General features: G+C 38.5%; 7 protein-coding genes and 1 pseudogene across 7 annotated transcripts; 3 read left to right on the forward strand and 5 right to left on the reverse strand.

Annotated features, from left to right (window-relative positions):
* Positions 1–39351: 39351 nt before the first annotated feature.
* On the forward strand, positions 39352–40226 carry LOC104428717 (granule-bound starch synthase 1, chloroplastic/amyloplastic-like; the record flags this gene model as incomplete). Its single annotated transcript, XM_039299747.1, has 4 exons — positions 39352–39481; positions 39573–39673; positions 39763–39872; positions 39979–40226. Coding segments are annotated over 4 exons (423 nt in total), but the record flags the coding sequence as incomplete, so codon positions are not given.
* Positions 40227–41382: 1156 nt separating this feature from the next.
* On the reverse strand, positions 41383–45426 carry LOC120286633 (annotated as a pseudogene).
* Positions 45427–68677: 23251 nt separating this feature from the next.
* LOC120285930 (cytochrome P450 CYP82D47-like) lies at positions 68678–73405 on the reverse strand. Its single transcript, XM_039299183.1, has 3 exons — positions 71649–73405; positions 69709–69985; positions 68678–69094 (listed from the first exon to the last, which is right to left on the reverse strand). The coding sequence occupies exons 1-3, from the start codon at positions 72588–72590 to the stop codon at positions 68736–68738; spliced, it is 1578 nt and encodes a 525-aa protein (XP_039155117.1). The 5' UTR covers positions 72591–73405; the 3' UTR covers positions 68678–68735.
* A 2027-nt stretch (positions 73406–75432) lies between these two features.
* On the reverse strand, positions 75433–80279 carry LOC104457247 (cytochrome P450 CYP82D47). Its single transcript, XM_018862012.2, has 3 exons — positions 79328–80279; positions 76660–76936; positions 75433–76036 (listed from the first exon to the last, which is right to left on the reverse strand). The coding sequence occupies exons 1-3, from the start codon at positions 80099–80101 to the stop codon at positions 75678–75680; spliced, it is 1410 nt and encodes a 469-aa protein (XP_018717557.2). The 5' UTR covers positions 80102–80279; the 3' UTR covers positions 75433–75677.
* A 1441-nt stretch (positions 80280–81720) lies between these two features.
* LOC104416754 (cytochrome P450 CYP82D47-like) lies at positions 81721–85498 on the reverse strand. Its single transcript, XM_018860295.2, has 3 exons — positions 84432–85498; positions 82786–83062; positions 81721–82194 (listed from the first exon to the last, which is right to left on the reverse strand). Exons 1-3 carry the CDS (start codon positions 85371–85373, stop codon positions 81836–81838), a joined length of 1578 nt encoding a protein of 525 aa, XP_018715840.2. The 5' UTR covers positions 85374–85498; the 3' UTR covers positions 81721–81835.
* A 10602-nt stretch (positions 85499–96100) lies between these two features.
* LOC120287071 (uncharacterized protein At4g02000-like) lies at positions 96101–96796 on the forward strand. The gene has a single exon (XM_039299748.1). The coding sequence runs from the start codon at positions 96101–96103 to the stop codon at positions 96794–96796; it is 696 nt and encodes a 231-aa protein (XP_039155682.1).
* Positions 96797–100752: 3956 nt separating this feature from the next.
* LOC104446367 lies at positions 100753–101460 on the forward strand. Its single transcript, XM_010060226.2, has one exon. It carries the CDS (start codon positions 100753–100755, stop codon positions 101458–101460), a length of 708 nt encoding a protein of 235 aa, XP_010058528.2.
* Positions 101461–104964: 3504 nt separating this feature from the next.
* Positions 104965–111404, reverse strand: LOC104416756 (B3 domain-containing transcription factor VRN1). The gene is made up of 8 exons (XM_039299749.1): positions 111330–111404; positions 110926–110991; positions 107642–108101; positions 107093–107271; positions 106313–106592; positions 105814–105941; positions 105546–105718; positions 104965–105280 (listed from the first exon to the last, which is right to left on the reverse strand). The coding sequence occupies exons 1-7, from the start codon at positions 111402–111404 to the stop codon at positions 105581–105583; spliced, it is 1326 nt and encodes a 441-aa protein (XP_039155683.1). The 3' UTR covers positions 104965–105280; positions 105546–105580.
* Positions 111405–144179: the final 32775 nt, after the last annotated feature.

Genomic DNA, 144179 nt, shown 5'->3' on the forward strand with positions numbered 1-144179 from the left:
AAGATGAAGGCGTTCCTAAGATCAAATGATCCTCTGGAATGGGACGTTGTAGACAAATGAATCATTCCTAAAGATGCATCTATCTCAGAGAGAGGAAAAGAAGCTGTTGAGTCTAGTGAAATGACTCAGGAAGAGACAACCAAGAGACAAGCTCTTGATGCAAAAGCAATTTATTCTTTATATTGTGCTTCGTCACCTACTTAATATAACAGAATATCTTCTGGTGTTACAGCGAAAGAAGTTTGTGATAGATTACATATTACCTATGAAAGAACCGATCGAGTGAAAGAAACCAGAATCAACATTCTCCTCGGTCAATACGAAACCTTCAAAATGAAATCAGGAGAATCTATAACTGACATGTTTAGTCGTTTTACAGAAATCGTGAATGGACTTGAAAATCAAGGTTAACCAATTTATGATCCCATGAAAGTAAACAAGCTACTGCGTGGACTCTCCAAGGATTGGAATCACATAAAGATCTCAATAAGGGAGACACAAAGAATTATGTCACTATCTGTCGATGAGTTGGTTGGGACTCTTCAATCTTATGAAGTGGAACGAATCAATGAAGATGAAGATCCTAAAGGTAAGAAATCCATTGCATTAAAATCCAATGATGATTATGATGTTACGATTTCTCAAGACGATATGGATGATGAGGAGCTTGCTCTCATGATAAGAAGATTCAAAAAGCTGAACAGAAAAGGAAGAAGATTCAATCCAAAGAAACAAAGTTTTCAAAAGCAACAGACTAAGTCTGTTGAGGATGATGAATCAAATAAAGATGTAGTCTGCTTTGAATGTAAGAAAAAGGGACACATCAAACCCAACTGTCCTCTTCTGAGGAAGAAGAAATGAAAAGCTGAAAAGTATCGAGAGACTCTTAAAGCATAAACCTGGAGTGATACAGAATGTGAAGAAAGTGATGATGATTATGTCAATATATGTCTGATGGCACAATCGGATTCAGATTCAAACTCCAAGACAGACTCAGATTCAGACAGTGAATTTGAGGTGAGTAACTCTAAAATCCCTATTAAAGTTTCTAAATATATTGATGAGTTGTGTTTTAGTCTTAAGACTTCTCTTAAAAGGATTTCCGAACTTAAAAAGGAAAATTCTGCACCGAAACAACAGGAAAATATTTTGAAAGAAAATGTGAAATGTTTAGACATGAATGTTTCTACTCTTAAAGAAAGAGAAGACAACCTTTCGAAAGAAAATGTATTTTAAAAAAATGACATATCAAATATTTCCAAAAGATTTTCAATAGGATTTGAGAAACTTGAGAAAATTCTTTCAGACAAAGACCTTATTTCAATAAATCTGGTTTGGGAATGACTGTGAAAACCATTCCTTTAATTGATTTTCCTAAAGTGAAATAAAGAATTAAGCAAAAACCCACAAGAGATTCTTACAAAAACCATTTTAAAAAGGTCTTTGTAAAACTAGTAGGTCGCAATGCTCTCAGATGTTCAAAGTGCAATAGTTCAGATCATTTTGAGAAAGAATGTCCTATGGTTTGGAAACTTGTTAAGAAAGTATAGGCAAAAACCACATATCATACTAACACCAATGGACCCAAGAAAATATGGGTACCAAAGAAAGTTTGAGTCTCTTTTTTAAATGCAGGTCACTATCAAGAAGAAGGTAAAATGGTATCTGGATAGTGGATACTCAAGACATATGACATGAGATTCAAATTGTTTCATAAAGCTCATTCAAGTAAATGGTGAAAAAGTCTCTTTTGGAGGAAACAGCAAAGGAAGAATTGTGGGTTCAGAACTGTAAAGATTGGAAACCTCACAATCAGCAATGTTTCCTTAGTGAAAGGACTCAACTACAATCTACTCAGTGTATTGGGAAAGTAGGTAAGAAGTTCTTTTAAACCAATAAATTAAGTTTCCACTAATCGTGTACTACAGCTTTTGCATATGGATCTCTTTGGACCAACCAGAACTCAGAGCATCGGAGGTAAGAAATATTGCCTAGTAATTATGGATGATTACTCACGATTTACTTCGGTATATTTCCTGACAAGTAAGTCTGAAACATTTTCTTACTTTGAAAAGTTTGCTAAAAAGATTCAAAATGAAAAATGGTATGTTATTTCAAGTATAAGAACAGACCATGGAGGTGAATTTGAAAATCAAGATTTTACAAAATTCTGTGATGAATCTGGCTTTCAGCATGTGTTCTCCTCTCCATATACTCTAGAGCAAAACGGAGTTGTGGAAAGAAAGAATAGGTCACTTCAAGAAATGGCTAGAACTCTTTTAATTGAAAGCAACATCTCTTCACGTTTTTGGGCTGGCAGCAGCTTTCTACAACATGTTATATTATTAATAGATTTTTCTAAGACCAATTCTGGAAAAAAAACCCCTATGAGTTATTCAAAGAAAAGAAGCCTATTGTTTCATATTTTCATGTGTTTGGATGTAAATGCTTTATATTGAAAAATGCAAATGATCGAGTTGGCAAGTTTGAAGAAAAATCGACGAAGGCATCTTCCTTGGATATTCTACCTCAAGCAAAGCCTACGAGTCTACAACAAGAAGTCTCAATCATGGAGGAATCAATGAATGTCAAATTCCAAGATTCTATGCAAAATGAATCTATTCATACTCATCTTGAAGAATCTGAACTCGCTCCGAGACTCTACAAAGTCTAAATCTCAAGAAGTAGCTCGAGACTTGAAAGACCGGCATCAAATGATTGTTGAAGATTCAAATGAAGAAAGTGAACATCAACCTGACAAATCAACCAGTAACTGGAAGCATAAGTTCAGTCATCCCAAAGATCTCATTATAGGCGACATTAATGAAGGAATTCGCACAATATCCAAAAGGCGCGAAGAATCTAATGCTATGGCTCTTATTTCTGAAATAAAACCCAAAAGCATAGAAGAAGCTTTGTCTGATGAAAGCTGGATTGAAGCTAAGCAAGAAGAACTCGGGCAATTTAGTATTAATGATATCTGGGAATTGACTCCTAAACCGAAAGGTAAATCTATTATTGGAGCTAAATGGGTTTTCAGAACAAGATGGACGAGAAAGGAAATGTCGTAAGAAACAAAGCAAGACTCGTGGCCAAGGGATATACGCAAGAAGAAGGGATAGACTATGATGAGACTTACGCACTAGTAGCAAGGTTAGAAGCAATTAGATTATTACTTGCTTTTGCTTGTTATAAAAATTTCAGGTTATTCCAAATGGACGTCAAAAGTGCTTTCCTGAATGGATTTATCCATGAGGAAGTCTATGTGGAATAACCACCTGGGTTTGAAGACCCAAGGAAACTAGACTCAGTATTCAGACTGAAAAAAGCCTTATATAGTTTAAAGCAAGGACCTCGAGCTTGGTACGACAGGCTGAGTAATTTTTTAATTCAAAACGGCTTTGTCAAAGGTAAAGTAGACACTGCTCTGTTTATCAAAAGAGAAAGCAAAAGTTTTTTGCTTGTTCAAATATATGTTGATGATATTATTTTTGGATCCTCTAATGAAAGTCTATGCAAGAAATTCTCTAAGTCTATGCAGAATGAATTTGAAATGAGCATGATGGGTGAACTGACCTTCTTTCTCGGACTTCAAGTGAAACAATTGAAGGAAGAAACATTTATTCATCAAGAAAAATATGCTAATGATCTTGTCAAAAAGTTTGGACTGGAAAATTGCAAAAAGACTGATATACCAATGTCAAGCTCTTTGAAGATAGACAAAGATGAAGGAGGAAAGAAAGTTGACCAGAAGCTATACAGAAGTATCATTGGTTCACTTCTTTATTTTACTGCTTCTAGACCTGACATTTTGTTTAGTGTTTGCATTTGTGCTAGATTTCAAGCAGACCCTAAAGAATCTCATATTAGTGCTGCAAAGCGTATTATCAAATACATTGCATCAACTTCAAGCCTTGGTCTTTAGTATCCTAAAAAGGGAGAATTTACTCTTCTTGGATACTCAGACGCAGATCTAGCCGGATGCAGAGTTGATAGAAAGAGCACCTTGGGTACCTATCAACTACTTGGAAGCAGGATAGTGTCTTGGTTTTCAAGGAAGCAAAATACAAGTGGCTCTTTCTACAGCAAGCGAGTATGTAGCTCTTGGAAGTTGTTCATCACAAATTCCGTGGATAAAACAACAGCTAAGAGACTTTGGAATTGAAGATTCATGCACGGAGATTAACTGTGACAACACCAGCGCAATCAATCTCACCAAGAATCCAATTCTTCACTCAAGAGCAAAGCATATAGAGATTCGACATCACTTCATTAGAGATCATGTTCAGAATGGAGAAGTTTCAATTCATTTTGTTGACTCAAAGAACCAACTGGCGGATATATTTACAAAGCCTTTGGAGAAAAATCAATTTGAAATCATTCGTTCCAAACTCAACATCTTGAGGTTCGAAGAAGTAAAAGTCTAGAGTCTCTCGACTCGGACAATCAAGATCTTTGATTGTAAGTTATTTTATTCTCTCTCGATTAAATCTTGAAAAGGTACGATCATCTATCCATAATTGATTTTTGCTACTTTCAATTTCCGTGATTAGTGCAATCCTTCTTTTTCGAAAATGGAGTTAATTTTTAAATGACAGTTATCTAATTTTTTGAAAAAGGCAGTTATTTTTTAAAGGGCATCTTTTTACTTTCCATTACGACGTTTTGTATGCCTCTCTTCGACTGACCTATATACTGTCGGTTCCTCTTCGTTTAACTCCAAAAACCCTAAAAAGCATCGATCTTCCACTTATGTCTTCTTCTCTTGTTTAATCTTCAAAAAGTTGTTATCTTTCTTGGGAAAGTCAAGTTTGGAATCTTTCAAAGACTGTGAAAGATGTCATCTCAAAGGAAGTCTTCAAGGATCGCGAACAGGAGACCGCAGCAAATGCGTGAGGGGCCTACATACTTTGATCTCACCGAGGAAGAAGAGTTTTCTAGTCAACAGCAAAGCCCACAATATTCTCAGTAGCGTCCATCTTCTCCATCTAGACCTCAGAATGTTGCTCATCAAGAAGAGGAAGAAATAATCGAAGATGCAGAACCCGTAAGAACTCTTAAGCCCTCTTTTACCTACAAGCTTTATCGTGCTTTGAAAAGGGGTGGAACTCCTTTGAACTACATTGACGAATTTTTGAAAGACAAAGGGTTCAAAAATGAAACATTCTTTTTATTCACAATGGAACGGTTGGGAATTGCCCCTGTTGGGTCGGCAGAAGAGGCAATGGCAAACATTCCAATCGATCCACGTGTTGGAGGGCTGAATCAGCCAGATGGGAATGATGATGACAAGTTATACAGTCAGTTTCAACCGAAAATGGGTGTTGCATCAAAAATTCGGGGCAAAAGGACAGACTTGTTTCGATCGGAGGAACACAAGCATCTATACTCTAAGTTGTTGAAGCGTGGGGTCATAAACCCTAGAAGTGTGGATTTTGATTTCCTTGACACCGTGAACGTTAATTTAAGGGAAAAATTCAGTCTTCTTCAACTTGAACAGTTACGTTTCGAATCTACGAAGCCTATGCTTTGAACTCATCGCATATTTCTATTCGAATCTCGCCTTAGATGCGAATAGATTCTCTTTTTAGTGTCCGAGATCGGGACTATGTGGTGGATGTAAATATGTTGGCTGATGTGATTGGGGTTAAGAGAGGGAGATATCAACCTTTCAATGTCTCTATTGCTCGTACTACGTTGGAACTTGTTAAGGATAGAAGAACTGAGGGAAATGTTTCCTACTCGAGGATGAGTGCATTTAATATTCTGCTTCACAAGATTGTGATAATTGCCTCAGACCAATATCTACTTCAAAGACTGATGTTTCAAACTCAGAGGCAAAGCTGATGTATGCCATCAATGCTGGGAAAAAGTTATCTCTTCCTCACACTATTATATTCCACATGTATAGAGTAGTGGTGAAGGACAAGGGTCAACTTCCGTATCCAGCTCTTGTGACAAAGTTATTCAGACATTTGAATGTTCAGCCTCCCCAGATTCTCTGTGTTCGAACTTGTGATCAAATGGTAGTGGGACTAAAAATGGTGTCTAAAATGCGTCTGAATGAACTCAATAAGGCGTTGGAGAAATTTAAGGAGAAAACCCCTGTTAAATCTCATCAAATCTCTTCGGTAGCAAAAAGAAAAGGGAAGGAGCCCATGGTTGCTCCATCCAAGAAAAAAAGAGCTCTCATTGTTGAGGATGAAGAAGATGAGGAATACATCACCATTACCGCAATGGCATTGAAGAACCTGAGTCGTTATGTTCCAGAATCAACGGAACGACAAGAGAAAGACACAGAACAGAGGACTGGAGAAAGAAAAGATTTGGAAGCAAAAGAGAGAAACAGAGGAGAGAGAAGCTGAAGAAAGAAATGCAGAGGAGGAAAGAATTGAATAAGAAGAGGAAAGAGGAGATCAAGAGGAAGGAGAGCATGAGGAACACTCTTCTCCACCTAAAGGGATGGAAACGGGGGGGAGATCGTGAGAAAAGAGGAATGTCCTCATATCCTGCTACCAGTGAAGGAGTCAACTACTCTCCAATAGATCTAGAGGACATCTATGCCTCTCAATTTCTTGAGGAGGGACATGATGTTTCATCGCCCAATCTGCGTGGCTATGCTGATTTGCCATCGTCTGCCTTTACTCCATCTGATCGTGCATAAGCCGATCTTGCGGACGATAATTCAGCAGATTTTCGCAGAATTCTTGATGTTCTCTTAGAAATGCGGGGTTAGATATATGCTCTGGGATGCAAAGTACAGAATTTGCATAATGCAAGTCAAGCTTCTTCGGTTTCTTTGAATGATCAGATCCAAGCCCTTGCTCTTCAGATTCAAGCAAATGCTAAGGGAGAAAAGGTGGCTCAACTGAAGGAAGAGTTGACAAAGCTGGAAGGCATTGTCCAACAATGAGAGATTTCCAACTTGTTCGTGTTCCCAAGCATTCTTGATTCCATCTCAACCTTTTTATGATGACAAAAATGGGGAGAGATGTGATTTGAACTTTGAACCTTGAACTTTTTTGAACTTGAACTTTTGATTTGTTTTGATGTTTGACTTGACTTTTGTGTCTGGCTGTGGACTAGATTTGGGATTTTGAGATTTTGAATTGACTGCTTATATTAAGTACTATTGATATCTTATGGATGGCTTTACTCGTATGTAAAACTAACATATTTTCTGTGGTTGCAGATTCTAGTGTTATCAATAAGCCATTTATCTTTATGAGATATACATATTTGCTTGAGTAATGTTTTGCAGGTCAAAGTTATCCAAATCTGTAGGAAAGTTTTGTCACCATAAAAAATGGAGAGATTGTTGGAGAAATCTTCCCGGAGTATTTTGAAGCTAACAAAATGTTTCCATCAGTCTAGTCTCGAAGATTTGCAAACTCTACTATTTAAAGTCTGAAGATCTCCGAACCGCGACTCAAGACTCAAAGTTTATTCTCATTGACAGTTTCTAATCCGTCGAAGAAGGGCTATCCAGGACTGAATGTTTCGTTAAGAATTTGACCTTATCGACTGGAGAAGATCTCTTGGCTGAATATGATATAACGGAATCCTTTATTAATTCAAAGATTGAGGATCCAATGATTGGCGAAGTATACTTGGAAGGTTCTACTTACGGAAACCGAGATCCTGATTGTATGGGCGAGCAGGATTGATGGGCTATCGACATGTTCCTTAAATAGCTCGAATGATCTTCCTAATTGATTCTGTCCAACGGGAAGATTGGAAGAATTCATTTGGTAAGTGCCAACGGGTATAATGGCATAAAGGAGTATATAAGGAAGACGTTCTAGTTGTTCAAGTGTGTGCACGATAAAAGAATTCCAAAGTCTGAAACTCTTTGTTCTTAGTCAATTCATTTTCTGAGCGAAATCTTATACGCAAAAGAGAGTTCATATTCTTGAGAAACCTTGAGGAAGTGTGGTAGAGTATCTACACTGTGAAATCAAGGGAGAGTCTTGCTGTAAAAACTCTTTTGTTTATAGTGAAATCCAGCCGGTGGGCTGTCAATGCGGAAGAGTAGACGTAGGCTTGGAATAAGCCAAACCACTATAATTTTTGTGTTCATTTTCTCTTCCCTACTCTCTGCTTTACTTTGATCATAATTCGTTGTGTTAACAAAAGGAGAACTTCCTTTCTATTGTCTGCTTAAGTATTTCTCTCTTATCTCGAGAAAATATTTTTACACCTATTTACCCCCCTCTAGGTGCTTATACTAGCTATCTCAGCCAGTATTCTCCATAAGGACTGATGCTGAACATGGCACCATTGTAGCCCAAAAGCCTCGCGGCGGTGGTCAATGGCCAATCAGCAAAGGCCTTGTCATGGACGGTGAAACACTCCTTAGCTACTTCCCAACTGCTCACAACGATTTCTCGATGAGAGCCTATTCTTATGGTGAAAATGGGTCCATACTTCTCGGCCATTGAACCCAACTTTTTGTGCATCAGGTCCTTGCTGCTGAACAGAAGGTGGCCAAAAATAGGCCAGCCGCCCTTAGCTTCTGGCGCATCACAACGGTCTCAGGACTTGTGTGATCGGTGGTGGGAGATGGCCATTAGCAGGGCCAAGGTTGAGATCAAAATTATCACCAATTCAATCAGAATTGCCATGACGAATGATTCTCGAAGTATAGCAGGACAGAGTTTATCTGGAAAAAATTTCCTTTTAAGAGTTCATTTGCTGCTTTCCTGGCATTTTCTAGTGGAAGAAACTGCGTTTGGAGTTTTAAGTGATATTGCTAGTATAAACACCTAGAGGGGGGGTGAATAGGCGCACAAACAATTTTTCTCAAATACGGAAGCAACAGATTGAAATACGATCGATGTAGAGAGAGTAAGGAAGAGAAAATCAAACACAGGATTTATAGTGGTTCGGCTTATTCCAAGCCTACGTCCACTCTTCCGCACCGATGCACCCACGGCTGGATTTCACTATGATCAAAAGAGAAGTTACAGCACAGCTTTGCCTTGATTCCACAAAGTGTAGATGTTCTATCACACCTCCTCAAGGTCTCTCACAAATATAGACTCTCTTTTGTATACAAGTATTCGCTCAAGAGATTTATCTAAACAAATAGGAGCTTCGGACTTTGGAATTCTTCTATCGCGCACTCTTCTTAAACAACTAAGAACGTCTTCCTTATATACTCCTTTATGCCATCATACCCGTTGGCACTTTCCAAAGGAATTCCTCCAATCTACCCGTTGGACGGAATCAATTAGGAAGATCGTTCGAGCTATTAAAGGAACGTGTTGATAGCCCATCAATCATGTTCGCCCATACAATCGGATCTCGGTTTCCATAAGTAGAACCTTCCAATAATATTTAGACAATCATCGAATCTTCAGTCATTGAATCAATCTTGATCAATCAAAGGATTCTCGATACGTCTTCTCCAGCCACGAGACTTCTCCGATGATAAGGTTAAATCCCGAACAAAACATCCAGTTCGGGATAACCTTTCTTCAACGGATCGTTGATCACAATGAGGATAGACTTTGAGTCTTGAGTCTCGGCTGTCCGGAAGTCTTCGGACTTTAACCAACCGTAGTCCGCGACCTTCGGACTAGACGACGGAAACATTTTGTCAACTTCAAAACTCTTCACGAGGATTTCTCCAACAATCTCCCCTTTTTGATGGTGACAAAACCTTCCTACGATTTGGATAACTTTGACCCGCAAAACATTTCTCAAACACATATGCATATCTTATGGAAATAAATGGCTAATAGAATAACACTAGAATCTGCAACCACGTAAAATAGGTTAGTCCAATATATGATTTAAGCCATTCATAAGATATCAATATTGATAAATAGAAGCAGTCAAATCCAGTCAAATCCAAGTCTAGGCGCTTCTTATTCGGACACAAAACAAAGTCAAAGTCTCAAAAACAAACAGACGCTTAAACACAATCCAACAAACAGTTAAAAAAGATTGAAAGTTTTCAAATCATGCATCTCTCCCCCTTTTTGTCATCATTTAAAAAGGATGAGATGAAATCAAGATTGCTTGGGAACGCGGACAAGCTGGAAATCTTCCATAGACGAACAATGCCTTCCACCTCTTAAAGTCTTCCTTCAAATTGTACAACCTCTTCACTCTTGGCATTGGCCTGATTCTCGAATAGAGAGGGCTTGCATCTTTTCATTTAATGAACAGAAGAAGCTTGACCTTCATTCTTCAAGCTTTGAACTTCGCATCCCAAGGCATAAATCTGACCTTTCATCTCCAAGAGAATATCCATGATTCTCGCGAAAATCTGCTCCATTATCGCCCGAGTACTTGCTTCTCGCTCGTTCCGATGGAGTAAAAGCGACGATGGTGGATCAAAGATAATCTCGCAGGTTGGGCGATGAAGCTTCATGACCTTCCTCTGGAAATTGAGATGCATAAACATCTTCTGGGTCTGCAGGCGAGCGACTAACTCCTTCACTTTCATCTGGAAATGAAGATGTCACTCCTTTCTCCTGAACTCCCCCTGTTTTCATGCCTACAGGTGGAGAAGAGATTTCCTCGTTCTCCTTCTCTTCTTTCTTCTTCAGTCTTTCTTGCTCGCTTCTTGCTCTGTTTCCCTTTCTTCTTCTTCCTTCTCCTTTGCTTCTCTTTCTTCTTCTTCCTTCTCCTCTCGCTTCTTTCGTCCTTTGTTCCGATTCTTTTGTGGAACAGATGACTTAAGTTCCTCAAAGCCATTGCGGAGATGGTGATGTCATCGTCATCATCTTCATCCTCAACGAGGAGAGCTCTTCTTTTCTTTGATGGAGCAACCATGGGCTCCTTCCCTTTTCTCTTAGCAGAAGAAGAGAATTGATGAGATTTGGTAGGAGTCTTCTCCTTGAATTTCTCCAATTCCTTGCTCAGTTCCTTCGACGCATTTTGGTTACCATTTTCAGTCCTACCACCATATGATCGCATGATCGAACACAAAAGATTTGCGGAGGCTGAATATTCGATGTCCGAATAACTTCGTAACAAGGCTTGGGTAAGGGAGTTGACCTCTGTCCTTCATCACTGCTCTATACATATGAAACATAACAGTATGAGGGAGAGAAAACTTCTTACCACAGAGGATGGCATACATCAACTTTGCCTCAGAACTTGACACATCAGTTTTGGAAGTTGATTTCGGCCGAAGGCAATTGATCACAATTTTGTGAAGCAAGATGTTGAATGCATTCATCCGTGAGTAAGTGATCTTCTCATCCGTTCTCCCGTCCTTCACCGGTTCAAGTGTAGCCCCAAAGAATGGAAACTTTGATTGGTTGATATCTCGCCTCTCTCAACTTCTAGCACATCTCGCCAAAGATATTCATATCCACAACATAGTCTTGTTCTTTAACACTGAAGGAGAATCTATTCGCATCCAAAAAGCTAAGATTTGAATAGAAATATGCAGTCAATTCAGTATAAGCCTCAGTAGAGTCAGAGCAAAACTTTTTAAGTTGAAGATAACTGAACTTTTCCCTCAAGTTTACTTTCACAAAGATCCAGAAAATCAAAGTCCACACTTCTAGGGTTTATTACCCCACGCTTCAGCAATTTCGAGTACGATCCTTTTGTTCCTTTGATCCGAACAAATCTCCCATTTTTCCTTGAATTTCAACCGCAATACCCATTTTCGGTTGAAATAGACTGAACAGATTGTCATCATCATTCCCATCTACAGATTTGGCCCCCAAATCCACGAGGATCACTTGGGATATTTGCAAGGGTTTCCTCACCACCCCTTTACGAGCGATTCCTAAACTTTCCATTCTTTTCGTAAAGATATATTCGTTCCTATATCCTTTTTCTTTAACAAAATCATCAACATAGTTCAAAGGAGTACGAATTCCTTTTAAAGCACGATATAGCTTGTAGATAAAAGCGGGCTTTTGAACTCTTACGGGGTCTGCCTCCTCAATGATTTCTTCCTGATGCTGATCAACAATGCCTTGAGGACTAGATGGTGGAGAATGACGCCGCCGAGAATGTTGTGGGCTCGGTTGCTGATCTGGAGAAACTTCATCTTCGCAAGATCGAAGTGCGTAGGCCCCTCACTCATTCTCTCCGTGGTCCCCGCTTGCGATTCTTGACGACTTTCGTGAAGAAGACATCTTTAACAAGTGTTTGGAAGTTTCCTAGCTTGACTTTCCCGAAAAGATGATAACTTTTTGAAGATTTAGCGAAGAAGACAAACGGGAATGGAGGATCGATGCTTTCTAGGGTTTTTGAGAGAGAGTAGAAAAGTGAAGAGAAATCGACAAAGTGCTTGTTCGGTTAAAAAGAAGAGTAAACAAACCGTCACAAAGGAAATAAAATATGCCTTTTCAAAATAACTGTCTTTATCCACAAAAATAGTTATTTCAAAATAACTTCCTTTTGAAAATGAATCGATGCAATATTTATGTTAATTAAATATAGCAACAATTTAAACACAATCGATAATCGTACCTTTTCAAGATAAGATTGAGAGAGAAAGACTTACGGCCAAGGTCGAGACAAGACTGTTGATAAAGTCTTGTAAGCTCCGAGTCTGAAAGTCTTTAGACTTTGATATCCTCATACCTCAAAATGTTGAGTCCGGACCGTATAGACTCAAATTGATTTTTCTCCAAAGGCTTTGTGAATATATCCGCCGCTTGATTCTTTGAGTCAACAAATTGAATTGAAACATCTCCATTTTGAACGTGATCTCTAATAAAGTGATGTCGAATTTCTATATGCTTTGCTCTTGAGTGGAGAATTGGATTTTTGGTGAGGTTGATAGCGCTGGTGTTGTCGCAATTAATCTCCGTGCATGAGTCTTCAATTTCAAAGTCTCTTAGCTGTTGTTTTATCCATAGAATTTGCGAACAGCAGCTTCCAAGAGCTACATACTCGCTTCGTTGTTGAAAGAGACACAAGTGCTTTGTTTCCTTGAAAACCAAGACACCGTCCCCGCTTCCAAGCAACCGGCAAGTTCCCCGAAGTGCTCTTTCTATCAACTCGCAACCAGCCGGATCTGCGTCTCGAATATCCTGAAGATTAAAGTCTCCTTCTTAGGATACCAAAGACCGATGCTTGATGATGAAGCGACGTATTTAATGATGCGTTTCGCAGCACCGAGATGAGATTCTCTAGGATCCGATTGAAACCTAGCACAGATGCAAACACTCAACAAAATATCAGGTCTAGAGGCAGTAAGATAAAGAAGTGATCCAATAATGCTCCTGTACAGCTTTTGATCAACTTTCTTCCCTTCTTCATCTTTGTCTATCTTTAAAGAACTTGACATTGGAATGTCGACCTTTTGCAATTCTCCGGTCAAACCTTTTGACAAGATCATTCACATATTTTTCTTGATAAATAAAAGTTCCTTCCTTCAATTGTTTTATTTGAAGACCAAGAAAGAATGTTAATTCTCCCATCATACTCATTTCAAACTCATCCTGCATAGACTTAGAAAATTTCTTGCACATATTCTCATTAGAGGATCCGAAAATAATGTCATCCACATATATTTGAACAAGTAAGAAACTTTTGTTTTCCTTCTTGATAAATAAGGTCGTATCTACTTTACCTTTGACAAAACCATTTTGAATTAAAAACTTACTCAATCTGTCGTACCAAGCCCGAGGTGCTTGCTTTAAACCATACAAAGCCTTTTTCAGTCTGAAGACTGAGTCTGGCTTCTTTGGGTCTTCAAACCCTGGTAGTTGTTCCACATATACTTCCTCATGGATAAATCCATTTAGGAAGGCGCTTTTTACGTCCATTTGGAATAACCTGAAATTCTTATAACAAAGCAAACGCAAGTAATAGTCGAATAGCTTCTAACCTTGCCACCGGAGCGTAAGTCTCATCATAGTCTATTCCTTCTTCTTGCGTATATCCCTTGGCCACGAGTCTTGCTTTGTTTCGTACGACTTTTCCTTTCTCGTTCATCTTGTTTCGAAACCCATTTAGCTCCAATAATGCTTTTACCTTTAGGTTTGGATGTCAATTTCCAGACATCATTTATGCTGAACTGTCTGAGCTCTTCTTGCATAGCTTCAATCCAGCTTTCATCAGATAAAGCTTCTTCTATGCTCTTTGGTTCAATTTCAGAAACGAGTGCCATAGCACTAGACTCTTCTCGCCTTTTGGATCTGGTGCGAATTCCTTCATTCATTTCGCCGATTATAAGATCTTTGGGATGACTGGACTTATGCTTCCAGTTACTTGTTGATTTGTCTGGTTGATGATCTCTTTCTTTGTTTAGATCTTCACGAACATCTTGAAGCTGGTTTTCCAGAGTCTGAGATTCTTCTTGAGTTGTAGACTTTGGAGGGTCTCAGAGTAGGTTCGACTCTTCTTGATGAGTCTCGACTTGATTCATCTTGCGTTGAGTCTTGAAATTTGACATTCATTGACTCCTCCACAAATCGGCTCTTCTTGTTATAGACTCTGTAGGCTTTGCTTGAAGTAGAATATCCAAGGAAGATACCTTCATCTGATCTTTCTTCAAACTTACCAACTCGATCTTTTGCATTTTTCAATATGAAACATTTGCACCCAAATACATGAAAGTATGAAACAATAGGCTTCTTATCTTTGAATAACTCATAAGGGGTTTTCTGAAGAATAGATCTTAAGAAGACTCTATTGATGATATAGCAAGCTGTTGAAACAGCTTCAGCCCAAAATTGAGAAGAAATTTTACTTTCAATTAAAAGAGTTCTAGACATTTCTTGAAGAGATCTGTTCTTTCTTTCCACAACTCCATTTTGCTGAGGAGTATATGGAGAGGAAAACACATGCTTACAAACTGATTCATCACAGAATTTTGTAAAATATTGATTTTCAAATTCACCTCCATGATCTGTTCTTATACTAGAGATAACACAACCTTTTTCATTTTGAACCTTTTTAGCAAAATTTTCAAAATACGAAAAGGTTTCGACTTACTTGAAAGGAAATATACCCAAGTAAAACGGGAGTAATCATCAACAATTACTAGGCAATACTTCTTACCCCCAATACTTTGAGTTCTTGTTGGTCCGAAGAGATCCATATGCAGCAACTGTAGTACATGATTAGTAGAGACATAATTAATTGGCTTAAAAGAATTTCTTACCTGCTTTCCCAGAATACATGGAGTGCATGAATCAGTCTTTTGGTATGGCAATCTGGGTAGTCCTCGAACAAGCTGTTTTGAAGAAATTTTGGCTAATTGCTTCATGTTGACATGACCAAGCTTTTGTGCCATAAGCTTGCTTCGTCTTGAATTGAGATAAGGCATTGCGATTCATTTGGTTTCACATCCGAAGATAGATGTTTCCATGTCTTCGACCTTAAAAGATTGAGTAGAGTCTTTACTCGATTCCGGAACATGTTCCTTCTTGAAAGGAGATCTTGAAACCAAAAGATCACACAATTGACTAATGCTGAGAAGATTGTAATTGAGTCCTTCCACTAAGGAAACATTACTTATTGTGAGAGTTCCAATTTTCACTGTACCAAATCCCACAATACTTCCTTTGTTGTTTCCTCCAAATGAAACTTTTCCACCATTTACTTGAGTAAGCTTTATAAAGCAATTTGAGTCTCCCCGTCATGTGTCTTGAGCATCCGCTGTCAAGATACCACTTTACCTGTTTCTTGATGGAGACCTCGCATTTAACAAAGAGTCTCAAGCTTTCTTTGGTACCCAAATTTTCTTGGGTCCTTTGGTGTTAGTAAGATAAACAGTATTAGCCCATACTTTCTTAATAGGTTTCCATACCATAGGACACTCTTTTTCAAAGTGATCCGGACTGTTGCATTTAGAACATCTGAGAGCATTTCTACCTACAGGTTTTACAAAGACTTTCTTGAAGTGATTTTTGTAAACCTCACTCGAAAGCCTTTTCTTAATTCTTTCTTTTACTTTAGGAAAATCAATCAAGGGAATTGTTTCTTCATCATACCTGGACTTAACTTATTGAAGTAAGGTCTTTGTGCTGAAAGAATTTTCTCAAGTTTTTCAGATCCCATAGAAAATTTCTTTGATATATTAGATAAGTCTGTTTTTAAGAAAGCATTTTCTTTTAAAAGATTTTCTTCATTTTCTTTAAGATTGGAAACAGACAAGTCTAGACTTTTAACTTTTTCAGCTAAAACATTTTCCTTTTGTTTTAGGGCTGAGTTTTCCTTTTTTAGTTTGGAAATACTTTTGAGAGAAGTCTTAAGACTAACGCAAAGTTCCTCAATATATTTAGAAACTTTGACAGGAATTTTAAAATTACTTGCCTCAAATTCACCGTCCGAGTCTCGATCCCGAGTCCGATCCAGTCCGAGTCCGATTGTGCCATCGACATAGATTGGCATATTCATTATCACTTTCTTCACACTCGCATCACTCCAGTTTCAGCTTTGAGAGCTTTTCGAAATTTTTCAGCTTTTCCTTTCTTTTTCTTCAAAAGAGGACAGGTTGGGTCCGATGTGTCCCTTTTTCTTGCATTCAAAGCAGACTACATCTTTGTTTGGTTCCTCATCATCAACAGACTTGGTCTGCTGTCTTTGAAAGCCTTGTTTCTTTGAGTTGAACCTTCTTCCTTTTCGTTTAGTTTTCTGAATCTTCTTATCATGAGAGCAAGCTCCTCATCGTCCATATCTTCTTCGAAATCTGTAACATCGAATCATCATTTGATTTTAATGCAATGGATTTCTTACCTCTTGGATCTTCATCTTCATTGATCCTTTCCACTTCATAGGACTGAAGAGTTCCAATCAGCTCATCGACGATAGTGGCATAATTCTCTGCGTCTCTCTTATCGAAGTCTTTATGTGATTCCAATCCTTGGAGAGTCCACGCAAAGAGCTTGTTTACCTTCATGGGATCGAAGTTGGTTGACCTTGATTTTCAAGACCATTTACAATATCTGTAAAACGACTAAACATGTCGATATTGATTCTCCCGGCTTCATTCTCAAGGCTTCGTATTGACCGAGAAGAATGTTGATTCTTGTTTCCTTTACTCGACTGTTCCTTCATAGGTGATATGCAATCTGTCCCAAACTTCTTTTGCTGTACCACAAGAAGATATTCTATTATATTCAGTTGGTGATAAAGCACAATATAGGGAATAAATTGCTTTTGCATCGAGTGTCTGTCTCTTGGTTATTTCTTCCCGAGACATTCCGCTGGATTCTTCATTTCTTTTCCTCTTTCGTAGACTCGATGCAAAGGGTAGGAGTAATTCCTTTTCAACAACGTCCCATTCCAGAAGATCCTTTGATCGTAGGAAAGCTTTCATCTTGTTCTTCCGGATGTTGTAATCCTTTCCATCAAAGTAAGGTGGTCTGGGTATTGCTTTGCCCTTCCATCAGCCCCCGGTGCTAACATACTAGCCATGGATCTTTTACTATGAAGTAAAACACTTCAAATAAAGTAAGTACACAGGCTCTGATACCAATTGATATTGCTAGTATAAACACCTAGAGGGGGGTGAATAGGCGCACAAACAATTTTTCTCAAATACGGAAGCAACAAATTGAAATACGATCGGTGTAGAGAGAGTAAGGAAGAGAAAATCAAACACAGGATTTATAGTGGTTCGGCTTATTCCAAGCCTACGTCCACTCTTCCGCACCGACAGCCCACCGGCTGGATTTCACTATGATCAAAAGAGTAGTTACAGCACAGCTTTGCCTTGATTCCACAAAGTGTAGATGTTCTATCACACCTCCTCAAGGTCTCTCACAAATATAGACTCTCTTTTGTATACAAGTATTCGCTCAAGAGATTTATCTAAACAAATAGGAGCTTCAGACTTTGGAATTCTTCTATCGCGCACTCTTCTTAAACAACTAAGAACGTCTTCCTTATATACTCCTTTATGCCATCATACCCGTTGGCACTTTCCAAAGGAATTCCTCCAATCTACCCGTTGGACGGAATCAATTAGGAAGATCGTTCGAGCTATTAAAGGAACGTGTTGATAGCCCATCAATCATGTTCGCCCATACAATCGGATCTCGGTTTCCATAAGTAGAACCTTCCAATAATATTTAGACAATCATCGAATCTTCAGTCATTGAATCAATCTTGATCAATTAAAGGATTACGATACGTCTTCTCCAGCCACGAGATCTTCTCCAGGATGATAAGGTTAAATCCTGAACAAAACATCCAGTTCGGGATAACCTTTCTTCAACGGATCGTGATCACAATGAGGATAGACTTTGAGTCTTGAGTCTCGGATGTCCGGAAGTCTTCGGACTTTAACCAACAGAGTCCGCCGACCTTCAGACTAGACTGACGGAAACATTTTGTCAACTTCAAAACTCTTCACGAGGATTTCTCCAACATTAAGTTCGATGGACTTGCATATATTCTAAATGAAGTGCTCAAATCCTTGTCGTTTATTGCAAGCTTGGAGCAGGTGGAGACAAAAGCCCAAAGTCAACCTAAGGTTAGATTGTTCTGGTGTGATCATGTAGAGATGCTCTTTTTTCCGGATCATGTCATTTTCGACCTGAAGAAGTCCTAGGAATCTTCAATTTCTATGACGTACACGTCCTCCGGTTCATCCCGTGTCCCGAGAGCAAGAGCCTTGAAAAAGAATTTCCAACTTCAAAATTATAGTAAACTTAATTAATCAAGATAACCATCTAATAAATTAATGAATTTATTCTACTAGCGACCAGAGCTACCCAATCAGCAGATTGTAAGTGCGTCACATAAGATATCTGTTATAAACTTGTTTTAATTAATTTCTCCTTCGTCAGGCCCATCAGCTTAATTAAACCAAACATAACAATAACAATAGTAATAACAGTTTTTAAATTAATGCAAGCCGGCTTCATCATTGCTTACACTAATTTATAGCGTAATGTCGTAAAATCGTCTAACCATATTTTTGTTTGGCATTGCTGTGCCAACGGTGGGAGATAGAGGATTGAGACTGCCCAACCTTCATCCATTATAGCCAGCACTTTCTATGCTTATTCGATTCCCAGAGAAAGCGTGGCCCCAAGGGGGCGAAGTTTGCAATATGCCCAATAGCTTACATATTCTAAGTTCGTGAATATAACGAAAATAAAAGTTTGTTCATTTATATTTGTGGATCTTATTTTAAAAATGATAACAAAATCTCTAGATCATACATATATGATCAAATTTATATACACACACCAATAAACAAACACTCTTTTGCCAACCATTATGGGAATACATATGGATGGAATCCATCTGCATGATGGAGTGGTGGAGTAAGATGGAGAAAATTAGTATCAAAGTAGACAGGCTTTTTATAGCATATGACATAAAGCATGGAAGAAATTATTGCTGCTAATGGCTTACATGTTATTTCCATCTGTTGGGAATAACGGATCCCCGAAAACCGGATTCGACACCGAATCGAACCCCTAAATCAATGCGGAAGACGAAGCCCGGGAAAACACGCATCACCGATCGTAAAGCACACCACGGATTCGAGCGTACCTTGTTAGCCACAGATTAAACACCAACGCCGACAAGAGGAAGAGAAACGGTCCTGTTCGATCCGATTAAGCAATGAAGGGAAGAAGAAATTGCCGAAGCCTTACTGTTTCTTCTTTTTCTTTTTGAGAGAGAGAGAGTGCGCGGGAGAAAGGAAGCGTACATACTGATTGTTCCAACCGGTATTATGTCTCTCTCTCTCCTCCCTTTTATACCTATCTCCTTCCACGGGCCCTATTCCCGTGGGCCGGGCTTTCTGGGCCCAACTTGGGCGGATGGGCCTTAAGCCCAATACCAATAAAGCCTTCATCTCCCACTCGCACATGGTGGGCCGAACAGTATTCTCTTTACCTCTTTTCAACATTCATACCGGTGAATAATCCGTGCGACCAGCATACTTTGAGAGCTCGTTGCTATACATCTGTTAGGAATATATAGCAGCTCATAATGGGCATCACACTCCGAGTAGATTTAGTATGCAGTACCCTAGATCGATTGATCACATTTATATCTCTCTTGATCTCTTTCAAACAATGATATATTGTATTCACAATTATGATTATCACAAAAACAGTCATAATTGGTTAACCGGTGAATACAAAACTACAATGTGATTCTCCAAAATCAATCTTCCTCTTCCCTTCAAACTCTCAATTTCAGTTCAGCTTGCTTTTCTAGAAATGCCCCATTAGATCGAATCAAACTCATGACCATTGGCAACATCCTAAGATAGCAAACACTAAATAGAAATCTTGAGAATAAGTAAGAGTCATGAGGGGACTAAAAATTGAGGAACTCTTTTCCTCAAGAGTCTCACACGACATAAAAAAGTTGAGATCAAACTTTTGCCACTCTTATTGGTCGTCTCATGCATACGTAGTATGAAATACGTAGTACGGTATCAACTCCTTTCCCATGGAGCGTATGTCTACACCTTTCAATACCGTACAGATGATAGTTCAGACATACCCAATGTCTAACTTGAGTTCACGTATCTACTCATTCACTAAATTCATCATAACTCACATCTGGCATCATAGACAGATAAAGTAAAATATGTGGGGTATTTTACTCTCGGACATAGTAAGTATTATGTCCTCATCTTAACACCCAGTTAAGGCGACATACGTGTTTTAAGCTTGAGCTCTCAATTATCACCTAGATAATAAGCTTAAAAACAGTCTCATCTCTATTTATCACACAGTAAATAGAGGCGATTACCCGTGTGAGTGGGCTAATCTCATATCTCGTCGACATACTTTCCTAACTTAAAGTAATGCACCGAGCATTAAGATGCATAAAGATCAAACAAAGATTCATAGGCATTAATGATGAAAAACACAAATTCATCAAATTGTGAACACTTAGGAAATTACAATATTCAGTACATCAGCCTCTACGCAATCCTAGAGATTTCATATAGCCACAAAACACATCTCTAGGTATTGGCTTTGTCATAGGATCTGCTACCATTCTATGCGTAGTATGTACTATAAGTTCACATCTTTTCGTGCAACCATATATTTGACGAAATTATACTTGGTATCTATATGTTTGGTCTTGCCATGATATTTTGGATCTTTGGTGTACACTTTTGCTGCCTAGCTATCACAGTTAACCAACAATGAATCTCCAGCACTTTCAATAACACTTAAATGATCCAAAAAATCTCTTAAGCCAAACACTTTCTTATACTGCTGCTGATAATGCCACGAACTCAACTTACATCGTGAACAAGGCTATACTCTTTTGTTTCTTCTTTGCTCCAACACATGGTGCCATTATTCGGTAAGAGAACAAACCTAGAGGTAGATTTCCTTTTATTTAAATCTCCTCCCCAATCAACATCAGAATAGCCTTAGAGTCGCAGATCCTTTCCTTAATAACTCAGCATATAATCAGCAGTTCCCTTTAGATACCTTAGTATTCTTTTAACGGCTTTCCAACGTGCTTGACCTGGATTGGATTGGTACCTGCTCACCATTCCAACTACATAACATATGTCAGGTCTTGTACACATCATAGCATACATCAAGCTCCCAACAGCACTAGCATAAGGAACATGTTTCATTTGTTCCTTCTCTTGTGGAGTCCTTGGACACAGTCTATGGCTCAATCCTTCACATTTTGCAATAGAAGTGTTTATGGGTTTACAATCCCATATCATTCATCTCAAAGTTGGAAGACAACCAACTTTTGACAGTATGAATAAACTCCATATTACTTCCGGCAATTAGTATATCATCAACATATAATGATATGATCACAAATTGATCCTTGGATATTTTGATATATATGCAATGATCCTCATCTATCATTGTAAGGTCATATGCTATTATGGCATTATGAAAACGTATATACCATTGTCTTGACGACTGCTTAAGGCCATATATCGACCCCCAAAGTCGACATACCTTTTCTTCTTGACCTTTCACTATGAAACCAGCAGGTTGTTCCATATATATTTCTTCCTCTAATTCTCCATTGAGGAAAGCAGTCTTTACATCTATATGATGTAACTCAAGATCCATACTAACCATTATTGCCAGAATAATGCGAATCTAGGTAAATCTTACTATAGGAGAAAATGTATCTTAATAATTAATTCCTTCCTGTTGATTATACCTCTTCGCCACAAGGCGAGCCTTATGCCTTTCTATCGAGCCATAAACTTTTCGCTTTATTTCGAGAACCCACTTGTTCCCAATAGCTTTGTGTCCTTTTGGAAGATCAACCAGTTCCCAGACTTGGTTTGATTTCATTGACTTCATTTCCTCTTTCATTGCATAAATCCATATTTCCTTATTAGGGCAATTCAGAGCCTCATTAATATTTCTTGGCTCATCCTCATCTTGTGGAGCAACCATAAAAGTTTCCCCTTCAATGTCAAAACGTCGACGGGGAATACTTTGGCGACTTGTTCGCCGTTTGGAAGATTGTACACTTAGCACATCATTTCCCATTATGCTCCCACTTGGATTAAATAATGATGATGTTGTCTCATCATGTGGTTGTAATTGAGAATGAGTTTAATTCAATTCATCACTTCTCATATTACTCCCACTTGGATGAACTCCATTAATATCATTATCTTGATCCAAGGTTTCAAATAGGAAGTAATATTCCCTTATTTCGCCCTTCGTAGGAAATTTATCCACTAAGAATGTGACATCCCGTGATTCAAAATTCAGTTATTCTCCCACTTTCCTGCTCACCTATGAACACATACCATTTCGAGTGTTCGGAGTATCTCATTAAAATACTCTACTTTTATCTCGGGGACTCAATTTCCCAAACTTGTGAGAGAACATATGAGTATAGGTAGCATAACCCCATGGCTTAAGTAAGCTTAAGTCCGGTTTCTACCTATCCATAACTCATATGGAGTGGAACTAACTGATTTGGAAGGCACCCGGTTAAGTATTTAGGCAGCAGTTAACAACGCATCACTTCAAAAAAAAAAAGTGATATGTAAGTTAGCATACGCCATCATGGGCCTAACCATTTCCAGTAGGGTTCTGTTTCTTCTCTCTGCAACACCATTTTGTTGAGGAGTATATGGAATAGACAACTGTATTTCTATTCCTTTTCACCACATTAATTTTCTGAACTCATCAGATAAATATTCTCAACCTCGATCGGATCTAAATACTTTTATTTTCTTGTCTAATTGATTTTCTACCAAGTTCATAAACATTTTGAAACAACTTATGCTTCAGATTTATGAAAAATCAAATAGACATATCCGAATCGAGTAGAATCATCTATAAAAGTGATGAAATAAACAGCCCCATGCCTTCCTCTCACATTCATTGAACCACAGACATCAAAATGGATTAAATGCAGAGGAAATTCAGCTCTTTTACCTTTTTCAGATGGTTTCCTTGTCGTTTTCCCTTCTAGGCAATGCTTACATATGAGCAAATCGACTTTTCAATATTGCCCAACAAGCCCTCTTTGGCTAGTATTTTCATATGTTGTTGGCCCATATGACCAAGTCTAGCATGCCACCATATTCACATCATTATCATATAAAGTAGAAGACGTGAAACAAGGGAATAACATATTGACATCACCACAGTCAACATTTAGTACAATAAAACCATCCAGAAAGTGACCAAAATCATAGTAGTTTGTATCTAAACACAAATCTACACCTCTATTATGGAAGTTCATATAAAAACCAAGCTTGACCAACACCAAAACAGACACTTAAATTTCGACGAATCTCCAGAGCATATAGAACATCAAGATGCGTCCACCATGCATGTTCAATTGGCAAAAGCCAATCCCTTTAACTTCAGCTCGAGTTATTTCTAATATAGATCCACTTAGTTCCAATTGGTATCGTCGGAATTCCATGAAGGATCCTCTATCCTTTGCTACATGGTCCAGTCGCTCCCCGAATCTACGATCCACAAAGGATTGGATTCAGCCAATAATTCAGAACTTGACACATAATCAAAGTTCTCAAATGTACAAGAGGTGTTTACCTTCTTTGGCTCACGACAGTCGCGAGCATAGTGACCCTTCTTGTCACAGTTGTAACATTTCACCCTTGACATTTTCTTCACTCGAGGACGTTTTCCTCTCTTGTGTTGGTTAACTCTTGATCTCTTGCAATAAAGACTTGATCCTTTGCATTCCCACATATTGAACGAATCAATACGCTTGCGCTTAGAGCTCAAAATCCTTTATGAGCTAGAACTAGCATTGCAAATATCTATTCTCAGCTCACATGCCGTTAAGCGGTCCTCTACCAGCTCAATGTGGCGCACAGCATTCTCAAGATCTTCCATAACATGGTCAAGAGCTTCTAGTGCTTCTTGCTTTTCCAGTACATATTGAATCTTCATATTCAATATTTCATAATAGTAGCCGTTCATATCAGCAATTACATTCTTAGTTGCTGAACCATCGTTCTGAACACATCAGACATACATGCACGAATAATTAATGCATATCATTTATGCATCCCTATTTGCAGACCCATCATATCAATGAATAATTTCAAGTAAGGTTTCAATCAAAAGGTCACTACGTTTCCAATCATCCTCCAAAAATCCTAACTTAAAATTATTATTAATATGATTGTCATATGCAAAATCAATTCTATGAAACTACAAAAACTTCTAAACTACCCACAGCTAATTACCCACAAAGAAATCGGCAATTAACAAAAGCAACGAGATAATTTACATCCAATAAAATAATAATGCTTTCAACTAATACAACAATTTATTACACTAAGTAATATGTCCAAAAAGAAATATCAACATAGAAAAAAGATATTCACACTCAATAACATCACAAACTAATCTAAGAAATAATTAGGGAATGTTCCTTCTAATCTATCAGTCAAAACATCTGAGAAAACTGAAGGCACATTTGCCAACCATGGAAAAACTTTTGGAGAGCTTTCATGTCGCCACCAAGGTGCATTCACTCTACGCCATGTGGCGCTCAATCTAAGGGTTGAAGTTTTGGCCAACTCAATCCTATAGTGCTCTCTTACAAAAGCTTCCACCAGCCTCCTATAACCCGGACCACGTTGACCTCCCATAGCCGATCCAACACCGCTTGCCATTCGGTGGAAGAGTGTTCATCAAAGCCGGCACCTTCTCAAAATCCGGCATAAGATAACCATTCCAGATGATTTCCTGTATCATCTGATTGACCTTGACCACATGTGATACTAAATCACCATCATGCCACCAATAATTAGCTAATTCTGACATCAGCCTTTTAAGTCTTGCATTTCCCTCGTCCGTTCTCGGGATTGCAGGTATCCTTGCATAACGCATCATAATTCCTGCAACAAATGCAGAACTAAAAATGGATCACTTATAATCCATAATAAATATAAAGGAAAATACATAATTTTCCAAAATTCATGCAACAAATGCAGAATTAAAAATGGATTACTTATAATCCACATAGGCATGACTGAAAAGAAACAAATTCTTTTTTTTTTTTTTTTTTTGGTCAACGGTCAATCAACGGTCAACTGGTCAACGACCGGTCAACGGTCAACGGTCGTCGGGTCAACAGTCAATGGGTCAGGTCAACGGGCGCGGGGTTGGGCCGGTCGGACCGGTCGCAACGAGAACCGATCGGACTGCTCGGGCCCTTGGGCCGGTCGGGCCGGTTCACGTGAACCGCCCGCACGTGCTGCTCGCGTGCACGGGATGACGTCACGCAGACGTCAGCCGGCACGTGCCGCACGCGTGCCGGGTCCCGCGCTTGGTCGGGTCAGGTCGGCCGCCGGGTCGGGTCGCCGGCCGGCCAACCGTCGTCGGCGCTGACGTCATCAATGACATCATCCCGACGGTTATCGACCGTTGGGTGACGTCACGATGACGTCATCGGGTGACGTCAGCACGCGTCGGTTCGCCGACCGGCGCGTGCCGTTTCGCCGGTCGCCGGCGCGCACGTGCCGGTTCGTCACCAGCGCGTGTGGCGCCCACGCGCAGCGGCTTGTGGCCGCGCGTGTGGGCGCGTGCAGCATCGTCCGGCGACGCACGACATGTCGCCGGACTCGTCTCGACATCGCCTTTCATCCAGTGCCTTCAGAATTTGATTCTGACTTACGGAATTTCAGAAAAAAGGACGTACAGTGCTCGGGTGTCGGGATTTTCGCCCGATCCGTACGGCCGAAGGTTTTCGCGAAAAATCAAGCAAAAACATCAAATTGATCGGGAAAAACGTGAACTAGGGCTCTGATACCAATGTTGGGAATAACGGATCCCCGAAAACCGGATTCGACACCGAATCGAACCCCTAAATCAATGCGGAAGACAAAGCCCGGGAAAACACGCATCACCGATCGTAAAGCACACCACGGATTCGAGCATACCTTGTTAGCCACAGATTAAACACCAACGCCGACAAGAGGAAGAGAAACGGTCCTGTTCGATCCGATTAAGCAATGAAGGGAAGAAGAAATTGCCGAAGCCTTATTGTTTCTTCTTTTTCTTTTGAGAGAGAGAGAGTGCGCGGGAGAAAGGAAGCGCACGTACTGATTGTTCCAACCGGTGTTATGTCTCTCTCTCTCCTCCCTTTTATACCTATCTCCTTCCACGGGCCCTATTCCCGTGGGCTGGGCTTTCTGGGCCCAACTTGGGCGGATGGGCCTTAAGCCCAATACCAATAAAGCCTTCACCATCATAACTTTATATGCCTTAAACTTTTGCTATATATTAAGGCAACATCATTTGTAGTTGCAACTTGTAACTATGAAATTGATATTGGTATAGGTAACAAAGAGATTGACTAATGCGATATTGTGATTTCCTTTCTGATTTTGAAGGGGTTTTCCACTTAAAAAATTCAGGTCTTCTTCTCTGGTTTTTCTTTTCAACAAGTCATGCTCCTAACAATTGATATTAGAGCTTGGTTCGAGCCAAATAGTGGAAGCAATGAATGTGGACATAGAAAGGTGAAGATTAATTGATTCGATGGCAAAGACTTTAATTTCTAGAAGATGCAAATCGAGGATTTGATGTATCAGAACGACCTGCATTAGCCATCGTTGGGAGCAAAATATGATTTGATTAAGCAAAAAAATTGAAAATCGTTAGATGAGTAAGCTTTGGGTGTGATTTATCTCAATGTTGCAATAGAACAAATATTGCTATTGCCAATGAGAAGACAACATTGGTATCAATGAGGGTATTGTCCAACATATACACGAAGCCATTTGCATCAAACAAAGTATGTTTAGTGCGTCATTTTTTTAATCTAAAGATGGACACATGTGCTTTTGTGATTTATCATAGTAACAATTCAATGTGATCATGACTCAATTTAGTTTGAAGAAAATCAAATTTAACAATAAGATAGGAGCTTTGATTTTGTTATCTTCTCTACCTGAAAATTTGAGTACAACTATGACTCTAATTAATAGTTTGTCTAGTTAGAAAAAGTTGAAGTTTTAGAAAATCTAAGATTTGATTCTTGATGAGGATATTTGCATAAGAAAGTTGGGCGAATCTTCGGGCACTACCTTGAATATTTGAGGCAAAGGGAGAAACAATCAACAAGGTCAAAACTAGAACCAAGGTAGATCGAAATCTATAGGGAGAAGCAAGTCGAGATCTTGTGGTGAAATTATTTATAGAAATTACGAAATAAAATATCATCTAAGAGGAGATTGTAGAAACCCAAAGAAGAAAATTCAGTATCAAAATCAAGAGGAGGAGAAATTTGTGAATGCAACTTTTGAAGAGACCCTTGCTTATGATGCTTCGACTTTTAGTGTTAACAATTTAATTGAATCTTGGATTTTAGACTCAGGTGCATTATTTTCACTCTACTTCGTGTAGAGAATTAATGCACAATTTTGTTGTTCAAAGTTTGGAAAAAATTATCTTGCTAACAATGAGTAAATATTATGGAGAAGGGTGAAGTTCCCACAAAAACTACTAATAGTAACTGCTATTAATGGAAGTGCAGGATGTCATATTTGTTCCTCGCATTAAGAGAAATCTTATCTCTATAGGGCAATTAGACAGTACATGATAAAGACTTATTTTTAAGGAAAACTAGTGGAAAATTGTTAAAGGTTCTATGATTGTCGCATGGTGAACAAAGTTGAGAACACTATACATGACTAGATACAAAAGCGTTTACCGACTTGGAAACTGATTCCAAATTATGGTAGCGCTTGGATGCACTAGCAATAAAGGGGACAAAGGTATTAGCATCAAAGAGAAAACTACTTGATCTAAAGTCCATAGATATTAATCCTTGTGATGATACTGGAATCTTTGGCGTGGTTGTTTTGTCCCTTTTAATGTATGAGTCATGCATTGATTTAAATTTGTGGTTTTTGACTAAAGTGGGTGGAATGAATATAACCTCTTTTGATGAGTATACAGCTTACAATAATTATTGCTATATAACCACCGCCCTCAGCGGCACAGCTGGCTTGGGCTCTCTCTCCCTCACGAAGGGGAGAAGTTCGAATCCCAGATGTGTCGTTAGGGATTCTTGCCTGGAGTACTGTGGCGGTGGATCCTGCAGTCGCTCCCCCAAGGTTTGATCGCTGGCTGTTGGCTTATAGGGTTTCTGGTTACCAAAAATAATAATAATAATAATAATAATAATAATTATTATTATTATTATTATTATTATTATTATTATTGATATATAGATATTGACTACTATCCGAAAAATCTCAAGAAAATATAGCTCTTAATCTTTAAAAAAAAAAATGGTTTGACTTCCCGACTATTGAGAAATCGAAATAGTTTTGGACCCAACAAACTTTTTACAACATTTTATAGGATGACAAATTTTTATAACATTAATGACGTGGATGCTAGCCGGTGTTTGCCATTCAGCTAATGCTGATATATACAATTTTTAATAGTATTTAATTTTTTTCAATTTATTTATTTTTCATTTTCATTTTCCTTTTCCTTTTTCTTTTCTTCTTTCCATTCTTCTTTGTGTCCCACTATAATTAGTAAGGGACGTCGGAGCTCACCTACGGCTAGCGAGTGTTGTGGCCTTCACTCAGCCTCAACGATCGCAAGCGAAGGTGGCCTTGCCCATGGCTAGTGACGCCATGGCAACCAAAATTGGCTTGTGGCCAGCTTGCCTTACTTCACTGCACTTTTGCACTTGGGTACAATCAAAGGTTGAAAATCTATGCCTTCTTCGCCTATTGTTTGCTTCCAATTTTCTTCTATGCTACTGAAAATCATGAGTACCCTAGTTTTATGAAGGCAAGGCCAACCATGCAAACCACGAGTGAGGCCGCCTACACCCGTGGCCACTATGGCCTTGCCCACATTTGGGCAAGGCCAAGAGAGGGCTGCAACCCTCGTTGATGGTTGACAAGGGCTTCGTGGCCCTCATCCAATGGCTGGCAAGCTCTAGTGACTCTCTCGGCCATAGTGGGGAACAAAGAAGAAAGGAAGGAAAGGATGATAATAATAATAATAATAATAATAATAATAATAATAATAATAATAATAATAATAATAATAATAATTCGAAAAAATAAAATATTATAAAAATTATCCATATCAACGTTAGCTGGCGTCCATGTTGGCGCTAACCAGCCAAAATTAGCTAAATAGATTAAATTGACACCAACATAGAATATTATAACTGAATTGACACAATTATAATATGTTTTAAGAGTTTTTTGGTAACTTCTGACCACTATCACTACACTCTCACGAAAATATAGCTCTTAATCTTTAAAAAATGGTTTCATTTCCCGGCCATCGAAAAGTCAAACTAATTTTTAAACCCACCGAACCTTTCACAACATTTTATAGGACAACAATGTTTCTAGAGCTTTATGTGGTTATATTTCTCACCAAAACACATATGGGTCGAGGCAAGGATGGTTGCATGAGAACGAAGAGGGTTGGATTTCATTTCCAGCACTTGACGCCCTTCATCAACGCCAGTCGAAGGTTGGACCCTTCTCCAAAACCGAGATTCAATGGATGAATTATTTGTACAAGAAATGCTCCTGGTTAGGATTCATCGCACAATCGCCAAAAAAGAAAAGAAAAGAAAAGAATAGAATTGAACATTAGGACACTACTGGTCCTACCTTAAGCTGTTGGGTCAATAATTCTACACATACAAAGATTGTGAAGCGAAAACAATTGAATCTTTTGTTTCTAATTTTTTCCGTTGATGTCGGTATTTTTGTTTTAAGTGATGCAATAAACTGTAAATGGATATGAAAATGAGTAGGTGATGGTTAGTGAGTTGCAAACTGCAAGTTTGATATCAATTATTTATTTATCATTTTCTCTTTTTTGCCCGAAGAGAGAATCGAACAATTTCTAAGCCAAACTATTGCTGTCGTACGACCGGATACAAGTTAAAATGAAATTGAAGTGATTATTTCGCCCGACACACAAGTCGAATTCACAGCGGAGAGAAATCAAAAGTTTTGGAAATCGATCAATTATCGAAATATTCAAACTTATTGTGGTCAAGAGAGGCCAATTCGGCTAGCCACTTGATTGAAAGAGCAAATTGCATTGCTTGCGTAGGGTGTCAACTTTTACATGGGGTGCAAAAGTAGCGATTCGCACGGTGCTCACTTTGTTGAGGCTCAGCATTCTCATTTTTTTTTTTTAAAGAAATATGTCATTTAATTTCAGGGATATACAATTAAGAAACGCAGTCCAACTATAAACCAAAACAAATCCCATATAAATCCTAAATAAAACCAGCTCCAGATAAGAAGATGCATCACATTATTACAAGCTTAAAGGTTACATACTCAAAGAATAGATCTGTGACATTTTTAAACCAAAATTGGATCACCGAATTTGTCCTAAGTAATGAGCACACACCAATATTTTCATATGTTATTTTGGTTTTATTTTTTGGTGATGTGCGCTTAAATTTAGCATTCCCAACACCACCACCGTTCAGAATAACAAGGTTGAATGTGCACATATTTGACACCTATGAGAGCAAAACCTTCATGTAACTCCTTCGATATCCTTTGAAATTAGACTTGTTCACCAACAATACTCGAGAAAAGTGAAACCTCGAATATACGCAAAAAATCCCAAATGTAAACTAGATTGTGATAGAAACCTTCTCATAATGGGAGAGAAAAACTTTTAGATCTAGACTAAATCAGAAGAGAAAAGCACCTCAAAACAAGAGGAAAAACAAGAAAGGAAAAAAAGAAAAGAAAAAGAGAGAACCAAATCAGCTAAAGAAAAACGAATAATGAAGGGGAGGGAGAGATCTAGCTCAAATCTTCTCCTCCATGGAGACTAAAGAAGAAAGTTGTGCGAAGATAAGAGGGAGAGTTGAGAACCCTAACGAGGAGATGGCACAGTTCAGTTGTTACAAGTTCTCGTTGTTTCATTAGGCATATTTTTTCTATGGTGGTGTCAGAAAGAAAGGTGGACCACCGAATAGACCTTGAAAGGGCAATTTTAGGAATATAAAGTTAACAAAACTCATTGGTACTTTTATATTTGTTTTTGGGCTTTAGGTTTGACAATTCTAACTTTAGATTGTCGTATTATCATTTTATTTTTTAATCTTTAATAGCTTTTGATCTGACTGAATTTGAAGCATGTGACATTATATACACAAATACTTATGATATCCACTAATCGTGAAATGGTTAGCACATACTTTTTCCTCACGGTTGAACATATCGAAATCTCTAGATCGTGCATATATAATCGATGTACGTATATCTAAAACTATTATCCGACAACTAGTAAGCAGGCAGAATTTTGCTGACCATTAAGGCAACGCAGTTCAAATGCAATCCATCTGCAAACAATGCCAGATTAAGCACTCTGTTGCACAGGCCTAGGAACTTAGCATTCGAAATACATTTCATGGTTAAAAATGTGCAATCCATCGGCATATGGAAAGAACTTATACGCATATTCTCATGCTATGTAAACTACCATGTCCAAACAGCAGCTGGCTTACATTCCCGAGACGCTGCATGAGAGGGTCGACCAGTCATCATCATCAGTGTAACTTAATCGATGCTGTACCTGAAGATGGAGACTTTGAGCACTATGAGGTCTGGATCGATGAGCTCAAATATGCAGATATCTCCTACTTGAAGAGCATTGTCCCTTGCGAAATTGAACCACCCTGCAGAGATTTTGCCCTTGAAGCTATTGGAGTTGGGCCGGGGATAAATGCGAAGCTTGACAGACCATGTCCTGTGGCCAACTCTCAGAGTCCCCTTTAAGTGGCTGTGTTCTAAGTACCTCCTAACGAAGCCAGCCGGTACAATCTGAGAGCAGACCATCTGTGTGTTAGATAAATTGAAATCCACGAAAGACTATGAGATCGGCTCTATTTGGTCCATTTAGTAAACAAAATAAACTAGAGTACATCTACGCAAGTGTATGGGGCGAATGACTCTTCAGTTTTTTGGAATGATGGACAGTTTGGGTGAAACTTGGCTTGCAATTTCGAAAGAACTTGTTCTTTTATATACATGGCATGTGTTTACTAATAAAACAAATGTACTTGATATTGTCACTAACCGGAGTAGATCTGCGCAAGTGTTTCGGGCAAATGACTACTCGGAAAGATGGGCAGTTCGTGCGAAACTTGCTTGCAGCTTCAATAGATGTTAAACCAGCAGGAGAAAATTTTCCGCCGGTGCCTTCCCCGTGGCCGTCACTGCATGCTTTGGGGCGTGTGATCATTTGCATGGCTGAATATTAGACCAAAGCATCATAGTGAAGACAGTCTACATATTGTTTTCTGCTATGTTAATCTTGTACATTTGGATCTTAAGCTTTTTTACCTGGTTCAAGCTCAAAACTTTTGTCTGCAGATTGATCATGAGAGGCGGGTTCTTGGTTTTTGGCCTGGCCATACTCATATGCAACAGGTTCGCCCGAGCTTTTTTGGAGCTTGAGTTGGGAAGCTTCTTTTGTTTGAACTGATCTCGCCCATAGAGGCAAAAAAGGAAAACAAGGGTGGCACATTAAAATCCAAAAATCATAAAGACCATAATGGATCGTGGCCATTTGGGGCTGAAGAGAGTTTCGTTAAAAAGTTATCCAAGCTCAAGGGTTGGACTAAACAAATTAGTTCCACAACTTGGTAATTGCATAAACACCCTCTAAATCATTAGATGATCAATAAAAAAAATTTAATGTGCAAATTGTTTGTCACCTACCAAGTTCAATTGCATCATGGTTGGCTCGGAAGATGACAACTCTGAATGAAACTTGGCCAACCTTCCTCGTCAGTTCGAACACACAAGCATCACCCACCTTGAGATTATTGTCTTGCACAAAAAGTTTCCAGCCACTGTTGATTTTGACTTGTGTTTTTCGGCCGTATATCCCAAACTTGTACCGGGCCAACCAAAATCTCTCATTGGATACATATAAATCTATGTCTCCACCGCTTCTATAACTGGGAATATGCTTCATGAAAAACTTAGCCGGTGCATTCTGGAACATGGAAAGAAGTCGAAATACTTCTACGAAGGATATGGCAATGGAAATTTTTCATATATTTTGAGTAATGCTAGATATGTTAAGGCTTATTTTTAAAAATTGGTACAAGAAATAGTATGAGTGCTTAAATAAGTGAGGCCATTTTCCTCAATAGCAGTACTATGTAGCAAACGAATGACCCATATAGACCTGACTGTTCTCCTCAAGACCACCCAAGAATTTTAACCTCAGAGCATCTCACTCGCAACTTTTGAATGGTGAGTAACATAATAACAGTAGAGAAAGACTTTAGTCGCCTAAACTCATTTATGACGGCAAAACCACATCGTATTTTTAACCAAACTAACCCTGATTTTACTTTCCATCAGCATTTGTTGCATCGTTTATTAGTTGATACGTATTAGTAAAGAATCTTAATGCCACTGTTAAAATCAAATGATGATTCAAATATAACTCTTGACTCTTTTGCATTAGCTAGAACGTACTGATTTTATTTCCCTTACCAGAGAATGGCGAATGAGGGATGGTTGCATCAAAGTCAGGAAGAACGGATTTGAAGATTGGAAAGAAGCAGCTCTTTTTAAGGCCTCAGATTTTTCACCGCCTTTGAAGGAACGTTCCCTTTTCCAGCAGCTAGAATTGAGGCCTGCATTGACATCGCAGACGATATTGCTTGCACCACCTGCAATTTCAAACATATGAATACAACATATTAAGGATCGGTTAGAGATGAGTTAGATATAGCACCTTTTGGTTGCAGGAATTGCTTTGTCACCCTGAAATCCTGTTATAACTGGAACTATATTAGCTATGGCGTAGCTCTGTGACAACCTTTGCTACAACCTTTGACAGACTTCTATAAGACAACAAACGTTGTGTATGTTCCACTTGCTTAAACGCTGACTAATCATCTAGCACATCATTTAGTAAGTAAATCCCGTGCATTAAGATAAAACTTTTGTTACTACAAAAATGTTAAAATTGCTTCATAATGTTCAAATAAAAAGTGCAAAGTCATGAGCTACCTCCAACTGCCTGCTTATACAAGCACTTGTTTGTTTTTTTCTTCTTCGAAGGTGGAGATAATAATGTTAATGAAGGCAGCTCTTTACTTTGGATTCGGAGTGGCCGATCAAAATGATCCTCAAATACCTCAACTAACGTGTCCCCTTCATTTTCTTCCCTTTTTGGCAATTCAGTAATAATGGGGTATTTAATCTCCGAAGCACTCTTGTCGAATATGACCGCGCGAAACGCAGAGCCTCCTTCGTATCTGAACACTAGGAAATGACCATGCTTGATGGCGTAGTGCTTCACGAAGTCTGGCCATCCCCTTTGGAGCCAAACGCCGTCGGTTCTCCTCACCAGTTCCACTTCCCAAGCCTGACCACTGGGTACCTGGAGGAAGACCAAGTCCGACAGATTGCTCCCATATTTTCTCACGAATTTCTTTGGAATTCCCTGTTGCATGATGAGCATGGAAGCATAAAATTCCTGTGACAAGTGCTAACCCTAAAAGACAAAATATTTAACTGAAATTGGGTGACTAAATCATGTTGCATACTTAAATTGTACGATGGTTGAAGAAATGAAGATCATTCCATGCAAAGACCCTTAGAGAGAGAGAGAGAGAGAGAGATTACGAGTCTTCCATTTTGAAGGGCATCAGAAAGAATAATCTTGAAGAAATGCGGAGTCTGGGACTCAAAGTGTCTTCCTCCCACCATCTCTTAAGAGTTTACGTTCGCGTATGTATGTGTTTGAAAGAGAAGGTCTGGTGAGTTGCAGTGCATGATGAAGGGGGTTTTGTATCCTTCTTTATAATTTCGTCGTATTCCAAGAGAAGGAAAGACAAATACTGTGAAGCGCAAGGCAACATCAGCCATGAGTCAATTGGCTGCTTCACCTGTTTAACGTCAAAACTGATGCCCTGCCAGGATCTGAAAGACTCCGCCCATTGTCATTGTCATACTAGTTTTGCGGTCACGGACTTGACCAGAAACCGAGGAGGTGTCAAGTCCCAAGTTCTTCCCCTCTCGCGTTGACTCAAGCTCTCTCTTTTCATTGGTAACTAGAAAGACCCCTGCGCATTTTGCTGCAGCAAAAATAAATTCTTATCCTCGCGACTCGTGAAAGTTTGGCTCTATCCGTGCCTCCGCATTGACTTAATATTAATGACACATTGTGCAATTGCCTCTAATGTATAATTTTCGATACATTAAGTGATCAAAAAGTGTACAGTGTCTATTATTTTACACGCCATAATAATTTTGCAGATAGATAGAAGTAAAAACATAGCTATAAAAGTGTAGAGTTTTAAGGATCGTGCGATAAAGTAACGTTGCTCTATACAAATTACACTTTATAATTTGCGACAAAGTACTGTTGCTCTATAATTAATGAGACATTGTGCAATTGCGTCTAATGTATAATTTTCGATACATTAAGTGATTAAAAAATTACACTGTCTATTAATATACATGTCAAAATAATTTTTTGCATATAGATAGAAGTAAAAACATAGCTATAGAAGTGTAGAGTTTTATGGATCATGCAACAAAGTACCGTCACTCTATACAACGAAGAAAATTTACATTTACAAAAATACATCACGATTGAAGTTCAAATCTTTTTCAAGCTTTATTACTTGTCCTCCTATAGTAAAATGAGTTTTTGTTTGATTGTGATCTATAGCCAATGTTTCTAAAATTCTCTACCTTTCACCAAAAAAAGATTCTCTTTCTTTTCTCCAGATATTATTTACCTTTCTTAGAAGCCTTAAAATTACTAATTGTTATATAAAATAACCATGTTTTATCTCAGTGACATGGCAATTTCTTTTTCTCAATTAAGCAACCTAATATAAAATTTGAAAGTTAATTTATAAAATATTGGTAATCAACTCAAATAAAAGTCGGTAACCCTAAATTCATTGATAACTTAATCGAAAGCCACTAAATTGCTTGAATTTGGGATTAGGAATTTTATGTAAGAGATGGAAAATTTAAATAGAATTTAAGAAACATAATTAAAAGCTGATAAAATTTAAGAAAAGTTGGTAATTAAAAGAAAAAAAAAACCATAAATGAATAATAAGATTGTAAATGCATAATACTAGCAAATCAACAAGAAAAATTGCTTCTGATTTCGAAAAACTCGTCAAGGAAAAGCATGTTTCCAAATATTCCTTTACTAAGAAAATGAGATAAATAAAAAGTATCTGAACAATTAAGTTACATTTGGTGGTAATGCTAATTACCTGAGGCTTTATGTTGTTGATATGACTGAAAAATATCAGATAAATGGATGTTTGGACTCATTGAACAGAAGATAGAACAATTTCCATGAACTTTGTAAAGCAATACGAAGAATGCCCATCAACATTTAATGTATCCAAGTAAAAATTAACAAGAAGAATGTAAAATAGACTAACAACCAACTTTCACTAAAGAAACAGAGCCTTACACATGTGTAACACGCATGCGTTTTGCTAGTTTAGAATGAATTATGCAATATTTGTTAGTTTTGAGTCAAAACTCTACTTGCTCTAAGCGTCCAAGAAAATGCACTTCGATTGTATGGTCTGAATTTGAAAAGTTCACAGATGGTGATGGCATGAAGAGGGCTAAATGTAAGTGGTGCGAAGTAAGTTACATGGCTAGCCATGGGACAAAAAACTTGTTGCGTCATTTAGATACTTGTCCCAACCGAGAGGTTAATGTTGATGGTTCTGTAGTACAATTTGACCAAGGTGTGTTTAGAGATATGCTAGCAAGAGCGATAATCAAACACAATTATACGTACTCTTTTGTGGAGCATGAGGCTACTAGAGAGTTGTTTAGTTACCTCAACCCTAATGTGAAGCACATTTCAAGGTTTACAGCAAGAAGTGATGTGGCAAAAGTATATGAAAAAGAGAAGGGAATTTTGAAATCCAAATTATTGTCTCTTTCAAGCCGAATATGTTTGACTTCTGACCTATGGACTTCTGTTACTACGGATCATTATATGACTGTCACTGCTCATTATATCGATGAGGATTGGGAATTGCATTCAAAAGTCTTGTGTTTCACCTATGTGCCACCTCCATATAGTGGTCCCATACTTTTAGAAAAATTGCTGACTTTGTTAAGAGAATGGGGTATTGAGAGAAATATCTTCAGCATTACTTTAGATAATGCATCATACAATGACAGTATGGTTGATATTTGGAGAAATACACCTTCTGTGAGATCCTCTTTGTTATGTGATGGACAGTTTTTTCATGTGCGTTGTGGTGCACATATTTTGAATCTTATTGTACAGGAAGGTTTAGAGGTTATTGATACATCATTACATAATATTAGAGAAGCTGTCAAGTATGTGAGGGCTACACAAGGGAGGAGAATAAAATTTGCCGAATGTATATCGCAGTCATGCTTAAAGGCCAGTAAAAAGGTACGCCAAGATGTGGTTACGAGATGGAATTCTACATACCTAATGCTTGAGGGTGCCCTTTTCTTTGAATGTGCATTTTCACATTTGAAGTTAATTTACCATAACTTTGTCACATGTCCATCTTCTAAAGATTGGGTTAGAGGAAAGAAAATTGCTTTATTGTTGAAACCCTTTTATTATATTTCTACTCTGTTCTCTGGAGTTAGATATCCAACAGCGAATTTATATTTTTATGGAGTATGGCAGATTCAGCTTCGTTTAATACAGGCAAGGGATACTGAGGATGAGGCTATTAGTTCTATGGCTAAGGCAATGCTCAAAAAATTTGAAAAATATTGGAAGTGTTATAGTGTTGTCTTATCATTTGCTGTTATATTAGATCCTCGCTATAAGTTACACTTGTTAGAGTTTTGTTACTCAAAGTTGGACATGGATGATCATGTAGAATTTGTACGAGGCATTCGAGAAAAACTCTATACACTTTTTGATGAATATGTGACTTCTATGTCTAGAGATGATCGTTTTACTTCTTCAACTAGTCGAGGTAACATTTCAGTTGAGGGCATCGATGAGAACATTGGGGATGACATTGATGAGTATGATGCATTTGAGAGTGAACACTTTGGATCACAATCTACTAAGTCACAATTGGATTTGTATTTGGAGGAGAATAGGCTTGATAGAAAGAAGTTCCCGGATCTCAATGTCCTTGATTATTGGAAGACTCATTCTCATCGGTATCCCGAGTTATCCCTCATGGCACGTGATATATTGAGCATTCCTATCACTACCGTTGCCTCAGAATCAGCCTTCAGCATTGGAGGACGCATTGTAAATAAATATCGTAGTTCCCTTTCCCCTGAAAGCGTAGAGGCTAAGCTGTGCACTAGAAATTGGTTATTTGGAGTTCCGCCTGAGGAAGATTTGGATGAGAAGTCTCTCGTCATTGACTTTCAAGACTATTTGCATTAGGTACTTTCTTTCATCTCATTCTTTTCGTTTGCTCATAAGATTTGGATGAGAAGTCTCTCGTCATTGATTCTCTTGTGCTAATCTGCAAAGCTACTCTTGCAGAATTATGTGATGAAGCAAATTTTTCCCCCTGACTGTTTGACTGTTTGATTTGTCAACATTGAAGGTGTGGGGCAAGACAGGCTCTAAAGTATATGGGCCACAAAGCGGGCTAGATTACAAGGATAACCAACTTCGCTTTTGCTTGTTGTGCCAGTGAGTTTTAAAATTTCTTTGCAAGTGATATACTCGGACAAGTCTTCCAGCCGTACTATTGGCACATTTGGAAGATATGATTCTTCCTGATTATGGTATGCTCTACTTTTGTCCTTTTTGAATTGAATGACAGATGGCCTTTACCTATTAAAAGTTGGAATTGGAATTGTGAAAACCATAGCGAGTGTTAAAGCTTGGTTAAATCTGTTACATTCTCTTGTTAACGTAACACAACAAGCCAGTTAAGACATAAGGTTGTGATAACCTTTCTATGAGCTGTAAAGGTCTGATCACTTGAAAAATACTTTCTCATGTGTGTATTCTTTCGTGTTTTCATTTTTGTAATACACCTTTTTATTGCTTGCAGGTTGCTCTAGAGGCACCTCAGGTTCTAAATCTAAACAACAGCGAAAAATTTTCAGGACCATATGGTGGGAATTTTTTCTATCATTGTTTCGTTGAAGGTCGGTTTTCAGTTCTAAATACTGATTGAAAGTTAAATTTTATCTGTGCGTCAAGCAGGTGAAGATGTTGTCTTCATTGCCAATGACTGGCACACTGCTCTTCTTCCATGCTACCTCAAAACAATGTACCAATCTCGAGGGCTTTACAAAAATGCCAAGGTAAGTTTTCATCTTATAGTTCATTGTTTATGACACATTTTTTGTTAGATAGTCTGGACATGCAGCTGAGTAGATAAACTTGATTCCAGGTAGCATTCTGCATCCACAACATTGCCTACCAGGGAAGATTTCCCTTTGGAGATTTCGCCCTTGTCAATCTACCTAATGAATTTAAGAGTTCTTTTGACTTCATAGATGGGTATGTCGTCTGGGTCTAGTGCAACCTTCCATTTTGCAAGAAGATTGTAGTTTGGTTGCCTTAACATCAACTTTCTTTCTGCTGAATCTGTTGGTGTATCTTGCAGGAATCTCAAGCCTGCAAAGGGAAGGAAAATCAACTGGATGAAGGCTGGGATTATAGAATCCCAGAGGGTCTTAACTGGATGATGCTTACAGTGAAGATGATGTGGCAGAGGCTTCATGGAGTTCTGAGTACATATGAGTTTTCATAAATAATCAGCATATGATGTACCCCTATTTTAAGTCAGATTGAAATCTTTTAGTCTTGAGACTACCATGCGTTCGTTTTGTTCAATGTATATTTTGCTTCTGCTATGTGCGGATATTGTATCAGTGATGAGAGATTGGCAAAGAATAGGAGCTGTTCAATTATGAGATCCTTCTGGGATTCCTTTCCGCTTGACGGAGTGTGGGTCGTGGCAAATTTCAATACTTGTGACCTCTTAAAATCGGGTCTAGGCATAAAGGTGGCACCTGTAGAGAATGTTGCATCAAAGTTATTTGTTCAATGCTCTCGGCAAAAGGGGCTCATGAAGATCTATAGACACTTGCTCGACTATCAAAGTACTGCACTAATATTCCTTAAATTCTTACATCCATTGAGACACATTCCATCTATAAAAAAAAAAAAAAAAAAAAAAAAAAAAAAAAAAAAAAAAAAATCTTTAGAAAAATCGGTCACTTGGCCAATTGGAAAAGTGATACTAGAGAAGGATAGATTGGTTTCACTTTTTACGTTGGAACCCTTGTGAGAATACTTACATAATTTGCTCAATCATATTATATATATATATCCTCTAGAGCTCGTTGAGCAAGCTTGAGGCTCGCTTGTGGCCGATTGCCAGTGTTGTCGTGGCTAGGTGGGCGGCCAAAGAAAAAGAAGAAGAAAAAGAAAAAGAAAAGAAAATTTATATTTAAAAATAAAAATAATTAAACTTCGATTTTTTAAAATAATTATTTTAAAATTTATAAAAAATTTCCATTAAATTTGTATTTTATAAAATTATTTTAGCAATATCATTTTTTTAAATATATATAATAAATTAAGTTTAGTTAAATGGGTCGGGTATGGGTTGGGTATGGGTCGGGTTGGGTATGGGTCAAATTTTTGCATTGCAATAAACGGGTCATAAACAGTTAAATGGGTCGATTTGGGTCGGACCATTTATGACCCGACCCAAACCCGACCCGACCCACCCGTTTAACGGGTCTAGTTTTGACTAAATTATAGCATTGTTCTTTTGGAAATTACTTCAACACTATCTCCAACTTTTGACCCAAAAAAAGTAATAGCTCGCTTGCCCTGAAGGCAGCTAATTGTTTTTCTTCCTAGTCCAATGACTATATAAAATGAAATAGTAAATCTATTTCATACACAAAAGGGATGCTATGATTGTTTTTGCCGAAATACTCTCCAACACCAATATTGAAACAATCCATTGATGCGATGAAAACTTGCAAACTAAAAATATGACTAAAAACGATTAAGCAAATGGATTCAAATGTAATATAATTGAAGTCTTTTTTATGTTCCTAATTGCAATCCTCAGTAGCCACTTAGGTGTAAACATATACATTCAAGTCTGATTTTCAAGGGAAAACGGAGCTTGTGGCTCTCCTCATAATGAAGTGCTAACGATAGTCAAGAGACTCCACTTTCTCTTACTCGTCTCTTTCATAAACCTTCTGATCAAGGCGTGGAATGAGCACAACTTCAAGCGGGCTCGCCTTCAAATTCGTCAAGCCAGGGCTCTCGGTCATGTCCACTGGTTTGCCCGAGACCGTGTCGATTTCAAAACTTTGCAACAAGCTGGCAAGGGTCAAATGCATTGTGTAAAGAGCCAGCGAGGTTCCGGCACATGACCTCCTCCCCGCGCCAAAGGGGATGAGCTCGAAGTTCTGACCTCTCACATCCACATTCTCATGCGTCGTGAGGAACCTCTCGGGCTCGAACCTGTCCGGGTTGGACCATACGCGCTCATCCCTCTGTATTTTCCAGGCATTCAACAGCAAACGAGTACCTAGCCAATGGCGCAGTATAATGGCTTTTTTTTAGAAAAATGTGCAAAGACAGGGAAATTTTGCACAGATATTAAGGAATGAAGATGCAGGTCAAAGTCTCAGGGAAACTTTTGCCAAGTTGGGAAGCGGACTTGCGCTTTTGAATCAATTGATGGATTCAAATTCCGAATTTAAAGACAAAAGAGATAAAAGGTTCTTGTATTGTGAAGTTGTACAAAGACCGCAACTCATTGTTACACAACTCATATCCATCATGTTAGCACGAGTAGTTGGAATTTGTAAAATTTACTAATTAGCAAACTCAATAGTGATGTAAATGAATTGTATAAAAGAAGGTACCGCAGGCTGAATAGTTAAAATTAATCCAAAATTTTTTTCAACAAAATCAGGATAGGATATGTTCTAGACTTATGCTTAACCTGACCATTATTTTGTGTGACACCGCAATCCATTCATGACGCTAAAAAGACATGGACCGCATGCTTATTTCATGAATTGGCCCGGTTTATCACTTTAACTTTAGAGTATGTTTTTTCATGCTGAAGAGGCCAAATCATATATGAAGGTCCTATATGCTATCGGTTTCTACCAGCATGCAAGGGCCTCATACCTGCAGGAATGCGGTAGCCGGAGGAGAAGGTGCACTCTTCCATGGAACTTCTAATACCAACGATCGGAACCGGTGGATAGAAACGCATCGTTTCCTTGACGATGGCTTGGAGGTAGGTCAAATTCTTCACGTCGGACTCTTCCACACGCCTGCTCTTGCCGACATGGGTGTCCAGCTCTTGTTGCGCTTTTTTCAATGCGTGGCGATTGTTCACTAGCAGCGATAGCGCCCACGTGAGCACCACTATCAAGGTGTCGGTCCCAGCTATTATCATGTTCTATAACCAAAAGGAAATGGGATTAACTCAAGTGCTTCAACATCAAAGATTGGAAGATGTCAGATGATTGGTGACATAGATTAGATCTAGTATGATTTTGATCCATCATGTCTTCTATTTGGATGATTTGAACAAGTATTTGTAAACGAGCTTAAAACAAACCAGGTTCAAAGGATCAAAATTTCACATAGATAGCATCTCGAAGGACAAACTTAAATTAAGTTTGTGAATATTTTATTCAAATGATTTCTAAAGGGGTAAATGTTTTTGTCCTTCTAGATTAAATCTTAATTCATCACGTTACTCCACTTCCAAGAGTATAAATCTCATGATTTGTGAAATGGGGAACAGATTGTCATGAGAAAGTTTAAGTTCAAACCCATCATTATATTAGTTGAACCACTTTCACTCAAATCACTCAAAAGCTTAAAGCTATTGAGTTATGAATCACTTAGAAAATATTAATCGCTTCACGTCATACAAATTCTCTTTTGTAAGACTTTTTCAACATAAGAAAGAGTTCAAACCTTTTGGTCTTCATAGTCAATAGATTCTTACATAAGAGATAAGAAGTTATTTGGCGCTTCATACGTTGGATATTTTAGTTGATCTCTGACTAATCCCCTCCATCTACTGGAATAGAATTCATGGTGATAATGATAGAATCAACGTGTCTTTCAAAAGCAGCCGAGAGTTCGTCTCTTTGTGTTAAACAATAGACAAATATTGTTATAGAGGAGACAAACTTTTGACTGGCTAAATATATTCTCGAGTTAAGTGACCTTTTCTTCTGGATGAAAGCGAAATGTAACTGCCAGTCTATCCTCGACTAATGGTGAGGACAAAATATGACATTCTTGCTGCAAAAGTAAGCAATACTATACTCGGTAGGAAAATTGATGGGCACCAATAAGCCACAATATTGTCTTTTCCTAAATCGGATGATTGCAATCGCTCCTTCAGCAGAAAAATATATATTTTCATGAGCATCTGGTATTTGCTTTAGATAACTATATTTAAAAGGTACATTTTTTTTTTACCAGATACTAAGACTGAATTACCAAATGATGTTTAAAGACCCGTTTGCAATCAGCAGTATCTCTTAGTTTACCATTTTAATAGTAGACTAATCCTTAATATATCTAGCATCTCTGTGCTTACAGCTTGCTACGAAGTTTCTTACGGCAACTAAAAATTTATATTGACTAGACCGAACCTAATGATTCTCTAAGTACCGGAAGTTTAAATGTATCTCTATTACCGGTCCAGATCTATTGAAAAATCTTGATGCCATCAAACTGTATTTGGAAAAAGATGTGGACAGGAAATAAGATAGGATCAAACTGTATTTCAAAAACATGTGGACAGCAAATAAGATGGACAAGAAATAAGTTAATTGTCATTAGATTATGAGTGGATTTTGCCAAAAGCACTGTACTTCTGCTACCCCAACAAATTGCATTCATGAAATTAGAGGCATTAGCGAATGCATTAGCACGACCACAGATCAACTTTTACGCACAGTTCTAGTTTCAAAACATTATAAGCAAGAATTACTCACCAAACAAGTTGCCTTAACAACTGTATCGGCATCAAAATCTGAAAACTTCACACCTTCGATGACCTTCAGCATCAAATCCATGAAATCTTGCTCTCCATCGCCTCCGGGGTGGGACAATCTCTTCCTTCTGTGCTCCTCTAGCCAACCCTGAGCCAAAACATCCAACTCTTTTGCGGTCTCGTTCATCGATCGTTTATAACCACCACAGTCCAACCAGCTGAGACCTGAGATCGCATCCGACAACACGACGACTCCAAATAGATGAAAGAACCTCCTGATTGACCTTTGGCACCTCTTTGCCTCGGCGTCGTCACAGTCAGCGTTCGAACCGCAGTATCTCTTTCCTCCTACCATTTTCACCGATATATTGAGAATCAAATCTCCTAGCCAAGACTTCATTTCCACCGGGATCCCATTTCTGGGCCTACCCTTTTCGATCCAGGCCTTGAACAGGTCTTTTATTGCTGTCTCGACCTCGAAAGCTCGTATGTGCTTTAGCGAGTCAAGCCGGTGGTTCGAAAGGAGCTCGATCGTCGCTATCTTGCGCATCTCTCGCCAGTATTCCCGTAAGGAGCGAATCCGAACATGGCACCATTGTAGCCCATGAGTTTGGTGGCGGTGATCATTGGTCGATCGGCGAAGGCCTTGTCATGGACAGTGAAACACTCCTTAGCCACTTCCCAACTGCTCAATTGCTCGATGAGAGCCTAATCTTATGGTGAAAATTGGTCCGTACTTGTCGACCACGGAGCCCAACTTTTTGTGCATCAAGTCCTTGCTGCTGAACAGAGGAAGGTGGCCGACTATAGGCCAGCCGCCTTCGGCTTCAGGCACATCATGATGGTCTTTGGATATGTGTGATCGGTAGAGAAAGATGGGCAATAGCAGGGCCAAGGTTGAGATCAAAATTATCAGCAATTCAATGAGAATTGGCATGATGAACGATTCCTGAAGTATAGCAGCAGAGTTTATCTGGAAAATTTTCCTTTTAAGAGTAGAGTTGCCGCTTTCCTGGTAGTTTCTAGTGGAAAAAAATTACTCTGTGGAATTTTGAGTCCAAGGACATAATATATTCTAGATGAAGTGCTCTTACTCCTGGTCTTTATCTGAATTTTTGGTAGAGGTGGGCGGTTCCAAGATTGGTGTAGGTTCCACTTGAAACCTATCCATTGGTATCAATGAGGACATTGTCCAACATATACAAGAAGCCATCTGCATCAAACAAAGTATGTTTAGTGCGTCATTTTTTTAATCTAAAGATGGACGAATGTGCTTTTGTGATTTATCTTATTAACAATTCAACCTGATCATGACTTAATTTAGTTTGACGAAAATCAAATTTAACAATAAGATAAGAGCTTTGAATTTTTTTTTTTTTTTTTTTTTTTTGGTAAGATAAGAGCTTTGATTTTGTTATCTTCTCTACTTGAAAATTTGAGTGCAACTATAACTATAATTAATAGTTTGTCTAGTTAAGAAAAAGTTGAAGTTTTAGAAAATCTAAGATTTGATTCTTGGTGGGGATATTTGCACAAGAAAGTTAAGTGAATCTTTGGGCACTACCTTGAATATTTGAGGTGAAGGGAGAAGCAATCAACAAGGTCAAAATCAGAACCATGGTAGATCGAAATCTATAGGGAGAAGCAAGTCGAGATCTTGTGGTGAAATTATTTATAGAAATAACGAAATAAAAGATCATTGTTGACACCTATTATTTTATTTTTATTTTTTAAACGCGTAGGGGTCGGGTCGGGCCGGATCCGGCCTTGGCCCGGCCTGGTTCTCTTGCCTTTCCCCGTGCTGGGCCCGGGCCCCTTTTCTCCTATTTTCCTTTTCTCCCGCGGCCCAAGCCGTTTCCCCTTCGGCCCGGCCCGCGCTAGCCTTCTCCCTCCTCCAGCCACCTTCGCGCGTAGACGTGCAGGGAAAGGAAAATCAGCACAGGAAAAGACAGGAGCAGCAGCAGAGGATGGGAGCAGAGAGCAGAGCAGAGCAGCAGCGGAGCCGAAAGGAAGAGCAGAAGGGAGAAGGAGACGGCACCGCAGGGGAAGAGAAGGCACCAGGAACGCACCGCAGAGAAGGGGGAGTGGACAGAACCGGACAGAGGGGAAGAGGGAGAGAGCCGCGGGGGAGATTCGAGCGAGACCGAGAAGTAGAGAGGGTGAGGCCGTGAGTGAAGGGCTTCCCCCGGTAGCCATCGTGCTTGGAACTTGGGCGTCGACCCTTGCCGACACGCGCCTCTCCTTACGGTAGGTCTCGAGCGTTTCTTTGTCATTTGTGTCGAGTTGCGTCGGCTTCCCGGGGATCCCGGTTCGGAGGCATGCGAGGCGACCGGACGTAGTCCGACCTATCGAGCTCGCCCTCTATACGTCGCCGTCGAGCCGGGTAGGGCCACTGCTGCGACTGCCCTTGTTTGTTTTCCTATATACCGCAAGTCCCCTGCTTCTGCCCCGTTTTAGGCGACGTCGGGCCGACGCTCGCGGCCGTTCGGCTCGCGCGAGCTCCGGGTCACGTCGCCCTTGAAATTTGTGCCGTTATCCCTGGATGTCATGCGTTGAGGTCGCCGGCGTAGGTTCGAGTCCTCGTTTGGGCCGGGAACCCCTCACTCAGTAGCATATGCCGACTGTTTGTCAAAATGCCTGAAGGAGACATGAATTCCGTTTGTTGGTTTTGGCCATGAGACTTGTTCTTTTTTGTTAATCCATATGCGTGCGGGGCTTTTGCTGCGCCTTTATTTCTGATTTCGAGCATGTTTGAAGTCTGGATGCGGGTTCGAGTTTTGCAATTTGCTCAACGTGCTCTCTTCAATCCACTGCGCGTCACGTGCTCGACAAAGCGTTCGAACCAAGTTCGTGTAGATTTACCTCCGATTTCGACTTGCTTCGAATGTGTAATGATGGGAATTCAGTTGACGGTAATCCATCATTAACCTCAACACAGGTTTGTGTTTCTTTTTTGTTGTTTTTGTCGCCATGGCTCAATAGGCTTTACGTCTTTTCTTCTCGAGTCTTGTTCGGTGCTTCTGTGGTGTTGTGTCGGAAAAGGTTGGTGAGGGAATGGACCGAAGACTCTTGATGGTGAAGTGTATCATTATTGGACTCGGGATAGAATGGGTTCGGATTGTGGTTGAAGTGCCGGCGCTTTATGGGATGATCTTGATCTGTGATCTTGAGCAGTTCTGGGATTGGAGCATCCAAGAGAAGTAGACTTTGGGCTCATTCAGGTTTTAGCGAGCCTTGGCCTTGGATTGTTTTTTTTTTTCGGTGAATTTGGGCTTAGTTTTTATTACAGGAGCAGTCAGTGTTGTCCTTAATTCGGCTTTGATTGGGTTTGTTTTCAGCTGAGTAGTCCTGGAGTTGGTCTTGTAGTGGCCGGATTGGGCTTGATTTCAGTAAGCCCGTTCCTTTTCTAGGCCTTTGGCGTCCGTGGTTCGACCTGAAAGTCCACAACAGCCTGGGTCGCTATTTTCCAAATTAAAAGCTTATTTTTGTTTTTTTTTAAATCAAATAATAATAATAATAATAATAATAATAATAATAATAATCACGAAAATTAAAAAAAAAATTGAAAAGACATAAAAAAAAAATTGATTTTGAATTGTTTTCAGTTAAAATGTGTGAAAATCTTTGTTAAAAAATCATGTTCGAAATTGTACAAACTCCTAGAGTTTTGTGGTAGGGTGTCCATGTTTCCTTTTTAGGTGAATTATCAATTGATTGAGCGCTTTTATTATACCGATTGTTGATTACTGTTGGGCTAGTTAGGAATGGTATTTTTCTTATTTATTAGTATTAGGTGCTCATTTTGTCTTGTAGTTTATTTGATGCTTTCCTTGGTTGCTAATTGTTATTTTAACGATTGTGTATCTGCATGATCACCTCATATGTTAGTGGACTCGTTTAAAGTTAATTCAAATTGCCTAACAAAAATATTTTTTATAAAAATGAACAAGACTAGGTACCGAAATGGCACTAATTGATTAATTAGTGTAATCATGCCCCCGACCCTAGATTCTCTAGTTACGTAGAAAGTGAGGTACACTCATATACCTCACTTGGTTTCTTACTTGGTTTCTCACTGACCCTAATAGGTGGCGACTCTTTATTGCGAAATTCTTAAGAATACCCCAATGTTGCATGAGGTATGGACTTAGGAGAGTCCGTGCCTACTCATGGGCTTAGGTACGTCCTTTAGACAATATCCCTAAATCTATTTCCTCCCCCCGAGAGGTAGGTCGCGACAATCATCTGAGAGGAGATTGTAGAATCCCAAAGAAGAAAATTCAGTATCAAAATCAAGAGGCAGAGAAATTTGTGAATGCAACTTTTGAAGAGACCCTTGCTTATGATGCTTCGACTTTTAGTGTTAACAGTCTAATTGAATCTTGGATTTTAGACTCAGGTGAATTATTTTCTCTCTACTTCGCGTAGAAAATTAATGCACAATTTTGTTGTTCAAAGTTTGGAAAAATTTATCTTGCTAACAATGAATAAATATTATGGAGAAGGGTGAAGTTCCCACAAAAACTACTAATAGTAACTGCTATCAATGGAAGTGCAGGATGTCATATTTGTTCCTCGCATTAAGAGAAATCTTATCTCTATAGGGCAATTAGACAGTACATGATAAAGACTTATTTTTAAGGAAAACTTGTGGAAAATTGTTAAAGGTTCTATGATTGTCGCATGGTGAACAAAGTTGAGAACACTATACATGACTAGAAACAAAAGCGTTTACCGACTTGGAAATTGATTCCCAATTGTGGCATCGCTTGGACGCACAAGCAATAAAGGGGACAAAGGTTAGCATCAAAGAGAAAACTACTTGATCTAAAGTCCGTAGATATTAGTCCATGTGATGATACTGGAATTTTTGGGGTGGTTGTTTTGTCCCTTTTAATGTATGAGTCATGCAATGATTTAAATTGTGGTTTTTGACTTAAGTGGGTGGAATGAATATAACCTCTTTTGGTGAGTATACAATAGATATTGACCACTATTTGAAAAATCTCACGAAAATATAGCTCTTAATCTTAAAAACAAATGGTTTGACTTCCCAGCTATTGAGAAATCGAAATAGTTTTGACCCAACAAACTTTTTACAACATTTTATAGGACAACAAATTTTTATAACATTAATGACGTGGATGATAGCCAGTGTTTGCCATTTGGTTGATGCTGATATATACAAATTTTAATAGTATTTAATTTTTTCAAATTATTTATTTATTTTCTTTTTCTTTTTCTTTTTCTTTTTCCTTTTTCCTTTTTTTTTTTTTTCTTTCCATTCTTCTTTGTGTCCCACTATAATTAGTAAGGGACGTCAGAGCTCACTTGTGGCTATCGAGTGTTGCGGCCTTCACTCAGCCTCGCCAATCGCAATCGAAGGTGGCCTTGCTTGTGGCTAGTGACGCCATGGTAGCCAAAATTGGCCTGTGGCTAGCTTGCCTTACTTCACTACACTTCTGCACTTGGGCACAATTGTGACATCCCGATTTTCCAATTCTGGTTTCAATTAAATAAGTCGGGCATTTCATCTTCGCGTCTATAGCTTTCTTCTCTAAGTTGGCCACTCACGAGATAACTAGTCTATCAGGTGAAGCCGTTAAGGAATCTAAACGCAATAGACTTGAGAATTCGACCAGGAACCGACTGCTCGACCGTACTAATCTGCAAGGGTCATTACGGCACAGACCGATTAGAGACCGGAGATAGGTCGATTCAATAGAACCATGTAATTCAGTGTGGGTGATTCCACCTAATTGCACAATTCTTGTTGATCGGCACTAGACCGATTTTTCTATTGTTTTGGTACCTTGTGTCCGTATTTGAAATCTCGAGATTTCTACGATAATCGAGAGTCGCTAATGTGTCGAAGATGCGCTTTGTGGCTTGAAAATAATCAACCACGGGTTAATTGCATAGAAAATTCCTAAAAGCTATCTCGGTAGGTTAGGACGCGTTAAAGTCGCGTGCGGATTGAATTTAACCGTGAAATTGAACCAAATTACAGAAATTGGAAGTTCTGTCAAGTCACAATTCATTTTAGGAACGTCGACTCATCCTCAGAAATTTTTCTTCAAACCGAGATTTTGACGGAAAAGCAAAGTAAGGCCGTTTTTGTTCGAGATTGTTAAAGGGCTGTTTTTGATTGAATATTTGGGAAGCAAGTTGGATTATTTGATGGTGAAAAGTCATAAGAAGGTTGAGGACACATGGGTTAATTTAATTGAGCTTCAATTGAATGGAATTGATTGAGAATTGATTGAATTAAGTGTACAAGAATTTTGGAAATTTCCCACGGTGGTAAAATGAAATTGGACCCATTGGAAAATAGGTTGTGGAAGATTAGAGGTGAGTGGATGGTGAGGTAATATGAGGTCATGGTGGGCCATGTTGGTGGGGATTAAAGAAAAAGAAAAGAAAATGAAAGAAAGTGGTCCCATCTTCCTTCTCTCCCTCTCCCTCTCTCTTTCCGTTGCCTCTCTCTCCCTCCCCCTACCGTGTTTTTGCTTCTCTTCATCTTCTTCTTCGCAAGCCCAGAAGAAGCTGAAGACCAGCGAAGCCAGAGCTCCCATCGCCACCTCTCGCCGCCGTCGTCGCTCACGCGAAGCGAGCCATCACGCCGGTTTCCTTCTCCTCTCCCGTCGCCGCCTCTCTCCATCTCTTCTCCTTCTTGCTGCTCGTGTTCTTGCTGTACGAAGAACCCAGAAGTGTCGGAAGCAGACCTCAGCGAGCCCCTCTCCGTCGTAGCCACGACGCCACCGTCCCGCCACCGCAACGCCGTCACCTACCCGCGTGCATCTCCGTCCGTCCCGTCTCCATCTCGCCGGTTCCTCAAGTTCCAACCCATTCCAGATCTGGTGGAGCTCGCCGGAGCCGCCCAGCTCACCTCCGGCCACCGTGAAGCCCCGCTTAGGTCCGGTTTGGTCTCCTCCGTCCATCTTGGCCCTTGTGCGCCTAGAATCGGTGCCGGATCCGCCTCAACCAGCGATGGACAGAAGCTGGAAAAATGGATATTTCAGCTTGGTTTTGGCCCGTTTTGGTTGGCTTCCTGACCCCGAAAGCTAGGCCGGCCTTGGAGAATATGGACCCTCGCGTTGTCCTCGTCGTTTTGAGCCGTTCGGCTCATTAATCCAATGAGTTTATCCTCTAAACCTCGCTTAGCAAGTTAATCATGCTTAAGGGGTGCTTAGATTAGTCTAATTAGGTTTATGTGATTAAATTAGATTATTTTAATGTAAATTAGATTAGTTGTATGATTAGTTTAATGGATGTTTAATTAGGGCTAATTGTATGATTAAATTAGTGTAATCTTGTTTAAGCCCTAATTGATTATTTTTAATTAAATAATTATTTCGAATTTTTAAATATTATTTTATTATTTTATATTATTATAATATAATATTTAATTATTTAATTTTCGGAATTAAATTTAATTATTTAATAATTTCGAAAATTTTGTCGGGATGGCCTTATTAGAATTTTGCGCTAATCGCAGCAATGCGTCGGTTTGTGTTAATTGTATGTTTAAATTGAGAAATTGAGTGATTGATGATTATGGTTAATAATTCCAAAATGTGGAATTGTGTGAAATTGGATGAAGTTGTGGTATTTAACTTGAAAATACCCGGTGTTAGCTTTTAACACCGTCAATTGGTTTGTAGACTAGTTTGAATCGATTGGATTGATTGATTGGATTGAATTGAGATATGAGTTGGTTTATTATTGAATGATATCTTTGGTGAGCTATAGTTTATACTATATATATTGGGAGAGCAAATATTATATACATATAGCTAAGATCGTTTTATCTATACGCTATAGTTTCAGTGAGCTATTTATACGTTACAGCTTCAATAAGCTATCTATACGCTACAACTTCAGTGAGCTATTTATACGCTACAGCTTCAATGAGCTATTTATCGCTACAGCTTTGGTGAGCTATCTATCTATACAACTTGTGCGAGCTATCGTCTATATATTAAAGCTTTGGAGAGCATATGTCGTATTAACGTCTAGTTTGATAGACGGATTGAATGATAGATAGTAATGGTTTGATAGATAGTACGGTTGAAATGGAAAGATAGATAGTATGATGGAATTGAATCATTATAATGATTGGATTGATTGAATTGATAGACCGATATAAGTGTCGGTAGTTTCAGCTTGTGCGAGCATTGTTTGAATATGAAATGTACCGACGTGCATGAATGGAATTGAGGCGAGGTAAGTCCTTTATCCTATTTGTGTGGCTAAAGCACCTTGAGGCGTATTTTCTTCCTAATCAGTTTTAGATGGTAGGACTCGCGAGACGTAGTCTCATCCCGATGTGGGATAATATTTCAGTCCCTAGATGACAATCGTGGAGGACCGGAAGTCTTGGAGTTCGGAAGGTGGAGGCTGAAGAATCAGCGAACGTGTCTGACAAGTTGGTCATAGGATAGTTCCCTTTTTGTTGAGCTGGTCTATTTTGTAGACAATCCAGTGTTGTATATAAACCTATGTGTTTATAAGAAAGCTTGTTTGGTTGTGATTGATTGCCTGCTTTTCTATCCCAAGTTAAATATTGTCAGGGGATTTGTTTTGCTTCCGCATGTGCAATAAAAATGAATGGGTTGGCGACGTGTCCTGGGAAGTCGCATTTCTATTGACTGCAAAGGGATGTGTGCGCGCTCGGAGGATTGGGGCGTGACATCCTCGTTTAAGTGGTATCAGAGCAGGTCTGTGAATGGAGTGATACGGTGCGATGAGTCATGGGATAGTTAGTAGGAATGGCTTTTATTTCATGCTAGTGCATGTGGTTGATAGTTGTTTGGTAAATTGTTTGGTGTGGATCACTCAAATTCTAATCTGGGATTAGAATTGAGAAACGGGTTTCTGTAAAGATCCTATAGATGAGTGATTAGGAGCAGAGGATTCCTAGAGAGAACCTTTAGACCAATTACTCGAGGTGGTATGCCGACAGGGATCGGTACCCGAGGTGGTCATGGTGGAGCATTGGCTCAGACCAGCGCGAGTGTGAGAGTATCGCTATAGGTCGGTACTAGTATAGCAGCACCAAGCGACCCGAGGTTTGATGTGATTGTTCCAGCGCTAGTGTTCCTTGGAATCTTGTTGGGTCAGTAAGCTCAGGACTGAGCCGCCGCCGCCCGCTAATGCTTTGCCCAGTCTTGTAACCGTTGTTATTGTCATGCCTGTTGAGGCCCAACCTGGAATTGTGATATGGGAGCAAGTCGTTGCATCCGAGTCGAGGTTCAGATTCAGTAGAGATGGAAACCAGTTTGGGAAAGAGTCTATGATTGGGGAAAAGTATCCCATTTCTGTCCAAGTGGAAATGTGGGATGGTTAGGTCAGCAATGAATCAGATTGGAGTGTGTCATGCTGACAGAAACTGACATGGATCAGCCCCTTGTCCTGGTAAGACGGGTGCTTGTTATGTGCGTAACCAACAAGGTTACCTAGTCAGAAACGATCTAGAAAGCAAATGGGACAGATTGAAAGGAGTGCGCCATAGAACGCATTGTGGGGTTTTTGGAGCAGGCCTTCAATACAAGAAAGAGCGCATGTTGTTACCTGACAGGAGATAGGTTTTCACTGATTGTGTGTCAAGTTTGAGAAAAGAAGTGTGAGTCAGCCTGGTGACCAAGTGCAATGGGAGCATGCTTTGAATGTGGCCAGCATGGCCATTGGGCTAGGAACTGTCCCATGTAAGTTCCGAGAGGACTCGAGCATTGCTACCGCCGACATGACGCCACTAGGATAGTGAAAGGAATATGAATGGATTGACCATGCATCAATCAAGGGAAGAATGTTTTGAGGTGTTTTATTAGAGTAGCGCAGCTGGATTTTGAGTGAAAGTTGTGGAGTTTCCGTTGATGTAATAAAGTAAAATGAAGATGAGTCTCTAACTATAGTTGTACTAGATGGGTTTGCTTATGTATGACTTGAAAATCATTTATGAAAAGGTTTGGCTCGAGGAGTTTTCTGCTATTATGAATCGTGGCAGTGATATAATTTAGTTGGTTTAGTTAGCGTACGAAAGTTTTGAGTTACTGAAAGTCGGAAAGGACCTCCAATCCCTATTATTCGTCACTGAAGACGACTTGGTTTTGGGGGTAGGTTGCCAAATCTGTATGGTGACTGTAGTGGATGCGACAATTGAAGAACCGAATATGGAGAACATAATTGTGGTTGTCTAAGGTGTTTCTGAAAAGTGCAGTTTTCGAGGTGTTTTTTTTTTGAAGATTTCCAAGTTTGTTGTCATAAAGGGAAATAAAGTTCGTGATTGCAAGAGCTTAGCATCCGAATGATGGAAGTCCCTACTAAGGCTCCTTGCCGGATGGCTTTTGATCACCGAGTTGAAAGAATCTCTAAGACTCCTTAGGCTTTAGAGATGAAGGTGGAATTGTTTAATAAAGGATTCTTACGTCCCAATGCATCACCTTGGGGAGCATCGGTCTTGTTTGTGAAGAATGATGGTTTGTTGCGTTTGTGTATTGATATGCTCCAAGATCGACTTGAGGACAGAGTATCATCAGTTGAGAATCAGGAAGAAAGGCATACCGAAGTTAGCATTGCGTACTTGGTACGGCAATTATGAGTTCATAGTAATATCGTTTGGTTTGACGAACCCTCTAGCTTTTTGTATGGATTTGATGAACAGAGTGTTCATTGGGTACTTGGATTAGTTATGATTGTGTTTATTGATGTCATTCTGGTGTGTTCGAAGAGTGCTGAAGAGCATGAGAGACATTAGAGGATGATAGTTCAGATCTTGAGAAATCTTGAAGTTTATGCTAAGCTTAACAAATACGAGTTTTGGTTAACTCGTGTGGCGATCCTAGATCACGTGATTTCAGGAGAAAGGAATCTCCATGGATCTCGTCCGAGATTGAAGTAGTGAATAGTTGGCCGAGATTGACTACAGTGAAAGAGATCAGAAGTTTTCTGGGTTTACAGAAGGTTTGTGGAAGGGTTTTCAGCTTTAGCTTTGCCGTTGACTCGACTACTGAAGAAAGAAAAGAAGTTGGTGTGGATAGACAAGTGCGAGCGTAGTTTCCAAGAGCTTAAGCAGAAGCTGACTACCGCACTTGTGCTGACCATTCCATATGGTCCTGGTGGTTACAAGATCTATAGTGATGCATCGTTTAGAGGATTGGGTTGTGTGCTGATGCAACATGGTAGGGTTGTTGCATACGTGCCCCGTCAGTTGAGACCTCATGAGCTGAATTACCCGACGCATGACTTAGAACTTGCAGTAATAATGTTCGTTCTGAAGATTTAGAGATATTGTTGGTGTGAAGAAAGACTCCAGATCTTCGCTGACCGTTAAAAGTCTCAAAGTATATATTCTCTCAGAAGGAATTGAATATGAGATACCGTTGTGAATCAGATCGTTTGAAGGACTATGATGGTGGTATCTGGTATTACCTTGGAATGATGAAAGAAGTCCCTGATGCGTTGAGTCGAGAGTCTTCATTTGTGCATATGCTGGTTAAAGCATGGACCTTACTTGAGAAAGTTTGAGATTCGGTTTTCAAATCTGAGGTAGGCCACCTTTCGAATCTTATGGCCACCCTCAGAATTGAACCGGATATTCGGGTTAGAATCAGACGCTTTAGTGGACAGACTCAGAGATTCAAAAGATTTTGTAGGAGGATACCGAGAAGAAGGGAACTGATTTTCAGATTTCTAAGGACGATTGAGTGTACTTGATGATACCGAGATTAAAGAAGAGATCTTATCGGAAACTTGTCGTAGCAGCTTCAGCATTATCCAGACAGTACGAAGATGAGTCCGAATTTGCATAAACAGGATTGGCAGACCGGTATGAAAATAAATATCACTGACATGTTGCAAGTGTCAGATGTGCTCTCAAAAGAAAGCACGGTTTTGCAATTCGAGAGGACCTTTGTAATCTCTTGATATCTCCGTGAGAAAGTGGGAACATGTCACAATAGATTTTTGTGATAGGTCTATCGAGGAGTCAGTGTGTTAATAATTTCATTTCGGGTAGTAAGTGAAAGACTGATGAAATTAGCCCACTTTGTGGCTGTGCAGAAGAATCTTGATTGGATTAGGCATGCAGAGGTGTTTGTGCATAAAATAATTTGTTTGCAGAGTGTCAGTGTCAGAGTTATGTCAGATCTTGACCAAAGCTTCCCGCTCAGCGGATCGTTAGAGTTCCTTTTTAGTTAGTGCATAGCGAGTGTTCGAGAACTTCGCCTTGTTGAGTTGAGGTCAGAGATCATAAAATCGCAGGTCCAGAGTTGGTTCAAAAATCAGTGATTAGTTGCAAATATCAGTGACAGATTAAGGACCGCTCAGAGCCGTCGGGAAATTTACGCGGTTAAGCGTCAGAAACCTTTGAATTTTCAGGTTGAGAATCCTGTTCATTCTTAAATGTCGCCTTTGAAAGGGACATTGTGTTTGATTAAGAAAATGAAGGTGAAGCAGCATTTAAATTGGTGGAATCCATTTCGATTTTGGGTTCAATTAAGAAGGATTTTGGCTTTAAATGGAAAAAGAAAGCGTTTGGGACACCGTTGGCGCCTCTAGCCGAGTGGTATTTGGGATGAAGCCGCAGTCCGAAGTCGGAAGTTCGAATCCCCGACGTAGTAGTTAGCCACTTTGTGGAAAAATAAAGAAAAAAAAAAAAAAGAACCAAAATTTTTGCAGCTTTCATTTTTGTAAAGATGGACAAGTGCTTAGCCTCTTTGGGAATCAAGAATTGGTTTGGCCATTTGGAAATGTTTCGTCGGCAAGACGAGGATCTTGGATAGCGCAAGCGAAGTCCGAATGAAAGGAGCGAGAATTGATGAGACGACAATACCCCACCATTTTGAAGAAGAATTTTAATGGTTTAAATTTTGAGGACAAAATTTTTATAAGAGAGGAAGAGTTGTGACATCCCGATTTTCCAATTTTGGTTTCAATTAAATAAGTTGGCATTTCATCTTCGTGACTATAGCTTTCTTCTTTGAGTTGGCCACTCATGAGATAACTAGTCTATCAGGTGAAGCCGTTAAGGAATCTAAACGCAATAGACTTGAGAATTCGACTAGGAAATGACTGCTCGACCGTACTAATCTACAAGGGTCATTACGGCACAGACCGATTAGAGACCGGAGATAGGTCGATTCAATAGAACCATGTAATTCAGTGTGGGTGATTCCACCTAATTGCACAATTCTTATTGATCGACACTAGACCGATTTCTCTATCGTTTTGGTACCCTGTGTCCGTATTTGAAACCTCGAGATTTCTACGACAATCAAGAGTCGTCAATGTGTCGAAGATGCACTTTGTGGCTTGAAAATAATCAACCACGGGTTAATTGCATAGAAAATTCCTAAAAGCAACGTGGTAGGTTAGGACGCGCTAAAGTTGCGCTAGATTGAATTTAACCGTGAAATTGAACCCAATTACAGAAATTGGAAGTTCTGTCAAGTCACAATTCATTTTAGAAACGTCAACTCATCCTCAAAAGATTTTTCTTCAAACCGAGATTTTGGTGGAAAAGCAAAGTAAGGCCGTTTTTGTTCGGGATTGTTAGAAGGCCATTTTTAATCGAATCATTGGGAAGCAAGTTGGATCATTTGATGGGGAAATGTCATGAGAAGGTTGAGGACCATGGGTTAATTTAATTGAGCTTCAATTGAATGGAATTGATTGAGAATTGATTAAATTAAGTGTACAAGAATTTTGGAAATTTCATGCCATGGAAAAAATAAATTGGACCCATTGAAAATAGTTGTGGAAGATTGGAGGTGAGTGGATGGTGAGGTAATCCCTGAGGTCATGGTGGGCCATGTTGGTGGGGATTAAAGAAAAGAAAAGAAAATGAAAGAAAGTGGTCCCATCTTCTCTCTCCTCTCCCTCTCTCTTCCGTTGCCTCTCTCTCCCTCCCCTACCGTGCGACTGTGTTCTTTCATCTTCTTCTTCGAAAGCCAGCAAGCCCAGCGAACAAGAGCAGCCCGCCCGACCCGGCGAAGCCAAAGCTCCGTCGCCGTCGCTCTCACCCGCACGCCGTTTCTCACTCCCTCTCCGTCGTCGCCCTCTCTCCATCTCCCTTTTGCTGCTCGTGTTCTTCTTCTCCTTCTTGAAGAACCCAAAGATGTCGAAGAAGACCTCGGAGCTCCCTCTCCGTCGTAGCCGGAGCGGCCAGCCGCCCTGCCGTCTCCGCGCCACCGCACCCCCACCACTACCCCGTGCATCTCCGTCCGTTTCGTCTCCATCTCGCCGTTCCTGCTTTGCCAAGTTCTACCATTCCAGATCTGGGGGCTTCGCCGGAGCCGCCCAGCCTCACCTCCGGCCACCGTGAAGCCCCGCTAGGTCCGGTTTGGTCTCCTCCGTCCATCTTGGCCCCAGTGCGCCTCAATCGATGCTCTTTCCCAGCCTCAACCAGCGATGGACAGTAGCTGGAAAAAATGGGTATGGCAACTTGGTTTTGGCCCATTTTGGTCGGCTTCCCGACCTCGAAGCTAGGCCCGCCTTGGAGAATATGGACCTCGCGTCGTCCTTGTCGTTTTGAGCCGTTCGGATCGTTAATCGGTGAGTTTATCCTCTAATTCTTGCTTAGTGAGTTAATGATGCTTAAGGGGTGCTTAGATTAGTCTAATTAGGTTTATGTGATTAAATTAGATTATTTTAATGTAAATTAGATTAGTTGTATGATTAGTTTAATGGATGTTTAATTAGGGCTAATTGTATGATTAAATTAGTGTAATCTTGTTTAAGCCCTAATTGATTATTTTTAATTAAATAATTATTTCGAATTTTTAAATATTATTTTATTATTTTATATTATTATAATATAATATTTAATTATTTAATTTTCGGAATTAAATTTAATTATTTAATAATTTCGAAAATTATGCCGGGATGGCCTCTGGTCGTTAGAATTTCACGCGATCGCAGCGGTGCAGTCGGTTTGTGTTAATTGTATGTTTAAATTGAGAAATTGAGTGATTGATGATTATGGTGAATAATTCTAAAAGTGTGGAATTGTGTGAAATTCATGAAGTTGTGGTATTTAACTTGAAAATACCCGGTGTTAGCTTTTAACACCGTAATTGGTTTGTATGACCAGTTTGAATCGATTGGATTGATTGATTGATTGAATTGAGATATGAGTTGGTTTATTATTGAATGATCAGCTTTGGTGAGCTATAGTATACTATATATATGTATCAGCTTGGTGAGCTAAGATCGTTTTATCATATACATATACGAGCACGATCTATATATACAGCTTGTGCGAGCTATCTATCGCTTACAGCTTTGGTGAGCTATCTATCTATATAGCTTGTGCGAGCTATCTATCGCTAAAGCTTTGGTGAGCTATCTATCTATACAACTTGAGCGAGCTATCGTCTATATATTATTTGGAGAGCATATGTCGTAAACGACTAGTTTGATAGACGTATTGAATGATAGATAGTAATGGTGATAGATAGTACGGTTGAAATGGAAAGATAGATAGTATGATGGAATTGAATCATTGCGAATGATTGGATTGATTGAATTGATAGACCGATATAAGTGTCGGTAGTTTCAGCTTGTGCGAGCATTGTTTGAATATGAATTGTACTGACGTGCAGGAAGGAATTGAGGCGAGGTAAGTCCTTTATCCTATTTGTGTGGCTAGAGCGCCTTGGGGCTTATTTTCTTCCTAATCGAGTTTTAGAGGGTAGGACTCGCTGAGACATAGTCTCATCCCCATTGTGGGATAATATTTCAGGTCCCTAGATGATGATCGTGGAGGACCGGAAGTCCTGGAGTTCGGAAGGTGGAGGCTAAAGAATGGGCGAACGTGTCTGACAAGTTGGTCATAGGACAATTCCCTTTTTGTTGAGCTGGTCTATTTTGTAGAAAATCCAGTGTTGTATATAAACCTATGTGTTTATAAGAAAGTTTGTTTGGTTGTGATTGATTGCCTGCTTTTCTATCCCAAGTTAAATGTTGTCAGGGGATTTGTTTTGCTTCTGCATGTGCAATAAAAATGAATGGGTCGGCGACGTGTCCTGGGAAGTCGCATTTGTATCGACTAGAGTGGGATGTTCGCGCGCTCGGAGGATCGGGCGTGACAACAATCAAAGGTCAAAAATCTATGCCTCCTTCACCTATTGTTTGCTTCCAATTTTCTTCTATGCTACTAAAAATCATGAGTACCCTAATTTTGTGGGGGCAAGGCCAACCTTGCTAGTCACAGGTGAGGTCGCCTACACCGGCCACTATGGCCTTGCCCACATCTAGGCAAGGCTGAGAGAGGGCTACGACCCTCGTCAATGGTTGACAAGGGCTTCGTGGCCCTCATCTAATGGCTGGCAAGCTCCAATGGGTGACTCTCTAGCCATAGTGGGGAACAAAGAAGGAATGAAGGAAGGAAGAAAAGGAAAAAAATATATAATTCGAAAGAATAAAATATTATAAAAATTGTCCACATCAACGTTAGCCGGCATCCATGTGAGGGCTAACCAGCCAAAATTAGCTCAATAGATTGAATTTACACAATTACAATATGTTTAATATTTTTTTGGTAATTTCCCAATATGGACCACTATCTCTAAACTCTCACGAAAATATAGTTCTTAATCTTTAAAAAATGGTTTCATTTCCCAGCCATTGAAAGGTCAAAATAATTTTAAACCCACCGAACCTTTCACAACATTTCATAGGACGACAATGTTTCTAGAGCTTTATGTGGTTATATTTCTCACCAAAACGCATATGAGTCGAAGCAAGGATGGTTGCGTGAGAACAAAGAGGGTTAGATTTCATTTCCAGCAATTGACACCCTTCATCAACGCCAGTCGAAGGTTGGACCCCTCTCCAAAACCGAGATTCAATGGATGAATTATTTGTACAAGAAATGCTCCTGGTTAGGATTCATCGCACAATCGCCAAAAAAGAAAAGAAAAGAATAGAATAGAACATTAGGAGACTACTGGCCCTGCCTTAAGCTGTTGGGTCAATAATTCTACACATACAAAGATTGTGAAGCGAAAACAATTGAATCTTTTTGTTTCTAATTTTTTTTCCGTTGATGTCGGTATTTTTGTTTGTTTGCAATACAACAGAACCAATTCTTGTCATTTTGGTTGATTTGAGAGAAGAATAATGCTAGTAGAACGATAATCAGTACGTAAAAGTAGTGCTTTGAGTGATGCAATAAACTATAAATGGGTATGAAAATGAGTAGGTGATGGTTACTGAGTTGCAAACTGCAAGTTTGATATCAATTTATTTATTTTTTATCATTTTCTCTTTTTTGCCGAAGAGAGAATTGAACAATTTCTGAGCCAAACTATTGCTGTCGTACGACCGAATATGAGTTAAAATGAAATTGAAGTGATTATTTCGCCCGACACACAAGTCAAACTCACAGTGGAGAGAAATCGAAAGTTTTGGAAATCGATCAGTTATCGAAATATACAAACTTATTATGGTCAAGAAAGGCCAATTCGGCTAGCCACCCGATTGAAAGAGCAAATTGCATTGCTTCTGTAGGATGTCAACTTTTACATGGGGTGCAAAAATAGCGATTCGCACGGTAATCACTTTGTTGAGGCTTAGCATTCTCGTTGTTGTTGTTGTTTTTTTTTTTTTTTCATTTAATTTCAGGGATATACAATTAAGAAACGTAGTCCAACTGTAAACCAAAACAAATTCCATATGAATCCTAAAAAAAAACAACTCCTAATAAGAAGATGTATCACATTATTACAAGCTTAAAGATCACCGAATCCGTCTTAAGTAATGAGCACACACTGAGATTTTCATATGTTATTTTGGTTTTATTTTTTGGCTATGTGCGCTTAAATTCAGCGTTCCCAACATCATCACCGTTCAGAGTAACAATGTTGAATGCTCACAGATTTGACACCTATGAGAGCAAAACCTTTACATAACTCCTTCGATATCCTTTGAAACTAGACTTGTTCACCAACAATACCCGAGGAAAGCGAAACCTCAAAATCATATACTCAAAAAGTCCCTAATCTAAACTAGATTGTGATAGAAACCTTCTCATAACAAGAGAGAAAAACTTCTAAATCTAGACTAAGTCAGAAGAGAAAAGCACCTCAAAACAAGAGGAAAATCAAGAAACGAAGAAAAGAAAAGAAAAAGACAGAACCAAATCAGCTAAAGAAAAAGGAAAAATGAAGGGGAGGGAGAGATCAATCTTCTCCTCCATCAAGACTGATGAAGAAAGTTGTGCGAAGATAAGAGGGAGAGAAGAGAACCCTAACGAGGAGATGGCACGGTCAGTTGTTACAAGTTCTTGTTGTTTCATTAGGCATCTTTTTTCTATGGTGGTGTCAGAAAGAAAGGTGGACCACCGAATAGACCTTGGAAAGGACAATTTTAGGAATATAAAGTTAACAAAACTCATTGTACTTTTATAAGTGTTTTTGGGCTTTAGGTTTGACAATTCTAAGTTTCGATTGTTGTATTTTTATTTTATTTTATTTAATTATTAATAGCTTTTGATTTGACTGAATTTGAAGCATGTGACATTATTTACGTAAATACTTCTGATATTTACTAATCATGAAATAGTTGGCACATACTTTTTCCTCACGGTTGAACATATCGAAATCTCTAGATCATGCATATATAATCGATGTATGTATATCTAAAACTATTATCCGACAACTAGTAAGCAGGCAGAATTTTGCCGACCATTATGGCAACGCAGTTCAAATGCAATCCATCTGCAAACAATGCCAGATCAAGCACTCTGTTGCACAGGCCTAGGAACTTAGCATTCAAAATACATTTCATGGTAAAAAAATGTGCAACCCATCGGCATATGGAAAGAACTTAGACGCATATTCTCATGGTATGTATACTACCATGTCCAAACAGCAGCAGGCTTACATTCCCGGGACGCTGCATGAGAGGGTCGACCAGTCATCATCATCAGTGTAACTTAATCGATGCTGTACCTGAAGATGGAGACTTTGAGGACTATGAGGTCTGAATCGAGGAGCTCAAATATGCAGATATCTCCTACTTGAAGAGCATTGTCACTTGCGAAATTGAACCACCCCGCAGAGATTTTACCCTTGAAGCTTTTGGAGTTGGGCTGGGGATAAATGCGAAGCTTGACAGAACATGTCCTGTGGCCAACTCTCAGAGTCCCCTTTAAGTGGCTGTGTTCTAAGTACCTCCTAACGAAGCCAGCCGGTACAATCTGGGAGGAGACCATCTGTGTGTTAGATAAATTGAAATCCACGAAAGGCTATGAGATCAGCTCTATTTGGTCCACTTAGTAAACAAAATAAACTGGAGTACATCTACGCAAGTGTTTGGGGCAAATGACTATTCAGTTTTTTGGGATGATGGACAGTTCGGGTGAAACTTGGCTTGCAATTTCGAAAGAACTTGTTCTTTTATATACAAGGCATGTGTTTACTAATAAAACAAATGTACTTGATATTGTCACTAACTGGAGTAGATCTGCGCAAGTGTTTCGGGCAAATGACTACTCGGAAAGATGGGCAGTTCGTGCGAAACTTGCTTGCAGCTTCAATAGATGTTAAACCAGCAAGAGAAAATTTTCCGCCGGTGCCTTCCCCATGGCCGTCACTGCATGCTTTGGGGAGTGTGATCATTTGCATGGCTGAATATTAGACCAAAGCATCATAGTGAAGACAGTCTACATATTGTTTTCTGCTATGTTAATCTTCTACATTTGGATCTTAAGCTTTTTTACCTGGTTCAAGGTCAAAAATTTTGTCTGCAGATTGATCATGAGAGGCGGGTTCTTGGTTTTTGGCCTGGCCATACTCGGATGCAACTGGTTCGCCCGAGCTTTTTTGGAGCTTGAGTTGGGAAGCTTCTTTTGTTTGAACTGATGTCGCCCAAAGAGGCAAAAAGGAAAACAAGGGTGGCACATTAAAATCCAAAAATCATAAAGACCATAATGGATCGTGGCCATTTGGGGCTGAAGAGAGTTTTGTTAAAAACTTATCCAAGCTGGACTAAACAAATTAGTTCCACAACTTGGTAATTGCATAAACACCCTCTAAATCATTAGATGATCAATAAAACAAATTTAATGTGCAATTTGTTTGTCACCTACCAAGTTCAATTGCATCATGGTTGGCTCGGAAGATGACAACTCTGAATGAAACTTGGCCAACCTTCCTCGTCAGTTCGAACACACAAACATCACCCACCTTGAGATTATTGTCTTGCACAAAAAGTTTCCAGCCACCGTTGATTTTGACTTGTGTTTTTCGGCCGTATATTCCAAACTTGTACCGGGCCAACCAAAATCTCTCATTGGATACATATAAATCTATGTCTCCACCGCTTCTATAACTGGGAATATGCTTCATGAAAAACTTAGCCGGTGCATTCTGGAACGTGGAAAGAAGTCGAAATACTTCTATGAAGGATATGGCAATGGAAATTTTTCATATATTTTGAGTAATGCTAGATATGTTAAGGTTGATTTTTAAAAATTGGTACAAGAAATAGTATGAGTGCTTAAATAAGTGAGGCCATTTTCCTCAATAGCAGTATTATGTAGCAAACGAATGACCCATATAGACCTGACTGTTCTCCTCAAGACCACCCAAGAATTTTAACCTCAGAGCATCTCACTGACAACTTTTGAATGGTGAGCAACATAATAACAGTAGAGAAAGACTTTAGTCGCCTAAACTCATTTATGACGGCAAAACCACATCGTATTTTTAACCAAACTAACCATGATTTTACTTTCCATCAGCATTTGTTGCATCGTTTATTAGTTGATACGTATTAGTAAAGAATCTTAATGCCACTGTTAAAATCAAATGATGATTCAAATAAAGCTCTTGACTCTTTGGCATTAGCTAGAACCTACTGATTTTATTCCCCTTACCAGAGAGTGGCGAATGAGAGATGGTTGCATCAAAGTCAGGAAGAACGGATTTGGATATTGGAAAGAAGCAGCTCTTTTTAAGGCCTCAGATTTTTCACCGCCTCTGAAGGGACGTTCCCTTTTCCAGCAGCTAGAATTGAGGCCTGCATTGACATCGCAGACGATATTGCTTGCACCACCTGCAATTTCAAACATATGAATACAACATATTACGGATCGGTTAGAGATGAGTTAGTTATAGCACCTTTTGGTTGCAGGAATTGCTTTGTCACCCTGAAATCCTGTTATAACTGGAACTATATTAGCTATGGCGTAGCTCTGTGTCAACCTTTGCTACAACCTTTGACAGACTTCTATAAGACAACGTACGTTGTGTATGTTCCACTTGCTTAAACGCTGACTAATCATCTAGCAGATCATTTAGTAGGTAAATCCCGTGCATTAAGATAAAACTTTTGTTACTACAAAAATGTTAAAATTGCTTCATAATGTTCAAATAAAAAGTGCAAAGTCATGAGCTACCTCCAACTGCCTCCAACTGCCTGCTTATACAAGCACTCGTTTGTTTTTTTCTTCTTCGAAGGTGGAGATAATAATGTTAATGAACGCAGCTCTTTACTTTGGATTCGGAGTGGCCGATCAAAATGATCCTCAAATACCTCAACTAACGTGTCCCCTTCATTTTCTTCCTTTTTGGCAATTCAGTAATAATGGGGTATTTAATCTCCGAAGCACTCTTGTCGAATATGACCACGCGAAACGCAGAGCCTCCTTCGTATCTGAACACTAGAAATGACCATGCTTGATGGCGTAGTGCTTCACGAAGTCTGGCCATCCCCTTCGAGCCAAACGCCGTCGGTTCTCCTCACCAGTTCCACTTCCCAAGCCTGACCACTGGGTACCTGGAGGAAACCAAGTCCGACAGATTGCTCCCATATTTTCTCACGAATTTCTTTGGAATTCCCTGTTGCACGATGAGCATGGAAGCATAAAATTCCTGTGACAAGTGCTAACCCAAAAAGACAAAATATTTAACTGAAATTGGGTGACTAAGTCATGTTGCATACTTAAATTGTACGATGGTTGAAGAAATGAAGATCATTCCATGCAAAGACCCTTAGAGAGAAAGAGAGAGAGAGATTACGAGTCTTCCATTTTGAAGGGCATCAGAAAGAATAATCTTGAAGAAATGCGGAGTCTGGGACTCAAAGTGTCTTCCTCCCACCATCTCTTAAGAGTTTACGTTCGCGTATGTATGTGTTTGAAAGAGAAGGTCTGGTGAGTTGCAGTGCATGATGAAGGGGTTTTGTATCCTTCTTTATAATTTCGTCGTATTCCAAGAGAAGGAAAGACAAATACTGTGAAGCGCAAGGCATCATCAGCCATGAGTCAATTGGCTGCTTCACCTGTTTAACGTCAAAACTGATGCCCTGGGTGTTGCAGGATCTGAAAGACTCCGCCCATTGTCATACTAGTTTTGCGGTCACGGATTTGACCAGAAACCGAGGAGGTGTCAAGTCCCAAGTTCTTCCCCTCTCGCGTTGACTCAAGCTCTCTCTTTTCATTGGTAACTAGAAAGACCCCTGCGCATTTTGCTGCAGCAAAAATAAATTCTTATCCTCGCGACTCGTGAAAGTTTGGCTCTATCCGTGCCTCCACATTGACTTAATATTAATGAGACATTGTGCAATTGCCTCTAATGTATAATTTTCGATACATTGAGTGATCAAAAAGTGTACAGTGTCTACTATTTTACACGCCATAATAATTTTGCAGATAGATAGAAGTAAAAATATAGCTATAAAAGTGTAGAGTTTTAAGGATCATGCGACAAAGTAACGTTGCTCTATACAAATTACATTATTTATAATTTGCGACAAAGTACTGTTGCTTTATAATTAATGAGACATTGCGCAATTGCGTCTAATGTATAATTTTCGATACATTAAGTGATTAAAAAATGTACACTGTCTATTAATATACATGTCAAAATACTTTTTGCATATAGATAGAAGTAAAAACATAGCTATAAAAGTGTAGAGTTTTATGGATCATGCAACAAAGTACCGTCGCTCTATACAAAGAAGAAAATTTACATTTACAAAAATATATCACGCTTGAGGTTCAAATCTTTTTCAAGTTATACTACTTGTCCTCCTATAGTAAAATGAGTTTTTGTTTGATTGTGATCTATAGCCAATGTTTCTAAAATTCTCTATCTTTCACCAAAAAAAAAGATTCTTTCTTTTCTCTAGATATTATTTATCTTTCTTAGAAGCCTTAAAATTACTAATTGTTATATAAAATAACCATGTTTTATCTGAGTGACATGGCAATTTTTTTTTTCTCAATTAAGCAACCTAATATAAAATTTTAAAATTAATTTATAAAATATTGGTAATCAACTCAAATAAAAGTCGGTAACCCAAAATTCATTGATAACTTAATCGAAAGCAACTAAATTGCTTGAATTTGGGATTAGGAATTTTATGTAAGAGATGGCAAATTTAAATAGAATTTAAGAAACATAATTAAAAGCTGATAAAATTTAAGAAAAGTTGGTAATTAAAAGAAAAAAAAAAACCATAAATGAATAATAAGATTGTAAATGCATAATACTAGCAAATCAACAAGAAAAATTGCTTCTGATTTCGAAAACTCGTCAAGGAAAATCATGTTTCCAAATATTCCTTTATTAAGAAAATGAGATAAATAAAAAGTATCTGAACAATTAAGTTACATTTGGTGGTAATGCTAATTACCTGAGGCTTTATGTTGTTGATATGACTGAAAAATATCAGATAAATGGATGTTTGGACTCATTGAACAGAAAATAGAACAATTTCCATGAACTTTGTAAAGCAATATGAAGAATGCCCATCCACATTTAATGTATCCAACTAAAAATTAACAAGAAGAATGTAAAATAGACTAACAACCAACTTTCACTAAAGAAACAGAGCCTTACCCATGTGCAACGCGCATGCGTTTTGCTAGTTTAGAATGAATTATGCGATATTTTTAGTTTTGACTAAATTATAGCATTGTTCTTTTGGAAATTACTTCAACACTATCTCCAACTTTTGACCCAAAAAAAAGTAATAGCTCGCTTGCCCTGAAGGCAGCTAATTGTTTTTCTTCCTAGTCCAATGACTATATAAAATGAAATAGTAAATCTATTTCATACACAAAAGGGATGCTATGATTGTTTTTGCCGAAATACTCTCCAACACCAATATTGAAACAATCCATTGATGCGATGAAAACTTGCAAACTAAAAATATGACTAAAAACGATTAAGCAAATGGATTCAAATGTAATATAATTGAAGTCTTTTTATGTTCCTAATTGCAATCCTTAGTAGCCACTTAGGTGTAAACATATACATTCAAGTCTGATTTTCAAGGGAAACGGAGCTTGTGGCTCTCCCCATAATAAAGTGCTAACGATAGTCAAGAGACTCCACTTTCTCTTACTCGTCTCTTTCATAAACCTTCTGATCAAGGCGTGGAATGAGCACAACTTCAAGCGGGCTCGCCTTCAAATTCGTCAAGCCAGGGCTCTCGGTCATGTCCACTGGTTTGCCCGAGACCGTGTCGATTTCAAAACTTTGCAACAAGCTGGCAAGGGTCAAATGCATTGTGTGAAGAGCCAGCGAGGTTCCGGCACATGACCTCCTCCCCGCGCCGAAGGGGATGAGCTCGAAGTTCTGACCTCTCACATCCACATTCTCATGCGTCGTGAGGAACCTCTCGGGCTCGAACCTGTCCGGGTTGGACCATACGCGCTCATCCCTCTGTATTTTCCAGTAGTTCAACAGCAAACGAGTACCTAGCCAATGGCGCAGTATAATGGCTTTTTTTTAGAAAAATTTGCAAAGACGGGGAAATTTTGGACAGATATTAAGTAATGAAGATGCAGGTCAAAGTCCCAAGGAAACTTTTGCCAAGTTGGGAAGCGGACTTGCGCTTTTGAAATCAATTGATGGTTTCAAATTCCGAGTTTAAAGACGAAAGAGATAAAAGGTTATTGTATTGTGAAGTTGTACAAAGACTGCAACTCATTGTTACACAACTCATATCCATCATGTTAGCGCGAGTAGTTGGAATTTGTAAAATTTACTAATTAGCAAACTCAATAGTGATGTAAATGAATTGTATAAAAGAAGATACCATAGGCTGAATAGTTAAAATTAATCCAAAAAAAATTTCGACAAAATTAGGATGGGATATGTTCTAGACTTATGCTTAACCTGACCATTATCTTGTGTAACACCGCAATCCATTCATAACGCTATAAAAAGACATGGACCGCATGTTTATTTCATGAATTAGCCCAGTTTATCGCTTTAACTTTAGAGTATGTTTTTTCATGCTAAAGAGGCCAAACCACATATGAAGGTCTTATATGCTATCGGTTTCTACCAGCATGCAAGGGCCTCGTACCTGCAGGAATGCGGTAGCCGGAGGAGAAGGTACACTCTTCCGTGGAACTTCTAAGACCATTGATCGGAACCGGTGGATAGAAACGCATCGTTTCCTTGACGATGGCTTGGAGGTAGGTCAAATTCTTCACGTCGGACTCTTCCACACGCCTGTTCTTGCCGACATGGGTGTCCAGCTCTTGTTGCGCTTTTTTCAATGCGTGGCGATTGTTCACTAGCAGCGATAGCGCCCACGTGAGCCCCACTATCAAAGTGTCGGTCCCAGCTATTATCATGTTCTATAACCAAAAGGAAATGGGATTAACTCAAGTGCTTCAACATCAAAGATTGGAAGACGTCAGATGATTGGTGACATAGATTAGATCTAGTATGATTTTGATCCATCATGTCTTCTATTTGGATGATTTGAACAAGTATTTGTAAACGAGCTTAAAACAAACCAGGTTCAAAGGATCGAAATTTCACATAGATAGCATCTCGAGGATAAACTTAAATTAAGTTTGTGAATTTTTTATTCAAATGATTTCTAAAGAGTAAATGTTTTTGTCCTACTAGATTAAAACCTAATTCATCACATTACTCCACTTCCAAGAGTATAAATCTCATGGTATGTGGAATGGGGAACTATTGTAAACGTGGATTTGATACAGATTGTTATGATAGAGTTTAAATCCAAACCCATCATTATATTAGTTGAACCACTTTCACTCAAATCACTCAAAATCTCAAAGCTAATGAGTTATGGGTCACTTAGAAAATATCAACGCTCCACATTATACAAATTCTCTTTTGTAAGACTTTTTCAACATAAGAAAGAGTTCAAACCTTTTGGTCTTCCTAGTCGATGGATTCTTATATAAGAGATAAGAAGTTTTCTTTTTTTGGTAAAGATAAGAGATAAGAAGTTATTTGACGCTTTATGCCATTTTCTTCATACGTTGGATATTTTTGTTGATCTCTGACTAATCCCCTCCATCTACTGGAATAGAACTCATGGTGATAATGATAGAATCAACGTGTCTTTCAAAAGCAGCCAAGAGTTCTTCTCTGTGTTAAAACAATAGACAGATATTATTACAGATGAGACAAACTTTTGACTGGCTAAATATGTTCTCGAGTTAAGTGACCTTTTCTTCTGGATGAAAGCGAAATGTAACTGCCAATCTATCCTGGACCGATGGTGAGGACAAAATATGACATTCGTGCAGCAAAGGTAAGAAATACTATACTCGGTAGGAAAATTGATGGGCACCAATAAGTCACAATATTGTCTTTTCCTAAATCCGATGGTTCCAATCACTCCTTCAGCAGAAACAAATATCTTTTCATGAGCATCTGGTATTTGCTTTAGATAAATATATTTAAAAGGTGCATTTTTCTTTACCAGATACTAGGACTGAATTACCAAATGATGTTTAAAGACCCGTTTGCAATCAGCAGTATCTCTTAGCTTTCCATCTTAATAGCATACTAATCCTAATATATCTAGCATCTCTGTGCTCACAGCTTGCTACGAAGTTTCTTACAGCAACTAAATATTTATATTGATTAGATCGAACCTAATGATTCTCTAAGTGCCGGAAGTTTAAATGTATCTCTATTACCGGTCCAGATCTATTGAAAAATCTTGATGCCATCACACTGGAAAAACATGTGGACAGAAATAACATAGGATCAAACTATATTTGGAAAAACGTGGACAGGAAATAAGATAGGATCAAACTATATTTGGAAAAACATGTGGACAGGAAATAAGATGGACAAGAAATAAGTTAATTGTCATTAAATTATAAATGGATTTTGCCAAAAGCACTGTACTTCTGCTACCCCAACAAATTGCTTTCGTGAAATCAGAGGCATTAGCGAATGCATTAGCACGACCACAGAGCAACTTTTATGCACAGTTCTAGTTTCAAAACATTATAAGCAAGAATTACTCACCAAACAAGTTGCCTTAACAACTGTATCGGCATCAAAATCTGAAAACTTCACACCTTCGATGACCTTCAGCATCAAATCCATGAAATCTTGCTCTCCATCGCCTCCGGGGTGGGACAATCTCTTCCTTCTGTGCTCCTCTAGCCAACCCTGAGCCAAAACATCCAACTCTTTTGCGGTCTCGTTCATCGATCGTTTATAACCACCAAAGTCCAACCAGCCGAGACCTGAGATCGCATCCGACAACACGACGACTCCAAATAGATGAAAGAACCTCCTGATTGACCTTTGGCACCTCTTTGCCTCGGCGTCGTCACAGTCAGCGTTCGAACCGCAGTATCTCTTTCCTCCTACCATTTTCACCGATATATTGAGAATCAAATCTCCTAGCCAAGACTTCATTTCCACCGGGATCCCATTTCTGGGCCTACCCTTTTCCATCCAGGCCTTGAACAGGTCTTTTATTGCTGTCTCGACCTCGAAAGCTCGTATGTGCTTTAGCGAGTCAAGCCGGTGGTTCGAAAGGAGCTCGATCGTCGCTATCTTGCGCATCTCTCGCCAGTTTTCCCCGTAAGGAGCGAATCCGAACATGGCACCATTGTAGCCCATGAGTTTGGTGGCGGTGATCATTGGTCGATCGGCGAAGGCCTTGTCATGGACAGTGAAACACTCCTTAGCCACTTCCCAACTGCTCACGACGATTGCTCGATGAGAGCCTAATCTTATGGTGAAAATTGGTCCGTACTTGTCGGCCATGGAGCCCAACTTTTTGTGCATCAGGTCCTTGCTGCTGAACAGAGGAAGGTGGCCAACTATAGGCCAGCCGCCTTCGGCTTCAGGCACATCATGATGGTCTTTGGATATGTGTGATCGGTAGAGAAAGATGGGCAATAGCAGGGCCAAGGTTGAGATCAAAATTATCAGCAATTCAATGAGAATTGGCATGATGAACGATTCCTGAAGTATAGCAGCAGAGTTTATCTGGAAAATTTTCCTTTTAAGAGTAGAGTTGCCGCTTTCCTGGTCGTTTCTAGTGGAAAAAATTGCTGTGTGGAATTTTGAGTCCAATGGACATAATATATTTTAAATGAAGTGCTCTAACTCCTGGTCTTTATCTGAATTTTTGTGGTAGAGGTGGGCGGTTCCAAGATTGGTGTAGTTTCCACTTGAAACCTATCCATTGGAATCAGTTCCTAAATTTACAAAACCCAAAACCTACCCTACATAGTCTGTAATTTGGAACATATCCTATTACTTGTTTCAAGGTATATCCAGGTTCCTCTACAAGTATTTTTAATTGAAACACTGCAGTGAATTATAACTTATATTTAGACACACAAAAAATATTAAACATTAACAAACAAAAATCTCGGTTATGGATGTGCTGAAAATTGAAGTCTATACTAGTGGTTTCAAAATACATGCTCACCATAGAATACCACAGGATTGCATAAAGACATAAAACAAGAAAAACGCAAAGATATGTCCCACATTCCTAAAACTTGGAATCTATCCATCATAATCGATTTCCAAATTTTTGAAACTTAAAAACTATTTGGCATACCTTGAAACCTAATTGTCCAATTCCTAGTTCTACCCTGGAACTATGCTCACTCCTAATTTTGGTGTTGCAAAAAATAAGGGATGAAATACAATAACAAACAAAGCTAGGAAATTAATTCAAAAGACTAGCACAAGGTTCCACTATAAATCATGCAATGTAATGAGCACACTCAAATCACCCAAACATTCTTAGGCTTTCTTAGCCATCAATAACATCCGATAATTCACCTAGTGCTTAGCCTTGACAATTTATCATGAAACAATCTCTTAACTTGGTAAATCAATTGCACAATTTTTTTTTTCAAAATACCCTTCAAATTGCGCTTGGATGCAAACATGATGAAGCCCACCTTTGTGAGATTTGGTGAGACTATTTTTTGTTATTTAACTATCACCTAGAGAGGGATAAATAAGTGATTATGCAGAAATCAAAGAATTTAAATAAATATTGCAGCAAGACAACTTATGATAAAGTGGTTAAATCTTACCGGTGTACAATTCTAGAAAAATTAATAAAAAGAGCAAGGGATAGAGAATTGCATATAAAAGTTTATAGCGGTTTGACTTTTGCAAGCCTACATCCTCTCCCGTGCTATAGCCTATTGGCGAAAGTAACTAGTAAGAATCGATCAGATATTACAAGTCCTAAGCTATAAGTATTCAAGTTTTCATAAACAACTCCTTACACTCTCAACCTCTAAGGATTACACAGTATCGCTCGGCAATGAATATATGAGATCACAAAAACACTCTTCAAACTTTCGAAATTAAAAGTTTCAAATCTCATGAATGCGAATTATTTTCCTTCAGCTTTGAAACCTCCTCTTATACTCCTTTTAGTCTAAGCTAACTGTTGGACATATCTCCAGGAGGACTTATCCAGCCAATCTATCCATTGGCCTAGATCTATTTGAAAAGATCTGATGGTTTCAAGATCGCCGAGGTTGATACTTCTCATAATTTCTGTCACCCATACAACAGTTTGGGTTTCAAAAAGTCGAGTATTTGTATATGGAAAGGATTTTTCTCCTTTAGAAAGAAATTCCAGGAAAGTTAAATCTCCGAAAGATATTAGCAATATTTTCCTTTTGAAACTCTTTATAAGTATGGCACGAAATCCAACAAATCACCACTAGCTGTTGTACAAGGATATTTGACTCATTCCTAGTTGATTGATAGAATGTATAAGGAATGAAGTAATTAAGCTACGACTCTGGTTCTGATTGATAACATTTGATCACATCCCATCAAACTTTCCACTTGAAAATACTTTTTATCAGAAACAAAGTCTCTAAGTTTTATTAGTCATTGAAATCACTTAGGGAATGTTTTCTCAACATTTTTAATTGTTCTAAAAATTTAATCTGTTAAATGAAAGCATTATTTCCTTTACATGGCTTAAGCCAGAAGACCTCTAAAACCTAATATCATATGAGATTTTATAAGATTACTGCCAACTACTCTAAAAGTACAGCATACACTGTTGTGACTTTCTTAAAGGTGAACTACCAAAGAAATCTTATGGATTACTAAGAAAAGTTGGTAATTGAAAGAAAAACAAATTATAAATGAATAATAAGATTGTAAATGCATAATACTACCAAATCAACAAGAAAATTGCTGCCGATTTCAAAACTTACAGAGGAAAAACATGTTTCCAAATATTTCTTTACTAAAGAAAATGAGATAAATAAGAAGCATCTAATCAATTAAGTCACACATGGTAATGCTCGTTAACCGAGACTTCATGTTGTTGATATGACCAAAAAAGTATCAGATAAATGGATGTTTGGACTCAACGAACAGAAAATTGAACAATTTCGATTAAGTTTCCAAAACAATATGAACAATACCAATCAACATTTAAAGTATCCAACTAAAATTAACAAGAAGAAACAAAAAAATGTAAAATAGATCAACAACCGACTTGTAATTATTAAAGAAAAAAGAGCCTTACGCTCGTACACCGAACATGCATCTTGCTAATTAAGAATGAATTATGCGATATTCTTGAGCTTTGACAAAATTATAGCATTATTTTTTCGAGAATTACTTTAACACTATCTCCGAATTTCGACCCAAACAAAGTAAAAGCTCGCTTGCCCTGAAAGCAGCTAATTTTTCTCTTCCCGGTCCAATAATTATGAAAAATAAATAAGTAAACCGATCACGTAATTAAAAGATATGCTATCATTGTTTTTTCTCGAAATACTCTCCAACTCCAGTATTGAAACAATTCATAGATGTGACGAAAAGCTGGAAACTAACAACATGACGAAAAGCGCTTACAATAAGTAGATGGATTCTAGTGTAATATAATTGAAAGTCTTTGTTTTGTTCATAATTGCGGTCCTTAGTAGCAACTTAGGTGGGAACATTTACATACAAGTCTGATTTGCAACAGTAAACGGAGCTTGCGGCTCTCCTTATAATAAAGTGCTAACGATAGTCAAGAGACTCCACTTTCTCTTACTCGTCTCTTTCATAAACCTTCTGATCAAGGCGTGGAACGAGCAAAACTTCAAGCGGGCTCGCCTTTAAATTCGTCAAGCCAGGGCCTTCGGTCATGTCCACTGGTTCGCTCGAGACCGTGTCGATTTCGAAACTTTGCAGCAAGCTAGCTAGGGTCAAGTGCATCGTGTGAAGAGCCAACGAGGTTCCGGCACATGACCTCCTCCCCGCACCGAAGGGGATGAGCTCAAAGTTCTGACCTCTCACGTCCACATTCTCATGCGTCGTGAGGAACCTCTCGGGCTCGAACTTCTCCGGGTTGGACCATACGCGTTCATCCCTCTGTATTTTCCAGTAGTTCAACAACAAACGCGTACCTAACCAATGACACTGTATAAGGGCCCTTCTTAAAAAAGTTCAAACACAAGGAAATTTTACATAGATATTAAGGAATGAAAATGCAGGTCAAAGTCACGGAGAAATTTTGTTAAGTTAGGAAGTGGACTTGCCTTTTTGAATCAATTGACAGATTCAAATTCCGAGTTTAAAGACAATAAAGATACAAAGTTCTTGGATTTTGACATAGTACAAAGACTGTGTGACTCAATGTTACACAACTCACATCCATCAAGTTGGCACGAGTAGTTGTGATTTGAAAAAATTACTAATTACCTAAATCAATGGTGATGTACATGGATTTTATAAAAGAAGATATTACAAGCTGTATATTTCAAACTTATTCAAAAACTTTTTGGACAGAATCATGATTGGACCCGACCAGAATCCTACACTTCTTTCACTAGACCCGACCAGAATCCTATGTAACAATGTGGTCCATTCTTGACCCAATGAAAAAAGATATGGACCACATGTTTATTTCACGAATTGGCCTGATTTATCACTTATATTTTAGAGTATTTCATTTCATGCCAAACAGACCTCACTACAAATTAAGGCTGTGGATGCCATCGATTTCAGCTGACATGCAAGGGCCACATACCTGCAGGAATGCGGAAGCCAGCAGAGAAGGTGCACTCTTCCACGGAACTTCTAAGATTGATGATCGAAACCGGTGGATACAAACGCATTGCTTCCTTGATGATGGCTTGGAGGTAGGTCAAGTTCTTCACATCGGACTCTTCCACATGCCTGCTCTTGCCGACATGGGTGTCCAGCTCTTGTTGCGCCTTTTTCAATGCGTGACGGTTGTTCAATAGCAGCGATAGCACCCACGTGGTGCTCACTATCAAAGTGTCGGTCGCAGCTACTATCATGTTCTATATCCAAACGAAAATGGGATCAACTCAAGTTCTTTAGCAAAAAGGTTGGAATATGTCAGATGACGGTAATATGGATTAGATCTAATATGATTTTGACATATCATATCTTCTATTCAGATAATTCAAACAAGGTATTTGTAAACGAACTTAAATCAAACTAGATTTGAATTATCAAAATTTTACATAGATAGCATCTCAAAAAAGGATAGACTTAAAATAAGTTTCTGAATTTTTATTTGCCCTCAAATGGTTGGTAAAGTGGAAAGTGTTTTGGTCCTTTTAGTTTGAAGCCTAATTCATCACCGTACTCCACTTCCAAGAGTATAAATTTGATACCTTTAGGAAGCCCAAATCCAAATCAGTTATCATATCTAATTAGACTGCATTCACTCAAAAGCTTAAAAGTCAATAAATTATGAGTTAATTATAATATATTAATTGCTTTACATTATGTCAATTCTCTTATGTGGGTTTTTTTTTTTCTTTAAACAAAACTCAGTAACGGGGATTATTAGTTAGCTAAAGAAAGAGTCCAAACCTTTTGATCTTCCTAGGCGATTGATTCCTAATTAAGAGGTACCGAGTTGTTTGGCCCTTTGTGCCATTTTCTTTCTACTTTGGATATTTTAGCTGATCTTCAACTAAATCTCCTCCGTCCAGCGGAGAAGAATTCATGGTGATACTGATAGAATCATCGCTATCTTTCGAGCTGCCAAGAGTTCGTCTCTTTCTGTTGAAGAGTAGACAGATTACGATTACGATAAGACGTAAATTTTGATTATTTTCTCAAGTTAAGTGATCAAATCTTCTGGACGAAAGCGAAATGTAATTGCCAGTCAATATTGTCACATTTTGCTTTCGTCCAGAAGATTTGATCACTTTCGTCCAGAAGATTTGATGGGTACCAAGCACTTATGACTATTTTCCTACCATGCATATTTTGTCCTAAACTTTTGTCCTAGATTAGGACAAAATATGAGACATTAATGCAACAAAAGTAAGCCAGACAATGCTTGGTAGGAAAATTGATGGGTACCAATAGGTCACAATATTGTCTTTTTCTAAATCCAATGGTTGTGATCGCTCCTCGAGCACAAAAAATCTGTTTAGGAACATCTCGCATTTGCTTTAGATAAACATACTAAACTACATTTTTTTTGCTAGATATTAAAACTAGGTTACTAAATGATATTTAAAGACCCATTTGCAATCAATGATGTATCTTAGTTTACTATGTTAGTAGACCAATCTTAATATATTTAGCATCACTCTTCATGTCTTGATTTTTACAACTTCCTATAGAGTTTCTTATAGCAACTAAAAATTTATATTGTGTAGGGGTGAGCACGGTTGGGTTGACAGTTTTCACCATGAAAACCGCCCACTGAGGATCAATTTCAAAATATTGAAATCAAGAACCACCCATTGATTTCATGGACTCACTCAGGAACCCGACCATGGTCCAGTTCCCAGGTGGGTTTATGAAACTAGTCCTCAATCCTTACAAATTGTATTCATCAATTAATATTATGTGCACCTAGTTTCTATTTATGCTCTTAAAATAAGCCATTGTCTCTTAATTTCCTACATGATGACAAAGTGCACCGCAACATTTATGATATCTCCAATCAGTCATCTCCTTCCTCTTCGTTTGTTTATTTTGTTTTGGTTAAGAAAGCAAGTAAATTGATTATCGGAATGAAAAAAAAAAAAAAAGTAGGGAGTTAATCTTATCATGCACCCAAGAAACAAAATTAGTTAATAATATCAAATAACTACAAATATACATATATGTACATATATATTTGGTTGAAAAACTAAAAATCATTTGGTAGTTGAGATGAAATTTCTTTTTTTCTATATATATACTAGTCTAGGTGGGTGAGCAATTCCAAGCCTAGACTGGAAACCGGACCGATGCTCACCGGTTCCATTAAATTGGAACCAAGAACTAGATCGGTCACCATGGGAATAGCCAATTCTAGGCTAGGCCCAATCCAGTCTAGTCATGTTTCGGGTGATTCTCAATTCCTTTGCATACACCCCTAATACTAAGCAAATATAAATTAATGATTCTATAAGTCCTAGAAGTAGATAGTTCACACAAGTTTAAATTTCTCTCTATTGCCGGTCCATATCTATTGCAAAATCTTGATATCATCAAACTGTATTTGGAAAAACATGTGAACATTAAATAAGTTTATTATCATTAAATTATAAGTGGATTTTGCCAAAAGTATTATACTTCTGCTGCTTATGGATGAAATGAAAACTCCAACAAAATTGCATTCAGGAAAAATGAAGCATCGGTGAATGCATTAGCATGACCTCAGATCAGCTTTTCTGCACCGTTCTAGTTTCAAGATACCATAAGCTAGAATTACTCACCAAACAAGTTGCCTTAACAACTGTATCCGCATCAAAATCTGAAAACTTCACACCTTCGACGACGTTCAGCATCAAATCCATGAAATCTTGCTCTCCATCACCTCCGGGTTGGGACAACCTCTTCCTTCTATGCTCCTCGAGCCACCCCTGAGCCAAAACATCCAACTCTTTTGCGGTCTTGTTCATCGATCGTTTATAGCCAACTAAGTCCAACCAGCCGAGAGCCGGGATCGCATCTGACAACACGACGACCCCGTATAGATAGAAAAACCTCCTGATTGACCTCTGAAACCTCTTTGCCTCGCTGTCGTCGCAGTCAGCGTTCGAACCACAGTATCTTTTTCCTCCTACCATTTTCATTGACATATTGAGCATCAAATCTCCTAGCCAAGACTTCATTTCCACAAGGACCCCCCTTCTGGGCCTACCCTTTTCGACCCAGGCCTTGAACAAGTCTTTTATCGCTGTCTCGACCTCGAAAGCTCGTATGTGCTTCAGTGAGTCGAGCCGGTGGTTCGAGAGGAGCCCGATGGTCACAATCTTGCGCATCTCTCGCCAGTATTCCCCGTAAGGAGCAAACGCGAACATGGCACCGTTGTAGGTCATGAGTTTTGTGGCAGCAACCATCGGTCGATCGGCAAAGGTCTTGTCGTGGATGGTGTAAAACTCCTTAGCCACTTCCCAACTGCTCACGACGATTGCTCGATGAGAGCCGAATCTTATGGCGAAAATTGGTCCGTACTTGTTGGCCATGGAACCCAACTTTTTGTGCATCAGGTCCTTGCTGAAGAACAGAGGAAGGTGGCCAACGATAGGCCAACCACCTTCGGCTTCAGGCACATCGTGACGGTCTTTGGACGTGTGATCGGTAGAGAGAGATGGGCAGTAGCAGGGCCAAGGTTGAGATCAAAATTATCAGCAATTCAATGAGAATTGGCATGATGAATGATTCCTGAAGTATAGCAGCAGAGAGTTTATCTAGAAAGTTGTCCTTTTAGGAGTCCAGTTGCTGCTTTCCGGGTAGTTTCTGGTGGAAAAGATTGGCTGTGTGGAATTTTAAGTCCAGTGGACATACTTATATTGTAAACAACTCCTTGTCTTTTTCTGGATTTTTGGTGCTGCAAAAAATAAGGGTTCAGATGTAATAATAAACAGAGCAAGGAAATCGATTGGGGAAAGCAATACAAGATTCCACAATAAATCATGTAATGCAATGGATGTAATCAATTCGTTCAAATACTTTCAATATTTTTCAGTCACCAATTACATCTAATAATTCACAAAGTATTTAACTTTGCCAATTTATCACGAAACAATCTCTCAATTTGATAAATCAATTACAAAAAAATTTCGGTCAAAACACCTTTCAAATTGTGCCTATATAAACATGATGAAGCTTGCATTTGTCAGATTTTGTGGGGCTATTGCCAATTATTTTAAAATTTTAAGTTGTTAGATGAAAGTGTAATTTAAATAATCTAATACTACTCCTTACATATAGGTTGTACAAGACCTCTAGAACCTCATGACATGTAAGATTTTGTAGGACTACTGTCAATTTCTCCAAAAGTACAACATACTGTCACAACTTCCTAAAAGGTGAACTACTAAAGGAAGCCAATGGATTACTAAGAAAAGTTGATAATTAAAAGAAAAATAAACCATAAATGAATAATAAGATTGTAAATGCATAATACAAGCAAATCAATAACAAAATTGCTACCGATGTCAAAAAACTTAAAGAGGAAATCATGTTTCCAAATATTTATTTATTAAGAAAATGAGATATAAATAAAAAGTATTTAATCAATTAAGTCACAAGGGGCAATGCTAGTTAATCGAGACCTCATGTTGTTGATATGACCGTAAAAATTATCAGATGAATGGATGTTCGGACACATTGAACAGAAAAAAATAACAATTGCCATGAACGTCGTTAAGCAATACGAACAATACCCATCAACATTTAATGTATCCGACTGAAAATCAACAAGAGTAAAAAAATGTAAAATAGATGAACAACCGACTTATATTTACACTGGGCATGCATCTTGCTAATTAAGAATGAATTATACAATATTCTTGAGTTTTGACTAAATTAAAGCATTTTGTTTCGAAAATTACTTTAAAACTGTCTTCGCCTTTCGACCCATAGAAAGTAAAAGCTCGCTTGCCCTTAAGGCAGCTAATTTTTCTCTTCTTAATCCAATAACTATGAAAAATAAATAAGTAAATCTATTACATACTGGAAAGAGACGCTATGATTGCTTTTCACGAATACTGTCCAACATCAATATTGAAACAATTCATAGATATGATGAAAAATTGGAAACTAACAATATGACTAAAAACGATTATAATAAGTCTTTGTTTTATTCCTAATTGCAGTCCTTAGTAGCCCCTTAGGTGGGAACATTTACATTCAAGTCTGATTTGCCACAGAAAATAGATCTCGTGGCTCTCCTCACAAAATAAAGTACTTACTATAGTCAAAGACTACAAATTCTCTTACTCCTCTCTTTCATAAACCTTCTGATCAAGGCGTGGAACGAGCACAACTTCAAGTGGGCTCGCCTTCAAATTCAACAAGCCAGGGCTCTCGGTCATGTCCACTGGTTCGCCGGAGACCGTGTCAATTTTGAAACTTTGCAGCAAGCTAGCCAGGGTCAAGTGCATTGTGTGAAGAGCCAGCGAGGTTCCAGCGCATGACCTCCTCCCCGCGCCGAAGGGGATGAGCTCGAAGTTCTGACCTCTCACATCCACATTCTCATGCGTCGTGAGGAACCTCTCGGGCTCGAACCTGTCCGGGTTGGACCATACGCGCTCATCCCTCTGTATTTTCCAGGCGTTCAACAGCAAACGCGTACCTATCCAGTGAAGCAGAATAAGGGCTTTTCTAGAAAATGTGCAAACACAAGGAAATTTTACATAGATATCAGGGAACGAAGGTGCAAGTCAACGGCACATAGTAATCTTGGCAAGTTGAAAAGTGGACTTGCCCTCTGAATCAATTAACAGATTCGAATTCCGACTTTAAAGAAAAGATATAAAAGTTTTTGGATTTTGACATAGTACAAAGACTCTGTAACTCATTGTTACGCAACTCACATTCATCGTGTTGGCGCAAGTATTGTGATTTGAAAATTAACTAATTATCCAAAACAACAGTGATGAATATGGATTGTATAAAAGAATATTTGAAAGGTTGTTTAACACTAACCCAAGAACTTTTCGACAAAATCGTGATAAGCATATGGTCCACACTACTTCTGCTAGACCCGACTATGATGATCCTGTGTAACAACGCAGTCCATTCGTCACCCCGTGGATCGCATGTTTATTTCAGGCCTGGTTTATCACTTCAATTTTACAATACGTTTTTTAATGTGAAAGAGACTGCACTATATATCAAGGTCCCATATGCTATCGATTTCTGCTGACGAGCAAAGGCCACATACCTGCAGGAATGCGGAAGCCGACAGAGAAGGTGCATTCTTCCATGGAACTTTTAAGACCGTTGACCGGAACCGGTGGATACAAACGCAATGTTTCCTTGACGATAGCTTGGAGGTAGATCAAGTTCTTCACATCGGACTCTTCCACATGCCTTCTCTTGCCGACATGGGCGTCCAACTCTTGTTGTGCTTTTTCCAATGCATGGGGATTGTTCATTAGTAGTGATAGCGCCCATGTAATCGCCACTATCAAAGTGTCGGTCCCTGCTATTATAATGTTCTATATTCAAAAGGAATTGGCATTAACACGACAGGTTTGGAAAAGATGTTAGATGTCATATGATGGTGTCATGGATTAGATATAATATGATTTTGATATATCATATCTTCTATTCGAATGATTTAAACAAATTACTTATAAATGAACTTAAATCGAATAGATCCAAAGGATCAAAATTGCACACAGTTAGCATCTTGAGTAAGAAGAGATTTAAGATAAGTTTATGAATTTTTTTATTTAACCTCAAATGGTTGCTAAAATGGTTAGTGTTTTCATCCTTTAGTTTGATTTCATCACTTTAGTCCACTTCTGAGAGTATAAAATCTCTTGATATGTGGAACAGGGAGCTGTTAAGAGTGTGTGGTAGAAATTCAATATTTTTATCAAGTAAATTGCCAAAAGAGGATCTAAGTCCAAGCTTATCATCAAATTCAATTGGATTTACATTCACTCAAAAATTTAATCCTTTAAATTTTTTATTAACTAAAATATATCAGTTGCTTCACATTACTAATTTTTTCATGTCGAACTTTTTAAATATAACTCTAACAAGATTTTATCTCTATGTTAAAGAGTAGGTAGATATAGTTACAGGATAGCAAATAGGTTACATTATAACATTAGTAAAACAAAAGTAAGCAAAATAGTGGTAGGTAGGAAAAATCATTTACAAGGGTACCGAAAGGTCATGATATTGTCTTTTCCTAAATCTTATGGTTGCGATTGCTCCTCGAGCCAAAAAAAAAAAAAAAAAAATCATTCAAGAGTATCTAGTATTTGTCCTAGATAAACATACTAAAAATGCATTTTTTTTTGTTTTGAAAGATACTAAAACTCAATTATTAATGATGTACAGTCTTTTATTGGATTTAAATGAAATACAAGCCTCTTTTTTAAAGCGGTATATCTTAGTTTATTATGTTAGTAAACTGATCCTAAAATATCTAGTATCACTCTTTATGTCTCTATGTTTATAACTTCCTGCGGAGTTTCTGACAGCAACAAAATATTTATATCGACTAGATCGAAACTAATGATTTCCAAAAGTGATAGTAAGACAAATTTATATGTTTCTCTATCGCCAGCCCACATCTAGTGCAAAATCTTGATGTGATTAAACTGTATTTAAGAAAACGTGTGAACATGAAATTAGTTTATTATCATTAAATTATAAGCGGATGCTAAAAGTACTATATTTTTGCTGCTTATGGATGAAATGACAACTCCAACAAAATTGCATTCATGAAAATGCTTGAAGTTTTCAAGTATGGATGGGGGAGAAGCATTCGTGAATGCGTTAACGTGACTGCAGATCAACTTTTATGCACAGAAATCTAGTTTAAAAACATTATAAGGTAGAATCACTCACCAAACAAGTTGCCTTAATAACCGTATCGGCGTCAAAATCTGAAAACTTCACACCTTCGATGACGTTCAGCATCAAATCCATGAAATCTTGCTCTCTATCGCCTCCGGGGCAGGACAATCTCTTCCTCCTATGCTCCTCTAGCCACCCCTGAGCCAAAACATCCAACTCTTTCGCGGTCTCGTTCATCGATCGTTTATAACCACCTAAGTCCAACCAGCCTAGAGATGAGATTGCATCCGACAGCGTGACGACTCCAAATAGATCGAAAAACTTCCTGATTGACCTTTGGCACCTCCTTGCCTCGGTGTCGTCACAGTCAGCGCTCGAACCGCAGTATCTCTTCCCTCCTACCATTTTCACAGATATATTGAGTATCAAATCTCCTAGCCAAGATTTTATTTCCATCAGGATCCCACTTCTGGGCCTACCCTTTTCGATCCAGGCCTTGAACAATTCTTTTATCGCTGTCTCGACCTCGAAAGCACGTATGCGCTTCAGCGAGTCAAGCCGGTGCCTTGAGAGGAGCTCAATCGTCGCGATCTTGCGCATCTCTCGCCAACATTCCCCATAAGGAGCGAACCCAAACATGGCACCGTTGTAACACATGAGTTTTGTAGCTGTGATCATTGGTCGATCGGCGAAGGCCTTGTCGTGAACAGTGAAACACTCCTTAGCCACTTCCCAACTGCTCACGACAATTGCTCGATGAGAGCCTAATCTTACGGCGAAAATTGGTCCGTACTTATCGGCCATGGAACCCAACTTTTTGTGCATCAAGTCCTTGCTGCTGAACAGAGGAAGGTGGCCAACGATAGGCCATCCGCCTTCAGCTTCGGGCACACTGTGACGGTCTTTGGACATGCATGATCGGTAGAGGGAAATGGGCAATAGCAGGGCCAAGGTTGAGATCAAAATTATCAGCAATTCAATCAGAATTGGCATGATGAATTGTTCCTGAAGTATAGCAGCACAGGGGTTATCTAGAAAATTTTCCTTTCAGGAGTTCAGTTGCTGCTTTCCAGCATGTCTATAAAATCATGCGTCCCTTAAGTCTAATCGATTTCAGACAATCCTCAACTCTTTTATACGGGTAATCAGAATTGCACCCAAACCAGATTTCCTTAAATTTAATGGCCATAAGAACTTGCAAAGAGGATGTCCATCAGAACGGTCCAATGGGGTGGGAACCAATGTGCAATCACAGAACTGACTTTGGGTTGGACACCACGTCATTTGGAGATAAGATTTGCCGGAGCTGGAAACTGCCAAGGGAAATATAAAACAAAAATCCAACCAAGAGGCTCATCAAGCCGAGGCCACATGGAGAGACGCTGACAAATGGCGTTCATCCGAGGAGACCAGACACTTGCCCGGCAAAGATATTAAATTGCACACATTCTGCTAAAGTCAAGAAATCTCATTGGATCCTACTCGCTTCATTCGGTCAAGGACGAGGCTGAAATGTTCAAAGAGGACAGTCGACCGTTGAAAATAACGTGCCTAGAGTCCCACCCCTCGAGAGCTCTTCTCCTGTTACAACCCTTGAGCCTTTTAAATGCCTACTCATAACTCACAGCCCAATAGTTCAAGTCACTCATACATAGGTTCCTCTTATTTGTCAATTTACTATGACAATGCGATAGAATTCTCAATTATTAAACCACGGTTTCATACTTACTTAAACTTTTAGAATAGTCAATAATGCCCCCATAAAATCTCACATAATATCAGAGTTCTGAGTTCGAATATATCTATACTCTTATTTACCTTCCCAATTATATATTTTCATGCTTAGAACCAGCAAAAATAGACCAGACTAAGCATGAATCTAATGGCTTAAACTTAAATGGATTAGCAAATTGCTCATGGCTTAAACTTAAATGGATTCGCAAATTGCAATTCCAAAATAACATTATGTATTGAGACATAGTTAATGGACCATATGTTTTTTTTCCCCTTTTAAGTATTAGAAAAAAAAAAAAAACTTAGTCTGACTCCAACTTAAATTAGAAAAGTCGATATCTTTATTTTACTCTGAAACTTAGCGCACTGTGGACTTCCTTTTTTAATTTCTAAATTCATCTGTCCATTGTATAAAGGCCAGACATCTCAAGCAAGAAATCTCCTATGTAAATTCGGACTTTCACTTACAGGCTCAAACTTGAGATATAGAATAGCACTGTGGCTGTGTTTGGTAACATAAATTTGAGTCTAGATAAGACAATTTATTATCTCATCTACTGTTTGAGAACACCCTCTGAACTAGATAAATCAAGATACGTCTGAACAAAATGGCAAATAAGAAATCAGGAGTAGGAGGCGGGATATATTGATTTGGATAAGAAAAAATTAAAAAAATTAAGAAGAAGAACAACAACCTATTATCTTATCTTGTGATGATCGATGCTACCAGTGATAGCCATGGTGGCGCAGCGCGATCTCTCCGGCGAGTGAGTTGCACCGGTTGAAGAGCTCGTTGGAATAGCTCTGACTCATCGGATTGCATTGCGACCGTTGATTTCTCATCAAAACCAGAGGCACGGAAACACCTGCGGTTGGCTTGTGTCGCCGAACTCGGATTTGAATCTCTTGACGAGATTAATATCGGTGCTCATTTGGCAATCACTCTGATTTTATTGCGCTGGACGACCGTGACAATTGACCTTGCAGCTAGCGGTCGCCCAAAATTCCCTCGCCTCGTCTCTCTATCGCGGTCTCAGATCTACGGTGAGTCACGGTCCTTAAGCGACACCTCCATCTCCCCAAATCGCCACCACCGCCATGATTCCCCAATCTAGGGTGTTTCGGTTGCAATTCATGCGCACTCTTGAAAAGGTTGTTTGGAATTTCCTGAAGTCGTCCTTCTTCTTTTGAGCGACTGTGTGAGCACTCTTGATAACAGAAAGTGACGGCCCTAATTCTTCTTCCAAAATATTGTATTTTTTTCAAGGATTACAATCTTTGTGTTCTAATTTTCAGTTTTTAATTGAATTTATTTATTATTTTCCAATCTTAAGTATACCCACCACTTGATAGGATAAAATATGTCCACCTTTACTACCCGGAAAGATTTTTTCATCCCATTTTATCTTATCCTATCCCAATCCTTTTGCCAAAAACCACACACAGCCTTTGAGTGTTCAGTAACAAAAGCCAAAATTCAGCCTCAGACTAAGCAAATTAACCATTGCCCAGCCCCTAAATAGCTGCCGACTATTTATGTAAAGCTGCTGTAGCGTGATGATCATCACTTCCCAAACTGCTTGTTCTTATTGTAAGCCGTGAAAACAGCCGTCAAGATTGCCATAACTAGAACCAAGGACAGATAATTGAGTAAAAGAGATTTGCGTACCTAATTTAGAATTTATCATTCTTAATATGGAGCTACAACGATGCAAAGCTCAATCGCTTCTCTATTACTCTATATAATACTAGCTCAATAATACGTTCGGTTGTCCAGATTTCTAATCAAAATAGGACTACATATGACAGAATATGAACTCCAAAAATTTTGCTATATCATATCCATTATTTGGTGAATCACAATAGTAAATTTGGACATGTTTACATCATATCATATATATTATTTTATATAAACAGCAAATCGATATCAATAAACCTAAAAGTTGCACAAAGATGCTAAAAATCTCTTACAAAGACTCTTGCCTACTTCATTTTTATTGCTTTTCTTTTTCCCTCTCTTGTTAATTTTTTTTTTTTTTTCTTTTCTCCCTTCCACCATTCTCTAATAAAATTTTATTAAATAATAAACTATACTAACATACCTAAATTACCTCAAATATGTAATAAATATAAATATATTTATATACAAAGTTTATATTAGAAGATAGAATCAAATTCAGATATATAAGTAAAAATGATATTAAATTAGAATAACCAAATTGTTATAATTTATTATTATTTTGAATTTCTTATATTAGAATTAAAATATTATGTATAATGAAATATAATTTTAATTTTATTAATCTAAGAAGTTTGTTATTTAGAGAAAATAACTTTCATATAATAGATTTTTGGAAATCATATCCACATTTATCTCACATCTCACATAAAATAATTATATACGAGTTATATCCTTCTTATATCTAATTTTATTCTATTCGAGCAAGTACCAAACGTAACATGGGATAAATCATATCTTAAATTTTATCCTAACTGCCAAATGCAACCTTAGCATTTAGAAATCACTCCTTATGTACGGATATTTGCATGTAAGGGTTAGATAAAAGACTCGAACACTATTTATAGAGTTTTAAGGCATAAATCCTCTCATTATAGGTCAGGCTTTTCTTGGCCCATACTAGCCAAATCTATAATAGACTAATTAAGAATCTTTATATCTCATCTTATTAAACCAATTCCGTAAAACGATAAATTATAATATCAAATAATGTAACCCACATCGAAAAAACTCTTATACTTGCTAACTGCTTAATTATATTGATCATGTGCAACGAATTACACGAGGAGTTGGGTGCACTTCACTGTACAAGCTGATGATTCCCCTCATTTCAAGAGCTTTTTGTATGCAAAATTGCCACAAACTATAGCTGCCTCAGATTGTGCATGAGTCATATAAGTACTTGGCTTTGGTTCTGTTTAGTTCTCTGATAGATGCATGCATTCAAATCTTGTCTTGATCAAGGAGAGATGCTCTTCTTCCGGATAATGTAACTATGATCTGAAGTTGTAGGAATCTTTGATTTTTATTTGGATTTGACACACATCCTCCGATTCATCCTATGCGTTGCCAAAATGAACACGGAAAGACATAGACCACCGCAAAAACTAGCTTCAAGCGAATCTGTGCAAAATTACTCAAAACTGCTTCTTCCCCTGAAGAGATCTTCAGTATGTACTCTGTTTAGTTCTCTGATAGATGCATGCATTCAAATCTTGTCTTGATCAAGGAGAGATGCTCTTCTTCCGGATAATGTAACTATGATCTGAAGTTGTAGGAATCTTTGATTTTTATTTGGATTTGACACATCCTCCGATTCATCCTATGCGTTGCCAAAATGAACACGGAAAGACATAGACCACCGCAAAAACTAGCTTCAAGCGAATCTGTGCAAAATTACTCAAAACTGCTTCTTCCCCTGAAGAGATCTTCAGTATGTACTCTGTTTGGTGACCCATCATCTGTATCTTCCCTGAAGTGCGTTCGACATATTCACAGAAAACAGAGAGCTACAGCCTATCTTATCTCATTGCTGGTACGAGAGATACTCTGAAATTCTCGTAATTAGACACCAAAGAAAGGCACTCTGAAATTGTCACACCCCGATTCTCAAGAAAAAGGGGCATGACACGGCCGCCCTTTTACCAAAGGACGCAGCCTCAACATAACCAAAATTCAACCCGATATCAACATATATACATCCACATATATATATTTGACAAAAAGGGGCACTTGGTTACAATATCTATATCAGAGTATATCTATAATCACAAACATCAAAACATAAACCTTCTACAAAGACTAACTTATAAACTTATGAACTATGCATAAGCCATACCCAAAATTTCCACCACAAAAGTCCTCCCCAAACGAACGCTCACGCCTATTCGTGACTCGCTAAAGAACCTGAAAAACAAGTATAAGAAAGGAGTGAGCTACTACGGCTCAGTGAGTAACACATTTCTTCTAAGCGGATCGAGAAATCACTATGCACATTTAAAACATAACTCAAATACATAATCATAACTCAAATACCAAAATACCAATGATCCAGTCCATTAGTCAATCTCATAAAACATGCATCAATGGTCTATTCCATTGATTAATCTCATCAAGTTACATCGATGGTCCATTCCATCGATTAAACTCAAATCACACGTCAATGGTTCACTCCATTGATCAATTCATGCTCAAATGTCTAGCCATGGTCACGCGTAACGCCCGTGACAAGACAACCAAGATTCCCCCCTTGGCAAGGTCTCCACATATTATTAGCCGGTGGCTCGGCCCACAAGGATATCCTAGAATAGTATGCGCATACCCACACCCCTCAGGGTCCATAGAGACATTGAGCACAATAACAACTCGAAAGAGAATCATATCACAATATCCAGTAATCCAACATTAGAAAGAAAATCATATCACAACTCGAAATTTGATATATAAATATCAAAGCATTCTCCAAAACATTTCAAGATTCTTTCACAAAGAATTTCATAAATCCTTTTTCAAACAACTATTCAAATCGAAGTCGGAATATAACTCCCTTCGAATAACAAAAATATTAGTAATAGCTCGATCCTGTTTAATTCAACAAAACATGCTTTTTATCAACTCATGGAATATATAATCCATCACGTTTCTCAAAACATGAGTTTAAAATACAAAGAAGAAATAGTGTCACTCACCTGGGAAAAAGCCAAAAATCAACTACGACGCTCACACGAACCAACGCATCGGATTCCTAACAATTAACGGAAAAAATATTAAAAAGCCGAGTAAAAATGATATTCTTATAACGACTCACCTATACTAGGCCTATTAGTCGATAAATGACACCTATGCGCCCCAAAAGCTCACAATTTACCATAAACCCATCATTTTCAGCTAGGCGCGGCCCATGCGCCAACTTCGTCACACCATAAATCCCTCCACAAAATTCCGTTTCAAGCCGTCTTATAGTCTTTAGAAAGCTCTCTTAACGTACAACAACAACCCCAACTCAGCCACCCCAAAACAGTACCGGAAATAACAAAAAAAGAGACTCGAAGCCACTGTTCGCTACAGTATCAGATTGTGCCTCCAACTTCAAAATTCCGTTCCGAACAAACCGCAAGCTCAAATCACGATCCAAAAGATGCTATAGCTTCACAACATCCCAAAGTACCATTTCTGAAAAATTTACAGCTTAACGACTAAAAAATTGGGCTTCGCCACACAAATACCCAAGAAATCCGAATTTCGAGCCCTAATTGCGGCAATCGCTTCAAGCAAGTGATTAAAGGCTTCAATTTCTTACCGGCCTTGCAAAACACACTTGAGTCGGCTTGATGAGGCGTCCGGGTCACGAGCGTGCCAAAATTTTTCCCATTTTCCCTTTTTCCTTTCTCTTCTTTCTCTCTTCTCCCTATTTTGCGTTTCCCCTGCTTCTGCCGATATTCTTCTCTTTCTCTCCCTCTTTCTCTCTTTTAAACTCAGCCGAAGCTTCTTCCACTTTCCTTCAGCCTCCTTTTTTGACTTTTCAACATTTTCTTTTCTCTTCTTTTATTTTATTTCCTTACTTTAAAGCCCATATATTACAGAAATTCTATCATAGTCATTTGACATCATACTTACATCCCGAGCACAAGAAAGGTAGACCTGTCTGAAATGAGTTTGAAATGTTATGGCCTAAATCAAGAGCGTACTAAAATCTAAAACATTCATTTGAACTATCTCCTCGAATCTTATTTCAGCATTTCCATTTGCTAAAGCCTCACTCAGTCGATATTTGTGTGAACGGACACCTTAAACACGATTTCTTCGTCATCAATCAACTCAAACAAACAAATATCTCCAGACTGCAGATTACTGCTCTTCGCAAAAGATGTTCCAACCTTCATAGAACCCTCCCTAGAAAATTGGACGCGCAGGCAACCTCACTGGCCACGATCGATCTGCATACTGAAGCTTCGTGTTTTGCTTCCCAGTTTTGATGTAACTCTCAACGAATTGGCAAGGTATGCGCTGAAGAAAATTAAAGAGAAATTAAGATGATAGCTGCATAATAAAAAATAATTGTTCGCATGGAATTTATCTTCATCCGCAATCACAATAACATAAACCAAAGTCTTTGAATCTAGTAAAGATGCAAACATATGACCCTTTCTAAAAGAAAAACAGCTTATTCGGAAAACGCCCTTTTCTTCCTAAAATCTATCTTGGTTTAATTTGATGATAGCCATGGAGATAATTGTTGTTGATGGTTAATTTAGCCAATCCGATCGGTCTTCTTGTGAATAAGCTTTTTTCTATTCCCAATTTTCTACAATTATTTTGTTAATTAAACAATAAATAAAAGAAAAGGCCTGTGCGGCCGGAAAATGAATGCTATAGTCTATAAGAATGGCCAATCAAAATTCATTAAAGTTAAATAGTGTCCTGAACCTACCAAATACCGGGGATTCCTGAGAGAATTCGATGTGAGAACCACTTTGAAGCAAGCATGAACCACCCCATTCACATTTATGTGATACGGAGTCTCTTCTGCATCCTTTTCAGGTTCCATTACAGAATCGGAATCTTCATGCTTGAGATTTGATCCTAATGAGTGCAACCCGCCATGCTCTTCGCCGCGCATGCTTCCTGTAGGATTATTTTTATTTATCGGAGTGGACTCGCCGCATTTGCGCTTCCTAGCGAACGACAGGGCCTGAGCGAATCCGTATGCCCTCACGGAGAATTCGGAGACTCCATTGAACCTGAAGACCAGGAAGTCTCCGAACTGCAACGAATTGTCCTGAGCAAATGCTTTCCAACCTCTTGTGAAGAACAAGCCATTCTAGACCTTCTTGATGTTCACGTGCCAAAATCTTCCGGCACAATTTATTAGCTTGAACTTTTGGGTGTCCTTAGTTGTTGCAGAAATACACAAAAAGATGCACCAATCGAAGCACAAGTAGTAAAGGATGAAAAGAAAATTGAAATCACACGAGACGCAAGATTTACGTGGAAAATCTAGAAAGGGGAAAATCACGGGGAGAGAGAGGGGTTTCACTATCTTCAACAGAGAGTATAAGAGTACAATCTAAATACTCAAAAAACCACTTGGTGAGCCACAAGATCTATATATCCAAGAAGAATATGAGAAAAAAATAAAACAAGAAATAATATGGAGGCTAGGGTTGGAGATGTGTTATAGAACACATTCATTTTATAGTCTTCCTTCAAAATAAAATAAAATAAAATAAATGTGTATGGTCTAAAATACTTGTGATATCCCGAAATTTGACCCGTATTTCAAAATATATTAAATGATTATTTTATTGATGCACTTATGGTTATTTTAATTTGAACTAATCACTCACAAGTTAACAAATCTATTGGATGATGCAGTACAGGGTTAAAATGCGAAAGATTAGAGAATTATGTTAGGGATCGACCACGCAACCATAAAGATCGACAGGGGCCAATACTACGCTATTATAAGTCAATTAACAAACGTATATAAATCGATTTGATGGAAGTACGTAGTCAGTCCATGGGTAATTCCACACGATTACGATACTCACGTCAAACAATGATAAACTAATTTTCCATTAATATTGTATTCATGGTACGTAATTAAACCCTCGCAATTATATTACAGTCGAGGGTCGCCATGATTCGAAGAGGTACAAGCGTGAATCGAAAATTATCCATCATGGGCCAACTACACGAAAAACCTCTAAAAGCCACTCAATAGTTTAGGTCGTGCTAAAATTGCATTTGATCGATTTTCAACCATGAAATTTAATTTAAATTTTGGGTATTGAGCTTTTGAGGGTTTCAAAACTAATTTATTGGACATTCCCTCATTTTTCATCGAATTATCAACAAGTTTGAAATTTTTCAGAAAATAAATTAATAGACGAAAAATTGGAAATATGAAAGGGACCTAGATCTAGACTGCGCATGATAAAATTTCTATTTCTCTATTTCTCTATTTCTCTATTCCCCGAAACAGGTTTGGAACAAAAATCCGTTTGGTAACGCAATTTGATTTTTCTATTTCTAAAATAGATTTCTATTCCAGAAATTGATTTGAATGAGAAATTAGAAGCTAAAAATTTCTAAAATAAAATAGAAATTATTTCCTTTTCTCCATCCTTCTTCGTTCACAGACGTCGACTCCTTCTCCTCACTTCTTACCCTTGCTTTTCTTCCTTCTCTTCACTTCAACCAAAAACCCTAGTGCCATCGACTCCGAAGCTATCCATCCTCGCCATAGACTCCGATGTCGTCGCCGTCCTCTTGTCGGTTAGATCGTCGCTCATCTCGCCGTCATTGTCCTCAGACCGTCCAAGTTGCTCCGGTCGTCCCATCGGACCCGCCTCCTCTATCCGCATCCCCTTTTCACTCTCGATTCCGCAACTCCAGTCGCCATCACCGTCCTCTTGCCAGTCAGATCGTCGCTCATCTCGCTGTCGCCATCCTCAAACCGTCCAATTTTCTCCGATCGTCCCATCGGACCCGCCTCCTCCGTCCGCGTCCCCTTTCCGCTCTCAATTCCGCAACTTCAATCGATGTCGCCCATCTCCGTCGTTATTCAATCCGCTCGCATCCGTGTTCAATCGCGGCCTTCTCTGGAACTTCCCCCATGATTCCTCACGAGGTTCAATCGATCCTTCCCTTCTCACCTCTGTGCTAGTACATGGAGGAACTACGTACACTATGCTGGTCTATTTCTCAGTGGGGTGGAGGACAAAGTGAGAATTTTTACAACCAGAAAAGAGAAAGGAACAATGAGAAGCAGGAACTGCGAGATCATGAATTCATCATTTTGGGATTAGTTTTTTTTATCCTTTTCGTGCATTTTAAGGTGGTAAATAAGGAGTGGGAGGTGTGAAATAGGATCCGGGTGATCAGGACTAGGAGACTATTATAAATTTCAGTGTTCGTTTGCAGGACACAAGATAGAACTTTTCGGGTTTTGATGGTAAATGCTCTGTATATGTTGTTATGGTGGACATCATTGCTATATTGCCATATGGCTGCTCACCAATTGAACAGAAAAAAAAAAATTCGTTTACAATTTCACTGTTGTAGTTGAGCAATTTTTGTCAGTTTGTTGTCAAAACTCTGATTGTATCATGATGCCAATGTCAATCAATGTGGATCAGATTTTGAGTTGCTGGAAACAGTGAGTTCAGGATTAGATTTCAAGCTTCTGTTTGCCAATGCTGAATGCATCTTTCGGTCTTGCTGCTAAGATTGTTCTAGTTAAGATAGTGTTAGTTGAATATTCAATGTCAAGGATTCAAAGTCTCGCGAGCTGAAGGAATTGTCTTCGGGGTTAGCAGTTCAGTGGAAAAGATGCAATTGAATAACTTTGTAGCTTCCCAAATTGGTATCTTATTAGGTAGCTCATGGACCAGTTTTCTCTCTTCTCTCGGAAGAGCTTTCCTCTCTACCCAGGGTAGAGCTTTCCCCTTTTTTCCTCAATCGGCAAACTGCACTGATGGAACCCTAAAACCCCCCATGATGCTGGCTTTGATGCTCCTCCCCGATGGATAGGTGGGCACTCCAGATATGGTACACATACCCTAATCTCAAACCTTCTATTCTCCCATCAAAGACACCATCAACCCATTCATGAACAACCACCACATCACATTCTCCCATATCCACACTACCGTAAACCCTAAGCCCCTCCCCAGCTGATCGCACCCATCCCATATCCACACTACCGGAAACCCTAAGCCCCTCCCCAGCTGATCGCATAGCAACCCAAAGCTAACCTACTACACACTCACAGAGCCCCCTTCAATCTAACCCCAAATCTCCACCCATTTACCCCCAAAACATACACGGAATCAGCAAAACTGGCCAAATAGGAAGCAAAGTGCAACGACCTAGGCTTCAGCTTATTCAATCTAGTACAGGACAGCGACCCAATCTCATCTCAGCGCAGGCAAAGAGAATCGGCGACATCCTGAAAATCGGAGCAATGGAAGGTGAGAACGAAAATGACCTAAGACTATCAGCATTATGTAAGAGTTTAGGACACCTCTGGGCTGAAAGTGATGTGGTCGAAGTTTCAACTGAAATACCTCCAACTAAAATGCAAGAATGTAATCTAACCCTATTTGGGAAGTTGTTCTCCAAGCCACATGTAAACTTCCAAGCTTTTACTACCGTAATGAAGAAGGCATGGAAATCTGAATCTGTTGTTTGCCTGCAAAAAGAGCTAGGATTATTTTCCTTCGTGTTTCAATCTGAAGAAGAAAAAGAGAGAGTCAAGAAAACAGGCCCATGGTCCTTTGGAAGCAATCTATTAGTGCTAAGACAATGTGACCCAGAAGTACCAGAACAATGTTATGACTATACTCGTTGTGCCTTCTGGATTCAAATGGGAGGGATCCCACCAGGATGGTTTAGAGAGGAAGTGGTGGCTGGATTGGCTGAAAGAGTGGGTCGAGTTGTCGAGATAAAGATGGGGAATAGTGGAAGTGGCCCACAAAAGGCAGGAAAAGTGAGAGTAGAAATAGATTTGAATTCACCTCTGAAATCGGGAGCAATATTGGATATAAGGAAGAAGAAGCTATGGGTGGAGTTTAAGTACGAACGACTGCCACATTACTGTTACACATGCGGGAGAATTAGGCATTATGCCATTGACTGTGAGGAGATTCCCTATGAGTAGACAAAATGGGCAGAAAACAAGATAGGGAAGTACGGACCTTGGTTAAAGGCGGAAGTTCGTGATCACAGCCCTCATTGGAAAGCTTTTTATGGCCAGCTTGAAACAAATTCAGACCCGGAAGAGATAATTCCAGAAACGCCTGTAGCAGAAAATGATACGGGAGAAGAGGTGAGAAAAGAAGAGCAGAAGCGAGCTTCTATAGCACGAGGAAAGAAAAGGGCAGATTGTTATCCGGATAACAACAAAAACGAAGGCTTGGCAACATACCTCAGTAAGAAAAACAAAGGGAAGCAGATTATGTGCATTGATCTCCCTAAAGAGAACTTTCAGGGGGAGGTAAGAAATAGTAGGCAAGGCTTGAAGACTCAGAAAGCAAAAAAACATAAAAAAGAAGCAGAGAACACTATCCTGCTTGTGGATGAAACAGAGCTTCTGGACACCCCTGTTCAGATAGTCAAGGAGGGCAACGATTGGGCTTTGGTGGCTAGCCCTAATAAGCCACCGAAGACGTCATGAAAATCATCAGCTGGAACTGTCAGGGGCTAGGCAACCCCCTGATGTTCCAAGAGCTGAGAGCTTTAGTTGCTCTCGAAAGGCCTACCATAGTCTTCTTAATGAAGACCAAAAACAAGGAGTCGAAGGTTGAGGGCGTTATCAAACGTCTAAAATTCCCAAATAAATTCCTAGAGAACCCGGAAGGAATTGCAGGAGGACTAGCACTTATGTGGAGCGCAGAGATGGCCGTAAGAGTAATTAACAGCACCAACGCCTTCATCGACGTGGAATGCCAGGATCCGATATGCGGTAGCCACATGCGAATCACCTTTATCTATGCACCAACCAATTATAGGGAGAAACTACTTTTATGGCAGAAATTAAGAGAGATACGGACACAAAATCTACTTCCATGGATATGTATGGGGGATTTTAATGAAATATTATACACTTGGGAGAAGGTGGGAAAGAAGGAGGCTGACAACTATAGAATAACAGCATTTCGTGAGGTTTTGAACGACTGTTCCCTAATGGATGTTGATAGTAAAGGGTGTGTCTACACTTGGGCAAACAACAGAGCAGGAGTGGACTTGGTAAAAAAAAGATTAGATCGAGTAGTATGTACCATGGAATGGAGGGTGACCTTCCCAAATGCGGAAGTACAAGCTTTACCAGCTGTTGGTTCAGACCATAGCCCTCTTCTTCTTACGCTCCACCCTGAAAGCAAGAAAAGGAAAAAACAATTCAGATTTGAAGCTTTTTGGCTGGAAGAAAAAGAATGCATGGAGATAATCAAACGAACATGGACTGAAAACTCCTCAATAGAAAACAGTTTTTTAAACAGAGTTCAAGAAGTGTCAAAGGAACTTGCTGCATGGAGTCGAGATAAGTTTCCTAATGCTGCCCGTCGGATAAGGGAACTAAAGCAGACTTTAACAGAGTTAACAAACAGACCTCCAGAAAGATGTAGTAAGGAGGAATCTCAGGAAGTGAAGGGCCAACTAGAAAAGCTATGGAGACAGGAAGAAAAATACTGGGGGCTTAGGGCACACATAAATTGGCTCAAGTGGGGAGATCAAAATTCAAAGTACTTCCACGCCACAACGGTACAAAGAAGGCATCGAAACAGAATTGTAATGCTGAAAATAAATGGAGAAACTTGGTGCAGGGAGCCGAGCATACTTAAGCAACATATTCAGGGCTTTTATCAAACACTATATGAATCCGTGGGTCCGAGGAATATCCAACCAGTCCTAAATCAGTGCCCTAGCCCAGTAAATGAGACAATTAATGCTCATCTCCTGGAAAACGTGAGTATGGATGAAGTCGAAGAAGCGGTTTTCCAATTAGAATCAACTAAAGCTCCGGGTCCAGATGGTCTAAACGGGCAATTTTATCAGCACTTTTGGGAGGAAGTAAAGCATGGAGTTGTTCAGCTAGTCCAAACTTTCTTTGAGACAGGTATCATCGATCCCACCCTCAATCAAACACATATCTCCCTAAAACCGAAGGTCAAAAATCCAGAAAGCACATCCCAATTCAGACCTATAAGCCTATGCAATTTCAGCTACAAAATTATTGCAAAAGTGATGGCAAACAGATTGAAGAGATGGCTCCCAGAAATTATCACACCCGAGCAGAGTGCATTTGTGCAAGGTAGGCAAATCCAAGACAATATATTAATAGTGCAGGAAGTTATACACCAACTCCATATCAAGAAGAGAAAAAAGAAGTTCCAAGCCATTCTGAAACTTGATATGCAAAAAGCATATGATAGGGTAGAGTGGGATTTTCTGGAGGCATGCTTGCTGAAAATGGGCTTTAATACAAGATGGGTTGGCCTGATCATGCAATGCGTCTCAACAACCACTCTTAGTGTCAAGTTAACGGGGAGCTAATGCAATTTTTCAGACCATCAAGGGGACTAAGGCAAGGCGACCCTCTCTCACCTTATCTTTTTATCCTGGTATCAAATGTCTTATCGTGGTTAATGCATAAGGCTATGGAAGATGGAAGCCTCACAGGAATAACCCTAAATAGACACTGCCCTACCCTATCACACCTTCTTTTTGCCGATGACACTATCTTCTTCCTTAATGAGACTATCACAGAATGCCACAACTTAGCTGCTGTCCTAAACTAGTACTGTTTTGCCACGGGTCAAGCAATCAACCTCAACAAATCAGGGGTTTGCTTTAGCAGGGGCTGTCCTCCAACTCTAAAAAGAAACCTCGCGCAAGAACTCCGAGTGCCGATCATTGACAAAACAGGAAAGTATCTCGGAGTCCCGACGAACTGGGGAAAATCAAAAAAAGAAATGTTTGCTTGGATCCTAGCTCGGGTAAACATGAAGTTGGAAGGCTGGAAAGAGAAAGTTCCGTCCAAAGCAGGAAAAGAAACGCTGATAAAAAGTGTTGTGCAAGCCCTGCCTCAATACGCTATGTCGATCTTTAAAATACCCATCTCAATATGCAAAGCAATAAAACGAAGAATTGCATCTTTTTGGTGGAAACAAAACAACAAAAGAAATGGTTTGCACTGGAAGAAATGGGAAGTCTTGAAACTGAGGAAAGATGAAGGAGGGCTCGGATTCAGGGATTTGACAATTTTTAACAAGGCAATGCTGGGCAAACAAGTCTGGAGGTTATCTCAATCCCCATCAGCCTTATGGAGCAGAATACTAAAAGGAGTCTACTTCCCTAACGGAGATGTATGGAAAGCAGGGAAAGGGCAGCGCCCCTCATGGGGTTGGCAAAGCATTCTCGTGGGGAGGGAAGCAATTGAAAAGGAGGTGGAATGGAGGGTAGGAAACGGCAAGCAAATTAGAATTCGAGAGGATAAATGGCTAGCATATGGAGTGATAGGAGGGCCGGCAAACAAAAACGAACCTATAATGGTGGCAGAACTTATCAGCGAAGAAAGCAGAGCATGGAAAGAAACAGAAGTCCAAAACCTGTTTGAAGACCGAGTGGCAAATGAAATCCTATCCATCCCTCTAAGCCCAAATCAGCAGGAAGACAAGTTAGCATGGAAATGGTACAGGTCTGGAGTGTACACAGTAAAGAGCGGATACAACAAGGTGTGTGCGCAAACGTCAAAAACAGAACAAAACAGAGCATCAAGTTCATTCCGGCCCCCTCGAACACTATGGACACAGCTATTGAAGTTATCCATCCCCCCGAAGATGCGCATATTTGCATGGAGCATATGTCAAAATGCAATACCAACTAGAGAAAACCTCTATAAAAGACAGGTGGTACCTGATCCAATCTGCTCGCTCTGCAACGCACACCCGGAAACCACCGAGCACTCCGTTCCTCCTTTGCAAGTGGACAAAGAAAATATGGATAGACCCATGGATTAATCTCACGTGTAAACCCACGCACATATCCAGGTTTGATAAATGGTTGAAGGAAAGCTTCGAAGGCAATCACCACTCACCCGAGAAGGAACTAGTGGCGATGGTCCTCTGGTTTATATGGAAAGCCCGCAATGGTACCATCTTCAGAGCAAAACCGCCCGATCCGAACACAATTGTAGATCTCGCACAAGCAAACCTCCAGAATTTCAGAAGATGGCACAACACAAACGAAGCTAAGAACCCCACAGACTTGTACTTACCGAGAAGGTGGAGACCGCCGGACAGAGGAACCCTGAAACTAAACGTCGATGGCTCGTGGGTACCAGGAGAACCGGTTGGATCCGTCGCCGGAATACTGAGGAATCACGCCGGACAAGTGGTGGATGGCTTCATCAGCGATACCCGAGCCTCTTCAGCCATGCAGATCGAAACCCTAGCTATTTTGAAGGGACTGGAGTTTATGCATCTGAGAAAGCTTTCGCACATGGAAGGAGCCGGAACTGAACTAGTTGAAGCAGAGAAAGTGCTATGTGAGTCTGACTGTTTGACAGCAGTACAAAGTCTTATGGGCTGGGCCAAACACCCCTGGAATGTGCAGACCATCCTTAGCCAATGCAACAAAATCCTGGCCCAATCAAGTGTGATGCAGGTGGTGTACTGCCCTCGTGAAGCCAATTCCGCGGCCAACTGGATAGCGAAGGGTAACAGAACAAAAGCACTCCCTCAAAACTGGATGTCTAATCCTCCTCCAATTCTTTCGGAAATTTTGTGCTCAGAATTTTACTTGTCGTCTTCTTGTACTTCTTGAAGTTATGAATGAAAGTATCTACTATTCCGACCAAAAAAAAAAAAAAAAAATTGGTATCTTATTATATGTTCATGCTAGGTCAATTCATAAAGTAATTGACGTATGAGAGAAATGTTTACTAGTTGAGGCTCTGATTAACAGTTTTTTGTAACTTTTGTTGGATTGGTCTTTTTATCTTTTTATGCATTTATAATTTCCCTTTTCTGTTGTAGTTTGCTTTCATTGGATGCTCAATGTTTTTCTCTTCTTTTCCTTTCAAGAGACCAAGAAAAAGCAGATTTTGTTTTTGTAGGATTGCAAGTTTCTAATTTCCTCTCCTTGAAGAACTGCTAATGCTTCTGTAGAATGGTCATGTGAAACGCTCAGTTCTGCTCTTCTGCATCTCCACTTTTGCAATAGTTAGTTGTTGATATGGATGAATGAAGCTTCGAGCTTTCCTCTTTTGTAGGACGGATGCAAGATTAATGTTGGTGATTGTGTCTTGTTTAAACTATTGCCAATTTAATGGCAATGGACCATAATATGCCAAAATTTCATGAAATTATATTTTCAACTTTTATAATGTTATTAGTATTATTTCAACTATTATTTTGTATTTGAGAATTTCCTATGTTATTATCTAATCAATTTTTATTCATAGAAATATAAATTTTATTTTGTTATCAAACAGATTTTTATTCCAAAAATAGAAATTTTGAGTCGTTATCAAACAAGTTTCTTTGCTCAGAAACTTCCGAGGAATGGAAATTGAGAAATCAATTTCTGTTTCATAAATTTTTTCATGCAAACCCCTAGTGGCAAAGCTGTGATTTGTAGGCCAAAATCTTGGCTTTAAGGAAAGAGAAAAAATAAGAAGATATTGTGGGGACATAAGACTAAGCCACGAGGGTTTTTGAGGAGGTGGTTGAAAGGAAAAATCATGGGGTTTTGAAAGAAATCTTGGGAAATCTTTTGTTTCTTTCTATTTCTTCTCTCTCTCTCCCTCCCTCCCTCCTCTCACGCCGTTTCCACCTTCTTCAACCGAAGACCCCATGCTCCTTCCCCTCCTTCATTTTTGCTCTTCATTTTCCTCTTATCACCAATCTTCTTCTTCTTCTTCCCTTTCAATTCTCCTCAAGCCGCCCACCTCCACCACCATCACCCACCCTGACCACCATCCACCACCACCCGCAAATCCGCCACCCCCACCACTGTCCACCACCACATGCATCACCACCTTAGACGCCACTTAACCACCTTTCCAAATTTTCGTTTTAGCCACCCACTGTGCCGCCCGTCTGTTCATGTCCTTTGTGTCATCCACCGTCGTCGTTGTGCCGCCGAGCCGCCCCTCCCTTTACGCCACCAGCTCACCTCCACCAAACCCCCCTTCCCTTGGTGGTCAAGAGTCTCAAGGGCTTTGCCGCCATCATTGAGTCTCTATTTGAGCCGTGAGCGTCACATCCTTGATGCTGTCACGCTACCATCGCCGCTGGAAAATTTGTGAATCAACTCATAATTCTTAATTAGATAGTTAATTGTGTTTATGGGTAGTAGACTAATGATGATTAGTGCTAAATAAGTATGGTTTAGCTTTAATTATGTTTACGGACGATTTAGATTAAATTTAAGTGTAATTAGTTTAATAATTACCGTTAGTCTTAATTAATCATGGTTAGAATAATTAACCGTGATTATATTAATTAATTGTGTTTAGTTTTAATTAATTGTGATTTTTTAATTAATCATAATTAGCTTACTTAATTTTCATTATTTTAATTAAAAATAAATAATTTTAATTAATTATAGTTAAATAATTAATTATGGTTAGCTTTAATTAATCTTGATTAACTTAATTAATCACAAATAATTCACCTCAATCACAAGATCAAGATACGGTAGACATGGATGATCTTGTATGGTCCTCTCAAGAATTCTATGCTCAAGAATCCTATGTCTAATGGGAATGGCCTCCCTCTCAAGACTCCTATGATCAAGTACCATTGTCCTTATCTCTCAAATTAGACCCAACACAGTCTTCCATTATGCTCAAACAACAAACTTAAATGTTCACTTTTAACCACGAGTGGCACTTAGGTGATCACTTATAATATAAATTGACACTTAAGTGATTATTTTTTAACTGTGATCGGCATTTAAGTGAACAAGGAGGATGACATCATTTTAGACATGAATTGCTTAGTAGAGCTTTTGACAAGCCACGTAGACCAATTTTATTAATAAATTAACATAATATCTTATTTCTGGCAAGTTCATCGGAGTTGGCACTTAGCTATCCAATTTTCAAGGAAAAAAAGGCACTTAAATGGACATTTTGAAAGTTTTGGCACTTATATGTTCCTCCATATCAAGTTGTGGCACTTTGGTTGTTCTTTGCCCGATTGTTGTGCAACCTTGCAGGCCAAAATCGTTTAATTAATTTGTGGTTGTATAAAAAGCATGATACATTTCCTTTTTATTAACTAAGAAGGGTGAGAAGGCGTGAACAATATTCACAACCCTTTGGAAGTTACAATAGGAGTTTCACACTCATGATCAAATTACTGGGTTTGAATTGTAGTTATTGCTCATTTTGAACAAACCCATCACTGTCGCACAGCTGAATGCAAGTTGAAATGAAGTTGGAGTGACCAATCCGCCTGACATACAAGTCGAAGTTACACAAGGAATCAAGATTCTTGGTCATCGATGAGTGATTGAAAGATTCAAAATTATTGAGATCAATAAAAGGTTCTAAATTAATTGGAAATAAATCTTAGCCAAGTAGACTAGCCACCTTGATTGAACCTTGATTGAAAATATATATATATATATATTGGTTTTTAGGATATGTAAAGTTTAGTTGGGGTGCAAAAATAAAATAGAAGATGAGCCAATGACATCTATCAGTAGTGCGATTCAAATGATTTTCACTTTGATGAGGCTGAACATTCGTACTGGTTTCATTAGGCATCTTCATGCTCTATTGGACCTCGAGAAGGGTAATTTCATGAATAAAAAGTTCGAAAACTCATTGGTGCTTCCGTAGCTGTGTTTTGGCTTTAGATTTGACATGGAATTTACATTTAGGATCCATATTTGTCCGACTTCCGATTGTTTTATTTTATTTTATCAAAATTAGCTTCTGATCTGACTGAATCTAAAATATGTGACATTACCTATGTATATAATTATGGTGTCTTGCTAGCTATAAAATAGTCAGCACATGTCCTTTTCCCCATAGTTCAAGATATCAAAATCTCTGGATCATGCATGTATAATCAGTGCGCGTACATCTAAAATTATAATCTGACAACTAGTGAGAAGGCAGTATATTGCCGAGCACTAGTGCAACACATTTTAAATGCAATCCATCTGTAAACATTGCAAGATCAAGTACTACGTTGCACAGGCCTAGGAATCTTACATTCAATATAGATTTCATGGTTAAACTGTGCAAAACTATCCAACCCAAACTACTGGAATTTTTGGCATATGGAAGAACTTAACACACATTATCATGGTTTATATTTCCAGAACGCCGCGTAAGAGAGAAAACCGGTCATCATCATCGTAATTCAATCGACGCCTTCCTGAAGATGGAGACTTTGAGAACCATGAGGTCCGAAATGAGGAGATCAAATATGCAAATATCTCCTACTCGAAGAGCATTGTGCCTTGCGAAATTGAACCAACCTGCAGAGATTCTGCCGTTGAAGCTGTTGCAGTTGGGATGAGGATACACACAAAGCTTGATGGGCCATGTTCTGTGGCCAACTCTTAGAGTCCCTATTATGTGTCTCTGATCTGAGAACCTCCTGACAAAGCCAGCCGGCACATTCTGCACGCAGACCATCGGTTGTATGTTAAAAAAATTGGAATCAACGAATGGGTGGGAGGTCGAATCATCAATTTGGTCCATCTAGAAGACAAAGTAAACTAGAGTACTTCTCGCAACTGTTTCAGGCAAATGACTACTTGGATTCTTGGAAGGATGGTCAGTTCTTGCGAAACTTGCTGGAAGTTTCCAAAAAGAAATTGTTCTTTTTTTCATGCATTGCATGTGCTTTCTACATATAATAAATGTAGCTGGTCTTGCCACTAACCGGAGTGCATCTGTTCAAGTGTTTTGGGCAAATGACTATTCGGAAGGATGGTCGGTTCGTGCAAAACTTGCTCGCAGTTTCAATGGATGTAATACAACTTGGAGAAACTGTTCCACTGGTGTCTTCCACATTGCCGGCACTGCGTGCTTCAAGAAGAGTGTACATTTGTATTGCTGTATATTACATCATATCATCATTATGTTAGATTGTCTACAACTAATTTTCAGCTAATGTTGATCTTCCCATTTGTATCTCAAGCTATTTTTACCTGGTTCAACCTCAAAACTTTGCCTGCAGATTGATCATTAGAAGCGGATTCTTCATTTTTGGCCTGGCCATACTGAGATTTATCAGATTTGCTGGAGCTTGTTTCGAGCTTGTGTTGAGAAGCTTCTTCTGTTTGAACAGATCTCACCCATAAAGGCAGAAAGAAGAACAAGGATGCACATCAAAATCCAAAATCATAAAGACCATAATGGATCATGTCCATTTGGAACTGAAGGACTTTGATTGAAAAAGAAATTTGTAAGCTCAAGAATTGGTTTGAACAAATTAGTTTGATAACTTGGTTGGAAAAAATGCTCAAGGTTTCTAAACTTTTGAACAGCTTTACAAGAGAAGGAAGCAAAAGTGAGAATGAACTAAATCCAATACCAAATGCAACTTATTAAAACAGAAGGCACAAATCAAAGTAGATACTCGCATAAACACCCTCTAAATCCTAAGTCAGCGAATAAAACATAATTTAACGTGCAAATGTCCCCTACCGAATTCAACTGTATCTCCGTTGGCTCTGAAGATGAGGACTCTGAATGAAATTTGGTGAACCTTCCACATTATTTCAAACACACAAACATCACCCAACTTGAGATTGTTGTCCTGCACAAAACGTTTCCAACCACAGTTGAATTTGATTTGTCGTCTTCTGCCGTATATTCCAAACTTGTACCGGACCGACCAAAATCTCTCATCCGACACGTATAGAATTATGTCTCCTTTGCTTCTGAAATTGGGAATGTACTTCATGAAAAACCTGGCCGGTGCACTCTACAACATGTCACGTAGTTGAAATATTTCATCAGAACAATATGGCAATTGATTTGTTAAGGCTGATTTAGAAAAATTTAGTACATGAAATAGTACGAGTGCTTGAATAAGTGGACCACTTTCAACAATTAATAGCATTATCATTCAGTAATTGAATGATCCATATAGACTTTATTGTTCTTATGACCACTCAACAATTTGAACAACAGAGCATCTCACCAACAATTTTTGATTGGTGAGTAGCATGACAACGTTGCTAGAGATAGACTCTAGTGGCCTAAACTTAATCATGCCAGCGAACCCACAACGTATTTTTAATTAAACCAACCATGATTTTACTTTCATAAAACTCCATCGCCATTTGTCTGCGTCTTTTATTAGCTTATAAGTTTTAGTAAATAATCTCAATACAAACACCGTTACTAATAAAATTAAACAATGATTTGAATATCACTCTAACTCTTTCGCATTAGCTCCAGCTCAGTGATTTGATTCCTTACCAAACAGTGGCGAATGAAGGATGGTTGCATGATAGCCAAGAAGAATGGATTTGGAGACTGGAAAGAAGTAGCTCTTTCTAAGGCCTCAGATTTTTCACTGACTCTGTAAGGATGGTACCTTCTCGAATAGCCAGATTTAAGGCCTGCATTGGCATCACAGGCACTATTATTTCCACCACCTGAATTCAAACAGATGAATACACACACCTTAAAGATCAGGCAGAGATTTATTGGATAAAGCAGTGTTTAGTTGCAGGAATGACAAAACCTACAGTAGCTATGGCTTAGCTCTGTGTCAACCTTCGCTACATTAACGGCCCACTAAAATGGGTCTAATCAACATTCGCCAAATGCTCGATCTACTAAGACTTTTTGACAGACTTCTATAAGATTACATATTTTTTTCTATGTCCACTTGCTTAAACGCTCGCTAATAATCTAACGCGACATATAGTAAACTAATCTTTGAGAGATAACTAGCCTTACTAATAAAACAATGTTTAAAGTGCTTCATAATGTTCCGATAAACAGTGCAAAGTCAAGAGCTACCTCCAACTTCCTGCTTATTCAAGCGCTCGTTTGTTTTCTTCTTCTTCTTCTTCTTCTTCTTCTTCGAAAATGGAGATAACAATGTTGATGAAGGTAACTCTTGCCTTTGGTTTCGGCGTGACTGATCGGAATGATCCTCAAAGACTTCAACCGACGCGTCCCCTACATCTTCTTCCATTCTTGGATCATCATTTTCAGAAACGAGGGGGTATTTAATCTCCGTAGCACTCTTGTCGAATATGACCACGCGAAACGCAGAGCCTCCTTCGTATCTGAACACTAGGAAGTGCCCGTGTTCGATGGCGTAGTGCTTCACGAAGTCTGGCCATCCTCTTCGGAGAAAAGCACCGTCGTTTCCTCTCAGCAGTTCCACTTCCCAAACATCACCGCTGGCTAAATGAAGGAAGACCAAGTCCGACAGACTGCTCCCATATTTTCTCACGAACTTCTTTGGGATCCCCTGTTGCATAATGGAAAAGAAAACAGCAAATTTTACGTGAGTGCTACTGTGCTAGTCCTTCAGGGACACGTTTCGAAAGGGGCGCGAGAGAGAGAGATTACGAGTCTTCCATTTTGAAGGGCATCGGATAGAACAATCTTGAAGAAATGTGGAGTCTGGGACTCAAAATATCCCCTTCCTACCATCTCCTCAGGGACTCGTTAGAAGCTTACGTGCGTGTATATGTTTGAAAGAAAATGTCCCGTGAGTTACTATACTTGAAGGATTCCGTGTCGATTGGGTTGCGTGTACCCTTCGTTTTACTTTCGTCGTTTTCTGAGATAGAATGCAATGCAACTTCAGTCATACGTCCAATCGACTGCTTGAACTGCTGAACGTTGCTGCCATGGGTTTTGCAGGATTTGGAAGACTTTGTGTCCATTGTCAGTCGAGATTTGGGGTTTGCGGACTTGACCAGAAGCGGAGGGGGTGTCAAGTCCCATGTTCTTCCCTCTCACGTTGAATTAAGCTTCATCCTTTACGCTTGATTTAAGTGGTTCACTCTTTGGTTTGATTAAGGGTCTCTTTCGTAATCGGCCAATTCTTAGCTATTTTTATTCTTTTATTTCTCAAAACAAAAAAACAAAAATGTAAACTAATTTTTCTACTCCTTTAAATAAATTTATTTCCATAAATAGAATTAAAACAAAATTAAAAATATAAACAAATTACTTTTTTTGTTCAAGGAATAATTTTGGAATCAAGCCAATTTTTTTATTTTCTTGTCTTCTTCTTCGTCATCTAGCTAGTCACCAGCCTCACCAAGAAGACTTGTCAGGCCAATTGCCGGCCATCACCTAGGCCGATGACCAGCTAGATGCGAAAGAAGAAAAAAATGTCATAAAATTATTTAAAAAGTAAAAGTAATTCTACAGCATTAAAAAATCTGAGTTTCCAAATGCATTTCTTTTTTTTATTTATTTATTTATGACCCTAGAATGGCAAGGTAAACCGGGGGCGGCGCTAGCTCAAGACTCATCACCAGGGTGCCACACTTAAGAATCCCTAACGATAGGACTGGGATTTGAACTCCTCCCCTCCCGGATAAGGGTAAGAGCGCAAAGCCTTTGCCGCCGCCGCGGGCTGTGGTATTTTTTTTTTTTATTCTATAAATATAAATTTTTTGTTTACCAAACACTTTTGAATGCTCAAAACTCATTTGGAAAATAGAATAGAAAAAACTATTTTTAAACAAAAATTATTCTTGAGAATAAAATTTTTATCAAATAAGCCCTAAGATAAATCTTGAAACATAGAGCAACCAAATAGTTGGACAAACAAAACAAAGATTATATTTTGATGTTCTTCTATCTTTTTCTACGGATGGTTAGTAAGGGTGCAAATAATAACCACTTTATTCCAAGAATCAATTTTTAGCTAAAAATTGATTTTTTCTATTTATATTCCAAAATAAGTTTCTGATAAAAAAAAATATATATTTAACAATGATACAAGATTTCTATCCTCGAAATAAAAATTCTTTTGAAAATAATACAAAATTTATCTCTCCTGGCAGCCAACGGATTGGGGATGGTAGCATCGGTTAGTAATGAGGGCAAACAATAAAAAAGTTTTTTTATTGTCATTTTTGTTCAAAAAATAAAAAAAAAATTAGTCTCCATTTATGTTCTAATACTACTTTCTGACTTAAAAATTTGTTCCAAAACACGTATGTATGTCTTCACCCAATCAAAGTTTTACAATATGCATAAGCTTGTTAATCTCTAGCAAGACATAACATGGAAGCATGACTTGGTGATGCTACCAACTAGACGGATGAAATGAAATGTATGAGCACATGTTAGACCAAAAAAAAAAAAAGAATTATATATATCATTCACCAAAGTTAACTTTATGAAATACGTTTGCATGTCAATTTCAAATAAGACAGAACATCAAATATTTCATGGTCACCCGTTTAAGTATAGCCTAAAATCAGGGAAAATAGTCTCTCCTTTATAAAGATGATATTCTCCATTCTATTAAACGAAGGATGTACGTTCATCAGCTCTTTGACAACTCATAACATCTTGTTGTCTGTAGCTGTCTTCTTTATAACTTATCATGAAAATGCAATTGAATCCTAAAACTTTCAAAAAAATATAATTAAGCTAACCAATTTAAAACTTTTAAAAGATTGTCTCGAATATAAAATTTTCAAAAAGTGTGATCAATGGAATGACTTAGATTGAACTATTTTGATAAGTTTTAAGACCACTTTTTGAAAGTTTTAAGACTTAATTGTACTTTATAACAAGTTTTAAAACTTAATTGCACTTTTTGAAAATTTTATGACTTAATTGCATTTTCATGATAAATTTTAGGACTTCCAATGTACTTATCTCATAAATCATTAACCCTGCACGCACTTAATCTACATATGGTTCTTTCCTACCTCAAAAATACCCACCAGAATACAAGATTAAAGAGACTACACAAAGAGAAGCGAGCAATCACATGAAGATCAAAGCATCAAAGAGAGAGGTGTCGATAATAGTAATAAATCTGACTCTTCACGCACTTAAGCTACATATGGTTCTTTCCTACCTCAAATCACCCACCAGAAGACAAGATTAACAAGACTACCACAGAGAGAAGCAAGCACCACATGAAGATCAAAGCATTGAAGAGAGGGGTGGCGATAATGTTCATGGCAGGGCTAATATATAGCGCATTTCTCACTTGATCTTAGAAAAGGGGAAATAATCTTTCCCTTATTTCCCACTCTTCTCGATCAAAGTCAAGAACAGGGTAGAGACCCCCCGCATAATAAAATCCAACTCACCTTCACCCCAACAATTAACTTGAATACTGTCAAAAGAACTGCAGTCAAAGCCACCCAGTGGCTGAACTAACGCAGTAGACAACAGAGAATCAATCCGAAGCAGCAAGCGACAGAACAAACGTGATGTTTCATAGCTTGCCCACTTAATAAGAAATGTCAGGTCTGACGTACAAGGAATAAAGAAACCACGACAATGTCGCATTTCGCGTTCGAATGACACGGCAAAAGATTTTCTCGTAAAGATGGGACACACAATCCATGAACGCCAAATGCAACGCTGTGCCAAAATGAAATCATCTCGCCCACCGAAAGGAAGTCACCTCCATCATAAAAAGAATATAGGGGAAGCTCGATTTGGATGTTGAAAAAGTTTGGTACATCGTAGCTCAGAGAGAGAGGATTACGAGCTTGTGGGTGATATGCCCGTTCAACAGCTCGAAGAGAGAAGGGCGACGCTTGCTCTGCTCATCAATGGTCATGTCTGCCTCCTCGAAATTGAAGGGCGGAGAGAGAGCGACTGCTCGCTGTCCAATCCCCGTTCGTGACCGACCGCGTCAATCAATTTCGAAGCCACGCTCGTGAGGGAAGCCAAAAAGACCGGGAGAATCGCTTCAAACTATTTATAAAAAAAAAAAGATATACAACAAATTCATCTTAACCGTTAATTATGTAATCCCTATTATTAAATTAACGTAATTAATAAGTGAAATTTTATTAATTTATATAATTCATAAATCTTGCAACATACCACCATAAAATGTACTTTTGAGGCTGTGCTTACAAGCCCGACAACCTATAGCATGAATTGTCGAATCGAACAAGAAAAAAGTTAGTCAGAATATTCTAGTTGCTATCGTCAGCTATTTGATCTCGCACAATCCTCAAGACACAAGATAATCGATATCACGATAAAGCTGTTCTTTGTTCCATGACAAATATGATGTCTTCAGAAAGTATTTCTTGAAAAAGTAAGTGTGAAAATATAGTGGCAGTATTTCTATTTATTAGAAAATAAGATATGATTTGATTCTAATTATTCTAATCGCAAGTTAATTGATTTGGTCAATCCATAAGATGAGATATTCAAAATATAAAATGAAAAACGTAATTTCATATATTTTTTTGTATCGTACAATCTACTTGTATTATAAATAGACTTGTAATGCATGTACAAAAGTTAAGAAATATACAGTACAATTTTCTCCAATATTCTTCATATTCTGTTCGGAAACATGGTATCAGAGCACAGTGATCATTCAGCCCGTCTCTTGCCTTCGATTTTGGCCAGTGACCAGTAGCCGTCCGTTTGCTTCTGTTTTGGACCCATCGTCCTTCGTCAGTTGCTTTGATTGATTTTTCTAGGCACCGTCTTTTGTTTTTTGGATTGGTTATCATGTCCGAATAAAGCTCTTGGACTGAGGAATTCTCCAGCCATACACCAGCTCATGAACAGACCGACAGTTTGTTCTTCCTCCATGCCTCGAACTGCCCTGGTTCAATTTTTTTTTTTTTTTTTTTTGTCAGTCCTACTTCATTCCTAATTTACACTCACTCTCAAACTTTTGCACTGCCTCTTGCAGAGCGTGGGAGTCAAAACCCACTCTTGAAACTTACACATCACCACCCCATCCCCCCAGAGAATATGGAGATTTGAACCCCTCACCTCCCATTTTCATGTTGGAAGGGTGGTCATTAGGACGAATCCCAATGGTTCTAGTTCAAATTTAGTCAGCCTGGTTTTGACGGGTGATAATTATAACAGTTGGTCACAAGTCATGACCATTCTTCTATCCGTAAAGAACAAAATGGGTTTCGTCACGGGAGATATTTCGAAACCAGAATCAACCTATGCCACATATGCCCCATGGGTTCGCATCAACAACATGATATTATCATGGATCCTGAATTCCATCGCCAAGATCTTGTCCCAACCGTGTTGTACACGAAATCTGTTGCGGAAGTATGGGCTGATCTGCGTGAACACTTTTCACCGTCTAATGGTCCTCGCATATTCCACCTTGAGCAAAAAATAAGCACTCTTGAACCAAGTGAAGACGACATCACTAGGTATTACAATAATTTGCAGCGTTATTGGGATGATCCAAACAATTTGGAACCCTTGCCGAACTGCTCTTGCGAGGCGAGGACATTGTTTGTGACGCAACTTGAGAATCAACATCTTTATCAATTTTTAATGGGTTTAAACTTGAGGTATTCTAATGTAGTCGGTCAAGTTTTGCTCATGAATCCGTTACCCACTGCTGCGCAGGCTTTACTCATTCTCAAGACGAATCTCAATGCCATATTCACTCGACTCGTTCTTTCGCCGAAAACAAACTGTTGACATATGGCACCATGGGAAACCTTTCCACTCAAATGGACTCGCCACTCTCGGCTCCATCCCATAAGCACACCGAGACCGCTTCTTCTCACCTTGGAAAACGTGGCCCTCCATCACGTGCCCGTGAACGTTGTGCCCATTGCCATATACCAGGCCATTCTCGTGATGTTTGCTTCTGCCTCCATGGATTTCCCACTAATTATAAGGGACGGTGCCGGGACCAACTCCCCACCAAGCCCTTGGATAGCAAGCTTGCCACCAATCTCAAAAACTCCTCTTCCACGTCTCCGCCACCATTCACCAGTGAGCAATATAAATAAATCACGCGATTGCTCCAAGAGGTAAACATTTCCGAGGCAAATCTCACACGTACTATTCTCGACTTGACTTCTAATTCATTAAATTATTGTACTTGGGTTATTGACACCAGAACCACGAATCACATTACACGTAACCCTAAATCACTCCAATATGCCCAAATATACTTGTAACCTCTTCACATTGTTGGCATACCTAATGGGATTGGCGTTCTTGTCATCTCACAAGGCTCCATATCTTTGACACCGACCCTCACCATTATCGATGTTCTTTTTGCTCCAACTTTTAAATTTAATCTTCTATCCATTTCAAAAATTACTCAACACTTGAATTACTCAACACTTGAATTACTCAGTTACTTTTTTTCCCTCTTCTTGCTTGTTTCAGGACTTCTCGACAAAGAACATCATTGTTCAGGGCCTTGAATGTGGTGGTCTCTACTACTTGGAGCTCCCTCCCGAACGCAGTGCATTATCCACCCACCCATCTACCCACAGTTTATGGCATGCCCATCTTGGCCACCCGTCTAAGTCAATCCTCCACACCTTACAAGATTCTCTTCATTTTGCTTCCAATAAAGAATCTTGTCCATGTGATGCTTGTCATCTGTCCAAACAAACTCATTTAAGTTTTCACTCAAGTTCCATTTCTAGTATGCAACATTTTGATATTATTCATGTTGACATTTGGAGACCTTACTCTCAATTTACTCGTAAGATATATCGTCACTTTTTTATCATTGTAGACGATTTTTCTCGTTATTTCTTCTCACTTTTAAGTCCTATGCTATTGATGCACTCATTAAATTTCACACTTTTATTAAAACCATCATCAAATAGCCATCAAAACCGTTCAATCTGACAATGGATTTGAATTTCTATCTTCCAACGTGCAATTTTTTTTTCACTCACGAGGCATTCACCACCAATGTAGTTGCACTCATACTCCACAACAAACATCGCCACTTACTCAATGTGGTATGTGCTCTTCAATTTCATTCGGGAATTCCTTTGTCTTTTTGGGGTGATTGCATTCTCACTACAACACAATTAATCAATTGTCTACCCACACATTTACTTTAATATAAAAGTCCATACGAACTCCTCCACAAAACACCGCCCACTTATGACCACATTTGAGTATTTGGTTCCCTTTGCTACGCTTCTTCTGGACACCTTCATTTCGACAAATTCCATCCCCACTTCCGTCGTTGTGTCTTCATTAGATACCCAGCCAACCATAAAGGCTATCGCCTCTATGACCTCCACGACCATACAATTTTCACCAGCCGCGACGTTATCTCTTATGAAAACATTTTTCCCTTTCGTGCCACACATAAACCTACTTCACCTCTACTCAACATTGTTATACCGCTAGCCATTCCCAACGACTCTTTGTCCGACCCTGACCCCGCATCGTCTGCCTTATCTTAATCTGAACAGACCGTCCCATCCCTTGATACACCCGTGACCAAATATGATGATCAAATTCGCAACTCTTTAAGCAAACCGACATCGCTGCCCCCAACGCCCATCCCGCACTGGCCAAAAACCCACCTACCTCCAAGATTACCATTGTGCCATTGCCGCTTCTGACCAATTGTCTTCAGCACTTGAGAGTCCTGCTATAGGTACGCCCTATCTCCTCTCCAACTATTTATCATATTCCAAATTCTCTCCATCTCATCATTTTTTTTAGCCACTATCAGTATTGAGCAGGAACCCACCACCTATGACTCCACGTGTCAATCTCCCAAATGGAGGGAGGCAATGTCTTTAGAATTACAGGCTCTTGAACAAAACCACACATGGGATATTGTACCTCTTTCTCGTGGTAAAAAAACAATTGGCTGCAATTGGGTTTACAAGATTAAGTACAAATCTGATGGGACCATTGAGCAATTTAAAGCTTGTTTGGTTATAAAGGGTTATACTCAAACCGAAGGGATCAACTATCATGACACATTTCCCCTTGTTGCTAAAATGGCCACAGTAAGAACTCTCATTGCTCTAGCCACTGTTCGTCTATATGAATTTACCTCTAGGACTTCACTCTAATGGGGAGAACTTGGTTTGTCATTTGAAAAAATCTCTTTTTGGACTTAAACAAGCCTCTCGCCAATGGTTTGCCAAGTTTTCATCTACTTTAATTGATATTGGTTTCACTTAATCTAAGGTGGATTACTCTTTATTCACGGCTACACGTGGTTCCCTTATTACTGCGGTTCTTGTTTATGTTGCGGATTCGGTGATCACAGGGGATGATGAGGTATGCATACATCTACTCAAGCAATTTTTACATGCTTGTTTTCGCATCAAGGACTTAGGTCCTCTTAAATATTTCCTGGGCATAGAAGTTTCTCGATAGAAAAAAAAAAAAAAAAAAAAAGCATTCATCTCTGTCAAAGGAAATACGCCTTCAACATTATTTCTGATATTAGTCTAATTGTCGGGCGGTCCAATCAGTGAATCCCTTGAGCTAGCCAATCCGGCTCCTTATCATGGCTTAATTGGATGCCTTTTGTACCTCACTACTACTCGCCTGGATATTCTGTCTCCTATTCAAAATCTTAGCCAATTTATGCATGCTCCACATGATGATCATTGGCAAGCTGCACTTCGGATAGTCCGGTATTTGAAATCTAATCCGGGTTCTAGAATATTTTTTCCGACTGACTCATCCCTTGCATTACAGGGATATACTGATTCTGATTGGGTTGCATGTTCATCCTCACGCCATTCAGTATCTAGTTACTGTATGCTCCTTAGCTCTTGCCTTATTTCTTGGCGTTCAAAGAAACAACACACTATTGCACGGTCTTCCGCCAAGGCTGAATAAAGAGCCATGGCATCTGCAGCTTGTGAGATTACATGGCTTCGCATGCTCCTCACCGATCTTGCCGTCCTGTTGTCTATTGCCGAGGTTTCTTGTGACAACCAAGTGGCTATCCACATTGCTACTAATCCAGTTTTCCATGAGCATCCCAAACATATTGAGATTGATTGCCATCTCGTTTGTGACAAAATTCAGGACGGCACACTTGTTCCTAGCCGTTCCCAGCTCGCTAACTTATTCACGAAAGCAGTTTCTCGTGATCTCTTTCTTTCTTTCAAGCGCAAGTTGTTGACATTCATGCACTCACCAACTTGAGGGGGAGTATTAGAGAATGAGATATGATTTGATTATGATTATTCTAATCACAGATTAATTGATATAGTCAATCCGTAAGATTAGATATTCGGAATATAGAATAAGAAACGTTATTCCAGAATATAGAATAAGAAATGTTATTCCGTATATTCTTTTTTATTGTACAACCTTCTTGTATTATAAATAGGCTTGTAATGCATGTACAAAAGTTAAGAAATATACAGTACAATTTTCTCCAATATTCTTCATATTCTGTTTGGAAACACTATTTGCTTACAACTGTACAACGAGTTAGAAATAACTTTTTCGCCTTTTAATTGGAAAATTTTAGCATATTCTACTAAAATTGACCTCCAGTGCAATATGAATGATAATCAGTACAAAATTTTCTTTTCTTCCTATGATATCATGATACATCCTTTGATATCTTAATCTACAAGTAATTGCTTCTCCTTTAAAATCATCATACATTATGCCATCGAATTTTTTTAATAATTAAGAGATGGAGAAATATTATAGAGTAACTAAATCTATCATGATCCTCGATTGTGAAATTTAACTATCCTATATCTACGTTGATGGCTTGTGTTAATTAATTTCTTAAGATGGTTTAAAGATCTGATAATATTTCCTCCGTCATTTCTCATCCCCTTCTCAAAAGCCAATGCAATCCTTTACGTTGCAAGACCCTTCCATTGATTCCCCGTCTTAAGATTTATATCACATCCACCTATGCAACTCTCAAAAAAACAAAAAAACAAAAAATCTCGTCATATCACATCTCTTTTCTATAAGTTGTGAAGGTGAACTTTACCATGAAAGGCCTTTGGGAAAGGAGTGGAGGAGTGTTCGCACAATTCAAACGTGGCTGGGTCTATGGTGGTGGCTCAATCCACCCCGAATTTACGTCTAGGCTGCCAACCGACGGCGGTTCCCGAGTCATAAAAAAAAAAAAAATGAAAAGGGATGCCCATCCATCATGGTATTTTCTTTGTCGTACTCAAAGTTGGTAAGATCGTTTGTTCACAACCTCGTGAAACTATCATTAATATAAATTTTTTGAAATGCAAATCACACAAAATTGGAAAAACATTTCAGATTAACTATGGACAATCATCACTTACCTAATACAGCTCTTTTCAGAATAACTTATTAGGCTATCACCCTTTAAAAAAAGCCCTATCTTATCTCCAGTTGCAATTTTATCATAAAAATTTTATTCACCTCATAAAAAACTCATAACTTTTGGTCCAATCTTAATCCTACTCTCAACTTCTTTTTTTCGGTTAAAAAATCACAAACTTGAGGCACATTTTATTGTCTCACGAAAAACTATAAACTTTCTCGAGTCCCACATTTGCCTCCATGAACCTTCGGTCCAATATCATTTTCAATGATGTTGCATTTCGACATCATTTCCTTAGCTTTTCTTTCGCAAATTTCATATCTAAGAACATGTCTTTTGGAGACGCATTTCCCTATCAGTTCAAATGAAGTCATATTGAATCTAAAATTTGGGTAAAAATTACGATTTTTTATTTTTTTTAATTGCTATTACTCTTAAGAAAGTCTTCCTTCCATTACGTTTAAGGATCTTCAATTTCATTCTCAGTCTTCAATTTTTCATGCTCAGAATCTTCTATTTCTTGCAGTCGGAGAGCTCATGCTCGAGAAGCTTGAATAACTCACACTCAGGGGTTATCCATCTCTTGGTTGTCAAGATAAATTTTGGACGAAGGGTTTGATTGGACCAAATTTGGGCTTCAATAAAAGTTTGTGGTTTTTTATGAAACAAAAAAAAAAAAATGGATAGAATTGAGATTTGACCTAGAATTGGGATTAGTTTAAGGTAGATTTGGGTGAACCTAAAGCAGGGGTTTCTCTAGGGTATTAGCCCATTGTCAAGCTACAAGATAGAGAAGATGAAATTCATTGTGATGGAAGTACCATTGCTAAGTTATCGTTATCCATAGAAGTCTCCATCACAAAAAAAAAAAAAAAAAAAAAAACTAAATAATCTACATGTCCCCATTATAATCGAAAAGTTGTGATGGTAGTTATTGTTGATTAAAGTTCTTGAAAAAAATCCTATAACTCTCGCTTAAAAGGTTTAAAAGTTACGACACCTCAAACCTACTAAGGACACTTTACTTTATTTCACAGTTTTAGCAGTAAAACACAGTTATGCTGAGGATGTGGAATTATTTACCCACATCACTCTTTTTATTTTTGTTACAATGCTTTTCCAATGTCATAGATAGCAGATAAAAACAGGCATTGGCTGGTTTAAATTTGATTTTGCAAAAAAATAAATAAACAGGTTTTGCATAGGCAAATGCTTCATTTACTCAAATATTTCTTAGAATTTATACACTAATGGTTCCAAAAATTTTCAGTAGTGAGACGAAGAAGCTCAATCTCGTTTAGCACCCAACATCTCAAGTTATTTTCACGTCATTTAGTGCAAAAACTGTTTCAACAAAATTTAAGTAGCTCTAAACCCTAGTCATCACATAAGGGCAAAACAAGTGCAAGAGCTATCCATTAGTACATCAAGAACCAGACTTAAAAAACATGGATATTATGGATGAGGCCTACATCTTTTAAAATTTTACATGAACCAAGCACAATATTTACCACAAAAAGAGAGATGGACATGCGTAAATCTACTTATTCCCATAAAAAAATCTCTGCTCATCATCCATCAACAAAAATTTCAAAAAAAAAAAAAAAAAAAGAACAAACTATTTATGCCCGAAAGCATCTACTTCTTTTTAGCCCGTTTCCCATGAGCTCGTCTCTCCCCTCTCTTCCTGCTCTGCTAATGATTTTCAACTCCATGGAATTACCCTTGCCTTGAAGGTACTTCAACATTAGGTTGTCGCTGGTCGCTCTGACCGCACTTGACCACCTACACATACCAGTGTGATTACGAAAATAGCGCAAGCCGACCGACCATTTTCTTCCAAGTGGATCCATCATCGCCACATGACACTGTGTCCTCAGTCTTGCATTTCTTACAAATGCCTTCGGAAGACCCTGAAAATTCCCACAGCTTTTTTAGGTCAGTCTTAATGTGAGGAACAAAATATGCATATGGTAAAATCGAGCAAAATGAGAGATAAGTTGGGAAATCTAATCCTATAATAAAAATAGTATCCTTAGTTATGTTGGTATTGTAAGGATGGAACAAAATCGTAATCCTACATGCTTGATAGTTAAACTGTCCAAACTTAACAAATCTAACAAGCACTCTCTAAAATATAAAGAATAAGGCTCCATTCGTTTCACGAAAAATAACTTTCACAAAAATATTTTCCGTATTTTTCATGCTTTTGGTTCACGGACAATGAACTAATCAGTGAAAATATTTTCAATCAACAGAAAAAATTTTCTAAAATAAAGGAAAATCTTTTCATCTTTTCAAGTAGGGAAAACATTTTTCATATCTTCTTTCACCTCACTTTTTTCCTTCTTCTTTTTTTTCTTTTTATCCTCTTCTTTCTTTTTATTTTTCTTCTTCATCGCTTGATTGCTGTGTGACATCCGGAATTTTCATATTCATAATTATGTGTCATTTGGAAATTTCTGTATCCAATAATGATACTTAGATTACAAAGATAAGTATTATTTAACTTAAAATTATGGTGGACACATAAATTTTAGTCGAACCATAAATTTTGTGAGGTGCGGAAGATAATTTTTCCATAAACGTAATCATCCTAAGTCCAAAGTATTGAATCAAATTGATAAATGCCAATGTACACATTAATAGTAGAATAGTGTTAATTAATTAACCATCGTCTTAGTTTTTGATGGGTGGTATTATTTATTTGAACTTTAGTTAATTAGTATTAATAGTCAATTATTTAGATTAACGGCCACGAAGATAGAAGATCATTATTTTCTTATAATTATTTACAAATTTCCCTGGTTATGACAAATAATGGCATTTCGAGAAGAAGCGCATGGCCATATGCCACCTTCAAACTCAAGCTTTAACCCTAAACACGACACCTATCCATAAATCATTATTCCATTTAGATTAATTATCAACACTACATTTTAATTTCCTTACACCTGTTCATATGACAAGCTTAATCATGCCACACGTAATAAGGAAGTACTAACGTGCATCTAAACAGATTACATCGAGCAAACTCTCTTAGAACCTTTAGAGGGACATTCTCAGAAGCAGATTTTTCTTTTGGTCCTATCTTTTCACGAGTTAGGAGGTGATCACAGCCATTGCTTGTTCAAGTTTGTTCGAGATAAGTAAGTGAAATTTCTAGACGTTAAGTCAGCTCAGTCTACTTAACATTTTTAACTTGGTTAGTTGGTTGAGATGTATAATTTTGATGTGCAATAAGGTTGTGGATATGGTGAACATTAAATAATAATAATAATAATATGATCTCTTGCATGTTTAGAAGGTGCGTGATTTGATTTCCTAAAGTGTAGTACAATTGATAAGTGAAAATGATGAATTTAAACTTGGAAGAAGTATATTGCAAATTTTAGATTCAACCGTTATTACTAAAATTCACTTTCTATTTTGCGTGAAAATGATGAATCTGAACTTAAAAATGTCATTTTTGTAATTTTAGACTCAACCATATTATCCACCTCATGTTCAGAAGGAGACGTTCTTACGCTCTTGAGCAAGCCCTCCTCCGCGCCACTCCCACGACGAGTCCTCCACATGCCCAGCCGTCACACCTCCAATCGAGGCACGGTCCTTGACGACAAGGCCGCTGCTGTTTCCCTTCGTCGAGAGTCCCTGCCCGTGACGCCTGCACCTCAACCAACTCGTGGCTGTCCTTGCAGCGGGAACCACCGTCAACCTCCTAGTGTTTTTTATATCACCGACGGTCCAACCCAGTGTGCCAGCGAGCCAATTCCAGCGAAGCCAGCACCTCCCGTTTCTGTAACGCAAGTCCAGCAAGCGTGCAAACAGCAAGCAACTGTCGCTATTCCCATCTTGCAGTCCCTCGACGCCTCAAACCAAAATCCAGCGAGCTTCTGGGTCGACTACAGGTTGATCAGCGAGGTTCAATGCTGGTTTGACCCAAGCTCCCCGCCGCACCAAGCTGCGGAGCCTCGCTGTGCCATGCCTGCTATTTCCAATGCCTCTGCCGCCATCAACGTCCCAGCCTGTGAGCTGCCTGCCGCCATCGACATCCCAGCCCTTGAGCTGCCTGTTGAACCATCACACTCAGTTGATCATGCTTGCTGGCGCACACAACATGGAGCCAAGCGGAAGAAAAATGTGACTAGGCGTGGAAGTCTTCAAAGAAACAGGTGACCTTGAGCAAAGTGAGAGAAAAGTCAAACGGTGGTCAAGTGAAAAAATTTAGAAACAAAGAAGATTTATTCCACTGTGTACAAGGAGAAATAATTGTATAACAGTTTTTAAATTCTGAAAATAACAGTCAAATCACAAAAAAATCAAATCACAAATAATGAATGGTTGTGGAGTTTTGCTAGCATAACTGTTTGGGTACTTTAAGAATAACTATCTATTATAAGTCACAAAATTCACAATTCTTGAAGAAATTGGTCCCATAATTGCAAACTCTATCCACGCCCCCATCGTGCCTCGCATTGACCCATCAAGTTCCGGATTCGTCGCCAAGTTCATCGAGACACATGTTGCTCCCGTGTCCATCAGAGCCGACGCCTTGCTGTTTTGTTTCTTTTGCCGTGTGTGATTATCTTTTCACAGTTTGTTCAGAGTAGGCTGGCGTTGATTAAGCCGAACTATTGGCATTGGGTAGAGACCAGACAATCGCGATTTCTCTAGTGAGGAGCCCCCTGTTTTACGATTCTTTTTGTCTCACCGGTGATCCCGGTGCACCGCGAGGCTCGCCATCGCCACCATCGAACGCCACTGCTGTCAACATCCTAGCCCATCAGCCATTATCGCTTTTGTCCCATTTTCCAAAGGCACGATCCGTCATCCTTTCAAATTTGGGAAGTTGTCTGCAAATCAGGTAGTATTATCTTGCAAATTTGATATATTAAATTTGTTGCCTATTCTGTGGATTTTTTGCTATGTTTTGGGTGAATGTGTGATATCTGCGAAATTATAAATAAAAAAAAAAAATCACTCAAGTGAGGAAACTTTGTGCTTGGACGGCAATTAGAGAAACGATACCCGCCTCATGAGATATCTTTCATTCTATCTATAACTATTTGGATATGATCGTTGATTTACTTGTTTCCAAATTTAAATAGAAAACCTTCCATCAATCTTCTTAACTACTTGGATATAATTGCTAGTTTATTCTATTTTTCTCCCATTCATAGAATTAGATACCAAAAAAAATACAATTAGATACAAAAAAAAAAAGTATTTTTATATTTATTGGATTACACAAAGGGATTTGCAAATAAAAGTGCTAAGGCGACAATCAATCCATAAATTGTTAACACTTCACAATGGAATCTGATAAGTGAGATTTCGAGTGAACATTTATATAATCTTCTTCTATCCAAAGATATGATTAATTAAAATAATGAGTTACCATTCACATTGATCCATTTGAGATCTCCAAATGTTCAAGGGTCCTTTATTCAATCTTTTTCTTTCTTCTATTGCTATATATATCATTCAAACACATATTATCTTTCTTTCCCAAGCCTATAGTGAGTTACACAAGGTCAAATCTTGGATGATTTTTTCATATATTATGGAGTTGTGAAAACTTAAACAGATAAGATAAGCTTCGTGGATTGGTGGATGTTAATTGATTGAATGATACTCTTTACTTGATTGTGTTCATAAAATAAAATAGAAGGGATTAGCTAGGTTGCACGGACACTCTTCGGGACCCTTTGTGTCATGTTTAACACTCCGACACGTGTCCGACACGCGGTCAACTGCCTCCAACACGCTCCTACACCCGAGTTGGAAATTCTGACATGTTACCCCAACACGCGCGGGGTTATTTTTACAAATTTCCAATACTTCTAGGGTCTAAATATAAATATATGGAAAAAATAATAAATAAATAAATAAATAAATATAAAGCTAAAATGAATAGTTGAACATGGATTACTTGTTTTTTCCTCCAAGTTTTATGGATTATTATAATGAAATGTAGTTGAATTTGTCAAATTAAAACAATGAATGATATTAGCAAATGTAGGATTAATGTTTTTAGTATAGATTAATTCTAGGCTTTTTTTTTATTATTATTTAGTTATTTGTGCATTTATATATTAAAATATTTATTTAATATATAACGTATTGGAACGTGTCGAAATTCTCTACTTTTTGAGAAATGACGTGTTGGTGTGTCATGTCGTGTCGTGTCACATGTTGCATGTCACGTGTCCATATCGGTGCAACCTAGGGGATCAGATAGGATTTAATTGATTTTGGTTGATAATACTGAATGTTTTAGTTTAGATTGCATATTTAAATTAAATAATTTATTTATTCAGAATTTTCATAATAAAATAACAAAAGCATGCCTAGAATAAATCAGATTTCTTTTTCTTAATATAGTTTGCATGTTTAAATATAGGGTATTTCTATTATGAATTTTAATTAAAAGAAAAAAAAAAATCATGCACATGTCATTTAGAATTAGATTTGTCAACTACATGTAATTTAGTAATTTCATGTTTAGTGTCAATAAATTAGAATGTGTGACATGTCAAAATAGTCACATTAATTATTTCTAGTCATTCAAATTAGGTCATTTAATTAAAATCGTGTCTCATATAGTGTGCATGTTAGGTTGATTTAATTACATGTTGCATCTCATTTTAGTATAGAAAAACTTTGTACATCATTGCATTTGGAATTCTTGCATTGCATTGCATGTAGTTTAAATTTCATTTAAATAAGTGAAAATCCTAAAAGAAATTTTGAGTGAATTGCATATTAAGTAAAAATCATATCTAGATTGTCGATGTGATTTTTTTTTATTAAATGCTTTTGTTTCTCTAAGGCAAATACACTTTCCCTGCATTTTATTAATTACTTTATTGGGTGTTTATTTTGGTGGTTTGCACACCTGCATGATTACTTCGCATATTATGTAGTAATAAAATGAGTCCAAGTCACTTGCTTATTTTATTTTATTTTTTAAAAAGAACGTACCAAAATGGCATTAAAGAAATCCGATGTGTTAAGTCCATGTACCTAAAATCTCCTGTTCTTAGAAGTAATTCTCCTATTACTTAATTTGGGCTTCTAATCGATCAATTGTAAACCGATTAGTAACAACTCCTTATTGAAAATTTATTTGCATATTAAAAACTTGAACCATAAGTTGCGAATTGATATGGGCTTAAAAGAGCTTGAGTTAAGTTTTGGCTTAATAATTTATTAGCTGAACCCTAGGTGATGCACCCGCGAGGAAGGTCACGATATCAAATCATAGAGAGTAGACTCATTTTTATCACAATTGACTTTTCATAGAAATATACCTCACTCTTGATCAAGCAATAATTAAAAAGACACTTTTTATTAGTTGAGGGATGAAACCACAAAGGCATCACATAAGTTCAATGACTTTAGTGCAATGAATGGGTCTTTTGGCAACCTTGAGAGCATGAATGCGCACAAGCTTTGACCTTCTTCACACCCCACTCCAACTTTCTTGCTGTCTACATGAGTCCCAAAAAAAATTTTAAAAAAAAAATTAAAAAAATTAATTTAAAAAAATTAAAGAAGTCACCCACATCAAAATTGAAATTGATTTTTTTTTTATTTTTAACAGAAAAATGTAACTTTATTTTCTAGGCCTCCATCGATAAAGTCCTAGTTTGGTAAAATCAATTCAATTCAATCCTTGGTACCCATAATATAATGTCTAGAGGACAACATGATGTGTCAAGAACTTAAAAGCAAAACAATAAACCTTTCTCTACTCTCTTAGGGGACTTCCCCAGGAGCTCCACTAGGGACTAAAATAAGCTAATTTGTCAAGGATTAAATTGAATTTATTTTTAAAAAATTAGGGCCATTTAAAAGGAAACTTATTGATGAGATTGAATTTGACAATATCTGGATATAATAAGAAATTCTCACAATACATAGCAACTTATTACTAAAGGCGAGCATCAATCTGGGGTCAATCTTGGACCGATCCTAGACCGACCAACCCGACCATTCCTAGTCTAGTTCTTAGGGGGACTAGGTTGGTCTTTAGTCTTGGGACCCCTAGATCTTGCATTATACGGGTTGGTCCTTGGTCCTGTAAGTTTAAGGTTAGTTCAACTCAAACTAACCTTGTACATATATATAATATATTATATATTATGTGCTTTTTTGTCTTCTCTAAATTCTATGCCTCCTCCTTTGTTATCTTCACCATTCATTTTCTCATGCAAATTAGAAAGTAGAGAGAAACATATCCGTAATTTGACTAAAAAAAAAAACCCTCTTCACTCTCCTTGATTTTGCTCACCTTATTCACTTCACACTTTGTGACTTGCCTCTCTTCACTTGCCTCGCTAGCCTTTATTCACTCACCTAACTACCTGCATCTAGTCCATTGTCTCACGTGCTTTTTTTTTTTTTTAATGGTTTGTTACTTTTAGGAAGTGTAAATTTCTATTATTACATTGTCTTATATATCGTTTGATATATATATTTTTTATAATTTAATTACTCAATATCACTATCGCGACCTTCTCGAGGGTGAATTACTTAAAGAAGGCTAATGGATTATTAAGTCCGAAGACTTGGCGTGGACCCTCCCAAGTCCTACCAATCGCGACTTGATACTAATGAATTACCCCATTTAATCATGCGATTATATTCGATTTGGAGCCACCACTAATCAATTAGGGTTGATTAGAAACCCAAATAAAGTATGGGAGAATACTTTATTTTTGCGAACCAGAGATTCAATAAATCCGGAACATGGTTACGCTAGATTAGTCTAACGCCCTCTCAGTACCTTTTTATTTTAATTTCCAAAAATATTTTGCAGGTAGTATGATCAATTTTAATTTAAGATACTAACATGCAAATGGTGTTCATGCGGGTGCACAATCAATGAAATAACATTCAATAAACCAAAATGACAAAATATAAGAAATTATAAACTACAACCTTAATAAGGTCTATCCTCTAAAACAAAAAACTTCTCAAAAGTGTTAATAAAAATGCATACCCTAAACATGACTTTCTAAATAACATGACACCTAATTTTTATTATTATGCAATCTTAATCTAAACTTAATATGCGTGGATTTTACTTTAATGATATGTGAAATGCGATTCATATGGCATAACTTGAACTATCACTATATGTATGCAATCTAATTTATATAATCCTAAAGATGCATGCATTTCATTATATGGGATGAATGACATAATAATTCTATATGCATGTTCTTTTTATGATTCTTTTTTTTAATGTATGCAACCTACATTAAACAATGATGACATAAAATGTGATTAATTATGAACTAACCTATTAACTAACCAAATAAATGACCTTCGTGTTTTCTTTTTCTTTTTTTTAAATTACTTAATAATTCTTATTAAAACAACATAATGATGCAATAATAATCTTTGGTTTTTTTTTTTTTAAACTACACGACGAGAATATTAAAACATTAACCTATGACCCATTAACTAAAGCGCAACATGTAGTATGCACATTATGAAATCTATATAACCTAAATAATTTTATTTTTTTTGTTTTGGTTTTATTTAAAGAAAATTATCCTAATTATATATGAATCTTAAAATTAAAATGTGTTGAACATGAGATATATATGGACTTAAATACCTAAGTTCTATAATGCATGATATATGATGAGCAAATAATGATGACACGCCAAAATAAAAATAAAAAAGTCCATCCATATAAATCAATGGCATATTATTTTAATATGAATCAATGATGCAAAGCAATTCATGAATTTTGCCATAAAAAGTCGAAATAATCAAAAATCTAACCCGACGTCTCGCAGCTTAATATTTTTTATTATCATGACTTAATATGACCAATTTTCTAAATCGTGTAATGATAATAGATCAGAACTAATCAAGTTAGAATAAAGAGAAAACTATGACTCCAAATACTCAAAATAAACTTATTCTAAAAATCTACCTAGTCTACCTCATGGTTAACTTGAGGAATGGCGAAGAAACAGTGGTGGCTGAGCTGCGGTGGTGGTTCGGTAATGGGTCGCCGCTCGAAATAGGGGCTATTCGTCGGAACTTCGGCGAGGCTCGGGTGATAACTAGACCTGCAAAAAAAACAGGGGTGGCAGCAGGTGGCTCTATATGGGCATGCAGTAGCGGCCAGAGGAGTAGCAACATCAGGCACAAGGCTATGGCGTGAGCGGAGCAGGTTGTGGCTCGGTGGAGCTTCAAGTCAGCGTCGGGACTCCGATGAAGGCAGGCGATGGCGAGGCGAGCATCGACGGACGGCGATTAGAGCGGTGAGGTGCGCTGCGGGCGTCGGGCGCGGAGTAGCTTGGACCACCGATGATGGGCATCGCGGGCGAGGATTCCGAGTGCGGAACCGGGTTGGTGCGGTAGCACGGTGCTCGCCGGCGTCGAATCGCAATCGGGGTTGATCACAAGGGCTGCGGTAACCGGCGCGGGGGGCTCGGGCGGCAGCGGTGGTGCGGGCAAAGGCGTCGTATGGGGCGAACTGCTGCAATGGAGGTCTTGCAAGGGCGTTGTTCGGCGGTGGGCAGAGACGTCGGGCAGCGCGGCTTCACGGAACGACCGTCGATGGTCGGAGACTCTGCTGCCGGTCTTGGGTGATCTTTGGAGCAACGGCGGAGGCATTGGCAGCTACGGTGGACGTCAACTCGGCAGCGGGGGTCACTTGGGAGCCTACGAAGAAGACTTCTTCCCTTTTCCTTTTTTGCTTTTCTTTTTCTTTCCTCTTTTTCTGCTCTCACATCTCTCTCTCATGTCACTTTCTCTCTGACTCTTTTCTCTGCAACCCCTATTTGCTTTCCTCTCACTTTTCTCCTCTCCGAAGAATTTTTCCTTTCTTTTTTACCAAGAGAAACTCTCCTCACTTTTCTCTTTTCTTTTCACTCGTGTATTCTTTTCTCCTTGGACGAAGACGAAGAGAAGCCCCCCTTCGTTCCGAAACCTCGCCCTCTTTTATAGAGGAAAGACTCGAAGTTGTTGAAGATTTCCAATATTCACTCAACTTCCTCAACAAAAAAGTGGCTCCAAAATCTGACTGTTGAGTTTTTGAATTCAAAATTTAAAAAAAATAAAAAATTCCCTCTAATCAAAGATTATCTTCTATTTCTAAAAGATGTGTTTAAATTAGGTGTCAACAATCGTATTATTAATGGATATGTAATTTGAAATAATATGTTTGTCATGTTAGGGAATGCAAAAAATGAAACCAAAAACTAATCTATTGGTTCTAGGTAGACCTTGGAATCGAATCGGACCCATAGGGTTGGTTCAATCCTCAATTTCAGGCTCAACAGAGTTAGTCCTTAGTCTCAAAAATTGAGTATCAACATTGTATAGGTTGGTCCCTAGGTTAGGTACTGGACCGACTTAAGCCAAACCATAATCACCCCTATCGCAACCTACCTCTTGGGGGGAGGGAATATGTTTAGAGGTATTGCTTAAATAACGGACCTAAGACTCATGATTGAGCGCGAGCTCTCCCCAACCCATACCTCTCATGACATTGGGATATTTTTAGGAATTTTGCAAAAAGGAATTGCACCTAGCCTATTAGAGTCAACTAGAAACCAAGTGAAGTATGGGAGTATATCTCACTTCCTACGCAACCAAAGAATCTAGGGTTGGGAACTTGATTACACTAATTAACCAATTGGTGTCATTTCAATACCTAATATTGTTCATTAAAAAAAAAAGATTTTTGTCAGACAATTTGAATTGATTTTATACATATCCACTAACATGTGAGATGATTATACGTGTGCGCAATCATTAAAGTAATAATCATAACTACCAAGATCCTAATTATAGTAAAGTTAAACATGTATAATTAAACATAACTAGATATGCAAATTAAACATGCGCTATAATCAAAATAAGAGCAAATAAAGGCCTAATTATACTAAGAAGACAAGATATCACAATTCCTAACTAAACCCCATCATTTTTTTTTTCGAATTTTTTTAATTTAAAATTTATTTTTTAATAATTGAAAAAAAAATTAATCTCTTTTTTTTAAATTTTAAAACAAATAAAAAAATTCTAATTTTTTTAAATTATATATTTTGCATTTTTTTAATATTACCAAAATGGTAACTCGGGCTGAGCCCTCGGCTCGATTCAAATGTGGGACGAGTAAGAATTCATGAGTTTGGGCCATGAAAACTTAAAGCCAAATTGAAGAAATGGGTTCAATGACTTAAACCCATTCGGAAAAAAAGGCCCAAGATCAAGCCCAAATTTATCGAAGGAAAACACTTAAGCCCACTTACACTAAGATCACTTTAAAACAACTTCCAGCACGTCTTAAATAAGCCCAGCTCCGAAATTAGCCCACTTACTTGACATGTCCATGAACTCCTTCTTAGGCACGAAAATAACCTTAAACCCAATAAACTAACCTAAGCCAACAACAAAATTTAGCCCGAACTAAACATGAGACCCCCCCACGTCTTGAGTCCAGGTTGGCCTCATCCCATTAGGGGTGAGCATTGGTCTAGGGTCAACCTTGGACCGACCCTGGACTGGCCCGACCCTGCCGATCTTGGTCCGATTCTCAAGGAGACTAGGTCAGTCCTTGGTCCTAGAATTCCTAGACCAGTACTGTGCAGGTCGGTCCTCAATCCTGAGAGTTCTAGGTCGGTCCAGCCCGAACCAACCCTATATAATATATTATGTATAATTTTTTTATATAGAGAAAACATTAAAATAAATGGCATCAACAACATTAAAAAAAACTATTTAGTAAGGAGTTTAAGTAATTTTACATTGTTCTATAATAACTTATGTTTTTAATGTCTTTTCGACATCATTAGTCATAATTTAGGGAGGAAAATATTTTGTAAAGAGTCCTCATGGTATCAAAAAAGGCACTTTATGGCATCCTCCTCTAGTATTCAATCTCTTTTGTCTTATTTGTCCTCTTAGTCTTCAATTTGCTATAAAAAAAAAAAAATTCTCCACTTGCCACTCGACACTCACCTCACTCGCTTTAGGTCACTCGTGCCACTCACCACTCGATGCTCGCTGGCTTGTTGCTCCCTGCTCGACATTCAATGCCCATTCTGTTCGACGCTCACCTAACCCTCACCGCTTGCCTTTCTTAGCTGATCTTGCTCATCATCAAACTCATTGGGTCGATACTGGTTCTCGGTTGCCCTTTCAAAGAGTATAAAAAATGAAATAAAAAATTAATGATTAGTCTTGGGTTGATCTTGAAACCGAACCGAACCTATTAGGTTAGTCTGATCTTTAATCGTTTTTTTAAGGAGTACAAAAATTGAAATAAAAAATTAATGATTAGTCCTAGGTTGATCTTGAAACCGAACCGAACCTATTAGGTTAGTCTGATCTTTAATCGGTTTTTTAAGGAGTACAAAAATTGAAATAAAAAATTATTAGTTGGTCCCGGGTTGACCCTGGAACCGGACCGAACCCATTGGGTCGGTCCGGTCCTCGGTCCCAAGCTTAATAGGGTCGGTCATCAGTCCCAAAAATTGAGGACCGACACTATGTGGGTTGGTCTTATGGTTAGGGAGTGAACCAACCCAACCCAGACCATTCTAACCTCTACATCCCTTCCCCGAATAGCAACTTCTCTTTCGCGACTCCTCTTTCCGAAGTAATTTTTACCTTTTATAATTTTCTATTTATTTATTTATTTGTTTTGCTTTTATCCTTTTTTTTTTTTTTTTTTTTACTTCATCCCTTCCCTGCCTTCCCCTTCTACGACTCATCCTTCCCGAAGTTATTTTTGCCTTCTTTTCTCTATTATTTTTTTCTTTTCTGATTTTTCCTTTTTCCTTGCTTTTTTTATTTCCCCTCGAGCACTCTTCTTCTTCCCCGACACTTCTTCCTCAATTCGCGCCATTTTCACCGAACTAAAAACAACACCGCGGCAAAACCCTCACCAGTGTTTGGAGGGTCACCAAGCTACCATATGGCGCCGATAGTTCATTCCGACCAACGATGACCACTGTATGATACCCATTCCGGTGACGACAAAGCCATTTTTCAGTGTGAAGAAAAACATCATCAACTCGAATACTCATGAATATTTCTCACGAACACTACGAAAACACCACAAATATGAGCAAAGCAAGCAAGACTCAGCGGGTATGAGAGCAAAAATGAGTTGGTATTGCGTTAAAACATACAATGCTCTTCGGTTTTTTAATTAAGGCATTTCATCGAACACATAAGACGCACTAACTAGAGAGGTAAGCATAGACTCGATCAGGGCTCGGGTTCAAGCCAAGATCATCACGTGATACACAAGCACTATTCTGGATCGCTCAGGGACAAGTTTATCAGCCTTTAACTTGAGTTTAAACAAAAATAACAATTCTCGGCCATGACACCAAGCACAAACAAATATTTGCATAAAGCACTACAATAAGCACGCATAAGCTGTGTGAGGAATGAACACGAGCACAATGGGATTTCGGGCGAGGATCAAGACTGAAGCTCGTGCGAACTAGTCAACCACGAGCTCCAGCCCAACGCCCCACCAACAAAAGGGTAGATGTACTCGGGAATGACCTACATGGTTCGAAGGGGAGCGCTATGGTGGACGACGGCTCTCGGGCGGACGACCGGCGATGGCAAAGCTGTCCTTCAGTCTCACGCTCTCCCTTTGGCTCACCTCTACTCTCTCGAGCTTCTCTCCTTTCTTTCCCTCTCTGTTTTGTGTTGGTGTTTTGTCTTGCTCCCCTTTGGCCACTCTCTCTCTCTCTCTCTCTCTTCTCCCTATAATTCTACCATAGGTTCCCCCCTTTTGGCATCCTCCAAAGCGGCTCTGGATGGCCAACGAAGCCAACTGCCTTTTCCCTCCATCTCTACCTCAAAACTGCTGTTAATCAGCCTCCTCTCCTTGCTTGTGTATGCACCTGCAGCTATTTTGGTTCTTGGGACAAGTTAGCGGCATTTTCGGCTAAGATAGTAGTAGGTTCTCTTGGGTTTTGACAGCCGTAGGCGTTGCCACGCTGCAGTCGTGTGTCATCGCTTCCCCTAGCTCCTCCATCGCTACTCCTTCTGCTACTTTGTCCTTTGCAGGTCCTACTCGAAGACCAACCAGAGGGAGAAGACCCTCGTTCACGGGTTAGGCCAAGCCCAGCGCAGGGGGAAGAGAAAAGAAAGGGGGAGGGTCGGGCCAAGGTCGGATCCGGCCCGACCCACCTGTTTTTGTTTTTGTTTTTTTTAGTTTTTAGTTTTTAATTTTTTTTATTATTATTATTATTATTATTATTATTATTATTATTATTATTATTATTATTATTATGTGACTAATTCCTAACCTGTAATGCTATTTTTAATTAACTAATTTAGGCAAAATTTAAGTGTCAACAACCCCTAGTTATTGCCATCTTTATACAAGATCTAAAATTTGGTTAGAAATCGATATCATTCAAGTAGATGACATATCAAGCATAGTCTCATTAATGAAAAGGATAATCTTTCTCCTATACATACCTTTCTAATCATTGACTCATTCAGCAACTTGAAGAAATCTTTATGTATATAAAGGTGCCACATTGGGTTCATCTAAGCACATCACTACACTAGGTCACAAAGCTATCAAGACTCATTGAGTGAGAGAGAGAGAGAGAGAGAGAGAGAGAGAGATGAGTACAATTTAGGTGGTAATAGCCATGGTAGTAATCACATCCAAGAGAATGGGGTCAATGATGCTCATGGTAGCTTTGATATTGTGGTTGTCTATTGGTGTCTATAGTGACTTTTTGTGCAGACAGCAGTGTCTTAACACATGTCAAGGTAACTATATGTGCTTGATGCTATGCGTGAGGTCCTGCAATAGGCCTTGTTGTAGTGAGTCCTTGACGTCCGCGGCATTAGAGCACTGTGATGTCGGTTGTTTCATGTCTACTTGCCTTGACCACCATCCAAGTAATAATCTTCATATCAAGATTAAAAATAAATGAGATCCATAAAAACAAGAATGTCATCATAGAATCTCGTTTTTTTATCAATATTTCATTGATATATTTAAATTATGAGAGGATTGTTGCGTATTAAATTATTTCATTTCGTTCGACTTCAATATAAATGTTCTTTTAAAAAAATCAATTTCAATTTTGATGTGAGTGACTTTTGTTTGATCTCTTTGTTCTTATTTGAACTCATGTAGACACCAAGAAAGTTGGGGTGGACGTGAAGAAGGTTGAAGCTTGTGCAAATTCATGCACTCGGGGTTGCAAGAAGACCTATTCATTGCAATAATGTTATTGAACTTATGTAATGCCTTTGTGGTTTCATTCCTCAACTAATAAAAAGTGTTTTTTTAGTTATTGCCTGTCCATGAGTGAAGCACATTTTTATGAAATTTCAATGGTAATAAAATGACTCTACTCTCTATTATTCGGAAATAGATTTTGATGTATACATACAAAAAAAAAGGTAACCTCTACAAGATATCGAAGTTTTCTTTGTCATGCCTCTTTGGATTACACGAATGTATGTCTTCACAAAATCAAAGTTTTACAATGTGTGTAAGATTGTCAATCTCTAGCACTGTTAGAGCTAGATAGATCATCTAGAGGAGATTGAACAGGTGAATAAGTGGAATAAGAGAAATTTGAATAATTTTGCAACAGAACAACTTCTTACCACAACCTGAAAAACGGTTAGATCTTATCGGTGTGTAAATAACCCTTAATATAGATAAAATATAGAGAGTAAGGGATCGAAAATCACAGTCAAAAAATTATAATAGTTTGATTTTGGCAAACCCACATCCACTCTCCCGCACTGACAACCAATTAGCTAGATTTCATTAGATCAATCTATCAGAGGTTACAAGATCTTAGTAATGACTACTCAAGTACATGTGACAAATTCCTCACATACTCTCAACCTCTAAAAGATTACATAGTACAGCTCTCAAAAACGAAAGTTTATTATTGAAGATCACTTAAAACTTAGAAATTATAAACTTCAGAATTTCAACTAGATATTCCTCTCAGCATCTTGACCTTCTTATATAATACTTTGTATCCAAGCTAACCATTGGACATTTTCTTAGAGGATTTCTCAACCAATCTACCCGCGGGACTTGAGCATTGTCAGTACATCTGATAGCTTCAAGGTTGCTAAGATTGAAGTCTCTCAATGATTCTGCCGCCCATACAGTAGATAGAGTTTCTATAAGAAGAGTGCTTCACTTGGAAAGAATATTTTGCCTCTTATAGATTGATTTATCCAAGAGTCGCTAGATTCCATCTTGAGAGATTGGATTTGATATTCTTTCCTTGTTAGATAGATCTTAATTATAACAAGAAATCTATTAATTTTTTGCCATTGCATGAGGAGGGACTTCAAAAAAAAAAATCCTCGTAATCGAATATCAAAGATATAAATAACTTCAAAATTTTAGAGTCTAATTCTGAGTTTCATGAGTAATGTCTGATAGTACTCATGAGAGTTTCTACTTGGAAAAGCTTATCATCAAAACCAATGAACAATTAAAAGAAATTTTTGTTAATCATCAAACCTATCAAGGGAATTTTCCTCAACAATTTCTCCATTTTTTATGATGATAAAACTTTTCACAACATAACATATCAAAATAAATTTGTTTGATAAAGTTCTTATCAATAGTGAATTTGAATTTAAAGCGCAAACTTGATCTATAAGAATGATAGATAAGATAATTGGTGTTCTTATAGATATTCTAAACAACACAATATAGGGGATAAGATAGATTTAATTAGCCTTGCCAAAAATCTTGATCCTTAGATTAAGGACTAGGTCATATCTTAATGGCAGTCGCATCAAAATCCCTTGACAGCATGCGTTCATACTTTCTCCCTTTTTGTCAACAGCGTAAAAGGTAACAATAACAATATAACAGCAAACCATAATATAGCAAACAAATACGTTCAACATTAGTAGCAAAGTGTCATAGCAAATCTAGAAACACACCTCAAGAAAACCAATAAGTCAAACAGAAAACAAGCTAAGACAAATGAAACTATTTTAGAAATTTTGAAACAAAAATTGAACAGATTATTTTGAGGTGGATGGTTGATTTGGGTCTTCAACTAGAGGGCTTGAAGGTGGGAGATCATCTAAAGGCACGAATACTAGGACATAGTGGCTCATATGGGCAATTATACTCTCGAGCATCTTAAGCCTTTTGTCATCATCTTGCGTGAGCCTCTTGATTCGACAATTTATTTCCTGGACCTCATCTTTGAGCTCCTTCAACGTTATAATAATAGTTTCATTCGAATCTGCAACAGCCTTTGGTTAAGGAATGATCTCAACATATGGATCATGGTCCCTTTCTTTTCCTCCTTGTTATGTTTCCTCAGCCCCTGCGGCCTGAACTTGCTCCCCCTCAATTGGAGCATCCTTGTTAGCATATGGTTCTCCCACTGCATCTACTTCTTTTTCTGTAGACACAACATTTTCATCTACAACAAGGACAGTAAGCTAAACGTGCTTTGTGGGTGCCTCCACATTATCCTATGGATTCAGAGGTGCTTGCCAACACTTGGTCTTCCTGCAACTGTTCCTGCACTTCTTCGATTACTAGATGTTTGGATAATGTGGCATTGTCCATCACAGTAGGCATTAGGTCACTAACACTGGCCACCGCTTCATGCAACCCATCCCTGATCAATGCAATAGTATCAGCCACTTCCTATTCTTTTCCTTACATAACCGTTGGAAGATTGATTTCTTACTATTGCTAGGAATTTTCCTCAACCTCTGGCCTATCCAGCTCAGTGTCATCTATAGTCTTATCCTCTTCTAGATTTTTGTCCAAATCAAAATCTTTGTCTACTAGGCTATCTCCAATCCTATCAATCAGCGTATCGGGATCATCCTCCTAGTCTTGTGTCAAATTAAAATCCTCAAAAGTTTCTTCGATCAATCTCTACAAGAGTGATTGAGATCCAGTTTGATCAACCTTAGTTCTTCTTCTTCTAGTAGGAGGTGAGGCTAAGTCTGCCATAAGAGCTTTCACATCAATTCGAATGGGCTTTCCACGTCTGTCTTGCCATTTTCCCTTAACAAATCTAAATCCCACTTTCTTTATCATTTTTTTCATCAATTGATAACAAAGGGAGTTGTTTTTTCTTAAAATTTGCTGGGATCTCAATATCATAATGCATGAAGGCAACTATCCTTTGGATTTTGAAATAGTTTGGTACATATGAAGAATGACCATGTGTGCAAGTGACAAATGATGATTATTCAAAAGAGCCTAGATGATCTTAGCTTCATATCAACATACATCTGTTCTTGAGGAACCTTTTGGTCAAAGAAAATTAATTATGATTTTGTGCTGGACAATTTGTTTCGGAGGAAGATATGATATGAAACATAAGATAAAGTATCTCGTGAAAAATCTGAGATAGCAAAGAGATATTGATAAGTTGTATCAGGATCAATATCAATTGGGACAAACTTTAAGTGATTGACATCAAGAATTCTTGCTAAATCAATAGCATGAATAAGAACATATTATCAAAAATGGTAAACTCAATGTTGTGAGGTGAGTAAAACAACAAGCTTGAGTAAAAGTATGTTGTTAAGGAATGATAATTTGGAGAACTTTCAACACACAAATTGGTCATCATAACCTTATTGAAAATATGCTTTATCTTGATTCTAGAAGATTCAAAGAAATCGAAGTCAAATACCCTATGTTTTATCACTCTTCTTCTCAACAACTTTTGCAAATATTTTCAGCATAATCAGCCAATCTAATCAATTTTTCAACTCTACTCCTAACAGCAACAAAACCAACAAGTTTTCTTTTAAAGTCCATGAATAACTTCTCATCACTATCACCCTTTCTACCATCATCCAAATCCTTTGATGATTTTCCCTTCCTCCTAGACATAAGAGTTTCAGCCACCTTTTCTTTCCCCTTGCTAGCAATAGAAGTAACCCACTAGATGGGCTAACTATCACAGTCGATAGAATATGAATGGGATCTATGATATCCCGAAATTTGGTCCCTATTTCGAAATATATGAAACGGTTATTTCATCAATACACTAATAATTAATTTATTTTGAACCAATCACTCATACATTAACTAATCTATTGGGTAAGGCCGTAAAGAGTTAAAACACGAAAAACAAGAGAATTCAATGAGGGATTGACCGCTCAACCATAATAATTGACAATGATCAATACTACACTATTATAATTCAATTAGTGAATGGATATAAATTGATTCGACGGAAGTATGTAGTCAGTTCGCAAGTGATTCCATGCGAATTATTATACTCGTGTCAAACAATGATAAATCGATTTTCTATTGATCTTGTACTCAAGGAACGTAAATGAACCATTGCAATTACATGACAACCAAGGGTCATCTTAGATTTGAAGAGGTGCAAATGTGGATCGAAAATTATTGACCATAGGTCAACCGCTTGAAAATCCCAAAAAACCATTCGATAGTTTAAGTTGTACTAAAGTCGCATTTGATTAACTTTAATCTTAAAATTTAACTCAATTTTGGGTATCCAATTTCGAGGCTTTTAAGGTTAATTTATTGGACGTCAACTCATCTATCTGCAAATTATTAGCAAGTTTGAAAATTTTGGAAAATGAATTATCGAACGAAAATTGAAAACTAGAAAAGGAAAAACCGGAACTAGTGGCAAAGTTGTGATTTGTTGGCCAAAATTTTGGCTTTAAGAAAAAGGAAAAACAAGAAGATATTTAAGGGACAAAATGCTTGGCAAAGAGGAATATAAGTGGAGTTGGTGAGGGAAAATCATGAGATTTCGGCAGAATAACTACCTTTCCCTCTCTTCTCTCTCTTCTCTCTTCTCTCTTCTCTCTTCTCTCCTCCTTCTTCCCCATCTAGCATGTAGCCCCTCAGCCCCCATTTCCTCCTTCTTCCCCTTCTCCACTCCTTCTTCATCTCTTCTTCTTCCTTTTTCCTTGACTCTTCTCATTTGTACCGATCACCACCACTCACCTCACCACCGTCCACCACCACCTCCATCTATGCCATCTCTCACCACCATCAAACCGCTATTTTCGCTACCTGCTCGAGCCGTCCATGTCACCACCACTCAAGCCACCTTTGCTATCACTACACCACCAATGCTCGCCATCTATCACTCTGCCGTTCGCCGTCCGCCATCCTCACTTCAAGCCACCAAGCACCACCCCCTCCTCTTTGGTGGCCAAAAGCCTTGAAGTTCTTTGCCACTGCCTTCGACCAAGCCGTGAGTGTCACATCCTTGACACCATCATGCTATTGTTGTAGTAGGTTCGTCACCACCAGAAAATCCATAAGTTAACTCATAATCCTTGACCAGGTAGTTAATTATGTTTAAGGATAATGACGGTTAGTATTAGTTAATTTTAGTTTAACCCTAATTATGATTAAGGATGATTTAAATTAAAGTTAAGTGCAATTAGTCTAAGTAATTACAGTTAGTCTTTAATTAATAGTGATTTGTTTGATTAATTGTAAATATTTTAATTAAATACTATTAAGTTTTAATTAATTATAGTTAAATTAATTAATCGAGTTTAGTTTAATTAATCGCTATTAACTCAATTAATCACAGCTAGCATAATTAATTGCGATTAGCTTAATTAATGGTTATTAGTGTAGATTAATATTGGATTAGATGTTAAGTGGAATTTTATACTTATTTTATTGGATGATTATGCATAATTCCAATTGTTTGAACTTGTTATGCCATGTGATTGGTTGTCCAATATATATGCCTTAATTACTATTTCCAAAGAAGGTTTTATGGGCAAGAAAATTGTATATTTTAAGGTGTCGGGTTTGGCGCAGAGTTTTATGTGTTAAATAGGGCAATGGGGTGTTAAAATAAAAGCGTGTAAAATTTGGTGGGTTGATTTTAAGTACATGAACAAGTGCAAATATTTTATTGGAATTTTAAGCATGAAAAAAAGAATTGAGATCATTATTTGAGCACAAACCATGTTTGCATTGGCTAAGTCAAAAGGTAAAAATTTGCTTAAGAGGTCGAGTGCTCGTGTGATCACATAATGGCCCTAATGCATATGATTACACAGGGTAATGGTTCTGCTTGATGTGTATGAATATGCGAGACAATGCCTAATTTTTATCAGATGCCCAATGGAGGTCCGGATGCCAAGTCGCGGTTGAGGCCAAATCAATGCTCATTTATGGAATGCCGTCTATGGGGGATCCTAGACAATGTCATGCACGATGGGGCAAGACAATGCTTGGGTGACATCCCGAATTTTCAATGTTGTTTTCAATTAAATTAAATCAGGCATTTTATCAACGCGCTTATAGTGTTATTCTCATAGCCGATCACTCGTGAGATAATTGAATTATTGGGGGAAGTCATTAAGAGATTTTACTGCAATAGACTTGAGGATTCAACTAGAAATTGACTACTCGATCGTGCTCATCTGCATAGATCATTTTGACACAATAAGATCGATTAAAAATCAGATATATGTTAGTTTGATTGAGATGTGTGGTTAAACGTGCATGATTCCACTAAATTACAAAATTCTGGTCAACCGGCATTAGATTGATCTTTCTATCATTTTGGTACCATGTGTCTGTATTTAAATCCTCGAATTTTCACAACAACCGAGAATCGTCAATGTGTCGAAGAGGTTCATTGCGGCTCAAAGAAAATCAATCTCGGGTCATTTACACTAAATTTTTTTAAAAGCTACCTGGAAGCCTAGGTCATGCTAAAAACCCGCCAGAATTAAATTAAGCACAAATTTGAATCCAATTTCAAAAATTGAAAGTTTTGTCATATCACAAGTCATTTTGGGAACATCGACTCAATCTTTGAAAATTTTTCTACAAACCGGGATTTTTGATGAAAAAGTCATCATAGGGCCGTTTTTCGGAAAAATTAGAGAACTGTTTTTATCGCGAAATTGAAATGCAAGTAGGTTCTATTGGAGGGAAAAATATCAATTTGATCGATGACTCAACGATTGAATTTTCAAAGGCTAGATTGAATTTATTCAAGAAGCATTTGGGTCCAAATTGAGGGAAAACTTGTGAAATTCGTATGTCCCATGGTCCTTGACTTTTTGGACATTTCCTTAACTTGTTGAGGAAGCTTGAGGCTACAAATTGAGCTAAGGGAGCCAATTGCCAAGTAGGATCGGTCAAGGGGACCAAAGAGGATAGGATGAAAACATGGTGGCTCCCTCCAAGCCAAGCTTGTCCCCTCCTTCCTCTCCCTAGCTTCCGTCGACCTCACCCCTCCCCATTCAAGCCAACAAAACTCTCCAACAAAGCCAGAGGAATGGACCAGCAAGCCAGCCAATCGCCGTCGGATGCCGCTCGTGGATGTCGCTCACGCCACCGTCATGCCCCAGAGCCGCGTTGCATCACGCCTGCTCGCATCACGCCTCACTACTGTCCCAACCGTGCCATCTCGCCCAGCTTCCATGTCCAGCAAGTCGTCCAAGCTCCGTCCAGTGCCGTCAACCGCCATGCACATCCTTGCCATTGTGAGAACCCGCTAGGCCGCAGCAGCCTCGCCGTGATCGTCTTCGTCGGTTCCCGTAGCTTAGCCATCTTTCTTGGCCCAAGTTCAATACTAGAATGTGTGGGTCTCTAGGCCGCTATTTAGCCCGCTTTGGCCCATTTCCCGACCTCGAAAGGCAGTCCCTCTTTGGAGTTTCTCATCCCCCACAGCATCCTTGTCGATTTGATTCGAGCGGATCGCTTAACAAGTGAGTTTAACTCACTAATCATTACTTAGTAAGTTAATGACATTTAAGGGTTGATTATTTTAGACTAAGCATGGTTTAGGTGGATAGTTAGAATTATATTAGTAATTTAATTAATTGTTATTGCATGTTAGGTGGTTAGAGTAGAGTAGTTAGGGCCTAGACAAGCTCTAGTATTTATCTAGAGTGATTCGGAAATTTTCCAGATCCGTCTTGGCTTTTAATTAGACTTTACGAGCCTAAGTTCTATTTATTTGCATTTAATAATTAATTTATGTAATTATTTATTTATTTATTTATTTTCCAAAAATTAGACCGAGATAACCGGTGACCGGAATTTTATGTTGATTGCAATGGCGTAATATGTTTATTTAAATGAGTCCTAATTTGTGTAGATTTTGTGTAATTTGTGATTTTAGGAATTTATTCATAAATTTATTTAATTTTAGTAATTAATTGGAAAATCACCAAGCGTCGGTTTACAATACCAAAAATTGATTTGTGGACTATTGAATTTAGTGGGATGTTCTAGGGTGAAAATATAGTAATTTTGGTTAAGGCCAACCGTGTATCCACACATGATTATTTTTATCGGGAAGTATCAAAATTGTGATTTGTTTAGTATACTATATCGGTATTTGAGGCGCTTTCGGTGAGCATATTTAGTATACTATATCGGCATTTGCAACAGCTTCTAGCAAGCATATTTAGTATACTATATCAGTATTTGAGGCAGCTTCTGGTGAGCTATATTGTCTATTATGGTAACTTCTGGCGAACATATATAGTATACAATAAAATATTTGCGACAACTTTTGGTGAGCTATACTATCTACTATTAGTTTAGAATGAGCAGTTTTGATTATGATCGCACTTTATAGATAGTATTGATTAAGGTGACCGGGGAATGGTCTCGATGATATGATCAATCGACTAAGTTGATTGATCGATGATTCAATCTGTCTTGATGTGTTGAATTGATTGGTTGAAAATCTCAATTATATTAATTTGCAGGAAGAAACGAGGTAAAAGTAAGACCTCAGACTCATGTTTGTGCTTAGGTAGGCTTATGGCGTATTTTCTTCCTAGTCAAGTCTTAGGGGGTAGAACTTACTGAGATATTGTCTCACTCCGTTGTGGGATAACATTTCAAGTCCTTAAATGGTAGCTCGTGAATTTTTTAGACGGCCTAAGAGGATTACAGAGCAGACATCTTATATTTCATCCCTCCTCCTCACGCACACCGCTTGGGCCAAGCGGTGGTGCGTCCACACCTTGGTCCCCGAACGTGCGCAGGGAAAGGGTCCCTCATCTCACATCGCTTAGGGGGAATCCTAGGCTAGTTTATAAGACTTGGGTCCCTCTAAGTTATGTCACGCGTTTTAAAGTCACGAGGGCCAAAGACCCAAAATGTGGGAGGCAAAATGGTATCGTTACAAGGCGACTGCCCAAGCGATGGTGCTTTTGCGCCTCGGTTGTCACAAATCGGCATCAAATTCAAATGCCGACTAATCCTTTAATGCACATGCGGAAGCATATTATAAAACCCCGACATGTGGGGCCACAACATAACACTTTCATAATTCAACAGAATTACGCTATGCTCCCAAGGGGGCCAGCTAGCCGCTCCAGTGTGAAATCTTAGCCTCGGCAAACCCCCTAAACCCCTATTAGAAAGAAAATACGAGCGACTTACCTCGCGCCTGCAAGAATTATGGAGGGATACCAATGCATCCGTGCCTCGGTCCCCGGAAAAGGTGGTAGATTACGTGGCCTCACCGCGCGGGAAGGGGTCCCACAGCCCCATTGGGCGTCCCACATTGCTTCAGGGGAATCTTTTATCGACATATCACGACCAATCGCCCAGTTTATAAGACTTGAGTCTTCTAAATTCTAGAGTTTAGGGTCCTAACAAAACTTTCGTTTAATAAATAATTAAATTTATTCGAAAATAATTAAATAATAATATCCATATTTTCACGTTTTTTAAAATTCAATCATCAATTTCAAAATCTGTAAGAACCGAAGGGCCCAAAGTGGACAATATTACAAATCTTGGCCCTCCACTTGTCAAGATCTCCCTGCCACCCACCATGACATCATCCCATGATGTCATCTTCCAGAAACCCCTAAGTGACATGACCGGGCTTCCAATTTCTAAATTCAATCACAATTTTTACGATTGAATTCAATCTGGTGCGACCTAATCCACTCGAGTAGCTTTTAGGGAAATTTTCTTGCATCCGACCCGAGGTTCAACCATCACAAACTAATTGGTCCCACCATAGCTTGAGTTTGGCCTTAGGAGTGGGAATAATTGAACATCAGACCTCCCCATCGTGTATGAACCAAGACTCAATCAACCTAGATGTGAATGCACAAAAAATGGATTAGTTGGCATTCAAGAATCTGCCCCACATTCTTTGTCCTCTATCTTCACCTTAGCGGTCAATTGATGATCACCTTCTCATTTCACGTAGGCACCTACATTCCACAAATGATTACATGAGCACGTCAAACATTGAAATTTACTAGGGGTAAGTGATAGAATTAATATGGACATAGAGCTCTCACTAGGTTGTCTTGCAC

This window comes from Eucalyptus grandis, chromosome 8 (genome assembly GCF_016545825.1).
Source record: "Eucalyptus grandis isolate ANBG69807.140 chromosome 8, ASM1654582v1, whole genome shotgun sequence".
NCBI lineage: Eukaryota > Viridiplantae > Streptophyta > Magnoliopsida > Myrtales > Myrtaceae > Eucalyptus > Eucalyptus grandis.

Excerpts from the sequence above, each read along its gene's own strand:
- LOC120287071 (XM_039299748.1), top strand. The coding sequence starts at position 96,101 with ATGGAAGGTGAGAACGAAAATGACCTAAGACTATCAGCATTATGTAAG.
- LOC104416756 (XM_039299749.1), bottom strand. The coding sequence starts at position 111,404 with ATGACCATTGATGAGCAGAGCAAGCGTCGCCCTTCTCTCTTCGAGCTG. Across the intron at positions 106,593-107,092 it reads CCTTCATTCGCCACTGTTTG|AGTGCACCGGCCAGGTTTTT; the intron begins GTAAGGAATCAA and ends GACATGTTGTAG. Across the intron at positions 105,719-105,813 it reads AAGTTTTGAGGTTGAACCAG|CAATACAAATGTACACTCTT; the intron begins GTAAAAATAGCT and ends TGTAATATACAG.
- LOC104457247 (XM_018862012.2), bottom strand. The coding sequence starts at position 80,101 with ATGCACAAAAAGTTGGGTTCCATGGCCAACAAGTACGGACCAATTTTC. Across the intron at positions 76,937-79,327 it reads TTGTTAAGGCAACTTGTTTG|AACATGATAGTAGCTGCGAC; the intron begins GTGAGTAATTCT and ends GTTTGGATATAG. Across the intron at positions 76,037-76,659 it reads TGGCTTCCGCATTCCTGCAG|GTACGCGTTTGTTGTTGAAC; the intron begins GTATGTGGCCCT and ends GTCATTGGTTAG.
- LOC104446367 (XM_010060226.2), top strand. The coding sequence starts at position 100,753 with ATGGTCCTCTGGTTTATATGGAAAGCCCGCAATGGTACCATCTTCAGA.
- LOC120285930 (XM_039299183.1), bottom strand. The coding sequence starts at position 72,590 with ATGCCAATTCTCATTGAATTGCTGATAATTTTGATCTCAACCTTGGCC. Across the intron at positions 69,986-71,648 it reads TTGTTAAGGCAACTTGTTTG|AACATGATAATAGCTGGGAC; the intron begins GTGAGTAATTCT and ends TTTTGGTTATAG. Across the intron at positions 69,095-69,708 it reads CGGCTACCGCATTCCTGCAG|GTACTCGTTTGCTGTTGAAC; the intron begins GTACGAGGCCCT and ends GCCATTGGCTAG.
- LOC104416754 (XM_018860295.2), bottom strand. The coding sequence starts at position 85,373 with ATGCCAATTCTGATTGAATTGCTGATAATTTTGATCTCAACCTTGGCC. Across the intron at positions 83,063-84,431 it reads TTATTAAGGCAACTTGTTTG|AACATTATAATAGCAGGGAC; the intron begins GTGAGTGATTCT and ends TTTTGAATATAG. Across the intron at positions 82,195-82,785 it reads CGGCTTCCGCATTCCTGCAG|GTACGCGTTTGCTGTTGAAC; the intron begins GTATGTGGCCTT and ends TTCACTGGATAG.